General features: G+C 44.9%; 3 protein-coding genes across 10 annotated transcripts in view; 1 reads left to right on the forward strand and 2 right to left on the reverse strand.

Moving 5' to 3' along the window:
* Positions 1 to 15,875: 15,875 nt before the first annotated feature.
* FAM166B (family with sequence similarity 166 member B) lies at positions 15,876 to 17,925 on the forward strand. Of its 4 annotated transcripts, none has more exons than XM_025360173.1 (6): positions 15,876 to 16,002; positions 16,382 to 16,605; positions 16,691 to 16,899; positions 17,087 to 17,135; positions 17,209 to 17,406; positions 17,675 to 17,925. In XM_025360173.1, the coding sequence occupies exons 1-6, from the start codon at positions 15,941 to 15,943 to the stop codon at positions 17,761 to 17,763; spliced, it is 831 nt and encodes a 276-aa protein (XP_025215958.1). In that variant the 5' UTR covers positions 15,876 to 15,940; the 3' UTR covers positions 17,764 to 17,925. The 4 variants fall into 4 exon arrangements, with proteins under 4 accessions (XP_025215958.1, XP_025215960.1, XP_025215956.1 ...); XM_025360175.1 differs by having other exon boundaries at positions 17,277 to 17,406; XM_025360171.1 differs by having other exon boundaries at positions 17,255 to 17,406; positions 17,675 to 17,924.
* On the reverse strand, positions 17,862 to 89,089 carry RUSC2 (RUN and SH3 domain containing 2). Of its 5 annotated transcripts, none has more exons than XM_025360169.1 (12): positions 88,732 to 89,089; positions 31,446 to 33,226; positions 23,963 to 24,604; positions 23,542 to 23,727; positions 23,231 to 23,371; positions 21,756 to 21,832; positions 21,375 to 21,549; positions 21,179 to 21,284; positions 20,474 to 20,520; positions 18,892 to 19,720; positions 18,662 to 18,799; positions 17,862 to 18,577 (listed from the first exon to the last, which is right to left on the reverse strand). In XM_025360169.1, exons 3-12 carry the CDS (start codon positions 23,982 to 23,984, stop codon positions 18,376 to 18,378), a joined length of 1,923 nt encoding a protein of 640 aa, XP_025215954.1. In that variant the 5' UTR covers positions 23,985 to 24,604; positions 31,446 to 33,226; positions 88,732 to 89,089; the 3' UTR covers positions 17,862 to 18,375. The 5 variants fall into 5 exon arrangements, with proteins under 5 accessions (XP_025215954.1, XP_025215952.1, XP_025215951.1 ...); XM_025360167.1 differs by having other exon boundaries at positions 31,121 to 33,226; XM_025360166.1 differs by lacking the exon at positions 88,732 to 89,089 and adding an exon at positions 40,258 to 40,739 and having other exon boundaries at positions 31,121 to 33,226.
* Positions 89,090 to 98,278: 9,189 nt separating this feature from the next.
* The window catches only part of LOC112607710 (phospholipid-transporting ATPase FetA-like), a 111,436-nt gene continuing 96,521 nt past the window's right edge, over positions 98,279 to 113,193 (reverse strand). Inside the window, exons 18-28 of the mRNA XM_025358872.1 lie at positions 110,259 to 110,423; positions 109,633 to 109,744; positions 108,312 to 108,417; positions 107,778 to 107,925; positions 107,039 to 107,222; positions 104,919 to 105,142; positions 102,801 to 102,884; positions 100,789 to 101,034; positions 100,481 to 100,619; positions 98,874 to 99,004; positions 98,279 to 98,776 (exon numbers count right to left, since the gene is read on the reverse strand). Of these exons, the coding sequence (XP_025214657.1) occupies positions 98,585 to 98,776; positions 98,874 to 99,004; positions 100,481 to 100,619; positions 100,789 to 101,034; positions 102,801 to 102,884; positions 104,919 to 105,142; positions 107,039 to 107,222; positions 107,778 to 107,925; positions 108,312 to 108,417; positions 109,633 to 109,744; positions 110,259 to 110,423 (1,731 nt within the window). The 3' untranslated portion in view covers positions 98,279 to 98,584. The remainder of the gene's footprint in view (positions 98,777 to 98,873; positions 99,005 to 100,480; positions 100,620 to 100,788; positions 101,035 to 102,800; positions 102,885 to 104,918; positions 105,143 to 107,038; positions 107,223 to 107,777; positions 107,926 to 108,311; positions 108,418 to 109,632; positions 109,745 to 110,258; positions 110,424 to 113,193) is intronic.

The raw sequence follows: 113,193 nt of genomic DNA on the forward strand, positions 1-113,193 counted from the left end.
AGATGAGAACCATTCCACCATTTTAGGATTTTAAACCTCACATTAAGCTCACTATTTAAGCATGTATTCCACTCATATATACTTAACCTTTTTACTTTTAACAATTGTATCTAGCCCACCTCCCAGAACCAAGATACCATGCAAAGATAGTCACCATTTAAAGCCATTTTAATCATTTTAAAGCCTATGAACGTCAGTGATTTACCTATGTAAAAAATTCTTAAATTTTAGAGGGTACAACATTCTCTTCAAACTAATAAGCTTAGTCTTATTTATGAGTGCTCTTTTATTTATAAGCCAATTTGATAGCATGCTAGACACAACGCACATCACGATACCTGTATATACACCTAAACAAACACGTTAAATAAAATGACTTATATAAGACAACTGGATTCAAGTTATTTACACAATTGGAACCCATCTACCTAGCCAAATTTTGTTTGCCCAGATAGGTTTGGAAGACAGGAAGAGGCAGGGAAGGGGATCCTATAGCATCAAATAAGGAAGGGACAGTGTAATCTGCATTGCTCAAGGGGAGATTCTGGAGTCCCTGAGCTGCTGGAGAGCTCACCCAGCAGCCAAGACACCAGAGAAAAATGTTTGGGCAGCCACTTATCTGCCACTGTGGGAAGCTGTCAGGCCAAGGGGCTGAGAACTTCAGTAACCTTACTTGAGCAAGCAGCTTGTTGGGGCTAGTGGAAGAAGTTAGCTATGCTATTAATAGGGAACCTTTTCCTCTCTCACCAGGGATGGTTAGGATGCTGTGATTGTCAGTGGCCCTTTTGCTTATAGTAGGCACACTGATTCTGGCCCAGGGGCCAGTGAGTCGAGGGATATTTCTGGGCATCCCAGATGCCGATCTCACAACGCTTTCTTGGGATGGGTAATTCTGAGATGGCAGGGGGCTTAAAACAACTGTTAACAATTGCACTTTTTGGCTATTTCTTTCTTTCTTTTCTTTTTTTTAACCTCTTTTGCTCCATCCCTATTGTCATAAACTTTAAAGGCCAAATTTAAGTTGGTTCATAGGAATTTAAGGTCCCATTGCTGCTTTCTGTAGCCTCCTCCTAATGTCAGGGGCAGATTGAGTAATAAAATGTAACACAGGAAAGCTTGCCCTTCAGTGGTGTCTGAATCTGCATTAGTATATTTCCTGAGTGCCTCAACAAAATGACCCTGAAACAGAGTGGGATTTTTATCTTTTCCCTGAGTTATTTTTCTAACCTTGTCATCATTAGCTGGTTTAACCACATACTTTTTTCTCCACATTTTTTTTCCCCCATGGCACAACAAGCAGACAACAATACTTGCAAGTCATGACAAATTAAATCAAAGAACATGGTCAACTTAAACTTCTCTGAAAACTTGCCAAAGTTCTCCTTGTATAAAGCCACATTAGACATAAAAAATGGCACATGCCCTCCAGGTGTTCCCCCTTTTTCATGGGCTACCTCCCACAGTGGACACAGTTTGACTTTAGGGGCAGCCCCACTCCTGGTGGTACTGGTTGGGCTTACTTTCTTGGGCGGTTGGGGGTATAGGCTGAGACTAGTTGGAAAAGGGGGAGAGGTGCCTGATGACCTTGGGATGGAATCTTTTGTTAGAGAACTGATGGAACCCCCCCGCTCACAATTGGGGGACTGAGGAGATTCTGGGGAGGGCATAGAGCTTCTAGGGGGAGCAGCTAGAAGAAGATCCCTTAGGTATGGCTTTCTGGTACCTTAACTAATGTGAGTCAGTAAAGGGTCATAATAGCCCTTTACTGTACATAAGGGACCTCTTCCCATTTTCCTTCTTTTTTGCAGAATAAGTCCAATTGTAAAATATCATTATAACATATAGAACCATGTTTAGGCCATATCTGTTGGTTTTATAATTTGTATTGAACCCAAATGGTGTTGCAATAGAAAATGAATTTTTCTTTAAGCTGAATTAGCCTGAAGGGCATCCTAGTGGTGAGTTATCTGGAATACTCATCATTGTCCCCATGACTAACAAAGATTTTTACTGGCACAAATTTTTCTAAGCAAGAGGGAAAGTAACTAGACCCTTGTTATTTTTCCCTTTTAGATTCCCACTCCCTGCAGAGAAGGTGTAAGTATAGGTAGGAAGGCATTACAAAAGTGGATTACAAGCCACAAATGGGCAGTAGAATGTTAAGCTTAAATTCCACAAAGAGTGAGGGTTGTTCAGAGAAGGTGGCTAAACACATGGAGACTGTGGAAGATAGGAAGGGAAGGGGATAAACAGCACTGGCCAAGGAGAGACCGCAGAGTCCCTGACTTGCCAGAGACCCTTCCCCGTAGTGGAGACACCAAAAAAAGAAAAAAAGAAAAATGTTCAGGTGGCCACTTGTCGACTGCTGTGAAGTAGTTGTCCATCAGGCCCGAGGCCTGGGAACTCCTGGTCTGTTTGATGAAGACGGCTTGAGCAAGGCAGTTGTAAGACAGAACACAGTAAGGGGCTTGCAACTGGCTGTCAGGAAAACAATAACTTCTAACTTCAGGACAGAAAAAGTTGAGACCAATATTCCCATAGTGGGTGGGGCTATAACCTACAATCCTAGAGGGAATGTCAATCCTGAAAACCCAGAGCATCTCGGAGTCGCCTATAATACCAACGCTGGAGACCCAGAGTGTCTGTTTCGGCCAATGATGGTCCCCTCACCAAATGCCAAAACCCTAGGGGCACCCAGGGAGTGGCCAACAGTGAACCCAAGACCAATTTGGCGTCATAGAGCAATGTGATTCTGGTGTCCCAGAACTGACGCAACGGCACAACTAAACATCCCACCTTAAACAATTGCTCAAATGCAGTTAACAGAAAGTCAAAAGGAAACGTAACGCTTCAAATGAAACATACGTTTTCAGACTCAAGATAAAAATAAAATGATTGGTGGAACAATGAAATGGAGTCAGAGAAGAAAGGACGAGGGGAGGGGTCACAAGGATGTGCCTCAGGGCACTCAAACTCTGGGGGACTTTGACCACTTAGCCAAAGGCTTTTTATTTCCCAGCTCACCAGATGTTATGGAGTAGGGGGAGAAGGGACACTTACCCATCCGTAGGAGCCAAATGGCACCAGCCAGTCTTTCATATGAGACCCTGGTGAAGGTCCCTCCAGGAACCCCCAGCTTCGGTGGGCTCAGCTGTCACACGGGGCAAGCACAGGGACTGGTAACCTACTGGCCTGCCGTGGTGAGAACTCACATGAGGCAGTGACATTATGGCCATTAGCATGTCTACTTGGCCCTGCCGCCCGCCGGGGAAAATGATGGCTCTGAAAAGAGCATTTGGTTAGTGTTACAGCTCTTTATTGTTACAGCCTCGGTGTTATAGCTCTTGCAGCCTTGATCACAGACTGCTTTGCGGTCTCTCGCTGTCTCTGCTTGGTCTTGCCAGGCTCTCAGTGTCTTGCCAGTTGCTGTCTGTCACCAGTCGTCATCTCTCCACTGACCACTGATTGCCACCATCTCTGCTGTCTCACCATCTCACCTGTCTGCTGACTGCCACCGTCTCCACTGACTTGCTGCCTCTTGCTCATTTTCTTTTTCCTTTCGTTGATCACCAGATGATGGAGGGCAGGTGAGCCCCCAAACTGGGGCTTAGTCTGGGAAGGTACTTAGGTTTGCCCAGGAAAGAAAATCCAAGGATGAGCTGGTGGTGTTAAACAGCAACTTTTATTGAAGCAGCAGTGTATACTTAAAAAATCTGGTAACAGAGTATATCTTTTTTTCCCATTATGCTCTTCTAAGATCCTAATAAACCTGTAGAGGTATTGGTCCTTGTAGAGGAGGGCTATCCCACAGGCAGTATGCTCAGAGCAGCAGCTCAACGGCAGTGCTGCATTCAGATTTATACCCACTTTAAATTATATGCAAATTAAGGGGGGATTATGCAATAATTTCTGTATGTAAAGGGTGGTAACTTCCAGGTCATTGGGTCATTGCCGTGGAAAGGGGTGGTAACTTCTGGGTGTTGCCATGGCAATGGTAAACTGACATGGCACACTGGTGGCTGTGTCATATGGAAAACCACTTCTGCCCCATCCCTGTTTTAGCTAGTCCTCAATTTGGTCCAGTGCTGAGCCCTGCCTCTGGAGTCCAGTCCCACCTCCTACCTCATTATCTTGATAGTATTTCAGACTACTCAGGTTGAGTGAATTCCATCTGCAAATCACCCATGAGCCAACTTGTAGTTACGAATTTTTAGGGGAAATATGTCCCCCTTTTCCACTTGGTACCAAGTTTTGAGATACGCAATTTTCTTTGTAGTCCCCTGAGGAAAGAGTTGGGGGGCAGACTGATTTCTAGTTCACTTTAAGACTAAAGGGGCAAGGCGGGGTGTGGTGACTCATGGGTGTAATCCCAGCACTTTGGGAGGCCAAGACAGGTGGGTCACTTGAGGTCAGGAGTTTGAGACCAGCCTGGCCAACATGGTGAAAGTCTCTACTAAAGTAAATACAAAAATTAGCCAGGTATGGTGGCGGGTGCATGTAATCCCAGCTACTCAGGTGGCTGAAGCATGAGAATTGCTTGAACCCAGGAGGTGGAGGTTGCAGTGAGTCAAGATCACGCCACTGCCCTCCAGCCTGGGTGACAGAACGAGACTCCATCTCAAAGAAAAAAAAAGACTAAAGGGGCATAACTTTATGCATGCCAGTCTTATGCAGGAAAAGTTTTCTGTTAGACTCTCCATCTTGGGTGGTCACTGAGTTTTATCTCCTTTTCTCTGTACTTCATGAACCTGTGAAAATGAACTCTCAAGTTCATGTGGCTTGGCAAAGGCCATTACGCCAAAAGTGCCTTCTGTCCTTTGCCTAGTTTTTGGCCTCTGATTATTTCCCTTTTTTAAAAATCACTCTATTGACATACAAAAAGTTGTACAGCAGGTTCTCAAATAATGTTTCACTCACTGTTGTTTCTTTATAACATTGATAAAAATATTTTATTTTTTTGTTTTTTTAACTTTTTGTTTTTACAGAGACAGGGTTTCTGTCACCCCGACTGGAACGTGGTGGTGTGATCATAGCTCACTACAACCTTAGACTCCTGGGCTCAAACGGTCCTCCCACCTCAGCCTCCTGAGTAGCTGGGACTACAGTTGTGTACCACCTTTCCCCGCTAATTAGCCCAGATAATTAATTTTGATTAAATGAATTTTTTAAATTTTATTTTTTATTTTTGTAGATACGGGGTCTCCCCATCTTGCCTAGGTTAGTCTTGAACTCCTGGGCTCAAGTGATCCTTCCACTTCAGCCTCCCAAAGTACTGGGATTACAGGCCAGGGCCAAAAAAAAAAAGTTGATTCAGGCCAGGACCACTGTCTATGTGGAGTTTGCATGCTTTCCTAATGTACGGTAAAACTGGTTTCGGTATACATCATTTCATTGAAAGTTGCAATTTCCAAGAACCTATTGACAATATTGGGGACTTACAATACATATTTAGTGTATACAGCTTGAACTTGGAGGTAAGTATAGAAACCAGCACTGTAATCAATGCCGTATCCATCATCTCCAAAAGTTTCCTGCTGCCCAATTTAGTGATAAGAACATTTAATATAAGATCTACCATATTTTGGTTTGTTAGTATCTTAGAAGAGCATAATGGAAAAAAAAATCTGCCCTGTTAGCAAATTTTTAGGTATACATTTTTCAATATAATTAAAAAAAATAAGCCGGGCGCGGTGGCTTAAGCCTGTAATCCCAGCACTTTGGGAGGCCGAGACGGGTGGATCACCAGGTCAGGAGATCGAGACCATCCTGGCTAACAAGATGAAACCCCGTCTCTACTAAAAAATACAAAAAACTACCCGGGCGAGGTGGCGGGCGCCTGTGGTCCCAGCTACTCGGGAGGCTGAGGCAGGAGAATGGCGTGAACCCGGGAGGCGGAGCTTGCAGTGAGCTGAGATCCGGCCACTGCACTCCAGCCTGGGCGACAGAGCGAGACTCCGTCTCAAAACAAAACAAAACAAAACAAAATTTTATAATAATACAATATTATTAACTATAGGCTCTAGGCATGATGTTGTACAGTAGATGTCTAGGACCTACTCCTCTTGCATAACCAAAACTTTGTACCCTTTGACGAATACCTCCCCCTTTCTGTCTCTCCATAGCTTCTGGTAATGGCCATTCTGTTCTGCTTCCATGAGTTTGACCTTTTTTTTTTTTCCCTTTGAGACAGTGTCTCACTCTGTCACCCAGGCTGGAGTGCAGTGGCATGGTTTCGGCTCACTGCAACTTCCGCCTCCCAGGTTCACGCAGTTCTCCTGCGTCACCCTCCCCAGTAGCTGAGATTATAGACATGTGCCACCACCCCCAGCTAATTTTTGCATTTTTAGTAGAGACAGGGTTTCCCAGTTTCACCATGTTGGCCAGGCTGGTCTTGAACTCCTGACCTCAAATGTTCTGCCTGCCTTGGCCTCCCAAGGTGCTGGGATTACAGGCGTGAGCCACTATGCCCGGCCTTACATTTTATTGTTTTTGTTTTGTGTTGTTATTTTTGAGGGGAAGGTATGTTCTTGAAGAATCCTTTCTTTGTGAGAGCTGCAACGCCTCACGTGACCTGTGTAGTGTATAGTTGATTGCTACAGATAATCTTCAGAACTATTCTGCCATAATGCTGGAAGTGGAAGTCCTCCAATGTGTCCTCTAACTGGTAATGCTGCCTAATAAAGCTATTGATATTTGAATATATTTTTCAAGTAATAAGCATCTTACAGTACTCTTTTTTTCTTCTTCTTTTTTTTTTTTAATTTAAGTTCTAGGGTACATGTGCACAATGTGCAGGTTTGTTACACATGTATACATGTGCCATGTTGGTGTGCTGCACCCATTAACTCGTCATTTACATTAAGTATACCTCCTAATGCTATCCCTCCCCCCACCTGCTCCCCACAATAGGACCCGGTGTGTGATGCTCCCCTTCCTGTGTCCAGGTGATCTCCTTGTTCAGTTCCCACCTGTGAGTGAGAACATGCGGTATTTGGTTTTCTGTTCTTGCGATAGTTTGCTGAGAATGATGGTTTCTAGCTGCATCCACGTCCCTACAAAGGACATGAACTCATCCTTTTTTATGGCTGCATAGTATTCCATGGTGTATATGTGCCACATTTTCTTAATCCAGTCTGTCACTGATGGACATTTGGGTTGATTCCAAGTCTTTGCTATTGTGAATAGTGCCGCAGTAAACATACGTGTGCATGTGTCTTTGTAGCAGCATGACTTATAATCCTTTGGGTATATCCCCAGTAGTGGGATGGCTGGGTCAAATGGTATTTCTAGTTCTAGATCCTTGAGGAATTGCTACACTGTTTTCCATTATGGTTGAACTAATTTACAGTCCCACCAACAGTGTAAAAGTGTTCCTATTTCTCCACATCCTCTCCAGCACCTGTTGTTTCCTGATTTTTTTATTGAGTGCCATTCTAACTGGTGTGAGATGGTAACTCATTGTGGTTTTGATTTGCATTTCTCTGATGGCGAGTGATGATGAGCATACAGTACTCTTATTAGTTCTCATTGTGCTTCAGTTGCTTCTCAGGATTTTGTAGTTAGGCCAATGATAATTCTTTTCTTTCTTTCTGATATTTATGGTTCTTATTAGTTATTTTTGTTTTATGCATTGTCTATAATAACTTTGAATAGTAAAGGTGATAATGAGCATTCTTGTCTTGGTTCTGACTTTTATAAAGTGAAGGACTATGAATCCAACATGCTAACATTCATCTTATGACCATGGCAAACATAGTTAATCCTTCTTAGTACCTTTTCCTGCTAAGCTATGACCCTATTTCAGAAGCTCCCCAGTGACATTCCCATAAGTGACTATAGCTGATTTGATTTGGTACAACAGATAAGATTTATTTCCCAGTCCTGGCTGTCGTGTTTCTCCTGGATGTAGTTTGATATTGGCTATTCATTTCAAATATTCTTTATCATGTTTATATTCCTGGTTTACTAAAAGTCCTTTTTAAGAAGAATCACAAGTGGTTGCTTAGTTTTATAAAATACCTTTCCAATATCTGCCAGGGTGATCAAATGGCTTTTATATCCTTTGGTTTATCATGTTAATTGCACTAAGAGATTTTCTAGTTTAATCACTGTGGTAGGTCTGGAATAAATCCTACTAGTCTTTTTTTTTTTTTTTTTTTTTTTAGAGTCTCGCTCTGTTGCCCAGACTGGAGTGCAGTGGCACAATCATGGCTCACTGCAGCTTTGACCTCCTGGGCTCAAGCAATCCTCCCACCTGAGTCAGCCTCCTGAGGAGCTGGAACTACAGGAATGCACCACCACGTCTGGCTAATTTTTTATTTTTAGTAGAGATGAGGTCTCACTGTGTTGCCCAGGCTGGTCTCAAATTCCTGGGCTCAAGTGATCCTCCTGCTTTGGCCTCCCAAAGTGCTGAGATTACGGGCATGAGCTACCACACCTGGCTCTACTAGTCTTAATGTATATTATTCTTTTACAATATTACTAGACTTGTGTAGTTCATACTGTGTGCCAGACACTTGTGCTTGATGCTGAGGATATAATCATGAACAAGATAGACAGACATGGTTTCTGCCCTTATTGAGCTGTCAGTCAATTCAAGGGTGATTAAGAGCAGAACATTTGCCCCCACTCCCCTCATCTGAACCTTTGGCAGAAATCACTCAAAACATGCTGTCTTGTAGGATCTTAGAAGATCTCAGAAAGGAGACTGGGATCCTTTGTTGGCATCTGCTATAAATTGGAGGAAAGAAGACAGTGATAGTAAGCATCCTGCTTTTTTTGCTGTTGCTAGTTTGATGTTTTGTTTGGTGGAATTTTTTTTTATCTGTAGAACTTGTGTGAGGTTTGTTAGGTATTTAATTTGTTGTTTTGAATTAAGTTCTTGCTAATTTTATAAATCAAGTGGAGTGGGGGTCTTTTGGTACGGGCATCTGCTTGACCACTTTTTCCATTCTTTCTTTTTCTTTTTGAGACAGGGGCTTACTCTCTCACGCAGACTAGAGTGCAGTGATGCAATCTTGGCTCACTGCAGCCTCAGCTATCTGGGCTGAGGTGATTTTCCCACCTCAGCATCCCAAGTAGCTGGGACTACATGCCACCATGCCTGGCTGAATTTTAAAAATTTTTTGTAGAGATGAGGTCTTACTGTGTTGCCCAGGCTGGTCTAGAACTTGCGGGCTCAAGCAGTCCTCCCACCTTGGCCTCCGAAAATGCTGGAATTACAGATGTGAGTCACTGCACCTGGCCCAATTCTTTCTATTGTTATTTTATTCAGATGCTCCATCATTTTGAGTTGATTTCAATTTATATTTTCCAAGACAATATTCAATCTTATTGACATTTTCTAGTTTAATTATATAGAGTTTCACTTAGTATTCTTTTGTATTTAAAATATGAATTCCCGGCTGGGCACGGTGGCTCACACCTGTAATCCCAGCACTTTGGGAGGCCAAGTCAGGCGGATCACGAGGTCAAGAGATCGAGACCATCCTGGCCAACATAGTGAAACCCCGTCTCTACTAAAAATACAAAAGTTAGCTGGGTATGGTGGTGCACGCCTGTAATCCCAGCTACTTGGGAGGCTGAGGCAGGAGAATTGCATGAACCAGGGAGGCGGAGGTTGCAGTGAGCCAAGATTGCACCATTGCACTCCAGCCTGGTGACAGAGTGAGACACAAACCCCACAAATTCCCGTGTGCCTGTTTTTAGCCACTTCCTCAATCCATTAGGGGAGTTGTATAGTCTTTCCCTTGGCTAACTTTGCCAGCAGTTTGTTTATTTTGTTGTTGTTTTAAACAGCTCTTATAACAGTTCAATCGTTTTTCTGTTTTCGGATTTATTGGTTTCTATCAGTTTCATGCTCCTGTATTTGTTAACTTCATGATGTTCTTCTTTTTCTAGCTTCTTGAATTGACTGCTTAGTTATTAGCTAGTTAATTTAGTTAGCTGGCTAGTTGCTTTTAGACTCGTTTGCCTGGCTAGTCTGTCTGCAGCCTGTCCTGCCGAAGCCATCATGGTCTGCACACGTGCCCTCCCTCCCTCCCGAGCTGCCTGGTGGCCTCTTCGTCTGCAGTGAGGCCAGGCCGAGAGAGATGAGTGAGGTCCGGATGACGATGCTCACCTGTGTCTGTTTCTCCTTCCTTCTGGGATGCATGGGAGACTATACTTCTGAGTTGTAAAATGTGAACAACTGGTAAGTCTAGGTAAAAGTTACATTTGTCTTGCAACTTTTCTGTAGGTTTGATATAGAAACTCTGGGTAATTCTGCAGCACACTCTGCTTAAGAAATCACTGTTGTAGAGATGATGGGGGATGTGGGGTGTACAGATTTCCTGATGAACACATGCATACCAGAGTTATGAGGGAGTAGAAAGGAATAGTGACAAATCCATTTGGAAAAGGGAGTGAGAGAGACAGAGACAGACAGAGTTGAGCAGACGTGCAGAGAGAAGCATGTGGCCCCAGGGTGAGAGTGAAAATAGCTGCCTCAGCTCCTGTTCACTTTCAAGTTCTCAATTCTAGTTCCATGAGGCCTAGCTATATGGCAGGCTGTACAGTTCCTTCCTTGGATACCCCGGAAATCTATCCATCCTTAAGATATCCTCTCTTCCTTCCATTCTTGGCTCTCTCCTTTTACTTGGACCAGCCAAAGTAGACAATTGTTTCTTAGAGCAGCTCCCAGTAGAACATTTGTTAGTAATGATATTGACAGTTTATCAGGTGGCAGCAACGATTATGCTTTATTGTACCATTTAAGTTAATCCTTACACTATTAGCATTCTCATTTTATAGAGGAGGGAAAAGAGATACAGAGAGGTTTGCTAACTTGCCTAAGGTTGTACAGCTCATAAGTGATGGAGCCAGGATCAAGCCTATATTCATTTTTTAAAAATTATTTATTTATTTATTTTATTTTTTGAGACGGAGTCTCACTGTGTCGCCCAGGCTGGAGTGCAGTGGTGCGATCTTGGCTCACTGCAAGCTCCACCTCCCAGGTTCATGCCATTCTCCTGCCTCAGCCTCCTGAGTAGCTGGGACTACAGGTGCCTGCCACCATGCCCGGCTAATTTTTTATATTTTTAGTAGAGATGGGGTTTCACCGTGCTAGCCAGGATGGGCTTGATCTGACCTCGTGATCCGCCCACCTCGGCCTCCCAAACTGCTGGGATTGTAGGCTTGAGCCACTGCGCCCGGCCGGATCAAGCCTATATTCTTAATCATGACGCCAGTATGTGTTTGAGGCTAAAAATTGCCTCTGAATTCATCTTTGATTGAATTCTCATTTATTTATAAAGGATCGTGTATAACTGAATTTTTTTCTTTGCCCCAAGGGTTAAGGTGGTTTTTTCGTTATTTTTTGTGTTTTTTTTTTTTAATTTTTATTTCTTTAAGAGACAGGCTCTCGCTATGTTGCCTGGGCTGGAGTGCAGTGGCTATTCACAGGTGTGTGATCATAGCGTCACCCTACAGCTTCAGATTTCTGGGCTCAAGCCATCCTCCCACCTCAGCTTCCCAAGCAGCTGGGATTACAGGAATGCACCACCAAGCCTAGCTCAAGGGAGTATTTTTAAATGTCTGAGTGTTAGGTTTTTGTTGGTTTAGCCTATTTTAAAATTTTAAAATTGTGTTTGTGTGAGGAAATGTGGTTTATTTGTGCTTCTTGGAATTTTTGAGATTTTTCTTCATGGCCTATTATAAGGTCAGTTGTTTTTGTTTAAATCTTCATTGTGGTATTTATTTTATTCTGCCTTTCTCTGTACCTCTGTCTCTTCTTTAAAGTGGTTCAATTACTGAGGTCAGGCATTGTCTGTATTGATCTATAAGGCAACTGTCTAGTAGAAATATTTAATAAGTAGGCTGAATAAATGGATATTGATCATTGTGGATTTGAAGAATGTTATATACATAAAAAATCCAGGCCAGGCTCACGCCTGTAATTCCAGCACTTTGGGAGGCTGAGGAGGGCGGATCGCTTTATCCCAGGAGTTCAAGACCAGCTTGGACATGGTGAAACCCCATCTCTATAAAAAAAAAAATACAAAAACTAGCTGGGTGTGGTGGCATGCACCTGTAGTCCCAGCTACTCTAGAGGCTGAGGTGGGAGGATCACTTGAGCCCAGAAAGTGAAGGTTGCAGTGAGCTGAGATCATGCCACTGCACTCCAGCTTAGGTGACAGAGTGAGACCCTATCTCAAAGAAAGAAAGAAAAAGGTAGAATAGAGACCAGGCCATTTCCTTTCCTTTGATCCCTCCAAATACCACAATTCCTTGTCATTTCTACTTGGATTCCCTCCACCACACCTCTTTGGACCTCAAAAGCATAGATTTCAATCATCATAATCTTTGGTTTGACACATTCTCATCATTAGTTCATACTTTATTATATTATAATGTATGCATTATAAGTATTTTTTTTTTGATACAGAGTCATGCTCTGTCACCCAGGCTGGAGTGCAGTGGCGCGATCTCGGCTCACTGCAACCTCTGTCTCCTGGTTTAAGTGATTCTCCTGCCTCAGCCTCCCAAGTAGCTGGGATTACAGGTGCATGCCACCACATCTGGTTAATTTTTGTATGTTTAGTAGAGATGGGGTTTTGCCATATTGGCCAGGCTGGTCTTGAATTCCTGACTTCAAGTAATCCACCCACTTCGGCCTCCCCAAGTGTTGGGATTACAGGCATAAGCCACCGCACCCAGCCCATTATAAGTATTTTTGAAAACACCATCCCAAACAAAAACTGAAACTTTGACAGTAACATACATCTAACTGTGTGGTTCCCCCTTTCCCACCCCTTTTGTTTCCCACCATCTGAGGTGAGCATTTGAAACCTATGTTTATCGTTCCCTTGCTTTCCTTTTATGCAGTTTTATGCTTCTGCATGTATTTTTTAAACTAAAAAAGGTTTTGTGTTGCATGTAATATTTTGGAGTTTATTCTTTTCAATTCTTGTTTCAATTTTGGTGGACTGTTGATTTCAGGAATTTTTTCAAAGGTCCTATGATTTTCTTTTTATTCATCTTTGCAGAGGGGATTTATGTTTGCCTAGGGTTGACATACAATCAAGTGATTGATTTGGGATCTGTGTGAAATTGTATAGCAATTCCTGGTCAGAATCAAAGGCAGAACAGAAAGCTGTAGGCTGCCATTGTGGGGACCCAGCAGGCTGTGTGGACGGAGTGGGGCGCTGTCCTGGTGTTCCTTAATGGACCTTCATAATCTCCAGTTAAATATTTCTCTCCACTGCCACATCCAGCACGGGCCACTGGGTGTGGCAGCTCCCATCAGAGCAAGTTGTGGTCGTGTTACTGTGATGCCTGTTCCTGGAAGGAGGCACAGAGGCAGCAAGCATTCCTGTGGTGCCTCAGCTGGCCCTGTCACTCCTTTCTCAGATAACACCCTTCAGGGATCTAGAAATACTCTTTATTCAGATGGAAACAATCATAGTAACAGGCCATTCTACCAAGGGGATAGGGCTGTTTCTTCATAAGCCATAAACCTAAAACTAATCCTAATCTGTTTCCTAACTTGTGTTTTAACTCATACCTGGATTCTAACCGCCATGGTCTTTTCTGCAGAATGTGTTCTAGTCCCTACATCCTAATGTATACCCCAACTTCCATTCAAACCTTTTCCTTTTTCAATTTTATGAACTCTTTCCCCTGAATCTCTTAATATTTGCGCTCCCAGCTCTTTTCCTTCCTCCCATTCCTGCCAAATGCTAACCATGAACTGCTATTTAGTTAGCGCTTACTGTAAGCTGGACGCTGGGGTCATTGCTCATTATGTATCATCTCAGCTAGCTGATATCCTACTCTATGAGATGGTAACATTAGTTTTTCCATTTTACAGATGAGAAAACTGAGGCTCAATGAGATGAATTTGGACAAAGTCCATATCTCTGGTGAAGCTATCTCTAGTGAAGCTAGGATTTGATCTAGTGGTGTTTTTTGTTTCATTTTGTTTTGAGATGGAGTCTCACTCTGTCACCCAGGCTGGAGTGCAGTGTGCGATCTTAGCTCACTGCAAGCTCCATCTCCTGGATTCATGTGACTCTCCTGCCTCAACCTCCTGAGTAGCTAGGACTACAGGTGCCCACCACCATGCCTGGCTAATTTTTGTATTTTAGTAGAGATGGGTTTTCACTGTGTTGGCCAGGCTGGTCTCAAACTCCTGACCTTGTGATCCTCCCACCTCAGCTTCCCAAAGTGCTGGGATTAAGGGTGTGAGCCACCGTGCCTGACTGTTTTGTTTTTTAAAGCTATGATGCCTTTGGCTCTAAGTGAAAGAAAACTTAAAGTGGCCTTAATAATGAAATTTACTATTTCACATAAAAAGGCTGGTTAATTTCATGGCTCTACATTACCCTCAGGACCCTGGCCTTTCTCCTCCACCATCCATCCTTGATGTCCCCAGGACTTGTCTCCAGGTTAGCTTTCCACAAGCCTTCCACATGCCTGCCAGTGTTCCAGCCTCACGTCCCCCAAAAGTCTAGGGGTAGGAATGGACATCGTTTTGTCTGGTGCATCTCTGTCTCTCTCACTTGCTCTAATTTGATGTGAACCTTTTCTTTAAGAAAAAAGAAACTTTTCCCAGGACGCTCCCCTGCCCCAGCAGATTTCCCCTCATATTATCCAGAATGCCAGAAGCCCGTGCCTAAGCAGTCATGGAGGAAGGATCATGGGACCACGCTTAGACTAATCCAGCTCATTCCTCCAGGCTGGCTCTCCAAGCCTCCCTGATGAAGTTTCTGGCTCCTCAGAAGAAAGGAGATGGGGGTCAGGAATTAGGTATAAGCTGTGATCGTGTCTGTCACAGAATCCCAAGTCTGGCTGTTAAGCTTGACACGCTGCTGCTATTCCGGGCTTGCCCCTCAGCTCCCACCCTCACTCTAAGTCCCCACAACTCTAAATGACACATTCTAAGGCCGTCCTTGGCAGAACAGTGAGGAACATGAAATGTGTGCCTTGGGGCCCAGTGCTTTTGTGCAATTCCCCTGGGGTGTCAGTGCCGTCCTTGGGCAGCGCAGGCATGGTCACTGGAGGTGGAGAGGAGCAGAGCTCTGCCTCAAACGTGGGCCCTGAGCCCTCAGCCTGGCCCTGACCCAACCTCAGACCCAACACTGTGAGTGCAGCTGCACCCGGCCCAGAGTTGGGTTTTAATCATGTTTCCCCCTCCTCTGAGATCTCATCTTCCTGGTCTGTGCTTTTTCTTTTCTTAGAATCGGAATCTTTTTTTTTCTTTTTTAAACAAATTCTAACTTGCCCCGTAGTCTTACCGCCCACCCCTACAACAACTTTATCCTGTTTCCTTCCCTCAACCCCCCACAGCTTTTCTGGCTCCCATGGAGTGCACACTCGGCCACCGTGGCCGGAGCCTCGCAGAGCCTGGCTCATTTGTTGAATGGATGACTCTGATTATAGCAGGTATTCAGTAAGCCACTCTTGTTAAATTAGTGAAAATAAACGATGTTACTCTTTAGAGGTGTCTAGGTTCCTTTTTTTCCCCCATCACCTGTCCTCTTTCACCTCCTCTTTGGGCCCTGGCTTCCCTTAGAGACCCTCTTTCTCAAGGTCCCAGACTCACGAGGAGTGCAGTGTTCACATCTCACGCAGGCGCTCAGGAAGGAAGGAAGTCACTGAGACAGAGCTCAGTGGCCCAAATGGTTTCTGCTCCCTCACCTCACACCTCCTACCTCAGGGCTTCCTTCGGTTCCGGCCCTGCCCCACGAGGCAGGACCACCTTTGTCCTGGACAGACAGACCTGCTAGCCTCTGCTCTACAGTTCTGCCGGCCTTGGCCCTGGCTGTCCTCACACGAGTGCCCCCTCCCTTCTCTCCTCCCTTAGCCCCGCCTCCTTCCTCTAGCCCCATAGCCCTGGACACGGTACACACAGACCAGAGCCTTGGCTCAAAGGCAAACAAAAGGAACTGCCTGGCTCTCCATGGCTGTGGCCAGCACCTTCATACCAGGGCTCAACCCTCAGAACCCTCATTATATCCCGGGGTAAGACTCCCACCCAGAACTCCCCACTTGCTGCTGGGAGTAGGGATATAAGGTGGAGGAATTAAGCTGCTTAGAGCGTGGGGCCAAGCGGACAGGTTGGTTTGGGAGGCTGAGGTCTCTATGGTGTTGGATGGAAAAGGAGAAGCAAGGGACGAGTGAGACCCCAGATCTGCCCCGAAGCTTTGTGTTGTTCTCTCCATGGGAACAGGGTAACAGCAGAGAGGAATGGTCGAAAGCCCAGGCAGAGAACTTAGAAATGCCTGCTCCAAATGTATACACTGCTGAGTCCAGAAAGACCAGGGCTCCAGAGGTCTCTGCTTCTGCCTCTGGGGATGGCGGGGCAGGACGATTCTGGTGAGTGGGTGAGTCTGTGCTGCAGGTACACTGGACACTGCCCACTACTTCGGTTCAGCATGGGCCAGACCTATGGACAGGTGACTGGTCAGCTACTTCGAGACTCTCCTGGGCTAGCCTGGCCCCCTGTCCACCGCACACTTCTGCCTCCCATTCGGCCTCCAAGATCTCCTGAGGTTCCCAGGGAGAGCCTACCTCTCAGGCATGGGCATAAAAGGCTCAGCTCCAGCATGATCCCTGGGTACACAGGTTTGTACACAGGTATGCCCAGGTGCCCCTCCCAGGAGCACATGTTCCAAACACTAATGAGTCTTCCTTGTCCCCGCATGCCCAGGTTTTGTACCCCGGGCACAGTTCATCTTTGCCAAGAACTGCAGCCAGGTCTGGGCCGAGGCTCTGAGTGACTTTACTCACTTGCATGGAAAGCAAGGGAGTGAAGAGCTGCCAAAGGAGGCCAAGGGAAGAAAGGACACAGAGAAGGACCAGGTACCAGAGCCAGAGGGGCAGCTGGAGGAGCAGCCAGCACTGGAGGTGGTGGAACAAGTGAGACCAAGAAGCTGGTGGGGAGTGTGGAGGGGTGGGAGTGGGGGCCTTACTGTGTGTCCGGGCAGTGGTGGGGATGGTGGGGGCAGCCATGAGTAGTGTGGCTGTGGGTTCAGGGGATGTGCGCTTGACTGTCAGCTCCGCCTCCCTGGGAGATTGTGTGAGAGCACAGGGGCTTCTCTCACAGGCTTCTCCCTACTCCATGGATGACAGGGATCCTCGCAAGTTCACGTCAGGTGAGAGCTGGGGATTAGGATCAGAGGCGTGGGGAGGCCCCAGGATGCCTTGGCTCAGTGTCCCCATCCCCAGGCTTCACCGGCTATGTGCCCCGCGCCCGCTTCCTCTTCGGCTCCAGCTTTCCTGTGCTCAGCAACGAGGCACTGCAGGAATCTGGACAGAAGCACTCACCAGGCAGTGCCCAGAAGGACCCCAAATATCTCCCCCCACTTCCCAGGACATACCCTCAGAACCTGGGTCTTTTACCTAACTATGGGGGCTATGTGCCAGGTGAGAAGAGCCCCCAGGGAGGTTTTGGGGACTGGAATGTTTGTGTGGGTATGGGGGTGGGGTGGTTTGTGGGGGTTGGAACTGATAGATATGGGAGGGCTCAGATCATGTGGTTCAGCTTTATCATTAGGCAGAAAAGGAAACTGAGGTAGCTACCCAGTGAGGAGTTCAGATTTTAGAGGGTCGTTTGGAGGTCTAGCCAACTGGCTGAGAATTAAATGGCTTTGCCATGCCACTGGCTACACATGACACTGTCTTGGCCACACAGGGTATAAGTTCCAGTTTGGCCACACATTTGGCCATCTCACCCATGATGCTCTGGGCCTCAGCACCTTCCAGAAGCAGCTCTTGGCTTAGGCCCCTGGATATCAAGTTCCCTTCCCTTTTCATCCTATCCCAGCCATCCTTTTGGAAGGGAGAAAGGTGGGTGGGAGGAGCATAAAGAGAAAATGGTCTGGAGGCTGAGCACCTTTTTTATTAATAGGTATAATAAATAAATAAATAAATACATAAACAGACGCCTGGGCTCCTCCTCCCTCTTCTGATGACCAGGCACTGGCCATAGCCTATTTACAGCTGGGGGGCTTAGGGATCTGGCCCCAATACTGTTACCCATCCTCATCTCCACCTGGCCTAGGGAATCCTGTAGATGGCTTTCTAGGCCACCTGCCTCCAGGGGGACTTGCTTGTCTTCACCCATGGAAAGGTTGACCCAGACGGGCCAGGGAAATCCTGGCAGCCCAGTGCTGCATCCTGTCCCTCCTTTCCTGGGTGGAGGTCTGGACGAGGCCACTGGGGCAGTTAAGGGGGCGTAATTAATACTGAGCACAGGGAGCAGGTGCCAGCACAGGGATACGTGGCCCCAGCTCTCAGTCTACTCTGCAGCCAAGCCAATGGCTTGGGAAGGGCTCTCAGGCTCTGAGTCTGGGGGTTATGAGGGTCCCTGAGGCCACCAGCATGCACAGGGCCTCAGTTTTGGCTGCTTCCAGGGGTTGGACTTGGAGTTGGGGTCAATGTCACGTAGGCCAGGGGCACCAGGCCAGAGTCAGGGCCACGGCTGCAGCGCAGCCAGTCTCCTCCAGCTTGCCCCAGCACTCGTAGGATGTCTCCTTTGTGGAAGCTCAGCTGTCCAGGGCCGGTGGCCAGGTGGTGGCACAGTGCCTGCGCCTCACTGGGGAAACAGCACATGGAGGTCAGAGAAACCCCATCAAAAGCCAACTGCAGTCCCTCAGCCCTTCCATTTCCCCAGGCTCACCATGGAGGGCTGGAGGGCAGGGCTGGAGAGAGTGGCTCCTGCAGGCTCTCTTTGGGCTCTGGCTCCCGGCGGGCACCCACTGTCTGTGCCACTAGTTGGAACATGGACTTGTCCAGGCTCAGCCAGTCCGAGGGGAGCCTAGGGACAGCAGCTGGACTCAGGCTCTGCCCATGCCCTGGCTTACAGCAGGCTCCCTACTCCCTCCATCCCTACCATGGGCAGGCTCTCACCTGTTTGTGGGCCGGGCCTCCCGCTGGGCTTTTCGGGAGCCAAAGAGGTGTCCCCACTTGATGCCTCCAGGTGAAGGCTCTGAGGCCCCTTCCTCATTTTCTGCTGGTGGGGCAGCAGGCCCTTCCCTCTCCCGACTGCGCCTCAGCTCAGCCAGCACAGAGTCAGGGGGGCTCCCCATCCAGAAGGGCCAGCCCCTTTCCCGGCCCAGGGCCTCCTCAGAGGCAGGGCAGGCCTCAGCCCCCTCCACTACTCCCTCTCGGGGTGGTGGAGCCTGGGGAGGCCCCCCACCTCCTGCCCCTTTCTTTTTCTCACTGCTGCTATTGCTGCTACCACGAGGGAACCTGGAACCCTCAGTGGAGCCATCAATGTAGACCTGGGAGCTCTGCATCAGCTGGTACCACCAGCCGGCCTGCCCACCTCGGGCCCACCTGCCACGCCCTGAGCCCCCGGCTGCCTCTGCCACCTCTTCTGTCTCTTCTTCTTCCTCTTCCTCTTCCTCTTCTCCACCTTCTGAGGCACCCACGCCCTTCACCCGCTCCCCTTGGGCTGCCCTGTCCATGTCTCCAGGGCCCTCCTGGCCCCGGGCCCGGGCCAGCTGCAGCGTGGAGTGGGCAGACAGCAGCAGGTCCTGGGACACCCGCAGCAGTTCCTTGTGCTGCCGCTGCTGCTGCCCACTTTGCAGCAGCCGGTGCTGGAATAGCAAGTCGAGGCTGAAGGGCAGCAGGGCCAGGGGCTGTAGCAGCAGCAGCAGCTCCTCAAAGAGGCTGGGACACACGGTATGAGCTGCACTCAGGAAGCCCCAGGGCTGGTAGTGGGTCTGGATGATGTCTAGGGGAAAAGAGAGAGGGACTGATCCACACAGAGAAGCAGAGCCTGGCCCAAGTGGGACTTTGAAAGACAGCCTGGGCAGAGCTGTGGCAGACAGCGGCGCAGGCTGTGCACCAGTCAACTTGCATGTACTAAGTGTAAACGCTGCCACCCACAGCTGTGCAGTGCCTAAACCCTCCAACCCCAGGCGGTGGCCCTGAGTTTAGAGGAGTGAGATGCTGGGATTCCTGGCCACCCTGACTCCCAGATTGCTGGAGTATCCTGCTGGCTCCAAGGTTTTTTGTTTTGTTTTTGAGACTGAGTCTCACTCTGTTGCCCAAGCTGCAGTGCAATGGTGTGATCCCGGCTCACTGCAACCTCTGCCTCTCAGGTTCAAGCAATTCTCGTGCCTCAGCCTCCTGAGTAGCTGGGACTACAGGCATGTGCCACCACAGCCAGCTAATTTTTGTATTTTTAGTAGAGATGGGGTTTCACTATGTTGCCCAGGCTGATCTCGAACTCTTGACTTCAGGTGATCCACCTGCCTTGGCCTCCCAAAGTGCTGGGATTACAGGCCTGAGCCACCGTGCCTGGCCCAAGGTTTTAACTCAAGCAGAGGCTGGGGAAGGCCTTGGGTGGAAGCCTGAGGCTCTGAGGATGAACGCTTGTGTGGTCCCCCTCCCCACCTCCAGCAATGAAAAGAGCTCTTCCTTCCTCTTTTGTGCCTCTGAATTCTGACCCATTGAGTTTGACCTGCAGGGTTCTGGGCATTACCTTCGTGGTTATAGAGGTGATTAAACCAGAACTCCAGGGACCGGATGCTGTAGGGAGACAGATGAAGACAGTTGAGTCTTGTGTGAATACAGCCAGATAAGGAGACAGATCCAGGGGGTCAGGCACAGGAAGAATAGGTGAACGCACCCTTCCATGGCACGATTCATTTCACCTAATTCCAGAGAGTCAGTGGGGATGTGTGGAGGGAGATGGGCATGTGATTTACAAGCCAATTGCTTCCTCCTGGAGTGGAGTCAGCCTGCAGTAGACCTAAGAAATCAAGGTGGCTACTGTGTGAAAGTACAGGCAGCTCAGGGCCAAAGGAGATGGCCTGGGCCCATACCTGAGAAAGCATGTTACTAGGATGTGGGTCCCAAGGTGGACTTAGGGTCAAGCAGGATTTGGAAGTAGTGCTGGAATGGAGAGGATCAGGGTTTACAAGGTCCAGAGAAATTAAGAAACCCGACTAATTTCCAAATAAGTCAGATTACAGATTTGTAAAAGCAGCCCACGCTGGTGACCAGTGTCAGAGTCATGGGCACAGTGGGAAGGCAGTGACTTACTGAGAGGTCATAGCAGGCTGGGAGGACCCTCCAGATCCACCCTTTCTGTCTGTCCAGGGAGTTGGTTCCTTGGCACAGGCAGAGCCCGGGGGTTGGGGGCAGAGCAAGTTGTTTAGGGGATCTTGCCGCTCTGTGCACTCACTTGAGCAGGCCGAGGATGAAGGCGTTGAAGCGCATGGTATGACTGGTGAGCTCTGGGAATTGGCTGACTTTGTTGTAGAGGCCATGCAGGACCTTGGTGGATGGGCCTGGGAGGAAGCCAGGGTTGCAGGTCACATGACCAATTTCTGGAACCCTAAATTCAGCCCCGGGTCCCCGTCTTGGCACCCAGCACCTACCTAGCTGTGTGGAAGCCTCAACCACACTCCATGGCATGTTCTTACGCTGCCCGATGATGACGTCCAGTACAAAGGCCTTGAGCCCATCCTCCAGCACAGCGCGGACAGCAGGGCACAAGTACTTCAGAACCAGGTGGCCCACATTGGGGCTCACAGAACTGTTTCCCAGCTTTGCCTGTAGGTGTGGTAGGAAAGTGCAGTAAACTGCCTCAGGCCTGACCATGGTCCTCTCATAGCAGGCCCTCATGGTTCCCCTCTTGCCATCCCCATTCCTAAGTACCCAACCCTGGGCTCTAAATGCAAGACAGCAAGGGAAGGTGGTAGCGCAGGACAGGTAAGGGCGTGCAGGCAGAGCTCAGCTCTTCACATTTCCTCGCCTACCTTCACCCCGGGATCCCGGCTTGTGCCAAAATGGGCCACAATGAGGTCCACAGCAGTGTTAACAGCTTTTACCAGCCCTGCAAGGAAGAATGTGATGTGACAGGTCCCTGAGCAAGTCCTTAGCCAACTCAGCTGAGGCTGAAACTTCAGCGGGGGTGGGAAAGGGCTCCCACACTTACTCAGTCTCCACACCTGCATGTGGGTCTCATCAGAACATTCAGGCCTGGACGTTTTCTGGTTCTGCCCAGTTCTTAAGCTCTTCCTGTCTTTACTTCCCAGCCTGGAGCCACCTCAATGATGCCATTGTCAAGCCTCCCAATGTCCTCACCTCTCAGTCCTCTTATTCCAATCCTGGCTCAGGCCAACTATGAGTTTTCTCCACTCTGAGAAACCAGGCCACTGATCTGAAGAAGACCCAAGTCCCTCACACCAGTGCCAGACAAGGGCGATTCTTTGATACGTGCCTTGTCAGCACTCCCTGCCATACCCTCAAGTTGCCATGTGAAATCGACACCACTCCTCTCAAGCCCTTGGTTCTGCTTCAGAGAACAGGGGCCCCTAGTTATCAACTCGTTTAACTTCCCTCTGCCTCCAAAATTCGTAACAATCTCATATGTACACCCCTCACTCCCCTGCCCACTTGCATCCCCTTCATGTCCTGGAGGAAGGTGGCTGTTTCCCTTCTTGCCCGGGTTCTTTCTCCCTGAGCTCTGATTCTCCCCTTCTGCCTTTGCAGGGAACTTAAGCTCTCTTCACAGGCTCATCTTCAGCCCACAATTATGCTCAGTTCTCTCCATCTCCCTAAAAATGTTCTTAGAGTGGGTCTTGTCAGTCTTCATCTTACTAGATGTCACCAACACGCTTACCCAAGCTGCCAGGCCCTCTAGTACCTTCACCTGCCCCTCCAAGAGCACCGAGGCATTTTTTGATGACATGGAAGCCTCCTCATGAGACTTCGCTCACTGCAGGAAGGGACTGGAGCCCGACTCCGAAAGCCTCTGATGAATGACCCTTGCTCAGTCATACGCACTCATGATACACAGCTTTCTCCTCCGGCCCTAGAGCCTGGAGATTTGTTTCTGGTTTTTTTTTTTTTGAAATGGAGTTTTCACTTCTGTTGCCCAGGCTGGAGTGCAATGGTGTGATCTCAGCTCACTGCAACCTCCACCTCCTGGGTTCAAATGATTCTCCTGCCTCACCCTCCCGAGCAGCTGGGATTACAGGCGCCCACTACCACGCCCAGCAAATTTTTTTTGTATTTTTAGTAGAGATGGGGTTTCACCATGTTGGCCAGGCTGGTCTCGAACTCCTGACCTCATGATCCACCTGCCTTGGCCTCCCAAAGTGCTGTGATTACAGGCTTGAGCCACCGGGCCCGGCCAGCACTTAGAGATTTAAGACTGGCTAGGTAGTAGGGCAAGTGTGAGGAGGTAGTGACAGCAGAGTCCCTGGCCTGAGCTGGGGGTTATATGCACCTTTTTTCTGAAGCAGGTCAATGGAAATGGCCTCTGAGCTGCCATCTGGGGACAGACAAAACTCAGCTGGAGGCTTCTCTGTCAAGGAAAAGGGGTCCTGGAAGTCAGGGCAGGTCAGTGGAAACGGCTTCACTGCTTGGCCTGGAAAGAAGAGAAAAGTCAATCCTGAGCAACTCACGGTGCAGGAGTTCCAGCCCAGTTCAGTGCCTTGTACTGTCTGAGACATGTTCCTTTGGGACTGACCCCTTCTCTAGCCCTTCCCAGCCATGGCAGAGCCTGCCCCGGGTGTACTGGGGACCCTGCTCACACACCATTCAGCCGGCAGTTCAGATGGCTGGCAGCACTGAGGGAGCCAGGGAACTCAAAGATAGGGTTTCTTCGGGCCAGCCGAGCTTCTTGTGATCTTCGGTCTAGGATCCCTGACAAACCAGGTGGCCCTAGTGGGTTCTTCCTCCTGTATTCCCGCCACTTAAGGGCTTGAGGGGATAGGTGGTTGGCTGGAAGCAGACAGATCAGCAGAAAGACAAGAGTTGGCAGGAGACAGTGAGACAGTTTGACACCCACCCAGCGGCCCGCATGAAACACTAGGTTATTATCTACAGATGCTGGGGAAGGACGCAGACATCCTAACCTCTGGCCCCAGGCGAGACTGTAAGCAGCCACTCAAAGGGGAGGTGGTGGAAGTGCTTGTGTGAGGTGGCGGGTTGGGGAGGGAGATGCTGGAGCTCATACCATTACTGGGCCTGGTGGCCATGCTGCCCTCACCACCTCCCCGGGCCAGGCTCTCTGCTCGGCTGAGGCCAGATCGCCAGGAGCCCAGAGGCGGCAAGCTTCCTGTTCCATGGAGCCGGTACTCAGTCAAGGTCAGTATCTTCTGATCCTCCTTCTGCGCCTGCTGGGAGGTGGCAGGCCGGACAGCAGGAGGACAGGAGTGGCTCCATGGGGGCAGGCTTTCTGTGGCTGTGGGCTGCTCTGGAGGAGGGGAGCACGAAGTGGAGGCAGAAGAGTCAGTGCTGGGCCCAAAGGGGCCAACACTCCGGATGGGGGAGTAGCTTCCCAGGGGCGATGGCCGAGAGGTCTCTGGCTCAGACCCAGCTTTCCTGGCACCTCTGCCAGTGGCTCGGAGAGTGGATGCCTGCGGCTCCCCTGAGGGAGCTGGGACTGAGACTTGAGCAGCAGGGGCAGCCAGTGGGGCAGGCTGCTGTGTACGGCTGCAGCCTGAGAGGCTGTAGAGCTGGGAAAGGCTGTGGAGGGCCCGGGCCTTAGCCAGCTGCTTGGGGAAGTGGTGCTGGAACACGAAGGGCTGGATGGGCAGCGTGGTTGGCCTCTGTTCCTTGCTGTAGCGAAGGACTGGTCGGCTCTCAGTGCCACCCCCTGTAGCAAAGGGATGGAGAAGAAATCAGTAGACAGACACTGAAACCCATATGAGAGAAAACCCAGAAGCAGAGAGGGGAGAGGGTCAGGGACCTGACGGGCAGGAATTGAATGGGGTAGAAGTTTGTGGACTGGGACACTGCTCCCCTCTTTTGTAAAACGTTTCCTATTGTTTTTTATGGTGCTGGACTGTCTTGTACCTCTCTGCTGTTCAGTCCCTCTTCATTTTCATGACTCCAAAGGTGAGTGTATCTTAAGGCTCAACTCTTACATATCACCTTATGCCTTCTTTCTTACACAGTTTGAGTTCAGACTGCCACAGGATGACTCCCAAACCCACAGCTTTAGCCTGGACCTTCCTCTTGATCTCCAGATCATTCTGCTTTATAGTTCTGCTTTCATTTAAAATGTGCTATAGCAGCTCATCCATTACCTTTCTCGTTTTTTCCGATGACTTCCATTTCTGTCAATGGCAGAACCATTTTCTTTGTTTCTAAGTCTTGGAGTCACAGTCACACATTTTCAGTGATGAAAATGTTTCAGATGTTATTGATTTCAAGCTTTTGCTCATTATCCCATCTCCAATCATGCCAGCACATCTCATTCTTGAGCATATCTAACCATAGTAAGATATTTCTTTACTTGCAGCCTTCCTGTTATCCGTATCTACCCCTACTCCCCACTCTTTTCACGATCCTGGTATTGGAACCTCAGAGTCCACATTTGCTCCCCCTGAACGGAGGTATGTTCCCCAAGGCTGGGCCTCTCCTGTTCTTTCAGGCAGTCTTCAGGTCAATGTCCCTCAAAATATGGTGCTCAGAACTAAACACAAAACTCCAGGACACTGGAGTGGGACAGTGGATGGACTGTACTTCCAACAAAACACTGTAGATCTCCGAATAAACGCAAGATGGCACTATAAGCACGCACCCGGCCTAAAGCCCTGGTGAAAGCTCACCAGCAGGGGGGCTATCTCTGTGAGGCGGGAATTAGTTCTCTTGACAGATTAGGAAATGTGAAATGTAGACAGATTAAAACACTTGCTCAAGGTCAAACAACTAGGAAGTGGCAGAGCTAGAATTCTGCCTAACCCAGAGTCTGATTTCAGAGCCACTGTTCTTTTTACCACATTGTACTACATGTGAAATTGTATCAGGCCAGGTTTTCCTATCTCTCATCTTATTTACATTAAAGAGTCGGAGGGGATGGGGACCACAATCCCATTAGGGAGGTGCTTCTGATTCACTCCCAGGGGACACTTTCAAGCTCCACCCTCCTGCTATCCCCAGTCAGTGCTTACACAAACTCTGCATTCTCCCTGGCTCACTGTGCTCCAGCCACACTTCCCCGTCCTTAAACATACCAGGTGCATGAACATCTCAGGGCCTTTTGCACCTGCTTTCCTTTCTGCCTGAATCTTCTCACCATTCAGGCATCAGCTCAAATACCACCCCCTCAATAAGACCTTCTCTGACTACCTCAGCCCCTCTGGCAAGTTGCTCTCTATCTCATTATCTTGTTTCATTTTCTTTTCAGCACTGTTGAACTTTCCAGCAATTAAAAGTTGTCCTTTTAGTGTGTTTATTGTCCATTACTACTTATAAGAGCTCCAGAAAAGTGGGATTTTATATTATTCACTGCTGGATCCATAATGCCTGGAACAGAGGCTGGCACACAGTATGCAGTGAATAACGATCTATTAAATGAGGGAATCTCCACGGTCACTCTTGATTCAAGCCAGTCTCACTGGCTTGAACCAGAAGCTTCTTACATACACCAACTAGCTTCTGAGATACAAATTTTATCTTCCAGAATAAAGTCTAATTTTCTCAGCGAGCTAGGTGCCCACACCTGCTACAAGCTAGGCTGCTCTCCCCTCAGACTTCCACACCTGCCCCCACTGACCCTACTCTTCCCGGTACATCCCTGTCATAAAGCACACTGCTTTTCCCATCGGGAATGTGTTCTTCCTTTCCGCCTGTTTATCAGTTTTCAAGGCTGAGCTGACTCTGGCTATCGGATTAGGTCATCCCAACCACAGCTTTCTTATACCCCCTATATAAAGTATGTCTGAATTAGACTGCTTATTCCTACCCTTTTAAAACTCTTCTCTGCTAAGTTCCCAGGATACAGTTTGAGGCAGAGGAATAAGATCAGGTAAGAAGGGGGTCCCTGTGGGGAATGGGTCTTAGTTCTACCCTCAGGGAATACACAGAATAAGTTTTCTCACTTTTCTATGTGACATTCATTAAGAAAACCAGATACAGAGACTGTATTCACCCGAGTCAGTTTTTCTCTAGGTCAAATAGCCCCAGTCCCCCGGTTCCTTCTTAAAATGTGGTGCCCAGAACTCAATGGAATACCACTGAGCACTCACTGGTTCGGAGGAGTGAGAGACTCTTTCTTTCTGGAGTCTATGAATGAATCCACTCATCTTAACTTTTTGGAAGCTCTACCAACTGCTGACTCATTCTGAGTTTGCAAATATCCCAAATCAACTCAAGTGCAGGTTACATATCAAATTTCACATTGGTCTCTGCTTTATTAGTTTTGTTCTTTCAAGATTCAGCAAGATCCCTTTAAATCTTGATTCTGCTGCTCAGTATCTCAAAGAGCCGTCTCAGCTGCCTTTTTTTTTTTTTTAAATTTACTTTTTTTTGAGACAGTGTCTCACTCTGTCACCCATGCTGGAGTGCAGTGGCGTGATCTCAGCTTACTGCAACCTCCGCCTCCCAGGTTCAAGTGATTCTTGTGCCTCAGCCTCCCAGGTAGCTGGGACTACAGGCGTGCGCCACCATGCCTGGCTAATTTTTGTATTTTTAGTAGAGATGGGGTTTCTCCATGTTGGCCAGGCTGGTCTCGAACTCCTGGCCTCAAATGATTTGCCCACCTCAGCCTCCCAAAGTGCTGGGATTACAGGTGTGAGCCACCACACTTGGCCTACTTTAATTTTTTTTTAGAGACAGGATCTCACTTTTTGCCCAGGCTGGAATGCAGTGGTGGGATCATAGCTCACTGTGCCTCAAAATCCTGGGCTCAGGCGATCCTCCCGCCTCAGCCTCCTGAGTAGCTAGGACTACAGGCGTGTGCCACCACTCCCAGCTATTTTTAATTTTTTTTTTTCTGGTGACACAGGGTTTCACTATATTGCCCAGGCTGGTTTCAAACCCCTGGCTTCAAGTGATCCTCCTGTCTCAGCCTCCCAAAGTGCTGGGATTATAGGTGTGAGCCACCATGCCCAGCCGACCTTCTCAGCTTTCTATACTGTCATTCCTAGATTGGATCTACTGGTCCCTTCTTTTGTCATTCAAAGCTTGATGAATTGTCATTCGTTTTTGATTTAGAAAAAAGCTGTACAGAATCAAGAGAAGACTGGAGACTTATGGAACAGAGCAGCATCTTGATATGAAAAGTCTTAATCTGATAGAGAAAACACTTTTTAACTCCTCTCCTCACATCTCTGACCAGGATATTTCTTGCCCTCAGAACGCCAGTCATAGTATCCCATGAGATGCACCCAGCAGACAGACACTGCACTCTAAGAAGGGAGTGGGTTCAGAGGACCCACTCGATCCTTGCTGTTTCTGATCCTGCCTCTTCCCTAGAGATCTCCCTCCTGTGCCCACCCCAAGGACAGCTCTTCAGCGTATGTTAGGAGCATGAGGTCTTCTGATGGACTGTGATCTCCCTGACAGCACAGATACTATTTATGGCTTTTAAACATTTTCTTTTGCAAAGCCAACAGACCCAACCTAAGGCTACAGGACAGCTGTTAGCCTCTGCTATCCCTGCTTCACCTCCCTTTCCTTCTAAACCCTCTGAGATTTGGCTTCCACTCTCACTACTCCCGAATGTTGCCTTCAGGATTCTTCATTATTTTAGGTGATTTCTCTTTAGAACTCTTTTGGTTCAAACTCTTTTTTTAAACTTTCTCCTCCTTTGGTTCCTGTGACTTCACTCTCTCCTGGTTTTTCTTTTCTTTTTGAGATGGACTTTCACTTTGTCACCCAGGATGGAGTGCAGTGGCATAATCTTGGCTCACTGCAACCTCTGCCTCCCAGGTTCAAGCAATTCTGCCTCAGCGTGTGTAGCTGGAACTACAGGCACCCGCCACCACACCCAGCTGATTTTTGTATTTTTAGTAGAGACGGAGTTTTACCATGTTGGTCAGGCTGGTCTTGAACTCCTGACCTCAGGTGACCCGCCCACCTCAGCCTCCCAAAGGGCTGGGATTACAGGCATGAGCCACCATGCCTGACCTCTCCTGCTTTTTCTTCTATTGTCCTAATTCTTCTCAGTCTCTTTTAAGGCTGCTGCTCATCCCTTAAGTCACAGTATCCCCTTTTTCCCTTTATAACTCCACATATTCTCCCTGGATCCTCTCTCAGCCACAAGCATAGCTTTAGCTACCACTTTTGTTTTTTATTTTTGAGACAGAGTCTCACTCTGTTTCCCAGGCTGGAGTGCAGTGGCATGATCTAGGCTCACTGCAACCTCTGCCTCCTGGGTTCAAGCGATTCTCCTGCCTCGGCCTTCCACATAGCTGGGATTACAGGTGTGCACCACCACACCCAGCTAATTTTTGTATTTTTAGTAGAGATGGGGTTTCACCATGTTGGCCAAGCTGGTCTTGGACTCCTGAACTCAGGTGATCTGCCTGCATTGGCCTCCCAAAGTGCTGGGATTACAGGTGTGAGTCACCACGTCTAGCGAGTGCCAGCTACCACTTTTATTCCAATGACTTTCCAATCTGCACAGTGCTTTCTCCTGACTTCAGGGAAGACACCCCTTCCAGTCCATCTTCTACCCAACCAGTGATCCAATTACTTTTTTTTTTTTTTTTGAGACGGAGTCTCGCTCTGTCACCCAGGCTGGAGTGCAGTGGCGTGATCTCAGCTCACTGCAAGCTCTGCCTCCCGGGTTTACGCCATGCTCCTGCCTCAGCCTCCTGAGTAGCTGGGACTACAGGCGCCCGCAACCTCGCCCAGCTAGTTTTTTGTATTTTTTAGTAGAGATGGGGTTTCACCGTGTTAGCCAGGATGGTCTCGATCTCCTGACCTCGTGATCTGCCCGTCTCGGCCTCCCAAAGTGCTGGGATTACAGGCATGAGCCACTGTGCCCAGCCCAATTACTTTTTTTTTTTAAACAAGGCCTGAAGGAGCAAACAACCAGTGATCTTTCTAAAATGCAAATCAAAACATACAATTAAGCAGACAGAAAAACCAAACCAAACAAAAACAAACAAATGCCAAAAGCCATTTCTCTGACTAAAATCTTTCAGTGGTTCCACCTGTTTTCCACTATGGCTACACCAAATTATATGCAGTTCCTAGAAAGGGTCAAGCTATTCTGTACCTTTGTGGTTTTGTACAGACTATCCTGTGAGCCTAAAACATTCTTCTTACAAGTCTTCACAAAGACTAATCCTAATCATCTTTCTACATTGGCCTTAAATGTAAACTGCATTAGCAGTTCCTCCGACATTTCAGTCTGATCTAGATACCCCTCTCACTGGCCAGTATGCAACACTGCCATCTCTGCATTTTAATGATCGACTACATTTTCTGTTTCCATCCTTAGCTGGAATCCTTGAAAACAGTCATCCCTCTCATCTCTCTGTCACCAGCACCCCCTTAACACACTGGTATAAAATATTTATTTAAAATGTAACAAAATAAATAGGGAAAGAGCTGGCCTAGGGAGGCCACTGTGTTCTGGCCAGGGCGAAAGAGCAAGACTCCGTCTCAAAAAGAAAAAAAAAACCTGACGCTCAGTGTGTGTGTTGTTGTTAGACGTATCCCTTGGTTGCCCCTTAGGCACCGCAAATTCCTAAATGTCCGAACCTAACTGATGTCTTATTCCTCTTCCAGGAAATCTCCTGTGATTACAGCCCCTATCCATGGCCTTATCTTTCCCATCATCCAGGTTCAGAATCAGTCTTCTGAATCCTTCATTTCCCAATCAGCCTCTAAGTCCTGCTGATTTTATCTCCTCAGTGTATTTTTTCTTTTTCTTTTTTTTTTGAGACAGAGTCTCACCCTGTCTGCTCAGACTGGAGTGCATTGGTGTGATCTCGGCTCAGTGCAACCTCTGCCTCCTGGGTTTAAGTGATTCACCTGCCTCAGCCCCCTGAGTAGCTGGGATTACAGGCGGGTGCCACCACTCCTGGCAAATTTTATTTTTTAGTAGAGATGGGGTTTCATTATGTTGGTCAGGCTGGTCTCAAACTCCTGACCTCAAGTGATTCGCCCGCCTCGGCCTCCCAAAGGGCTGGGATCACAGGCGTGAGTCACTGCGCCGGGTCTGCTCAGTGTATTTTTGAGTCCTCTGTCTTTCCTCAGTGAGCCCACTCCACTGTAGCTGTGGGACCTGCCCTGGCCTGGAGGGATAACAGATCTAGGATGTGGAACCTCTGGTGGTATGGACAGGGTGGTTTGGCGGGGACCCGTCACGGAGGTGGCCATGCATATCCTGCTGGTGAATAGCCACATATTCGCTAACCCTTAGGCTTCTTACCATCAGCTCTAGCTCTTGCATCCCTCTGGGTATGGCTGTTGGCTGGGCTCCCCGGGAGAGCAGTCCCTGGATCCATCAGCTGAGCCAGGGGGCCTTGCCCCGCAGCTCTAAGGCCAGCAGGAGGCATCTCACTGGAGTGGGGTCCCTGACAGACCTGGGTGGACCAGGGTGGACTTGGCTTTGGGCCAAGTAAGTCCATGCCTGGCCCCAAGGGCATGGGTGGCAGGCTATGGCTACAGCGAGTGCCCTCATCCAGTGGGGCCCCCCGATCTTGCTGGGCTTCTTGGATGGGTGAGAACTCCTGGGAGGAGTCCCCAACACTCACACGAAGTGGGGGCGAGCCAGAGCCTCCAGTTTTCTTCCGGCCCTTGGCCAGCTCGGCAAAGGAGGTGACCCTCCTGGGTGGGGAGCTAGGCCCGGCTATGGCTGCAGGGCCCTCACTTAAGCGCACTGGGCAACTCAACATGCGTTCCAGTGAGCCCAGGCGGACAGGAGGGCTGCGCTCCAGGCTGCGATCATAGCTGCGGGAGCGCTGACGTCCAGTGCTGAGGTTGGGGGGTGAAGTATTCGTGTATACTTGCCCCTCAAGCACAGTGGGGCCCACAGCAGCTGCTGCCTCGCTGGAGGAACTCACTGCTTCTTGTTCCTCTGGCTGGACTTCTGGCTTCTGGAATAGGTAATACTCAGAGGGCTGGCTGGGGCCTGGGTCTGGGCCAGGGCCTGGTGGGGGACTTATCTTGGTGTGTTCCTCAGAGCAGCTGGTGATGGAAGAGCCAGCAGGGCTTGGGGATGATTGGGAGGACAGGTCACAGGTGACAAGTTTATAGTAATTTTGTGTGGCCACAACAAGACGGGCCTGGCTTTGGAAGCAGGCTGTGAGGTCAGCCACTGCTGGGCATGGCTCACAGTGTGGGCGGTAGGAGTTGCAGTTGGCATCAAGCTCAGGAGATGAGGCATGAGGGCAACCATAGCCCCCTTCCCTTCCTCCACTTTCAGGGTGATGGGACTCATAAGACATCTTAGACTCAGCTGGGGAGGGCTGCAGATCCAGGTAGAAGGCGCCAGGGTCTGAGTGGCTGCAGAAGGAAGAGTCGCTGCAGGACTGTGGGGCAGAGTTGAGATTGGCACGGGGAGTGCCATGCATCTTGTTGTAGAGGGTGCTGAAGGTGACCAGCACACCATCTGAACTGTTGCAGGAAGAGTCGCTCACGTAGCCCATGGACTGGTCAGCTGCCTCGGACTGACTGGATGTGCTACTGCAGCGGCAGTGCTGGGCCCCTGAGCCAGAGCATCCAGGGTTCCTTGGGGATTCATCTGAACTAAGCTTCCATTCCTGGTCAAAGGAAAAGCCAGAGGTATCGCTGGCTCCACCCCCGCTGCCACTCCCACCAGGTCCCCCACACTCATCCAGCTCCATAGTGTCTGCTTCCAGCTCTGGCCGGCAGCAGTGGCTGGCGCTGCACTGCTGGGTATCCAAGGTCGTCACTGGCTCCTGTTCCTGCCCTTCCACCACTCCAGCCCGACTGCGTGTTGCCCCCCATGGCCTGCCCACTCTGGGGCCAGATGGTGGCAGCTGGAAAGAGGATAGATGAAAGGTGGGCTGGCCAGTGCCATGCAGGTGGAAGGACTGCTGGGTGGCACTGTCACCAATGCTGTCATCATACAGGTCACCAAGTCCTGGCTCACCCACACCCTCCTGCAGCAAGAAGGGGTTGTGTCGTTTGGGGGCTCCAGGGCCTCTTCCATCCCGACTCCTACTCTTGGTGCTGTCTATAGACCGTGCAGTTCCTCCTGGAGCAGAGTGCAGGCTGCTGAACAGCAGAGAGTCAGCTTGTCCTAGGTCTTGATCAGGCTGGGTGATGCCCAGCTCAGGTGGGCAGAAGGGATTAGGTCTTGTGCTCCCACTACCTCCACCTGCTCCTCCACAGCACTGCCTGTCTGGGACCTGGCAGTGCACCAGGGGGATGTGATGAACGATGAGGGTCTCTCCAGTCAGCTTTGGGGGACTATCCATTCTGGAAAGTTCGAATAAGGGCTTCAACAGCACCAGACACTGTCCCTGGAGCCCAGTGGGGCAGAACACATTTCATCAGGAGAGCTTGGCACCTGGAGAGAGAGGGAAAGAAAGGGAACCTAATGTCACCTCCCTGGAAGTCAGGGGCATGCCCTTCCCTACAGCATTTTCAGATGGAGAAGAGCCCAGGAAGAGAAAAGGCTTGAGTCAAGATGGAGCTTGACCACACAGCCCAATAGGTGGGTGGGGACCTAACCATGCTTGCTGCATTGCACAGGTGCAGCACCTGAGGTCCCCCTTAATTTTAAGGTCACCATGCATCAAATTATGGCAAAAGGCCAAGTCCTTCTAATGCCACATATGAAGGTTTGGGCAGTACTTTCCCCTTCTCTTTCAAGGACTATATCCTTGGCAGTAACCAATGACTAGTCCTTAGCACAAAAAAACTATGAATAATGACACAATTAAGAAAAAAACATCTAGGACGTCTAAGGCTTAGACACAGCTACAGCACACAAGTTTACAGACAAGAGGGAAAATCATGAATAATATGAACTCATAGCAATAAGCTGTAATTTTGCAAGAAGCATATTTTAAAATATACGGTATGATCTGACCAAGTGACTGTTATCTCTGATCCCCTTTCTCGTCCTATTAGCCCCAGAATATTTGTCCCTCTCTGATGACCGTGGGCTAAGTATCCTTACTATCCTCACTGCTGTACTAGAACTTCTTGAATGCAGAGACTGAGTTGGGCATTAGGGTGACTGCAAGTTATGACTGATGTCAACCTCTTCCTCCTCAATGGGGGTGGGGGGACCTAGTTTTATGTCTTTTGTATCATTCTAACACATCATAAGATAAACGTGAAAGGCATAATACACTCTTAACATGTGTCTAGCTCAGGATAGACATCCTGAAGTGCCCAAATGCTGCCCAGTTTTAGCTTAGAACCTTCACTAATGGGATCCACTGGAAAGTCTTCTCATCCCAGTTTTACCTCTTATAGGCTAAAGCAAAGTTCTCTCTTGTTCACGGTCTCCTGGTGCCAAGGACACAGAACCCATCCTGAGCTTCTCTGGTCTCTTGGCTGCACCATGGCAGTGTGGCCTGCTCAAGTTCTAGTCTGCTGTGTTTCCACGTTCAGGTTGCAACAGTCTTCATTCCCTTTGACTCCTCACATGTAATGTTCCAAATTCATTCATTTCCCTTCTTTTTTTATTCCTATTATTTCCTTTTCACTCACCCTGAGTCTAAATCCCCCATTGCCTTTCTCTTCATCATTTAACTGAATCCTTGACACCATCAATCTCTTAAAATTTAACTCATTTAGACCACAGGGTCCCAGCTCATCATGTGGAATGTGGTAAGGGCTGAGGCAAGTCACATATACTCAAGGACATGAACAATGCATAAAAAATATGGCTAAGTATATGTATGAGGGACAAGGTATTAATATAAAATTGTGTTAAATTTAAGCAGCAATTATTATTTACAATCTTGCTTCCTCCCCCCCTTTCTGAGAGGAAGGCAGGCTCCTCTGTTGAGCTTCCAAGCCTTTGTGTGTTCATTGGGCTAATGGGTAGAGATGTAGAAGGGCAGACATTAAGAGAGTCTGAGCTACAAGATTAAGGGTTATAGAAGAAAACATAGGAGTAAATCTTTGTTATCTTGGATTAGGTGATGGTTTCTTAGATATGACACCAAAGGCACAAGTGACAAACGAAAAAACATAAATTGGACTCGGTAAGAACCAAAACCTTTTGTGCTTCAAAGGATACCACCAAGAAAGTGAAAAGACAATCCATAAAATGGGAGAAAATATTTGCAACTCATATACCTGATAAAAGACTTCTAATCAGAATATATAAAGAACTCTTACAACTCAACAATAAAAAGACATTTGAAGCTGGGCACGGTGGCTCATGCCCGTAATCCTAACGCTTTGGGAGGAGGCGGGAGGATCACGAGGTCAGGAGATCGAGACTACCCTGGCTGACATGGTGAAATCCCGTCTTTACTAAAAATATAAAAATTAGCTGGGTGTGGTAGTGCATGCCTGTAATCCCAGCTACTTGGGAGGCTGAGGCAGGATAATCGCTTGAACCAGAGAGTCGGAGGTTGCAGTGAGCTGAGATCATGCCACAGCGCTCCAACCTGGCGAGGGAGTGAGACTCTGTCTCAAAAAGAAAAGAAGACATATGATCCAGTTTAAAACAGGGCAAACAGTATGAATAGGCATTTCTCTGAAGAAGACATACAAGTGGCTAACCAGCACATGAAAAGATGTTCAACATCATTAGTCATTAGAGTAATAAAAATTGCAACGAGATACTACTTCTCTCCATCTGGGATGGGTAAAATAAGAAATACAGACAATAACAACTAGCAAATGATGATGATACGAAGAAACGGGAACCCTGAAACATTGCCGGGGGTATTGTAAAATGGTGCAGTTACTTTGGAAAAGTCTGACAGTTTCTCAAAATGTTAAACATAGTGTCATGACATGACCCAGCAACTGCACTCCTGGGTATATACCCAAGAAAAATGAAAACATATGTTCACACTAAAGCTTGTACACAAATGTTCATAACAGCATTATTCACAGTAGCCAAAAATTTAGGCACAATCGAAGCCAGTCACAAAGGGCTTTTATGATGTATGATTCCATTTATATGAAATGTCCAGAATAGGCAAATCCATAGAAATAGAATGTCTTGAAATCAGGCCAAGCACAGTGGCTCATGCTTGTAATCCCAGCACTTTGGGAGGCTGAGGCGGGCGGATCACTTGAGGTCAAGAGTTCAAGACCAGCCTGGCCAACATGGTGAAACCCCATCTCTACTAAAAATGCAAAAATTAGCCGGGTGTTTGTCACCATTTTTGTAAATAAACATGTCTGTACGCATAGAAGAAAATCTGTAATGTGCAACAAACTGTTACTAGTGCCTATCTCTGTTGAGTGATTTGGATTTTTAATTTTATTCTTTTTGCTTCAGCTGTATTTTCTAATTTGTACATAATAAATACCCATTTTTTGCAATTTTTAAGCAATTTTAAAAATTTAAGCAAATTTTTTTTTTTTTGAGACAGGTTCTCACTCCCAGGCTGGAGTGCAGTGGTGCGATCATGGCTCACTGCAGCCTCACCGTAGCCTCAGCCTCCTGAGTAGCTAGGACCACAGGCGTGTGCCACCACACCTGGCTAATTTTTGTATTTTTTGTAGAGATATGGTTTCTCCATGTTGCCAAGGCTGGTCTCGAACTCTTGGGCTCAAGTGATCCACCTGCCTTGGCCTTCCAAAGTGCTAGGATTACAGGTGTGAGCCACCATGCCGGGCCTAAACAATTTTTTTTTCTTTGAGGGGGTTTCTCCTTTCATACATACTAGGTTTCCCCTGGAGTCCTGGCCATAATCTCGAAGCCTGGACTAAAAGGAGTATAGAGAACTTTCTTACGTACATAGCAGTAATTTTAGGGGTACTTATGGGTTGCAGCCATCACTGACCTTCAATGAGTACCTTTTTTTCCTTTTTAAAGCATTTTCAAGAGGCATTCACAAGTATCACATAAAAGAATGTATGATTCTGCCCACAAAACCATTACTAGGACATACATGCATTAATATGGAAAACCTGATGCACAGATACAGAATGCAGAAAGCTGACTCTAAATCAGAGACAAAGGACACATGAGCATGAGAGATGACGGAGCCCTTGGCTGGAGGGCACTAACAGTTGTAATGTGATGTTGACATATCTATCTCCCAGACTGGAGCACAGTTCCGAGGCTGGAGACTGCAATACAGTGAACTCTGTGCTTGAACACAGTAGGTGCCTGGTTATTTGTTGACTACTTCTCCCATTAAAAGAACCTGAGTTGTTAGTCTTTTTATGATTGAATTATAGGAGTTTTAACATTCTGGATACAAGTCCTCTGTCAAATAATATGCCTCATGAACATTTTCTCTCAGCCTGTGGCTTGTGTGTTTTCTTAACTGTTTTTTGATAGTTTTTAATTTATTAAATTTAAATTGATCAATTTATCAGTTTGTTTCTCTATGGTTAAATCTTTCTGTATCCTAAGAAATCTTTACCTGTCCTAAGATCATAAAGAAATGTACCTATGGTTTTCTTCTAAAAGCTGTATAGTTTTAGCTTTTACATTTAGGTTGTATTGAATCCTACTTTAACTGTCAAGCTCTTTCACTGATTGATTTCATTTTATTTTATACTTTTGTATCTCAGAGAAGATCTTATTCCTTTTTGATCTCCACACAACCAAGGGAAATGCCCAGCAATGGCTCCTCCATAGACGATTCCAATTCAGCCATCTAAGGGGAAGTTCTCCAGGCATCTCATGAGATTTTGTACTCATGCTTTGCCCACCCGGTTCACATTTACTTACAAGGCACTTTTTATGTATGTCATATCTTACTGATCCTTACATAAACTTACCAAAGGAGGCGGAGCCATCTTCATTTTCAAAAATAAGGAAATTTACACTCAGAAAAATGAAATGACTTGCTCAAGACCACTCAGTGAATAAATAACAGAATTAAGATGAGACTCAGGAATCCTAACTTTTGACCTTTTTTCTTGATCAGTTAAGAATATAATGAGTAGACCCAGCATGGGGGCTCACGCCTGTAATCCCAGCACTTTGGGAGGCCGAGGCAGACAGACCATGAGGTCAAGAGATTGAGAACATCCTGGCCAACATGGTGAAACCCCGTCTCTACTACAAATACAAAAATTAGCTGGGTATGGTGGCACGCTCCTGTAATCCCAGCTACTTGGGAGGCTGAGGCAGGAGAATCACTTGAACCCAAGAGGCGGAGTTTGCAGCGAGCTGAGATCGTGCCACTGCACTCCAGCCTGGGTGACAGAGCGAGACTCCGTCTTAAAAAAAAAGAAAAAAAGAGAGTAAACTGTACATATGACACCACAGAGAACATTTACTGAGAGTGTATCTCAGGCTCCTTTTCTGGGAGTGACTTTTTCTACATCAAGACAAGTGGCCCATCCCCTCTAATGAAGGTGAAGAGAAAACACTGAGTTGGAAGAGCTCATTTCAGACTTTTTCTGCCCTGACTAAATGGAGAGACATGGAAGATGCGGATGGGGAAGAAACAGAGGATCCAGAATAAGAAGAAAGTTCTATGAGAGCCTCTTTCCTGGCCCTTGTCCCAAATGGGTGTCTCTTGTCCTATTATAATACTATAAATGATCATTTATTCAACACTTATATGCCATTAATTTACATACATCATCTTTAAATGTACTGTAACATTTTTAAGTAGGCATAATCCTTCCCATTGTAAAGATGAGAAAACCAAAGCTTAGAGTGTATAAGTAGTTTGCCCATATTTACACATCTGAGATGGGATTCATTCCCAGGTCTGCCCAATTTGTAATTATTTCCACTACAATGGCCTTCCACAGAAAATGATTGGGGCCACACCCTCTTCCTAAAGTCCTTGCAATTACTCTGCTCCCAGAGCAGCTGTACCCTACCTGTCCTGGGTAGACCCACATTTCAGCCTCCATTTACGCAGGTTATGTCTATCTGCCTCTCTATTCTATGAACCTACAGTCCCTTTCATACTGTCCCCAGGCTCTGATCACACTTGTCAATCTCACCTCCTGCCCCAGTTCCCAGCCCTCATCTGCCTGCCCCATACATGGTCTCAAGTCTCATTTTTCCCTGCTCTGTGGTTCACATTCCTAGACACTTCCTGGGAACAAATACACTCCCATAACTACCCAGTGTATTCCTCAACTATATATTTGCACAACATGGCACTACTGTCTCCTATTATCCTATGTTTTTGAACCCTCTACCAAGGTAGTTATTAGAAGTGGGATTTTTTTTACAATTATTTTTTACAGACAGAGTCTAGCTTTGTTGCTTAGGCTACAGTGCAGTGATGCGATCATAGCTCACTGCACCTTGAACTCCTGGGCTCAAGTGATCCTCCCACCTCAGCCTCCTTAGTAGCTGGGACTACAGGTGCACACCACAATGCCTGGCTAATTTTTAAATTTTCTGTAGAGACAGGGTTTCACCATGTTGCCCAGGCTGGTCTCAACTCCTAGGCTCAAGTGATCCTCCCACCCCAGCCTCTCAAAGTGCTGGGATTACAGGTGTGGAAATGGGAATTTAAGGAACTCTTCCTACCTGCTCAGCAATGGAGCAACTCTGGGCAGGAAAACCCCAGAAAAAAGATTTCCTCTAGCTTTGGTCATCAATGTCTTTCTGCCAGTCATAGAACCCTTCCCTCTTTTTTGGCCTTCTGAATAAAGACGGGAAAGACAATGGTCTTCAATTGCTCTTCTCTAGCAATCTGACCTTGACTTGAGATCCTGATAAGATGCCTCTGTAGGACTGATAACCCTTTTCCTGACTGGTCCTCTCCTGGGTAGGATCAAAGGGAGAAGGGCGGGAGGGTAGATTTGGGAGTGTTAGCTTACGCTTAGGTCTCTTCTTGAAGGCTTATTGTAACAGGTCAGGTGCCCTAGGCATTACAATGACTGTCCCTACCCCTGCCACACACTGTGGGGCACCCTGTTTTCTTACTCCATCCTTACCTGGAGCCTGGTGGCTCCCATAGCACCAGAAGATATGGTATGTGTGTCTATGTGCATGTATAGCTATGTGCATGTATGTATGTATGTATGTGTGTGTGGACAGAAAGGCTTCCCAGCCCCTTCTCTTGAAAGCTGCATGGATCCCTGCATGTTCTCCATCATAAACTTACAGTAGCTATAGGGGTGTCTCCTCCCATTAAGCCTTTGTTTCTAGATCTGATTCCCTGACCCATACTAGAAGCTTCATTAGAAATGCCCAAAAAGGAAGGATGCGATCTGCTTCTTGACAAAATAGCATAAATGGCATTAGCCCAAGCCTTGGCTTTTCCCCATCTCTGCACCATAGCCCAAATGTATGCATGGATGAGCTCGTCTAATGCTGTGCTCCCCCACATTCCCTTTATCCCCCCAGCACCGTCCCCCTCTCCCTTTTGGAAAGACAAAGCCAACCCTCAGAAGCCAGGGCCCAAATGTGCTGATCAGTATCCTAGCATCTCTGCCCTGCCCCTCCCCCAGCTCCCTGAGCCATACCTTTGTCAGGAGCCTTGAGCTGGACCCCTGATGTGTCTGTCCCTTTTGCACTCCGACCAAGCTCTATCTCGACAGTTCCAGCTGAGACACTGTTCCACGGGACCACACAGGGGAACTGGACCGATTTCCTAAGATCTGATTTCTGCTAATACAATGGCATCGTTGCTAATGCAGGGAGGCTGCGCAATCCCAGCCCCAGTCTCCGTGCTGCTGCCGCGGCTGCTGGTGATGCGGTGACGTTGCTGCTAAGGGAAGGGGGAAGGGAAAGGAGCAGGCAGGCCCACAGCACAGCCACTCAGCCTCCCTCCCTTCCAGTCCCTGTGGGCCCTTTAGCCTAGGGAAGGGGGAGGGTAGAGAAAGGAGCCAGCCACAGAGGGCAGTCAGTGCTGGAAGATGGAGAACTCTCAAGACAGCAAAGGAAAAATGGGGAGAGTTGTGTCTAGCTCCTCTTTTGTCCTTAGGCGTCTCAGGGAAGATGTCTGGGCAGAGCCTTGGAGCTTCCTTCCTTCTTTAGGCTCCTCCTTTTATATCTTAACCAGAAACCTCTCCCTCCTCTTTTTGCCCATTGTGAAGGACTCTGTTTTCCAGCTTTTTCCTCTAACCAGGATTCCAGACTAGCCTCAGGGTGGGGCAGTCAGCCTGGGAGGGGATTCCTGAAGCCCAGAAGGGAGGCTGCAGGGACCAGTCACTATTCTGCTAGCAGTAACTTGAACTCAGTCCTGGTGGATGGCCCACGAGTCTTAGCACTGGCCTTCCTAGAGAGACAGGGTGCTAGGCAGGCTTCTGTACACTGGGGTGGTAAGTCTTAAGGACCTGGAGGCTGCAGGCCCTCTTCCTAACACGGTATTCAATTCAGTTCCCTGGGTCTTCAGAGGTCTACTCGCTGTGGCTGAAGTAGAACTGGCCCCTCTCACATACATCGGTTCTCAGTCAGTGCTCAGCTGGGTCCAGCTGGGTTTGTGTGGAGGCAGAATCCCTCTAGCTGGGCTGAGAGGCCAGGAAGCCTATCTTCCCAGGGAAAGGAAGGCAGGGGACAGTGGTCTCTCCTAGGCCAGAGAAAAATCTCAGTTCTGCTTGGAGACCTACAGAGTCCTCTGCTCCTTCCCTGCTCCACCCTCCTCAGGTTCTGGGCCAATTCTGTGGGAATAAGGAAAAAAGGAAGAAACTGCAGCTAGAGCCAGTTGTACAGGAAGTTGCGGTGAGGTCTCTGTCCACTTCGTGTCACTGCTCCCTGCTGCTACGCTTGAATACAGAGATAGTCTCAAGCAGGGGTTGGTCCCCAAACACTAGCCCTGCCTAGGGCTCCTCCCAAGGTGACTACTATCTGGACTCCACAGCCATGCCCTCGGATTTCAGGGCCTTAGAAAGAAGCCTTTGGAGAAACCACTGGCCAAGACCGTAACAGTTATCCCTCAGGATCCGGAAGAGATGTAACTTCTTTTCCTTTCTTGTTTCTCCTATTCCCTATGACACCCATGTGTCCACTGACACCATGTTCAGCTGAGTCAATTGTAGAGAGAACAAAAACACACAAAGACACAAAGATCCATCTCCAGCCTTGACTTGTTTGAGCAGCCATGGCCCCTTGATCCTATAAAGCAGGAAACAGTGAGGAAGGGAAGGAAGGAGGGAGACTGCTGTTCCTAGCCAGCCACTGAAAGGTGAGGAAATGGTGTCACTCTGCCTTCCTCTTGCCTAGCTGATACAGAACACAAAGCAGGGTTGGATAAGCATCTGTAGGTTAGGGCAAAGTTAATCTTCATGACCAAGCATTTGGAGTTCAAGCTTCTTACCATGAGAGCTCTGGGCCCAGGGTCTTTGACTCTGAAATTTCTGTGAGGCTAAGTCATGCATTGTGCTGGACAGCCAGTGTTTCCAGTTGCCTATGGAAGGTGGCAGCTCTCAGACCTCTAGTGCCTGGCTTAATTCACTACATCACAGACAACCTTGCCACTTACTTCCTAACCACTACTGCCAAAGATCTAGGGCTTTTGAGGAAAGATCAAATTATTTTCCAGCCAGAAACAAAACACAAATACTGTTACATTATAAACCTCAACCACCTCCTAACTAGTCTCCCCACTTGTAATTTACTTTTTAGTACTACCAGATTCATCTCCCTAAAGCACCACCTTTCTTCAACATGCCACTCCTCCTGGCCGTTTTAATGGTTTCTCATTACCCAGAGAATCAAGTTGAGCCTCCTCATTTTGGCTTTAGAGGTCATCCATCTCGGCTATCTACTCTTTTTTTTTTTTTTTTTTTTTTTGAGTTTTACTCTTGTCATCCAGGCTGGAGTGCAGTGGCATGATCTTGGCTCACTGCAACCTCCGTCTCCCGGGATCAAGTGATTCTCCTGTCTCAGCCTCCTGAGTAGCTGGGATTACAGGCACCCACCACCATGACCCGGCTAAGGTTTATATTTTTAGAAGAGATGGGGTTTTGCCATGTTGGCCAGGCTGGTTTTGAACTCCTGACCTCAGGTGATCCACGTGCCTCGGCCTCCCAAAGTACTAGGATTACAGGTGTGAGCCACCGTGCCCACCCTCGGCTGTCTACTCCACTCAACCTTGGTTTCCCATCATGCAATCCCTGAAACATGTTTCAGAAGATCATTTCCACTCTGCTGCATTTGTTCATTCAGACTCTCCTTCCTGTTACACTTGGCCCTGTTCAAAATTATCCAAACCTACCAGGCCCAGAGCAACTCCTCCATCAAGTCTCCTCTGACTACCCCAGAGCCAGAAATAATCTGTCCTCTGAACCAGTGGTTGCAGGTGGTTGATTTTACAGACAAGAAAACAACTTCCACAAAAAACAGGGGGATCAATATTGGATTGCCAACTTCTTTTTTTTTTTTCTTTGAGACGGAGTCTCGCTCTGTCGCCCAGGCTGGAGTGCAGTGGCCGGATCTCAGCTCACTGCAAGGCCAACTTCTTATATTGTCAAGTAGCATCATTACAAAACTTTACATCAATGATCATAACTTTATAAGAAAGAGCATACTGTACTTTTCTCATTGCATTGCATATTAATGGCGAACTTCATCAGCAACTAGAATCAGTCCCTGAGAAGTTTTGATTAAGTAAATCATGTCATTTAACATGGTTATTGTTCTTTTTTGCCTATCTGCCTTAACATCTCTTCTAGACTGCAAAGTCGGGGTTATAGTCATCTGTGCATCTCCATTATCCAGTATATAAGACAATATCATTTTTATTTTGTGTTTCCCATAAAACCTAGCATAGTGCTTGGCATTCAGAAGGTGTCTTATGCTTGGCATATGGAAGTCTTGTTGAACAAGAATAATCTAAAAAGAGATGCTCCTTGTGTGTAAATCAGAATAAGTGGTGGGTAGACTTGACTAAATAAGCTTGGAAGAGAAGACTGTTTTTCATGTGGGGAAAAAAAAAATCTGTTAAAAAGAAGCTTAGGCGGCCGGGCACGGTGGCTCACGCCTGTAATCCCAGCACTTTGGGAGGCCGAAGTGGGCCGATCACCTGAGGTCAGGAGTTCAAGACCAGCCTGGCCAACATGGTGAAACCTTATCTCTACTAAAAATACAAAAATTAGCTGGGTGTGGTGGTGGGCATCTGTAACCCCAGCTATTCGGGAGGCTGAGGCAGGAGAATCACTTGAACCCAGGAGGCGGAGGTTGCAGTGAGCCGAGATTGCACCACTGCACCTCAGCCTGGACAACAAGGGCGAGACTCCATATCTAAAAAAAAGAAGCTTAGGCAACAAAGAAGTAATTCTTTGTAACCTAGAGTTAGGCAACGCATTCTTAGACATGATATAAAATATATAAGTGACAAAAGAAAAAAACAGAAAAACTTTGACTTCCTGCTGGCAAAATGAGAAAATAGAAAAATAAATAAACTAGACTTCATAAAAATTTAAAACTTTTGTTCTTCAAAGGACACAATCAAGAGAGTCAAGGCCGGGCGCGGTGGCTCAAGCCTGTAATCCCAGCACTTTGGGAGGCCGAGACGGGCGGATCATGAGGTCAGGAGATCGAGACCATCCTGGCTAACACGGTGAAACCCCGTCTCTACTAAAAATTACAAAAAACTAGCCAGGCGAGGTGGCGGGCGCCTGTAGTCCCAGCTACTCAGGAGGCTGAGGCAGGAGAATGGCCTAAACCCGGGAGGCGGAGCTTGCAGTGAGCTGAGATCCGGCCACTGCCCTCCAGCCAGGGCGACACAGCTAGACTCTGTCTCAAAAAAAAAAAAAAAAAGAGTCAAAAGACAACCCACAGAATGTGAGAAAATTTGCAGATCATATATCTGATAAGGGACTTCTGTCCAGAATATAATTCAAAACACTTACAACTCAGTTGTAAAAAGACAAATAATCAAATTTTTAAATCGGCAAAGGGGGCCGGGCATGGTGGCTCACACCTGTAATCCCAGAGCTTTGGGAGGCCAAGGCAGGCAGATCACTTGAGGTCAGGAGTTCGAGACCAGCTTGGCCAACATTGTGAAACCCGTAAAAATTAGCTGGGTGTGATGGTGCATACCTGTAATCCCAGCTACTTGGGAGGCTAAGGCACAAGAGGTGCTTGAACCTGGGAGGCAGAGGTTGCAGTGAGCTAAGATTGCACTCCTGCACTCCAGCCTGGGTGACAGAGTGAGAACCTGTCTCAAAAAAATAAATAAGTAAATAAATAAAAATGGGCAAAGGATTTGTGTGTGTGTATGTGTGTGTATTATTTGTAGAGATGGGGGTCTCACTATGTTGCCCAGACTGGTCCAAAACTCCTGAGCTCAAGTGATCCTCCTGCTTCGGCCTCCCAAAGTACTGGGATTACAGGCATGAGCCACCATGCCTGGCTGGGCAAAGGATTTGAATAAACATTTCCCCGAAGAAGACACACAAATGGTCAACAAGTACTTATATAAACAAATGCTTAACATCATTAATCATTAGGCAGTACAAATCAAAACTAAAGTGAGATACTACTTGACCCCACTAGAATGGCTAAAATAAAAAAAGGCAAGCAGTCACACATGTTGACAATGATGTGTAGAAATTGAACTCTCACACATTGCTGAGGGCACTGTAAAATGGCGCAACCACTTTGGAAAAACAGTTCTGGCAGTTTCTCAAAAAGTTAAAGAGTTACCATATGACCCCAGCAATTCTGCTTCTAGGTGTATACCTACAAGAAACAAAAAACATCCACACAGAAGCTTGTATATGAGTATTCCTAGTAGTAGTATTCGTAATAGTCAAAAACTAGGAGCAAAGCAACCAAAATGTTCATCAACAGAAGGGATAAATAAAAGGTGGTACACACAATGAATTAATTCAGCAATAAAAGGGAATGAAGTCCTGATAAGTGCTCCAACATGGATGAACCTTGAAAACATGCTCGGTGAAAGAAGAAACACAGAAAGTCACATATTGTTTCATTCCATTTACATGATATGTCCAGACAAGGCAAATCTATAGAGACGAAAAGTAGATCAGTGGCTGCCAGAGGCTGGAGAGGCAGAGAGATGGGGAGTGCCTGCTAATGGGTGTGGGGTTTCTTTTGGGAATGATGAAATGTTCCAAAATTAGACTACAGTCATAGTTGCACAACTCTGTGAATATACTAAAACAATTGAATTGTATACTTTAAATGGTGAAATGTAGATATGTCAATTATATTTCAATAAAGCTGTTAAAAACAGTGGCAGCTGCTGTAGGAGCTTGAGTGGTATTGCTCAGATCCACAGAGGCCAAAGTCTTTGAGAACCCCATAACGGGGTATGGGTAAGAGGTGGAATGTCAGGGTACCAGAAAGCAGAGGATATCACTGCACGTCAATCCAAGGACATCAGAGTCAGAGAGTCCTCTCTTTCTTTTTTCAACACCAAATTCTTTTTTTTTTTTTTTTTTTTTGAGTCTCGCTCTGTCACCCAGGCTGGAGTGCAGTGGCGTGATCTCGGCTCACTGCAACCTCCGCCTCCTGGGTTCAAGCGATTCTCGTGCCTCAGCCTCTTGAGTAGCTGGAATTATAGGCATGCGCCACTATGCTTGGCTATTTTTTGTATTTTTTAGTAGAGACGGGGTTTCGCCATGTTGCCCAGGCTGGTCTCGAACTCCTGAGCTTAAGCAATCTGCTTGCCTAGGCTTCCCAAAGTGCTAGGATTACAGGTGTGAGCCACCACACCCAGCCTTGACACCAAAATTCCTTAACAAATGGACTCTTAAAATTCTCTCTCTACTCTCTCTTTCATCGTTTCTTAACCACCAGAAATCTTTTTTCTTACAACATTTGAGCTGTGTTATAATTTTTAACTTATAATATTGGAATCATCTGACACTATCAGCAGTCATCCTTTCCTATTCAACTCCTCTTTCCCTTTGGCTTTTCTTTTTTTTTGAGACATTTAAGACAGTTTCGCTCTGTCACCCAGGCTGGAGTGCAGTGGCTGACCCTGGTTCACTGTAACCTCCACTTCCCAGGTTAAAGTGATTCTCGTTCCTCAGCCTCCCAAGTAGCTGGCATTACAGGTGCATACCACCACAGCCAGCTATATTTTTGTGGTTTTGGTAGAGACAGGGTTTCTTATAACATTTAAACATTATCCTTCGTGAATGAGATATCTGAGATTATAGGCACATGCCATCATGCCGGCCCCTTTTGGCTTCTGTAAACCAATCCTCCTAGTTCTGCTTCTTAGATAATTCCTTCTTCGTTGTTTAATAAAACAATACCGGGCCCATATTTAAATGCAAATATACAGCAAGGTTCAGATCTGAAGTCTTTTCAATCTGAACAGTCTTTAGTATTTCCCATTATCTTTGCTGTTGATTTCCAAATCTTATATTCTTCCTGAACTTCCAGAATCAAATCTCCAATAGCCTATCAGATACTTACTATTACCTCAAATTCAACACATCTAAAACCAAATCAATTTTTAAAATTTCAAATTAGGTCTCTTTGGACTGCCTGTACTTGAAAATAAAAGAGTCATCTGGACTCTCTTTACATTCAGACAATTACCAAGTGATGCTGAGTCTTCCTTCCAATATTTCGGGCATTGACTTAATAATTTCTTTCTTTCTTTCTTTTTTTTTTTTTTTTGAGACAGAGTCTTGCTCTGTTGCCCAGGCTAGAGCGCAGTGGCACGATCTCGGCTCACTGCAAGCTCCTTCTTCTGGGTTCACACCATTCTCCTGCCTCAGCCTCCTGAGTAGCTGGGACTACAGGCGCCCGCCACCACACCTGGCTAATTTTTTTGTATTTTAGTAGAGACGGGGTTTCACTGTGTTAGCCAGGATGGTCTTGATCGCCTGACCTCATGATCCACCCGCCTTGGCCTCCCAAAATGCTGGGATTACAGGCATGAGCCACCATGCCCAGCCCAATAATTTCTTGTTTTTACTATGTTTCCACTACTATGCTAAACACTTACTTACATTATCTCATTTAATCCATATAACCACTCTCTAAGCTAGGTGTTATTATTCTTCATGAATGAGAAATCTGAGGCTCAGGGATATTAAATAATCTTCCCAATGTAACTCAGTCAGTAAATGTCTAAGCTGGGACTCAGATAAAGACCTGTATGATTCCAGAGTCAGTATTCTTAACCACTTCCTCTATTGCCTCTCCAGTTCATATCCCCACTCTATCCTCCAAATTCAGGCCTGTATTACCTCTCCTCTGAGTTATATAGTCTTCTAACTTAGTTTTCTTACCTTCATTGTCTCTTGGTTCCCAGCTATCACATATACAGACACAAGAGTAATCTCCTCAACTTCCTTCAACAAGTCACTCTACTACTAAAATATCTTCAGTGGCTCCCTACTGTCTACAGGATAAATCCAAATTCTTTTTTTTTTTTTTTGGAGACCGAGTCTTGCTCTGTCGCCCAGGCTAGAGTGCAGTGGTGCAATCTCAGCTCACTGCAAGCTCCGCCTCCCAGGTTCATGCCATTCTCCTGCCTCAGCCTCCAGAGTAGCTGGGACTACAGGCGCCCAACACCACCCTTGGCTAATTTTTTTGTATTTTTTAGTGGAGACGGGGTTTCACCGTGTTAGCCGGGATGGTCTAGATCTCCTGACCTTGTGATCCATCTGCCTCAGCCTCCCAAAGTGCTGGGATTACAGGCGTGAGCCACTGTGCCCAGCCCCAAATTCTTTAATGTGGCGTTCAAAGTTCCTTTCTACCGGCCAGGCGCAGTGGCTCACACCTGTAATCCCAGCACTTTGGGAGGCTAAGGCACACAGATCACTTGAGGTCAGGAGTTCGAGACCAGCCTGGCCAACATGGTGAAACCCTGTCTCTACAAAACACAAAAATTAGCCAGGTGTGGTGGTGTGTGCGTGTAATCCCAGCTGCTTGGAAGGCTGAGGCAGGAGAATTGCCATGAACCCAGGAGGCGGAGGTTGCAGCGAGCAGAGATTGTGCCACTGTACTCCAGCCTGGGTGACAGAGTGAGACTCAGTCTCAGAAAAAAACAAAAATAAAAAACAACCAAAAACCCCAAAAGTTCCTTTCTACCTATCCAACCACATTCCCGTCACATGCCGAATATACCCTGAGTTTTGGCTTACTCACTGGGAAGGTATCTGGAATGTTCTCCCCATTCCCTCCCACCCTTCATTTTAAGGATGTGGCTCAAATTCTACCATATCTGAAAGCACTTTTCTTTCTCATGGAAATCATTCTCCTAAACTTCTTCAATACCAATTATATGTACAACTCATTTGGTATCAAGACTTGGCCATTTTATTATCTCTTAATGACAGTACACTTCTAGATGGTGGAACTGTGTGTTATACATTGATACGTAATTCTGAGCAAAGGGCCTTGGTACATAGTGGAGGACCAATGATGTCTGATAAAGCTACTGAATGGCTGGCCGGGTGGGGTGGCTCACACCTGTAATCCCAGCATTTTGGGAGGCTGAGGTGGGCGGATTGCTTGAGCTTATGAGTCAAGACCAGCCTGGGCAACGTGGTGAAACCCCATCTCTATAAAAAATACAAAAATCAGCTGGGTTTGCTGGTATGCACCTGTAGTCCTAGCTACTTGGGAGACTGAGGTGGGAGGAAGGCTTGAGCTCGGGAGGTAGAAGTTGCGGTGAGTGGAGATTGTGCCACTGCCCTCAAGCCTGGACAACAGAACAAGGCCCAGTCTCAAAAACAAACAAAAACAAAGCTACTGAATGGATGGCAAGCACAGCAGGTGAAATGGAGCCCAGCTGGCTTTGAGAAGGTCAGCCTCTTCTGAGAATGGCATATTTGATGAAGAAGAAGAAGGTAAGGAAGAAGAAAAACTGAAAGCCAAGCCATAGTAAAGTGCTTAGTAAATAAATATTTAATGCCGAGATCTTAAACCCTTCATTACACTCCATGCTCATTCTGAGAATGGAAACATCACTGAGCAGCTATGTCTTCAGTCAGTACATTCCCTCCCATTTATATCCACAGTCATGACCCTGGAGCAAAGGCTGTAAAGGTTGCAAAGTGCCAGCCTGACTATCACATCTAGTGTGTCAATAGGTTTATGTGGCTTCCACAGTAAAAATGCCATCATAAACATTAGCAAAGGCTGCAAAGTGACAGCCTGACTGTCACATCTAGTATGTCAATAGGTTTTATGTGCTTTGTATAGTAAAAATGCCACCATAAACATTTTGGAGATTTCTAGAAAAAAGTCTAGATTTCCATCTTGTCTTGCTTGAAAAAAAAAAAAAGGACTGGCTATACTAAGCCCTCATTCCTACATGATAACAATCAGCTGGAGCTGAGAAGTGGCTCCCCTCAATAGATGAGCATGTGACCTTCAGTTTGCCACGTTCCCACCACTCCTCATGGCAGCTGGTTCATTTTACTTATTTGCATTATTTGTCTGGCTCCTATAAGGCATCTGAGTTTGCAACTCTTGCCCCAGAATAACAGTTATCCATTTTCTTTATATCTCTACCCTCCTCGATTTGCCTCATATTTCCCCAATGATGTTCACTGCAATATTAGCTGCAACAGAGAAAAATTGAGAATATTCTAAGTATCCAATGAAAAAATGGCTAGTGAGCTACCCATGTAATGGAATATAATAGAACCATTAAAATTGTGTATACAAGGTATACACAATGGTATCGAAAAAGCCTTTTAAGCTAATTTATTTATTTTTTTTCTTTTTTAAACTTAAAAAAAAAATTTTTTTTTAAATTTATGTTTTTAGAGATGGGGGGTCTCATTATGTCAGCCAGGTCTGTCTCGAATTCCTGGCCTCAAGTGAGCCTCCCATTTTGGTCTTCTCAACTGCTGGGATTACAGGTATGAGCCACCATGCCCGGCCCTTTTAAGCTAATTTAAAAAGTAAAATATCAGTGCTTTGAGAGACTGAGGAGGGAAGACTGCTTGAGCCTAGACGTTCAAGACCAGCCTGGGCAATAAAGCGAGACACTGTCAACACAAAAATTTAAAAATTGGCTGGATGTGGTGGCACATGCCTATGGTCCTAGCTACTTGGGAGGCTAAGGTAGGAGGCTGACTTGAACCCAAGAGTTTTGGGCTCCAGTGAGCTATGATAGTATCATTGCACTCCAGCCTGGGTGACAGAGCAAGACTCCATCTCAAAAAAAAAGGATACCAAATCACATAAAGAGAATTCTGCTTCCCACATTATGGTAATCAAGACATTACAGGGCCCCTTTCACTGCAAAATATGTGAAATATGAGATCCTATATAATATATATATATATGTATTTTTTAAGGGAATAGGGTCTCACTCTGTCACCCAGGCTGGAGTGCAGTGGCCCAATCATAGCCCGCTGCAACCTTGAGCTGGGCTCAAGCAATTCTCCTGCCTCAGCTCCCACAAGTAGGTGGGACTACAAGCATGTGCCACCATGCCTGGCTAATGTTCAAATTTTTTGTAGAGATGGCATCTTGCTATGTTGCCCAGGCTGATCTTGAACTTCCAGCCTCAAGGAATCCTCCTGCCTCAGCCTTCCAAAGCGCTGGGATTATAGGCATGAGCCACAGTGCCTGGGCAATATATACTTTTAAAAGCATTTCAGGTCTCTCAGTATATAGGAGACATCTCTGTGACTACCCAGTTCCCCAAAAAGAGAAAAATTCATGAGCTATGCAGTAAGCAATGGGGAGGACCAGGGTTCCCTGTGGGCCAATTCCCAGAGCATCACTGCAGCCAAGATGATAAGACTTGCGCCACTGGAAGACTTAGCCCCCTCAAGGGTGAGGGGGCTAAACCTGAGAGTTCTGCATTAAGCAGAAACAGGGAAGCCTGAAGGAAGTTCATCATGATCCACGGTAGGTGGTGTTCCACAGCTTTTGGTAGAAGCAGATATGAATTTTCTCTGGGGGAAAATATTTCCCAACCTAAGTCAACAGAATTCTCAAAATTAAAGAGCAACAAAAATTAGAATTAATGATCACAAAGATGCCATGAGCACATAACAGAGAAAACAATAAATAATATATTTAGATTGCAAGAACTTCAGATACCAAAAATGTCAGTTACAGAATATAAATCAGCTATGTGTGAAATGTTTTAAAAGATAAATCTCAAAGGTAAGTGAGTGGCAATGAATTATTAGAAATAACCAGGCAGATCTGAAAAAGAATGAAATATGTTTAGAAGTTAGAAAAACAATTATTAAAATAAAAACTCAGCCAGGTACAGTGACTTATACCTGTGATCCCAGCACTTTGGGAGGCTGAGGCAGGAGGATCACTTGAGGCCAGGAATTTGGTAAGAGCCTGGGCACCATAGCAAGACTCTGTCACTAGATACATACACATGTACATACATATGCAAGCAAGCAAGCAGAGTGTGGTGGTGTACACCTGTAGTCCCAGCTACTTAGAAGGCTGTAGTTAGAAGACTGCTTGAGCCTGGGAGATTGAGGCTAAAGTGAGCCCTGAAAGTACCACTGCACTCCAGCCTGGGTGACACAGCGAGACCTTGTCTCAAAAAAGAAAAAAACAAAACAAAACAAAATGAAAGGACAAATTTAACACCAGAAAAGACGAAGTTGAAGTGAGAATTAGTGAACTGGAAGATCAATCTGAAGAAATCACATAGAACACAGCACGAAAAAACAGAGAACAGAAAAGTGAATGAGAAGTTAAGAGATAAGACAGAATAAAAATGTTTAATATACTTAGAATCTTTGGTAGAGAATCAAGGAGAGGTAATATTTGAAGAGATAATGACAGATAATATTTCAGAAGTTATTAGAAAACATGAATCCATGAATTCAGGAAGTAAAACTATCTCAGGATAAAGAATATCAGTAACAAGTATCTAAACTGTACATCAGTAAAAATTTTTTGTGTGGCTTTTATTTTGTTTTGAGACAGGGTCTCTCTTTCTTTTGCCCGGGCTGCAGTGGCACCATCCTAGCTTACTGCAACCTTGAACTCCTGGGCTTAAGTGATCTTCCTGCCTCAGCCCCCCAAAGCTCTGGAATTACAGGCATGAGCCACTGTACTCCGCCAAGTAAAATCTGAATGCAATAAATTTAACAGTTACAAAATGCGGTAATATCTGTTTGAGTGTTGTATGATCCTAGGCCTGTTATCTTGCCTTTCCCTGCCCCCATTTCCTGTAGAATGGTGATAAAAATACCACCAACTACATTAAGTGAATTAATATTATCAAGCACTTAAATTGTGCCTGACATATAGTAAATACCCAGTAAGTATAATACTATTATTAAGTGATAAGATGTTGGTTAATATCCAAAACCCCCACAAAGGAGATTACACAACTGTGACCAAAATAGGTCGGTAACCTTAGAGAAACATGAAAAGACTGGATATGGATACCTTTCCCCACTCCTCAATCCCAGAATCCTCCAGAAGTCAGTAGTGATCTGGGCAGCTTTCCTAAGCAATAGAGAGATCCAGGAGTGCTCAAAATAAAGCAGGCATGAATATAAACATTGGTTACTGAGTCTTCCTGTGCCTGGACCAGGCTACTTTATGGGGAGTTGAAGGCTAGGGGGAAACATGCCCCCTACTATAGATCTGAACAGTGGTCTATTCAAAACAGTACGTGAAAATGCTCTGTCAACTGACCATTTTATAGAAATATAAAGCACTGTTATTACTCCAAAAAATGCTAGGAACTCACTCTGCATGGCCACCACCCAAGTAGCTGGGACTACAGGCACGTGCCATCACACCCAGCTAATTTTTGTATTTCTTTTCTTTTTTTTGGTAGATAAGGTTTCATCATGTTGACCAGGCTAGTCTCAAACTCCCGAGCTCAAGCAATTTGCCCACCTAGACCTCCCAAAGTGCTGGGGTTACAGGCAGAAGCCACCACACCTGGCCTAAAAAATATGTTCAAAAGCTGGCTGAGGCTTGCTGAAGTGCAGTGATGCGATCTCAGCTCACTGCAACCTCCACCTCCCGGGTTCAAGCAATTCTCCTGCCTTAGCCGCCCCAGTAGCTGCGACTGCATGAGTGCACCACCACGCCAGGCTGATTTTGGTATTTTTAGTAGAGACGGGGTTTTGCCGTGTAGGCCAGGCTGGTCTTGAACTTCTGGCCTCAGGTGATCCGCCTGCCTCGGCCTCCCAAAGTGCTGGGATTACAGGCATGAGCCACCATGCTCGACCAAAAATTCTTTTTCAAGGAAAAAAAAAAAATTGGGATGTTGGTTAAAGTTTGTGGAAGAAGTAATTAGACTCCCAGTCCCCACCAACAACCCCATACTGTCAGGAGACCACTGGTCTCCTGCTCTTCAAGATTACTGGAGATTTATTTCTGGAGAAACTTGAGTGGAACTGCATTCGACTCAGGAAAACAAGGCATGGAAGAAAGCAGGATGAGGGGCCAATCTGAAAACTGGGGGGTTAAGTGAAAATCTCCAAAGAATTGCTAGACTTCTTTCTTCTGTTTCAGGATAATACCAACAGCCAGACTTATTTATCCCACTCTAACCCTGGTAGATTATTCCTCTGCAGAAACTGACCTACCTCAGAGAAAAGAATGTCAAATTCTCTGGGGGTTTCCCCACACAAAAAAAGGCCAGCCTGTTGCACCTGCCCACCAGACAAGTTTGCCAGTTGATATATCTTTCCACTCTCACAGAACCTCTAGTGTTTTTAAATGGCTCATTTTTAAATCAGTAGCCAAGGGATTACCAGACTTTTGAGGACAGCCTCCAACAGAAAACAAAGAGTACAACAAAAACATAAAATAGGAGTCTAGGAGAAACACAACGCAGAACAAAACAAGACAAAACCCAACACATGAGGTCATTTTGTCACTTTATTGATGATGCTACTTTTGAATTAGCCCTTCGTTAAGATAGTATCTGTCAGGTTTCTAAATTGTAAAGTGATTTTCTCATCTAATTAATAAGCAATCTATGGAGAGATTACTCTTAGATTAGGTAAATAACCTGTTCCCCATCAAACTTTCATCCAATCATTTTAGCATCCATTGATGAGTTTCATCTGAATCAGATATTTACTATGATGGTTGAAAAATGACAGGTTTGTTTTTTTTGTTTTGTTTTTTTGAGGCAGAGGCACACCCTGTTGCCCAGGCTGGAGTGCAGTGGTGCAATCTTGGCTCACTGCAACCTCCGTCTCCCACAGCCTTCTGAGTAGCTGGGATTACAGGCATGTGCCCCACGCCTAGCTAATTTTTTGTATTTTTAGCAGAGACAGGGTTTCACCATGTTGGCCAGGCTGGTCTCAAACTTCTGGCCTCAAGTGATCCACCCACCTCAGCCTCCCAAAGGGCTGGGATTACAGGCATGAGCCACTGTGCCTGGCCAAAAAATGACAATTTTCTATTATTCCTTCTACATTTATTAATTGGCATTCTAACATAAAAAAGATTTCCCGGCTGGGCTCGGAGGCTCACGCCTGTAATCCCAGCACTTTGTGAGGCCGAGGTGGGCGGATCACGAGGTCAGGAGATCGAGACCATCCTGGCTAACACGGTGAAACCCTATCTCTACTAAACATACAAAAAATTAGCCCGGCGAGGTGGCGGGCGCCTGTGGTCCCAGCTACCTGGGAGGCTGAGGCAGGAGAATGGCGTGAACCCAGGAGGCGGAGCTTGCAGTGAGCTGAGATTGCGTCACTGCACTCCAGCCTGGGTGAGAGCGAGACTCCATCTCAAAAAAAAAAAAAAAAGATTTCCCTTTTCCTTCCTTTCTTAATTTATTGATTTAGTATAAATATGGACTTCTGGATTTTAAAAAAGTCAGTGGGTTATAATTCATTACTGATTTTGACGTTCAGACTGCCCCAGATTTGGCACTATTTGGCTTAATCTTTTATTTAATTTTTTTTTTTTTTGAGATGGAGTCTCCCTCTGTTGCCCAGGCTGGAATGCAGTGGCCCTATCTCGGCTCACTGCAACCTCCACTTCCCGGGCTCAAGCCTTTCTTCCACCTCAGCCTCCTGAGTAGCTGGGAATACAGGCACACACCAACACGCCTGGCTAATTTTTGTATTTTTTGTAGAGACAAGGTTTCACCATGTTGCCCAGGCTGGTCTCAAACTCCTGGGCTCAAGGATCCAGCCACCTCAGCCTCCCAAAGTGCTGGGATTTTAAGCATGAGCCACCACGCCCAGCCACTATTTGGCTTTTTTTTTTTTTTTTCATTGTGAAGACCTTTATTGCTGTGTATGAATTTTTAAAAGCTAACTACTTATTTTGGAATAATTTAGATTTATAAAAAGTTGAAAAGATAGTTCAGAGTTCCTGTACGTCCTTCAACCATTTCCCCTAATGTTACCATCTTACATAATCAAGGCACCTTTGTTAAAGCAATTAACATTGAGAACATTACAATTAACTGAACTTACAGACTTTATTTGAATGTGGCTGGTTTTTTCATGTATGTCCTGTTATTTAGCTTTATAAAAAACAAAACATTATAATTTTATAAAACATATAAGCTAATTGAAAACAAAGTCACCCTCACAAAAGATATGCAGATGTATACTGCAGGCTGCAGATAAACAGTTCAGGCCAGGCGCGGTGGCTCACGCCTGTAATCCCAGCACTTTGGGAGGCTGAGGCGGGCGGATCACGAGGTCAGGAGATCGAGACCATCCTGGCTAACACGGTGAAACCCCATCTCTACTAAAAATACAAAAAATTAGCTGGGCGTGGTGGCGGGCGCCTGTAGTCCCAGCTGCTCAGGAGGCTGAGGCAGGAGAATGGCGTAAACCTGGGAGGCGGAGCTTGCAGTGAGCTGAGATCGCGCCACCACACTCCAGCCTGGGCGACAAAGCAAGACTCCGTCTCAAAAAAAAAAAAAAAACAAAAAAAAAAACCAGTTTAGATGCTGTTAATAAGTATAGCTTAGCAGAGAAAAGTTTTGCATTTCCCACAATCAAGACAGTGAGTAGTTTTGGGAACTGTCCAAGAAGGTAATTTTTAGCAAAAGTAAGCAGTACTAAACAACAGACAGGACTGTATGATTTTAGTACACTTTTGTGGCTGGTCTTCCCAATAATCACTCTGCTGACCTTTCACCTCAGTACACTAGGGACAGAGGTGGACTGAAATCATACAAATCTTTGGAAATCAACAGAAGGTACTTTTGTTTGTGCTGACTTACTTGGGTATCCTCTCCAACAGCGACAACCTCAGTTAGGGTAATTCCTTTTGGCTAAATTTTCACCTCAGACTGTGTGATTGATTCCAGTAGCAAAGGTTGGAAATGCTCAAACCATAACAAATCAAAGTAAATTCTTACATACTGTACTCTATTCTCTGATCTAGAATTATCCTGAGGCTATCAATTAATATCATCTTGAGGCAATTAAGCAAGCAAGTAATCCAGCCACAAGCATCTACTGTACTCTTCCTGTGTATAAGGAGCTATGCTGGATGTTCAGGGGTAACAGCCCAATTTGAGGGGCTCATAATTTCGTTATGATTGCCAGTATGCCTCTGGAGAAGGCCGAAACAGTAAAAAGAAAGTTTCAGGATGTAAGGGTTAGAGCAATGCTTTTAATTTTTCAGCCCCAATACATAAAACAGCTACCCTGGTTGAAGCAGAGGAGGCCTAATGCCCCATGCACTCCAATTCCCTCTCCTCACTGTGGGGACCCCTAAAGGCACCTCCAGGGGACCCTAGGCAAAGGCAGAACTGACCATGGTTTGTTGGGAGTTAGAGATAATGGGGAGTTAAATAAATAATTAACTGACAGAAACATCTCTCTTTTTTCATGCCTCCCAAATCAAATATTTGTAAATAGATGTTGATTAACTTCACTAATAGCAAACCTAACTTCCCAGAACAGAAATAAAACTTTGTACGTGAATTTGGAAAGTCAGCTTGCATAACTACCCTCCACCCCTGCCATAAGATTAGATGGAGGCTCTGAGTTTCCTACAAGACAAGTACTTCTCTGTGAAATGTGTGACAGAGGCTCAAAGAATTTGGAGATTTCAGAACTGGTGGTAACAGTGATTCCTGTGGGTATCTAGGACTGAACTGTAAAGAGAGAATAAACAAGTTGTTAGATGCTGAGAGCACCTGGCTATGGCATCAGGAGTCTGATTCCATAAATGGAATAGCAGCCAACGCCCAGAAGGTCATCTGTCTTTCCTCCAAGTAGAGTGTAGCTGCTGCTAGCTGAGGAGGCCGCTGTTTCTAACTCGTATCATGTTATTTTGGACTCCAAGTGAGGCCAGACAGCATGCTGGGAGTGTGTTGGAAGGGGCCTAGCCTGAAGGGCTGTCCCAGACACACCAGTTGCTGCCTTATTAGGCTTCCTTAATATAGAGTCCTCTTTCGAAGCACAGAACTTGGTTTGCTTTTGGCTTCTCACATATGTTGTAGAAAAGTTCAGCTAAATGTCCACCCCCAAAAGTCAAAGACAAACATTCCAGAAGAGGCTTGGCTCTGAAGTAGAATGGGCTTAGCAGCCTAAAAGGTAAAAGGCCCCAAGCACCCAAGGCCCCAGTTCAATAAATGCAGACTGCAGCATTCGGAACGTATACCCAAGAAAAGAATACGCTAAAGCCACTGAACCTCACTGAGCTGAAAGGGTTGCTTTTCTTTATTCCATAAAAATCTGATGATAATAAGCCTAGCTTTGCCCCTAGGGTCTCTCTATGCTCAAAAGGGATTCAATCTAGAAAACAAAAAATTATTTTCTTCTGCTGATCCAGCCAGCAAAAGTATATACCTTTCTCCATTAGGCCAACCATTTGATTCCCTCCTTAACTCAACCTGTAGCACCTGTTTGGAAGCAGTGGGCTCAATCAGATGACCTCTTAAGGTCCTTTTCAGGTCTAATTATAACCTAAGCCAAATTAAAATCTGGAGCCCAAGGGAAGGTTCCTATGCAGTGTGTTAAAAAAAAAAAAAAAACAAAAACAAAACCTCCTGCATTCCAACATGAATACAAATACACATAAACACCCCTATACTCCCAGGTGCCTGGCTTCTAACTGCTAGCTGTAAGTCTCTAGAGATTGGGATTTTGTTGTAAACCCTATTTCTTTTGAGGATGTATTAGGGGGAGAGAGGAAGACTACAGGGAATTAGGAAAGATTTGGTTCCTACCTTGATAGACCGAGTTCTTCAGATGAGGCGATGGAGAATGCAGCAGTGAGTAAGGCCCACAGGCTAAAGCCTCCCAATGCTAGGTGTAGGTGAGCAGCAAGGGAGCCACCAAGACCAGAGACAGTGTACAAGGGGTGGATGCTGAAAGCCTCAGCACAGACTGCTTTGCTTGGAGGATGGCTCTCAAGCGTGTATTTGCAGGAGCAAGTTAGCTGGAACAAAAAAGGCCCCTATGCTGCTCTTTGATTGCTCAGTGTGGTCAGTCCTTTGGCTATGTGGGCAGCCCTCTGGCTATTCCTTTTAGCTCCTGGGCTAAAAGGAAGCAAAATCAGAGTGTACTGTGCTCCCCCACTCCACAGGCAATGGACTGAAGCATGCCAGCTAGGAAGCTGCTATCCAATCAGAATGCCCAAAGCTGTAAATAAAAGGCCACATATGCACGGTAGAGTAGGCTATGAGAAGAATCTAGATTGAATTACAGAAGCCAGTTGTGGGGCCAGGGTGGAGGAGGTTGGAAAAAGAGAGGGGGGAAGCCTAATTGTCCTTCAAGGAATCTTTTTATTCAAATACACCCCCCTCCCTCAGCGTGACTGCCAGAGCCATCAAAGCCTTGTTCCCCTGGGGAACCAGGTTCCAATCTGGCCATGTTCTCCACAGAGAAGTCATGGTCTGAGACTCCTCAGGCAGGGTCAAAGCCTTTCCCCGGAGGCATCTCATCTTCCAGGAGGCTTGCCCTGCTAGTCTCTGGAATCCAGCTCACCGTGCACGGTAAGCGCACTGGGACTGGCTCACTCGCAGGTGGCAGCAAAAACCATTTGTGTACCAGTAACTGTTGCTTTAGTTGTAGGGCTAAAGTGAGAGTAACTTATATATTTTTGTTTACTTAAGCCCCCAAATTTAAAAAGCAGGTAGCCGAAGCCTGGCCTGGGTCCTGAGTATTCAGCAGCCTAGGTTCTATAATGATTCACAACATGGATTTTGGTGTTAAGACAAGTCTGGGTCCAACTCTGACACATTACTTGCCAGCTGTGGAATTCTGGGTGGTCACTCAACCTCACTAAACTTCACCTTCCTCATTTGTAAGACTGTCATATTTTCCCTGAAAAGCTTGAAGTAAAAATAAGACATTGTACATAAAGTATCCAACACATGGTAGATGCTTAGTAATAAGTCATTATTATTACTATATCTTTGGCAGATGACCAGTGGAGCTCTTTCCTCTCTCCTGTTCCAATTTCCCAGAAAATCTAAAGGCTTCAGGTCAGGGAAGTGGCAGGCAAAATCTCTACAAGAGCCAAAGGAAATGGAAGGGTCACATTCCTTTTTTTCCTCCCCTATGCTAGGACGGACTCAGTCATCCTGTCTGTGCCCATCATACTCTAGGCTGGTAGGCTGGCCCTGGGAGCCTCAGGGCTCTCCAAAACCAAAGATACTAATCCACCTCTAGTATTACCTGTTGTAGGGCATGCTCCTACACTGATGGTGCTTCTGCTGGGGCCCCAGATCATATCCCAGTAGGTGAAGGGGAGAGAGTGTGATCCCAAGTTGGCAGGATAGGTTTTGTCCAGGCTGTTGTCTGACCATCACAGCTGCCTGTGAGGCCTATGGGTTAATAATAGCAACTGTGATGCCAATGGATTAAGACAGAACTGTAGGAGGTGTTTATTTTTACACTCTGGCGTCAGTATCAAGTTCTACTGGTTACTGCCCAAATCTAGGGCAGCTTCCTGCTCCAGGAGTGGCCTCAGGCTTCTCCAGGTTGCTAAGTTGGATTCTATAGGAAGCAAGTCTTGTTGAAAACAGTTCAGCATTAAACAGGACAGGGAAGACGAAAGGGAACAAACAGAGCTTTCATATGTCCAGCTGTCTAGCACCAAACCTCTGGGACCAGGTGGACCTCAAGTTGAAAGCTGTTGCTCATAGTACTCTCTTGAGACAGGCAGGCCCTGTTGTTCTGGACAGGGTACACACATACACACACACAAATTGGCTGCATTGAAATAATCTGAATAAAAACAAAGAAAGACTGCCACTCAGCTACCCAGAAGCTCAGCCTTATCAGTCATAAGTCCCAAACTAGAGCATTGAGTGCTGACGTTGTAAAGAAAAAGAGAAAGCCTATTTGGGAGGGTTTTATAGGAATTTGAGACAGAGGCTGGGTTAGGCCAGTCCTCAACCAATTTGTATGGTTTTTAGCATGTACATCAAATTTCTTGAAGATCTGCCATCAGAGATTTTTTCCTAGACATGACACACTAGGATAGAAATCTCACTGGGCCAGGAGCTGTGCCTAGATAATCTCCTGAAAGCTTCTTCATCCCTGCAAGACCTAGAGACTGGGGTCGCAGGGACTTTATACTTTGACTACAGTATCTGGAACTCTGTGGACATCCCACTAACCTCCCTGAAAGGCAGCTCCTGCCAGAGTGTCTACTTGCCCCCTCAGGCAGACAGGAGCATGAGGAGGCTGACAGCTGGAAAGCTGATGTAAATAGATGTAGACTAGCTTACTCTGGAGTCAGGAGCAGAGCAGACTGCTGTGGAATGACAAAAATGTACCACTCACCAGGTAGGAATGCCAAAGTGCAAACAAAACAGCCAAGCAGCCAAGCACACAGGAACAGTGACTCCGTCATCTTCCTGCAATCGTAGGTCATCGTCAGTGACACAACATGTTAATACCTTAAGAAGCCAGGGTGCTGGCAAAAAGGTAGGCTGGTGAGGGACTCATTTAATACATTTTTTCCCTGTCATTCAAGGATGATCCACTCGGTCATCAGAACAACAATGCAGCCTTAGAAACAACCAGATTTGATCACTAGTGATAAAGGAGTTTGATCTTAGCTCCATCTGGAAACTATTCATGGCTAGGATAGTGGCAGGATGCCCAAAGACAGGAACACTGCTTTCATTCTTGGGTTTTCCTCCAACTTGCTAGGTCATCTGGGGCAGGGTACCTGTTCTCTCAAAGCTCTGTATTTGCCATCTAGTAAAAGGACTAACTGTATCCATCTTCTGGTGTGTGGTAGGAAAAAATATTTGAAAAATAAAAAGAATAAGGGAAATGTAAATGCTGTAGTCTTTGGACTAAAGTATTTCAGAAATATAATGGTCATCCATGCATGCAGGTAGAGCGCCCTGGCCTTCTCCTGTGTCCTCCCTCTTCTAAGGTCACAGTGGCCGCATTAGGAAGTGGGCCTGGTCTGTGCCCAGAGATGCAGTGCCCTTCTTTCAGGCCTATAATCCCCACCTATGGTTTGAGGAACAGATGAAATAGGAATATGCTTACCTAGATGTAAGGTATTAATTTCCACTAACTTATAATAAGGAATTTAGAAATATGCAAGCAAAAGAAACAATTTCACTTACTCCCTTGTCTATCTAGGAGCCACAAAGCTAATTCTCCCCTGTTTGTGGGCCCAGGACACTGATCTGGGGCCTGTATCCCACTGATGTGGCATTCAGCAGCAGGACTCACTGGAATGTAGCCTAAAAGGCCTGAGAGAGCAACATTAATGAGGGATGTATTCTACTGCTCAGTTAGAACAAAGGCGATACTGTATTCTAAACCCAACACAAGACTTCACTCTTTCTAGCCCAGCAATCCCTCAGTATTGGGTTAGTTTGCCAGGTCTCCGGAACTCCTGAAGAGGAGAACTAGAAATCTATTCTTTGTTGATGGTGACACCTCTTTTTCTGTAAGTCTCTACCCTGGGATTTAAAACAGATGTTCAAACCTCCTGCAGCCTCTGGTGAGACCCACTTCCTTTCAGAGAAGGGGCCTCAAAATCAGGGATCAGCAAAATCTTTCTGTAAAGATTTCGGCTTTGTGGGCCGTATAGTACTGCCACATCTTTGTAAAACTTTTTTTCTTGTAAATTTACAATTTATAATTGTATATATCTATGGAGCACAAAGTGATACTATGATTTATGAATATCATGTGGAATAATTAAATTAAATTAAATTAAGCTAATTAACATATCCATTGCCTCAAATACTTATCTTCTTTTGGTGAGAATACTTGAAATTTACTTTCTTAGCAATTCCCTTTTAAAAAAACAAACAAACAACAACTCTTTAAAAATGTAAAAGCTATTCTCAGCTTGTGGACCATACAAAAACACCCTGGCAGAGACCATAATTTGCTGATTGACTCCTACTCTAGACTTTAAAGGCCTCTCTATTCAAGGTCTATATCTTAAAATTCTGACCCTGGTGGGCCTGCCTAGAGATCCTCTTTCCACGGGGCTGACACAGTTCTCAGAGGCAACTCCCCTCTGAGGAACCACTGAGGAATGTGAAGGAAGAATCCTGAGGTTATTTGTATTGGAGCTGACAGACTGGCTAATTTCCCTCACATAAAACACTTCAAAAGCATCTATAGGATTTAGCTTATTGCATTATCATTCTGGAGTGTAGAATGAACCATAAACCATCTTTATCTTTCTGTTTCTGCTTAATACTATCCCATGCCTCTATGAGGCCTTTTTTTTTTTTTCCCTTCTCCCAGGTTCCAAATCCACACTTGAATTGGCTCAGGCCTGAACTCACTCCCCATTCTATATGTGGTATGGCTGTGGATAGCAAGGAAACTATCAACAGACAGATGGATTTGGACACAGTAAATATGGATGAGAGGCATGAGAGTAGTGGTGAGTTCATTTTGAGCAAAGATTTAGGGCTGACTTTAATCTAGGCACCATCACAAATAGTTACAGGTTCTATAAACAGGTGGCAAACTGCTATAGAAGCATCCTAAGAATGATGCAGAAATGGTTAGGAATCTTTGTAGTTATACCTCCCCGCACACCAGAAGCTAGAAGAAACGAGTTATTGCTAAATTGTAATTCTTCTAATATTATTAGCGATTATTTATTATCTACTATGTTACTCACCATGCTAGATGTTTGTCATAAGAGCATTTCCTTTTTTTTTTTTTTTTTTTGAGACAAGAATCTCGCTCTGTCGCTCAGGCTAGAATGTGGTGGTGTGATCTCGGCTCACCACAACCTCTGCCTCCCATGTTCAAGTGATACTTGTGCCTCAGCTACCCAAGTAGCTGAGATTAGAGGTGTGAGCCACCACACCCAGCTAATTTTTGAAGTTTTAGTAGAGATGGAGTTTCCCCATGTTGGCCAGGCTGTTCTCAAACTCCTGGCCTCAAGTGATCCTTCCACCTCAGCCTCCCAAATTGCTGGAATTATAGGTGTGAATCACTATGTCCAGCCCATAAATGCATTTCTAATCCTCATGATAACCGTGCAAAGTAGATATTATCATCTCTATTTTACAGTTGAGGAAACTGAGGATCTTGCAGAGATAAACTTTATCTAAGATCACAGAGCCAGAAAGTAGAGGAGTTGGGCTTGCAATTTTTGTCTGACTCAATCCAAAGCCCTTGCTCTTTCTACTATAATATACTGCTAATATCCTTGATAGAGAAAAACAATAAGCAAATCCCTTAATTTGGGTCTTGTTTGACTTTGTTCCAAAGAGCAGCAATTGATGATGTTAGCTGTGGGCTTGAAAAAAAAAAAAAATAGCAGCAATCTATTGGTCTGCCTTTTTCTATACTCTGAATATTAATGAATGACAAAGTAGTAAAAATCACAAGTATGACACTTTTACATGGTAGTGATTCAGGTCAAATGAATACAGCTATATTCCTATCAAAGCTGGAGATGTACATGAGCTAACACTTGGTTATTCTTTACAAGAAAACAGGATTATTTTTAATGTTAAATCTTTGCTTCGTAGCCAAATAAGTCTCTTTTCAACAGTGGTATTGTGTATCTTTGTGTGAACTGTTATTTTGTAAATAATTTAGCTGAATTAAATTAGTTCCCCACCTTCCCAGGTCCCAGATTATTAGTTGCCAATCAAATATCTGTTCTCCCTTTATCTTTCAAATTAACAGAACCCTGATATTTGGCTGGGTACAATGCTGTCCAAGTAAAATTCCACATTTCTCCCTCCCTTGCAAGTAAGGGTGACCATTTGACCAAGTTATGGTGGAATTGCTGTGTGCAACTTCTGGGTAGTCTCTTTATGATGAACAGGGTGCATCCTTCTTCCTCCTTTCCTCCATCCTGCTGCTAGGAAGGTAGGTGTGATGACTAGCGCTATAGTAGGTCATCTTGTGCCATAAGGATGGCCTAGAGATAGCTGAGCAAAAAACTGGAAAGGGTGTGGGTCTCTAATGACTGTGGAGCTGCCATACTAGCCCAGGACTGTCTACCTCTGTACTTCAGTTGTTGATGAGAGGAAAAAAACCCTCCATCTTATTTAAGTCACCAATGGTGGGTTTCTGTTACTCATATCTATTGCTACTTTATACATCCTACCATTCTCCATCCCTACTGCTACTAAAGACCAGCCTATATTTATTACTTATCTAAGTTCCTACATCAACCTCTAACCTGGTTTTCCTTCCTAGAATCATCTTAATAGACATCAAATGAAGTGTACTTATATCACTCTTATGCTGAAAAACCCGTCAAAGGCTTTCCATAAAATCCAGATTCCCTAAAGGTATATTCTAGCTTTGATAAATCACCTCTTCACTCTCATCTTTTGCCCTGTAGTCATACTGTCAACTCGGATCAGCTCGGTACTGATTGGAACACTGCCCCTCCATTTGTCTAACTCCTAATCATCCTTTAGGTTTTTAGCTAAAATATTCCGAATCCAATGGCCCTTCCCAGACTACTGGCTATATTTTCTCAAAGCACCTTGCACTTCTCTATATTGTGTTTTATACTTGTTCATTTGGCTTCTAACACTAGGCAGCAAGTTTCATGGGGCAGGAACCCTGTCTACCATTATTTGTTGGTGTACACTTAGAACCTAGCAGTGTCTGGGATATATAGATTAATATTTTCAAATGAATTAATGAAATTTTCAAGAGGGCAGCCAAGCAGTATGTAGCAAAATTTGAAATAAGCATACTCTCTAGTCTACTTCTATCAAATATATTTAAAAGAAGTAACATTATAAAGACACATAAAGTTATATATATATGAATGAATGTTTGTTGAAGCACTATTTACAAAAGCAAAAAAAAATTATTTAAAACAATTTTTTATAGAGACAGGGTCTTGCTATGTTGCCCAGACTAGTCTCAAACTCCTGGGCTCAAGCAATCCTCCCACCTTGGCCTCTCAAATTGCTGGGATTACAGGCATGAGCCACTGCACCTGGCCAAAATTTAAAAATATTTTAAAAATCCCCTCAGTAAAAAATTGGTTAAATAAATTACGATGTAATCCATGCAATGAAGTATTCTACAGAACACAAAAAGATGTGTCAGATTTGTTGTCAAGATGAAACTATGCTCATGATAGTTTTTTTTTCCTTTTTCTTTTAAATAAGCAATTTACAAAGTACAACTCTCAGGTTGGGTGCAGTGGCTCACCCCTGCAATCCTAGGAGGATTGAAGGCTGAGGCAGGTGGATCACTTGAGGTCAGGAGTTCGAGACCAGTCTGGTCAACATGGTGAAACCCCATCTCTACTAAAAATACAAAAATTAGCTCGGCATGGTGGCACTTGTCTGTAATCCCAGCTGCTCGGGAGGCTGAGGCATGAGAATCACTTGAACCTGGGAGGCAGAGGTTGCAGTGAGCTGAGATCGTGTCACTGTACTCCAGCCTGGGTGACAGAGCGAGACTCTGTCTCAAACAACAACAATAACAAAAAAACAAAGTATAATTCTCAAGTCCAAAATCCATGGTTGGAAACCTAAGAATGGCTGCTCAATCAGTTCCCTTTGATTTGTGCTTCTGCTTCTTGGCAGTCATTATCATTATCATCCTAGTAGTAGCAGTAGCAATTAACATTCATAGTCATTAGTGAGTACCTCACTGATAGACATTGTGATAACTGCACGTGTATCATGTCATTTAACGCTGACAAAACTATACAAGGCGGGAACTGTTAGGGTGATGTGAAATGGTCAATATGCATTTTTTTAACCTGCAAAAATGCCCATTTCATAAGGTTAAACTTAATGTTATTATTTCCCAGGGGCCCAGAGATTTTACCAAAATTGTCCATGTTTTTATAACTGGGGAGTGGCAGAGCTGAGCTTCATACCCAGGTGTGTTTGGTACCACAGTAGCTGTGCTCTTTTGCCTGATGTATAAAAGAGGCAGGGGAGGAGGAAGGAAAAAAACAAAACAAAACAAAGTATAACTCATGGTATGATCCCATTTTTATTTTAAAAAATGCATACACATCTTCTTTTTGCTTATCTATATTTTCTGGCAATAAGTGGGATGATGGACTCTTTTGGGCCATCTGGGATCCTCACAGGCCTGAAAGCCTGGACCTCATGAAACATCAGCACAGGAGACAAAGAGGGACTACCCACTTACAGCCTTAAAGAGGACAGCTACCTGTACTGGGAGAACAAGTATCTAATGAGTGCCCACTAAATGCCTAATACCTTAATTCAGAGAAGAAATAAAAGCTACAGGCATGCATAGGGCAAATTATAATTCATTGAGAAAGCTAAATGTTGTTTTAAAAGATTCAAATTATATTCAAAGTTCTAAAATGCCTTATATTAGCTTCAGAAAATTATGAAAATAAAAACCAAAAATTAGATGAAAATATTCTTGAAACTTGTGCTTGCCCCCTTCATGAGAAACTTGTAAAAGAAGAGTTATACCTGAAGAGATTTTCCTATTTTTTTTCTTTTTTTGAAATGGAAGTCTTGTTCTGTCGTCCAGGCTGGAGTGCAGCAGCACGATCTCGGCTCACTGCAACCTCCACTTCCTGGGTTCACGCCATTCTCCTGCCTCAGCCTCCCACGTAGCTGGAACTACAGGCGCCTGCCACCACGCCCAGCTAATTTTTTGTATTTTTAGTAGACAGGGTTTCACCATATTAGCCAGGATGGTCTCGATCTCCTGACCTCGTGATCCGCCCGCCTTGGCCTCCCAAAGTGCTAGGATTACAGGTGTGAGCCACCGCGCCCAGCTGAGATTGTCCTGTATTTTTATCTTGAATTAGCACATTAGTTCACAGGTAGATAACATAAACCTGATATATATCTTTCAGAAGAGTTAAAAATACAAGAATTACACAAAGTACTACGGATTATAAAGCAAGGAAGTATATTATAACCATTTATATGCATTTCCTATTTCCTTCTTGGTTGCATGCTAAGGACAGAGGCTATCTTCATCTTTGTAGTCACTTAACCTAGCCTCAAGTCTGGCACAGGGTATATGATTAAAATGTTCACTGAGTTGAACTAAGGAGGAACCGAAATCATCAAACTGGAAACATTTCTTCAGAGCAGAATTTGGCTCATTACAGATACGGACATATTTACACATACTTAGTTCTGGCCCTTTTTAGGGTGTGGGGTGCTGAAACGGATCTAGGGAATCCAGTGATGAGCTTCTGGAATATGCAGGGGGAGTATCCTTGCAACAGCTCCTCTCTTAGAGTTTCCTTCACACCTGGCAATGCGCTCCCTCTACTGCTAGTGGGAGCCACAGCCGGGGACCCAGAAGAGCAGGTTCCAGACACAATGACAGACATCCTGCCCTCCCTTTCTCCCCCTTTAACCTCACAGTCTTCAACTCTGTCTTATTAGCTGCTTCCAATGGGGACTGCTGAGTAGCTAGGAAAGAATGCAGGATATGTTTCAAAAGTCCAGCACTAGCTGAGGAACAGTTTGTTTTTTTCCTAAAAAGGGCAGTCTATAAAGTTACATAAGACCCAGCTCTGCTCGCTGGGAGCTTTTCCAGCTACATCTGAAGAGACTCCTCAAGCTATTTGAAGTTTCAGGAAAAGGGTTTGGAATTTCCTGCTTGGCCAACCTATACTGGAGCTATCTCTGGGTAGATGTTGGGAGGTTCCAGTAGGAAAAGTAGTAACTCTGTGCTCCTGTTGTCGGCTGCTGCCCCATTGGGTTCAGCGGGGACAGCAAATAGCATAGTCCATTTACAGTAAAAATCTCAGAATAAGAACAAGCCCTTTGCCAAAAACACAGCCCATCTGGCATCAAGCCCTACGGGCCCACCCAAAGGAGGCAGGACCTGGGAAATCTAACAGCCCAACCCAGTAGTACACAACAGTGCTCTAGAAGAGTTTCCTTCTCTGCTTTGGGCAAACGTTTGAAGGAATCTGTGGCCCTGAGAACCTTAAATGCCAAAGTCTCACCCAAGGACGAAAGGAATTACTCAATCTTAACTGAGCACCTCCAAAGTGCCAGACACTGTAGTGTGAAAGAAACAAACCTGATGCCTGCCTTCATGGAGTTTACAGTTCACCCAGGGAGACCAAACAAATAAATAACTGTGATATATACTCAATTAAATAGGCCTTTGGAATGTGCTGCATTCAAAGGAAAGATAGTTAAATCACCAAAGCCAGGCCAATTAGCATATTTGTTAATCAGGGTCCAGTTTACACTGTATTGGCAACTAAAATTATGTTTTTTCTTTTTAAAATTTTTTTGTAGAGACGGGGTCTCACTATGTTGGCAAGGCTGGTCTTGAACTCCTGGGCTCAAGTGATCCTCCCACCTCGGTCTCCCAAAGTTCTGGAATTACAGGTGTGAGCCACCACGTGCCCAGCCAATTACTTATGTCTGAATTGAAAACTCCTGAAAAGTCACTGGAATCTATCAATAACATACTCTTGGTTAAGCTCCACTTTTATTCCCATTCATTTTGTGGGAGTTCAGTAACTATTTTTATATTACATATTTTTATTTAAGGCATAGGAACTCCCTTCAACTAACAAACTATTGTCCATTACACTGGAGAAATAGAACCCTGATTTGCTCTTTCCAGCATCAGGCCATTCATTTTTGTTTCTTTCTGGTCAATGTAAAGAGCTAAGAAAAGGTAGGTATAGAACTCTGCTCCTCAGGACTAATTCTGTAGCACCTGGCAAGTTATTTGATTCCCCTCAGCCTCTGTTTCATTTTAAAATGGGGATAATACCTTTCCTACAGGGTGGTGGTAGGAGTTAGAGAGAAGATATATAAGACATCTAGGACAGTGACTGGTATTTAGGGAGGGCTCAATAAATGACAACTATAATAAATGTGAATCAGGAATCTCCTCTTTTCTTTAACCTGAATTCCTCCTATTGCCTTGAGACTGTACTACTGTTCAATTTACCAGTTTACAACAGGGAACCATGTCATGGTCATAGCCAGTGTTTTCTTTTCAATAGGAATACTACCTCAAATTCTTTAACTTTTCTTCATGGCTCTGTTCTTTGTCCCCCTGTAAGTTGTAAAGCAAAGCAGCTCTAACCTAGGCAACATCTCAGAAAAATATATAGAAAGGAGGTTAGAGTGAATTTATGTTTTCTGTAAGTCAAGAGTTTCCTACCCAATGAACGCAGCTAGGTACAGGTCTACTTGAATTGCTCACTGTCACCAGAACACAGTAAAAACAAGTCTTCCATGTAAACTCATGGGCTTACAAGATTATCCTTAAAAGATCTAATTATTTCCAGACATGTACACCACATGACCCTCTGTAAGTTCCACAGCTTCTGCTTTAGAAAAGTTTCTCTGGACAAGGTGGTATGCCTCTGGGGTTCAAGTGATCCTACTGCCTCAGCATCCTGAGTAGCTGGGACTACAGGTGTGCACCACCACACTTGGCTAATTTTTAATTTTTTTTTTAAGAGATGAGGGTCTTGAACTCTTAGCTTCAAGCGGTCTGGCCTCAGCCTCCCAAAGTGCTGGGATTATAGGTGAAAGCCACTGTGACCAGCCTCATTCTGATTCTGATTCCTGATATTTTTATAACGTTTTTTTAAAAGAACAGTTTAGGAATTTATCTATATCCTTGGTTTTCCAAATTTTCAAGATGAAGGACCCTGAGATAAGTTATTTTTGTTTGTTATGTTGGGTGCTCAGTGGACTCTTTCAATTTGTAGACTCATATTCTTCAGTTCTGGGAAATGTACTTGTATTCTTTCTGTCTTTTCCTTTTGTTTTTGTCCCCACTGATGTGAAAGGTTAAGAAAAGAGATTAAATGATGGAATAACATACCTGAGAAGCTGTAGTGGCTCCAGAATTTCGCTATAGGTTGAATTTAGGAGCAGCAAACATTAAAAGGGATAGGTGGGAGTGGAGTAGCATCAGGGAATTGTCATAAAGTTCCATTTGTATAGCAACCACAGTGTTTGTACTTGGAATATTTTATTTGGGGTAGCTTAAAGAGTATACTATTTTGGTATGATATCCTCTGCATATGAATGACAGTAATCTCAGAGTGGCTTAAACAACAGAGGAAATTTATTGTCACACATATCAAGAAGACCAGAGGCACAGAGACTGCCAGGTTAGTGAATTCAGAGGTTCAACATGTCATTTAAACCTGCCATCCTTAGGTCAAAGCATGGCTCCAGTAGTCATCTCAAACATTACACTGAGATACGTTAACATTCACAGGCATGTGTGGAGAAAGGTGGATATCTAAACAAACTGTTACAATCCAAAGGAGGAATAGAGAAGTCATTGCTGCATAAGCAACCAATTGTGATCAAGTAGGAGGGTATGCAATCCAGAGCACCAGGGAGGGATTACTTAGCTTTTGTTAGAAGGTGGAATATTTCCTCCAACTAGAGAGGAGAGGATGGCTGTAGACATGTTTGCAGATTGGTGGTAGGAAGTAAGAGAGTTCACATATGATGGCTTCCTTTTTCCTTCTGAAATACGAGTCAAGACTACCAACAGTATAGGGAAGGAGAAAGGGAGGGTGAGAGGTAGAAGAGAGTAATGAAGGGATGAAATATTTGTTGCAAAGAGTAGAGTAGGATACTTGTTGGAGAAATATAGTAAGACTGCTGCCAATACTAACTTCGGTAATGATTAATTTTTTAAATTTTTTGGAACATAAACTCAAGATTTTATTGTCTTCATAACAAAAGATGACACTTAAAACTGGATCACTTGACCTTTTCACTTATCTCCTCCCAGTTCAAAATGCTTGCATTTCTTAATAGCTGCATTTTCTTAGATCTGAAGTTGAGCTCAACACACTCAAGTCTTAGCACAATCTTCTTTGTAGTTTTAGCTTTTTTTCTGGAAAATCGGCTTACTCTGCCCACCATAGCCACTGTGTTTCCTGTCATAATGCCGCTTTCCCTAGGCATATAAGAGAATCCCTGCCCTTCTTGGACTATGTCACTTTGTGGAGTTGGTGCTTGCGATACTTCTTACAGAAAGTTCAGTGGGTTTTAGGAACATTAACCATGTTTGCTGGAGCGCTATCAGCTGGTAATGATGAATTTAGAGTGATGCTAAATATGCTGGGCTGTACAATTTTCTCCAGCAAAGCTTAGCTATTTGAGTATAGACATGGAGAAGGTAAGGGGTTATATTCATTCAGAGTTGGGGTTTTATCAGGCAAGTATACTTTTAAAAGAATGTAGTATCAGTGAAGTTTTATTGAAGTTAAAGGACTACTAGTGAGGATACTTCAACAAGTGAATGGAATACACTAAGCTATAAATCATAAAGTCTACATGGCAACATGGATAAATGCTTAGGAACTAAATTAAAATAAAGCAGAATATAAAATAATTTTAATGCTATAATTACATCCATGCAAAATTTATATATGCATGTAAACAGAAAGGATAGGAAAGTGGGATTGTAGGTGATTTAAATTTATTTTGTGATGATTATTTTTCTTTTTTTTCTTGAGATAGGGTCTCCGTCTGTTGCCCAGGCCAGACTGCAGTGGTGTGATCACAGCTCACTGCAGCCTCACCCTCCTAGGCTCAAATGATCCTCCCACCTCAGCCTCCCAAGTAGCTAGGACTACAGGCGTGCACCACCACACTCAGATAATTAAAAAATTTTTTTTGTTTCACTCTGTTGCTCAGGCTAATCTCGAACCCCTAAGCTTAAGTGATCCTCCTGCCTTGGGCTCCCAAAGTTCTAGGATTGATTACAGGTGTGAGCCACCATGCCTGTCCCATTTTTATATATTTATTTTGATTTTTAAAATTCCTACTTAGATGCTTTAGATCATGTTCAGCTTGGATCACAGATTTTTTTGTATGAGCTTTATCTAGTCTATCAGTCAGCACTGACCACTGTGTCTTCTGTACTTCTTTAAAACTTGTTCATAGGGCTAAAATCATACTCATCCTGGGGGCTAGGCTATAATCTCTGTGAATGTTACTAAATTAATCAGATCTTTTGTGAAAGCAAAGCAACCTAAGAAATGTAACAGATTTGCTGAGCTAGGCTTAATGTCAGTTCAACCCCTGTAATTCATTCATTCGTTCTCTATTCATTCTACCAATGTTTACTGAGCTTATACCATTTGTCAGGCATTGTGTTAGGCACCAGAAATATATAGTGGAAAATAAAGCCTATCACGAATTGTGGGGAAGGGGGACAGGAAGATCTGAGGCCCAAGCCTGATACTTACAAAAGACTTCAAATTTAGCTTTTCATCCTTATATTCAAAGTTATGAGTATATTTTTAAAATAACAGCTTTATTAACATGTAATTCATACAGTATAAAATTCACCTTTTTAATGTATACAATTTAGTGTGTTCACAGAGTTGTGCAACTCTTGACCACAATCTAACTTTGAAATATTTTCATCACTCCTAAAAGCGAGCCCATCCCCATTGATCTTGTATCCTACAATCTTACTGAACTAGTTTATTAGTTATGATAGTTTTTATGGATTCCTTAAGATTTCTATATATAAGATCATATCATCTGCATATAGCAATAGTTATATTTCTTCCTTTCCAATCTGGATACCTTTTATTTTTCTTGCCTAATTGTTATGACTAGAATTTCCAGTACAATATTGAATAGAAGTGTTAAGAATGGACATCCTTCTTTTATTCCTGATCTTAGAGAGAAAGTTTTCAATCTTTCACCTTTTTTTTTTTTTTTTTTTTTTTGAGAGGGAGTCTCGCTCTGCCGCCCAGGCTGGAGTACAGTGGCCGGATCTCAGCTCACTGCAAGCTCCGCCTCCCGGGTTCACGCCATTCTCCTGCCTCAGCCTCCCAAGTAGCTGGGACTACAGGCGCCCGCCACCTCGCCCGGCTAGTTTTTTTGTATTTTTTAGTAGAGACGGGGTTTCACCGTGTTAGCCAGGATGGTCTCGATCTCCTGACCTCGTGATCCACCCGTCTCGGCCTCCCAAAGTGCTGGGATTACAGGCTTGAGCCACCGTGCCCGGCCAATCTTTCACCTTAAGAACGATGTTAGCTGTGGGTTTTTTGTAGATGCCCTTTATCAGGTTGAGGAAGTTAGATGCTATTCCTAGTTGAGTGTTTTTATCATAAACTTGCCAAATGTGTTTTCTGCATCCACTGAGATGATCATGTTGTTTTTGTCCTAAGTACAATCATTACAGTATTAAAATTAATTTGTTAATGTAAATATTTAAAATATACTAAAATTATTACAATAGTGGTTTGGATTTCAATCATTTTCAATATATGAAGAATTTCATGTATTAAATGAAAAAGGCCAATTTCTCTCTAGATCTCTGAGAGATCCTGGATTCAAAGACTCTATTCTTGTCCTCATGGAGTTTATGGTCATATAAAATAATTTGTTAATTGTTACAGTGGAGCTCCAGACAAGGTTAAATGAAGGCATAGTGGAAATCATACCCAAGTTTGCATGAGGTAATCAAGAAAGGTTTCAGGAGGGTCAATGACTGAACTGTTAGAGGAGTAGAAATATGTGGCAGGGTCGGGGGCTAAGGAAGGGATTTCAGTTAGAACCATGTGCATACAAAGAGTTCCTCAGAAAGACCTGAGCTCCACAGTCCCAGACTCAAGACATAGACTCCCAGGGCATTTGCTGAAAGAAGGAGTAATGAAATTAGAAAAGAAAACTGAAGACTTAACCATATAGATTTTATGAAATTCTGTATGTCAAAAATCACAAAAATTAAAAGGCAAGCAAATATTTGCTATAATTATAACAAAAGGCATGTATCTTTAATGTGTAAAGAACTTGTGTGAATAACTAAAAACTGAGATTAAAAAAAATTGTGGTGAAAACACATAAGATCTAACCTCCTAACAAGAGTTTAAGTGTACAGCACGTATTGTTAACTAACTATAAGCATAGCATTGTACAGCAGATCTCTAGAACTTATTCAGCTTGTATAACTGAAACTTTATACCCATGAAAGAGCAAATCCCTAGTCCCCCCAGAACCCCCACCCCAGGCTTTGGCCACCACCATTCCTTCTGTTTTTGCTTCTGTGATTTTAACTATTTTGGTAACTAATACAAGTGGAATCATGCTATATTTGTCCTGTGACTTTCTTATTTCACTTAAAACTAAGATCTTGGCTGGGTATGGTGGCTCATGCCTATAATCCCAGCACTTCGGGAGGCCAAGGCGGGGGGATCACCTGAGGTCAGGGGTTTGAAACCAGCCTGGCCAACGTGGCAAAACCCCGTATCTACTAAAAATACAAAATTAGCCGGGCATGGTGGTGCACGCCTGTAATACTAGCTACTTGGGAGGCTGAGGCAGGGGAATCGCTTGAACCCGGGAGGTGGAGATTGCGGTGAGCCGAGATTGTGCCATTGCACTCCAGCCTGGGCAACAAAAGCGAAAATCCGTCTCAAAAAAAAAAAAAAAAAAACACCAAAAACTAAGATCTTAATAGAAAAATTGGCAAGATATGAACAAACATTTCATAGAAGAGGAAATAAAATATACTTAATGAACATACAAAAAGTTTGAACTTTAAAACAATAAATTACCACCTTTTGGCTGCCAATTATCAGACAAAATAATAATAGTTAATTCTGGTGAAGGCAAGTGTAACAGGCATATTCATCCATTGCCAGTGTGTATATATTTTGGTACAATCTTCATGAGCTCAGAAAAATATATATCTCAAGCCTTAAAACTGTTCAAATCATTTAACTCAGTAACTCCACCTCTAGAATTCTATACTAAGGAAATTATCAGAGATGTGGACAAAGATTTTTTCATAAAGTTAATAATTAAAAAGTATAAAAATGGCCAGTAGCAGTGGCTCACGCCTGTAAACCTAACACTTTGGCAGGCCGAGGCGGGCAGATCACTTGAGGCCAGGAGTTCGAGACCACCCTGGGAAACATGGCAAAACCCTGTCTCTACCAAAAATACAAAAATTAGCTGGGCATGGTGGCATGCGCCTATAATCCCAGCTACTCAGGTGGCTGAGTCACGAGAATTGCTTGAACCTGGGAGGTGGAGGTTGCAGTGAGCCAAGATCATGCCACTGCACTCCAGCCTGGATGACAGAGTGAAACTCTGTCTCAAAAAAGAAAAAAAAAGAAAAAAAATAATAGATGTTGTTGCTGCGGATGTGGTGAAAAGGGAACACTTATACACTGCTATTGGGATGCTATTGGGAATGTAAACTAGTACAACCACTATCGAAAACAGTATGGTGATTCCTTTAAGAACTAAAAGTAGAACTACCATTTGACCCAGCAATCCCACTACTGGGTATCTACCCAAAGGAAAAGAAGTCATTATATGAAAAAGACACATGTACACACATGTTTATAGCAGCACAATTGGCAATTGCAAAAATATGGAAGCAACCTACACAGCCATCAACCAAGTGGATAAAGAAAATATGGTATATATACACTATGCAATACTACTCAGTCATAAAATGGAATAAAATAATGGTCTTTTTAGCAACTTGGATGGAGCTGGAGGCCACTATTGTAAGTGAAGTAACTGAGAAATAGAAAACCAAATATCTTATGTTCTCACTCATAGTAGGAGCTAAACTATGAGGATTTAAAGGCGTAAGAACGATATAATAGACTTTGGGGACTAGAGTAGTAAGGGCGGAGCGGGGGTGGTGAGGGATAAAAGACTATATTTGGGCATAGTGTACACTGCTCAGGTGATGGTGCACCAAAATCTCAGAAGTCACCACTAAAGAACTTATCTGGCTGGGTGCAGTGGCTCACGCCTGTAATCCCTGCACTCTGGGAAGCCAAGACAGGTGGATTACCTGAGGACAGGAGTTCAAGACCAGCCTGGCCAACAGGTTGAAACCCCATCTCTACTAAAAATATAAAACATTAGTTGGGTATGGTGGTGTGTGCCTGTAATCCCAGCTACTCAGGAGGGTAAGGCAGGAGAATCACTTGAACCTGGGAGGTGGAGGTTGCAGTGAGACGAGATTGCACCACTGCACTCCAGACTGGGCAGCAAGAGCAAAACTACGTCTCAAAAAAAAAAAAAAAGAACTTATTCAAGTAACCAAAAAACCACCTGTATCCCAAAAACTGTTGAAATTTTTTTAAAAAAATACTATAAAACCACAAATGTCCATTTGGGGTAAGTAAATTCATTTCTGGTTCCATGAAACTCATTAATTAAGGCTAAGGATTTCACATAGGAATTTGGAGACGGTATGTATGCAGTACATATTTTGGTTACATGTCTCTTGAACCATGGTTGGCTACTACTGGTGCATGGTCAGTTGAAGATTATATATATCCCAAACTCAACCATTTATCTTTATCTCTTTCTACCTTGAAGTCATAACTCAGTAGGAGAAATATCTGTATCAGTGACATTTCTTTTGATATGGAGTCTCACTCTGTCACCCAGGCAGGAGTGCAGTGGCACGGTCTTGGCTCACTGCAACCTCTGCCTCCCAGGTTCAAGCGATTCTTGTGCCTCAGCCTCAGGAGGAGCTGGAACTATAGGTGCCCCCCACCACGCCTGGCTAATTTTTTAATTTTTGGTAGAGACGGGGTTTCTCCATGTCGCCAAGGCTACTTTCAAACTCCTGAGCTCAGGCAATCCACCTGCCTTGGCCTCCCAAAGTGCTGGGATTCCAGGTGTGAGTCACTGCACCGGGCCTGTATCAGTGACTTCTGAACTATTCTTTACAGAGTTCCTTCAGGGGACTTTGAAAAGGAAGTGAAGGGGATGTAGATGAAAAGAGGGAAACCTGAACAGGTTAGACTCTACTTCTCCCAACTCCATGCATTCAACCAAAACAGCCCAACTTTTCTCTTTTTGAGTCCCTTTCCTGTAGAATATATTTGAACAAAAGTCTGTTTTTAAAAAAGTTTGAAATTCTTTATTTTCTACTACAGATTCTCACAGGCCAATAAAAAACCACAGCTGTCTTTTTTTCCTCATAAGATAAATGCTCCTTGTTAGCTATTCATCACCATCACCTGGTTGTCAGAAAGGACTCACAAATGTATGAGGCAGGTGATCCTGCTTCCAGCCCTCCTTTCTCCAGCCACTGTCATTAAGGATGAATAAACTAATACGGTTGCAGGCTGCTGCGTTGGATATCAGGCAAAGAACATTATATAAATCATCATATAAACTGAAAGAGACATTATGCTATCTAAGAAGTTAACTATAGCTATAAATATAAAACTAAAGAGAGAAATATTTTAAAGTAGAATAGCTCTTGTATCACCAAATAAGATGTGTCCTTCAAAGTGGTCACATTGGTTATGAGGGAATAATTGGCAAGAGCAAATCTTTAAAACTTCGAAAAACAAAGTAGCCACCTTGAGAAATTTAACTCATTCCAGTAGTGCTCCTAGTAAAAGCATTCTTAGAACTCTTTTTAGAAGTACAAAAAACACCAGCCCACCCACAAAATTGTGAAATATAATCAATTGTTGTTTTAAGTCACTAAGTTTTGGGGTGTTTTGTTATACAGTAATAGATAAGTGATATGGTCTGGCTGTGTCTGTGTCCCCAGCCAAATCTCATCTCGAATTCCCACGTGTTGTGAGAGGGACCTGGTGGGAGGTACTTGAATCATGGGGGCATGTCTTTCCCATGCTGTTCTTGTGATTGTGAATAAGTCTTATAAGATCTGATAGTTTTATAAGGGGGAGTTTCCCTGCACAAGCTCTCTCTCTTTGCCTGTCATCCATGTAAGATGTGACTTGCTCCTCCTTGCCTTTAAGTCCTTTAAACCTCTCTTTTGTAAATTGCCCAGTCTTGGGTATGTCTTTATCAGCAGCATAAAAAGAGACTAATACGGTAACACAGAAATGTCTGAATCACTAGGCTTTGGGAGATGTTTAAAAGGAAATCATTAGTCTTATAGAAAAAATCTAGCTATCCAGAACTCTAGAAAAATAAGCTGTTCTGTTTTGCTATAACTTTAAATAAATAGAATACAGCCAACTTTAACAAAGTTTGACTCTATCTTTAAAAAGAAATAAACAACTTTCAAAAAACAAGTAAAGAACATTTTGGAAGAGAAAACTCCAGGATGAATGGGACTAGTAGTAGGTTCCCAACTTTCTCCCCTGCAGTTTTTGCTTTTTACCTTGGGTTCATCTAAATCCTATCTATGCTGCCTTTAGGAGAACTTTGCTCTTTTTCTTTTGCCTGGGCGTGGATAAAAATAAATGTCCATTTTCCTGAAGTACACTAAATACAAGGGTGCATTTTCTTTTTTTAAAAGAATTACACAGGAAAAGAAAGGAAGCACAAAGTATAAAAACAGGTAAGTTAAATATAGATTTTTTTTGATCCTAAGATAAACAAGTTAAGTTTAGACTTTTGATCCTAAGATAATTAAATTTTAGCCAGAAGTTGGCTGGCCCTATTTTTCTTTACACCCAGTTATCAGTCTATTGTCCTTGTCTGCAGGAACTCACACAAGAAGCCAAAAATACAACACATACCTCAGAGTTTACCATCTCATCTTCTTGAAGATAAGACTTTTATTAAACCAAGAATTCCAAGGAAAAGAGGGTTTCTTCCTAAAGTATCAAAATCATTTTTAAAAAAACTTTGTTTTGGTAGAAGTTTTAAAAATGTATTATGTAGGCTATAATTTAACTTTTCTTGAGGACTACTATTTTTGTTGTTATTTTTGTTTTTGAGACACAGTTTCACTCTGTCGCCCTGGCTGGAGTACAGTGGCACAATCTCAACTCATTACAGACTCTGCCACCTGGGTTCAAGCAATTCTTGTGCCTCAGCCTCCCAAGTAGCTGGGATTACATATGCATGCAATCACGCCAGCTAATTTTTGTATTTTTAGTAGAGCTGGGGTTTCACCATGTTGCCCAGGCTGGTCTTGAACTCCTGGCCTCAAGTGATCTGCCTGCCTCGGCTTCCCAAAGTGCTGGGATTACAGGCGTAAGCTGCCATGGCCGGCCTCACTACTGTTAACATTAATAGTATACCAGGCTAAAATAATGTTGTTTTCAGTGTCTATTAAGGACTTGCATACCAAATTAACAATCGCATAAGGATCGTGTGTTAAGAGAAATGGTTCACTTTTGCCATTTCTCTTTTTTGTTGTTGTTTTTTGAGACGTAGTCTTGCTCTGTCACCAGGCTGGAATGCAGTGGCGCAATCTCGGCTCACTGCAACCTCTGCCTCCTGGGTTCAAGTGATTCCCTTGCCTCAGCCTCCTGAGTAGCTGGGACTACAGGCACGTGCCACCACACCCGGTTTTTTTTTTTTTTTTTTAAATTTTAGTAGAGACTGGGTTTCACCATGTTTGCCAGGATGGTCTTGATCTCCTGACCTCGTGATCCACCCACCTCGGCCTCCTAAAGAGCTGGGATCACAGGCATGAGCCACCGTGCCTGGCTTTTTTTTTTTTCCCCCTTTGAGACGGAGTCTCGCTCTGTCTTCCAGGCTCGAGTGCAATGGCATGATCTCAGCTCAGTGGCATGATCTCGGCTCACTGCAACCTCTGCCTCCTGGGTTCAAGCAATTCTCCTGCCTCAGCTACCCAAGTAGCTGGGATTACAAGAAGGCACCAAGATGTCTGGCTAATTTTTGTATTTTCAGTAGAGACAGGGTATCGCCATGTTGGCCGGGCTGGTCTCGAACTCCTGACCTCACATGATCTGCCTGCCTCAGCCTCCCAAAGTGCTGAGATCACAGGCATGAGCCACCAAACCTGGCATTCTTTTGCCATTTCTATTTAATGGTACTAGAAGGCTTAGCCTGAGCAATTAGGTAAGAAAAAGAAATAAAAGGCATCCAAATTGGAAAAAAAAAAAAAAGTAAAATTATCTCTGTTCCAAGATTACATGATCTTGTATGGAGAACACCCTAAAGATGCCACAAAAACATTAGAACTAATAATGATTAGTTGCAAATACACTAATCATTTATTAGTGTCAGCAATGCTGCAGGGTACAAAGTCAACACATAGAAATTAGGTTTTGTTTTTTTTTTTTTAATTTAATTAGCTGAGAATATAGGCAAAGTTGTTCCACAGTCCTGCAGTACATGTATAATTTTCCTATGGCAGTTACAACAAGAGATAGGAGAAACAACGTTTGGTCTAAGTGTGACAGATGTAGATACATATTTTTCACAATGTTCCACAGGGACAGAGAAGTGATAAATCCTGCACCCAAGGAGTGAAAGAGACAGAATTTGCATGCCCAATGATCTCATGTTTAGTAGCCTCTACATCTACTAATGGGCCCACTGCCAATGCAAGAGGGTCAGTTAAGTGGACATGAGTGTGCATATCATTAATAATATCAATGTCTTTAATGTCCGCAGTTAATGTTTTAATCACCTTAGGTCTGGAGATCTTCTTGGGGTATGATGAAGATCTTGTCGTCCTGAGATAGCTTCCCACGGATGTGTTTATTAGGACATACAATCTGCTGCTGACTTGAGGAGAAGTAGCATACAGTATTTGGGTATATGGCTGGTAATACATAATTGTGATATTATACATGGCCAGGGTATAGAGAGTTGTTGACCCATGGAACAAATTCTACCCAAATGGGTTTGCAACGCCAAAACAAAACAGTTCTCCAGTTTACTAACCCAATTAAGTTCTTTTCATTCACAACGTGCTCAACAAATGGGGTCATATCAGTAAGGGGTTGTACAGTGAGGATCTGCAAGAAAAGACTGAATGTTGCTTCTCAGTGATGACTGCACTATCAATTAATGGAGTCAACATATCCACAATGTACTGCTGTGGTATTATTTCTCTTCCCTCAATAAGAAATCATCATGACAACTTGGCCAGATGCATCTGAACAGTCTACACCGAACCTGTCATCTAGAAACGTGTACTCACTATCTAAGGGGAAGGACAGGTGCAGATTGTCAAATTTTACATGGGTTGGGTGCTCAAGTACTTGCCCGTTAAAAATGCTTGACTGTGTAGTCACTATTCATTTTGGGAGGATTAAATGATAACTTGGTGCCAGATTCAAGTATATACACTCCTAGTTTAATCTCGGCTATGCCACGTGTGCTCAGTATAAGTGGGGAAGATGAGCAATAAAGACAATTTTAACCTTAGCATCCTCTAGGCAAAAACATAACTGTCTTTTGTACAGCTGTCAAGTGAGTGGCCATATGTCAGGGCCATTTCCACAATACCACCATGAAGTGCATGGATCTGTTACATATTGTTTTACTATAGTACATCCAGCTTGATCAGGTGCAGGGCGATAGTTGAAGGAGCACTCCTGGAAAATGCCCAAGATATGTAAGTCTCTAGGATCTTGCACCTTCTGATGGTTGCATGGAATTCTTCAGAGGAATCATCAGTGGTAGTAACTTTACATGTTACATTCATGACAACTCTTGTGGGAAATTTAGGATATTCAAATAGGACAACACCAGGAGTTGACGTATCACAGAACTTGGCTTACAATTGTCTGAGCATGGATCTCATGCATTACCTTCAGCAGGAGGAGCAGATGGGCTGGCCAAGTGCAAGCTTGATAGATCAGGATAAGTGACTGCAGGTGCAGGAGACATAGCATCTCTAAGGTTAGCCAACCCTTGGGGAGCCTTTGTAGAAACAAAAGAAGATTTAATGCACCGAGTTTTGTTTCTGTGGAGATGAGCCTATTATTTATGGCTCAATTGGTGATACTGCCTGACTTAATTTTAAGTCGAGTTTCTCTAGAGACTCCTGTTTCCTGTTGATTCTCTGTGATCCTCTCTGAGAGCTTCCTGAGAACCTGCTAGATTGAGGTTTGGCTCTCTCATGCCTCAACCTCTGCAGCCTTGAGGTAGGTCCCCACTTGTTGCATGCTCTCATTCAGACTCTGTCTAGATCTAAGCCCTCCTCCTCCGTTGCTAACTCAACCACTGACTTGAGAGTTTCTCTGGTTACTAGCTCGCTCATCACTCTCTGATGGTTCTTTTGCTTTGGTTTTGGAGCAACTTTGTCTAATCAGCTGTATTCCTAAAAACTAACAATGAACAATCTGAAATTGAAATTAAAACAATACAGTAACATCAGAAAGAATAAAATACTTAGGAATGAACTTAACCATGGAAGTGAAAGACTTGTACACTGAGAAATACAAAACACTGCTGGAAGAAATTAGACATAAATAAATGGAAAAACATCTGGTTGATCATGAATTGGAAAACTTGCTATCATTAGAGGTGTCAGTATTACCCAAAGTCAGCTAGAGATTCAATACAATACCTACCAAAATCCCAACAATGTTTTTTGCATAAATAGCAAAATCCATCCTAAAATTCATATAGAATCTCAAGGGATCCTGAACAACCAAAACAATCTTGAAAAAGAAAAACAAAGCTGGAGGACTTACATTCTTGATTTTCCAAACTTACTACAAAGCTACAGTAATCAAAACAGTGTTTTATCAGCATAAAGATGGACATAAAGACCAACGGAAGAGACTAGAGAGCCCAGAAATAAACCCTCACATATCTGGTCAGATGAGTTTTGACAAGGGAGCCGATACCATTCAGTGGGGAAAGGTCAGTCTTTTCAACAAATGGTTTTTCGAAAAACTGGATATCCAGAAGCAAACAAATGAAATTAGACCCTTATCTTACATCACATACAAAAATTAACTCAAAATGGATCAAAGACCTAAAGAGCTAAAACTATATATATATATATATATATATAGTTTTATGTATATAAATATATATATATACATAAAACAAGAAAACAGAGGGAAAACTTCATGTCACTTAATTTGGCAATGATTCTTGGGTAAGACACTAAATGCACAGGTAACAAAAGAAAAATAAGATTAATTAGATTTCAAATTTAAAAACTTTTGTGCATCAAAGGACACTGTCAACCGAGTGAAAGGCAATCCATGGAATAGGAGAAAATATTTGCAAATCATACATCTGAGAATGGATTAATGTCCAAAATATATTAAAAAACTCTTACAACTCAACAACAACCAACCCAATTCAAAAATCGGCAAAGGACTTGAATAGGCATTTCTCCAAAGATATACAAATGGCCGATAGATATCAAATACATGAAAAAATGCTCAATATCTTTTCCTTAGAGAAATATGAATCAAAATCATGAGCTATCACTTCACACTACTTAGGATGGTTATATTATTATTATTATTATTATTTTGAGATGGAGTTTTGCTGTGTCACTCAAGCTGGAGTGCAGTGGCATGAGCTCAGCTCACTGCAACCTTAGCCTCCTGGTTCAAGTCATTCTCCTGCCTCAGCCTCCTGCCTCAGGGATTATAGGTGTGCGCCACCATGCCTGGCTAGTTTTGTATTTTCAGTAGAGATAGAGTTTTACCATGTTGGCCAGGCTGGTCTTGAACTCCTGACCTCAGGTGATCCACCCACCTCGGCCTCCCAAAGTGTTGGGATTACAGGCATAAGTCACCATGCCCAGCCTAGGATGGTTGTTATTTAAAAAAAAGAAAACAAGTGTTGCCAAGGATGTGGAAAAATTGGAGCCCTTGTGCATTGCTGATGAGAACATAAAATGCTATAGCCACTGTGGAAAACAGTGGTTCCTGAAAAATAAAATAAAATAAATAAACAAACATAAAATTACCATACAATCCAGCAACCCCACTTCTGGGTATATACCCACAAAAACTAAAAGCAGGGACTCAAACATATCTGTACACTCATGTTCACAGCAGCATTTTTCATAATAGCCAAAAGAGAGATGCAACCAAAGTATCCATCAACAGATGAATAAACAGAATATAGTGTATACATACAATGGAATATTATTCAGCTTTTAAAAGGAGTGAAATTCTGACTGAGTGCAGTGGCTCACACCTGTAATCCCAGCACTTTGGGAGGCTGAGAGGCCGGTGGATCACTTGAGGTCAGAAGTTTGTGACCAGCATGGCCAATATGGTGAAACCCCCTCTCTATTAACAATACAAAAATTAGCCGGGCAGGGTGGCATGCACCGGTAATTCCAGCTACATAGGAGGCTGAGGCATGAGAATCACTTGAACCTGGGAGGTAAAAGTTGCAGTGAGCCAAGATCGTGTCCTGCACTCCAGCCTGGGTGACGGAGGGAGACTCTGTCTCAAAAAAGTAAATAGAAATAAAAGGAGGGAAGTTCTGATACAGGCTATAATATGGATGAACTTTAGACATTATGCTAACCAACTGCAGCACTATTTACAATAGCAAAGCCGTGGAATCAACCTAAATACCCATCAATGACAGACTGAATAAAGAAAATGTGGTACACATACACCATGGAATACTATGCAGCTGTAAAAAAGAATGAGATCATGTCTTTTGCAGAAACATAGATGGAGCTGGAGGTTATTATCCTTAGCAAACTAACAGAAACAGAAAACCAAATATTCTAACAGAAACAGAAAACTGCATATTCTCACTTATAAGCGAGAGCTAAATGATGGGAACGTATAAACACAAAGAAAGAAACAACAGGAACTAGGGTCTTCTTGAGGGTGGAAGGAGGGAGAGGAGCAGAAAAGATAACTATTGCCGGGCGCGGTGGCTCAAGCCTGTAATCCCAGCACTTTGGGAGGCCGAGATGGGCGGATCACGAGGTCAGGAGATCGAGACCATCCTGGCTAACCCGGTGAAACCCCGTCTCTACTAAAAAATACAAAAAATTAGCCGGGCGAGGTGGCGGGTGCCTGGAGGCTGAGGCAGAAGAATGGCGTAAACCCGGGAGGCGGAGCTTGCAGTGAGCTGAGATCCGGCCACTGCACTCCAGCCTGGGCAACAGAGCGAGACTCCGTCTCAAAAAAAAAAAAAAAAAGAAAAGCTAACTATTGGGTACCAGGCTTAATACCTGGGTGATGAAATAATCTGTACAATAAACCCCTGTGAAACAAGTTAATCTATATAACAAACCCTCACATGTACCCCCGAACCTAAAATAAGTTTTTTAAAAACCAAAAAAACATTATGCTAACCGAAATAAACCTGTCACGAAGGGACAAATAGTGCATGATTCCACTTATATGAGGTACCCACAGTAGTCAAATTCAAAGATAGAAAGTAGAATGGTGGTTGCCTCGGGCTGAGTAGGGAGAAATGGGGATTTAGTGTCTTACTGGTACGGAGTTTTAAGTCTGGGAAGATGAAAAAAAGTTCTGGAGATTGATGTCAGTAATGGTCGTACAATAATGTGAATATATTTAATGCCACTTGAGAATGATTACAATGGTAAATTCTATGTTTTATATATATATATATTTATTTTACCACAATAAAGAGTAAATATGGTACAGCACAAGTTCTGCTATGAGTTATTTTGTTGCTGTTAAAATTCCCTTCTACCCCATCACCTAGCTCTCTCAGAGCAATGTTGACATCTGGCTACTCAAAATAATGCGCTCGTTTTACATGATGAACTCATTTGACAAAAATTATATTAAATGCCAGTGTCTGAATGGGTGTTTTTTTCCTGGGTAACTTCAATACTGATCAATCAGACCATCTCTAGATAGCCCGCCCTTACCCTAACATGAAGTGAACCATCTCTTCAGTCAAGTGACTTTTAGCAGGGTGCATAGTCATTGTGTATGAGTAACAGGAAGAAAAGGGTGAGCTATTATCCTAAATTTGCAGATAAGCCCCAGAGAGAAAAATAGAACATATAAGCCCTTCCCATGAACTTGCCAGATTTAGCAAGTACAAATACAGGACTCCCTGTTGTTTATCTGAAATTCAAATTTAACTGGGCACCCTGTGTTTTATCTGGCAACACTAAAGTATTGGAGGTGAGGAAAAAATAACCCAGGGTGTTCTGGGGTAACTGAGGTCTTAACAGGGAGCCTAGACAAGAAAAAGTAGAAAAGGCCATTAAAAAGATACTGTTAAAAAAAAATTGTATTGCTTAATCCATCCAGCTCAGGAGCCCCTCCCCACGCTGTGATCCAAGGCTTTTATTTTGAGACAGAGCGTCGCTGTCACCCAGACTGGAGTGCAGTGGCAGGATCTCAGCTCACTGCAACATCTGCCTCCCAGGTTCAAGTGATTCTCCTGCCTCAGCCTCTTGAGTTGCTGGGACTACATGTGCACACCACCATGCCCGGTAATTTTCGTAATTTTAGTAGAGATGGAGTTTCATCATGTTGGCCAGGCTGGTCTTGAACTTCTGACCTCTAGTGATCCGCCCACCTGGGCCTCCCAAAGTGCTGGGATTACAGGTTGAGCCACCATACCTGGCCTGATCCAAGACTTTATAAAGACATATCAGAGGGTGGGAGACAGAAAGTGGAAAAGGATAAATCAAAACTAGAAATGGGTGAATGAGAACATGCCCGGCCTCTAGTTAAGGCAACTGTGGCTTCAAAAAGGAATCTTAAACACCAGCATAGAAATCAGAGGGATCCTAATCTGGCTCAAAACAGAAGAGAAACAGTGGCTGGCCACACAGCAGGAGGGGCATAAGTAACAGAATACCAGGCATACAGTTTGGATCTGCTCTTCCTTCCATTAAGCCATCCACCACTACTTAATATCTAAGGGGCCGGCTAAGAAAATCCAGTCACTACTTTTATTTGCTAATACTTTGAGCCCCAGTTACAATAATGCCAGTACTAATTAGGTAACTACTTTCTAGCTTATCAACTCCTGCAGCTTTCCAGCCATTGTTCATCCCTCAGCGATACCACCTGCTTCTCCACGGAACCCAAACCCTGATACCCTCAGGAAAGTAAATCTGCTCAGGTCACCCACCTAGGAATAAACAAAAACAGGTTTCAGGGCCCTTTGTCCTTTGAAAATTCCGCCTTTTAAAAAATTAAAAATTTTTTTGAGGCCTGTGTTCTTTATCACGGACACTGTTCACATAGTGGTAATCCTTGCCTGACTCTGGTCTACTCGTTCCTGCGTTTCATTCCTCCGCTCGCTGTTCAATTCTTTGTTCAAAACGCCAAGGACAACTGGTAGTGAAGACCCTCCACTGGCAACACTACCATGTGCCAGGCACCATGCTGGGGACTGGGGATGCAAAGATGAGTGGTGTATCGTCCTTGCCCCCAGGACAGTTCCCCGTGTCCGCAGGGCCGGCCAGGAGGGCCGCAGCCAACCGTGGCTAACAGGATCACCGTGCCCTTCGCAGCAAGTGAGTGCAGTAGTAGGGGACCGGTACTGCCAAGCCAAAGGTTTTCTCCAGATAAAACTGGATGGCAGAGGGACGGAGACTGAAGCGACGCCGACGCCGGGCAGGTAATAACGGGAGGCAGAGACTAGAAGGGTGGAGGGAGCAGAGGACCCGCCCGGGAACTGGCAGTAGGGAGGACCCCGATGCAGTGGCGGGCCTGGGTGCCGGGCGGCCGCGCTTCCCCAAAGCCGTCACAGGGTCTTGGGATATCAAGGTGACTACTGGGCGCGAGTCGTTTTGTGGGGGAGGGTGTCCCCAAGGGGGCAATTTGAGAAGACGGTTGGGGATGCATCCGGGATAGCGCCTAAAGGGACGGTGGGTGGTGGGTGTTTGAAGGTCCCGTGGACGCAGGTCTGAAGGGTCAGGAGAAGGCCGAGGGTCAGAAGGGCTGGGGACGAGGTCTGTCCAGGGGGTCGGGGCGGACGCAGAGGGCGGGTGCAGCCGAGGGGGAAGGGCTGAAGGGAAGGGCGGGCGCTGAGAGCACATAGGTGGGCAGACAGGCCCTCCCCTAAGCGAGTCCTTGGAACGCGGGGCAGTGGGTCTGTGGGACCCTGCTCGCCTCCGGAGAGGCGTTCCTACCTCGTTTCTCGCCTCAGCCTCGTCCTTCCGCGCCGGCGGCGGCAGCGGCGGCGGCAGCGGCAGCGGCGGCGGCGTGTCGCGCCCTCCAGGGGTCGCGTTGTAGGCTAGAGGCGCCGGCGGCCCCTCCCTCCGGGCGGGTTGGAAACGCCGGCCCCTGTCGGCCTGGCGCGATGGTCCGATCTGGATTGCCCTCAGACCGCCCCTCCGGGTGGCGAGTTGGTTCGGTCCGCCCGGCCTAAGGTGCTCGCCCCCTCCCTGGCTCCCGCAGCGATGGGCGAAGCCGAGTCACGCGCAGAGCTTTCCCGCTAGGGGAGCGGCGAGGCTTACGCCGTGGCCCCGCCTTCTGCAGCCCGCGCCCGCCCCCGCGGGGTGGTGCCTGGCGACGCGCGGCTCTCGGGTACTGAAACCCAGGGAAACCTAGGGCGCGGGTCCGCGGGCCTCTATGGCCGATGGGTGTGGGCGCCCAGCTTCGCCTGAGGCGGCGGTTCTCAACGTTGGCTTTCCTAGTAGAACCTAGTGTGGAAACTAACCAAACAACGACAAACGGAGGCCTGACTTCACACGACCGACTCAGAACCACTGGAGTAGAGTGGGGTGGGGTGAGGTGGGGTTGGCCTCCCGTGCATAGCCAGGGTTCGGAAGCCCTGGTGAAACATAGAACCCATGCGCCCCCTGCCCTTCATGGCCGGATGTGTGTGTGACTCTTGCTGTTTACAGCCAGAGGAGGATGGGGCAGGCAATCCTGCAAATGTTATGGGAAACCCACTGTATTAGTCCGTTCTCACATTGCTATGAAGAAATACTAGGAAGGAAAGAGGTTTGACTCACAGTTCCGCATTGTTGGGGAGGCCTCAGGAAGCTTACAATCATGGCAGAAGGCAAAGGAGAAGTAGCCATCTTTTTCACAGGGTGGCAGGACAGAGCGAGTGCAAGCAAGGGAAATGCCAGACGCTTATAAAATCATCAGATCTTGTGAGACTCACTCACTATCACGAGAAGGGCACGGGGGAAACCAGCCCCATGATCCAATTACCTCCACCTGGTCCTGACCTTGATACATGGGGATTATAGGGATTACAATTCAAGATGAGATTTTGGGTGGGGACACAGCCAAACTCTTACAGGTAGTTAGGCATGAGCGGGGCGGGAGAGGGTTCTCCCCTGCTACCCACTAGGGATGTCGGGTGATGGTTCTGAGGCAGGACAATAGGGACTGGAGGCAGGGAACCTAAGACTGGTTCACGCCAACTTCCTGGAACTAAATTGAAAGGAAAACCCTAACTTTCCACACCTAAGTAACAAAACCCCCCACCTTTTCTGCCCAGCAGATGGGAAATTGGCTATCTGCAACCAATTAGACTGATTGTAGGCGAGTCTAACTTTGCGTGGAAGTATAACTTTGTAACTTCACCCTAGCCTCTGATTGGTTGGTTTTTGAAACCAATCAGATGTTTGCACAGGGATGTGACCTTTGTAACTTCACTTCAGCCTCTGCTTGGCTGCTTTCTGCAACCAAGCAGACTGATTGTGAGCTACCACTTCATTTACATGAGGTGAGCATGAAGTGGCCAATGGAAAACTTCTAGCGGGTATTTGGACCCAGGAAGATTGTTTCCCGGCCCTTGAGCCGCTGCTTGCGCTGCTCCCACACTTTGGAGTGTGCTTTCGTTTTCAATAAATCCCTGCTTTCCTTCTTTTGTTGCTTCATTCTTTCTTTGCTGGGCGTTTTGTCCAATTCTTTGTTCAAAACGCCAAGAACCTGGACAACTTGCAGTCAGACCCTCTACCGGTGACAATTCCATAATTATCTCATTGCTTCTTTAAAAAGGATAATTCGGCAGCACAGGAAGAGGCCATTTCTTGATGGTCCACACCTGTTAACATCAAAATGCTAATTGAATGCAGGCCTCAGGGAGAACCAACTTTCCGGGCATGCGTGTTAAGAGACAAAAATGGTAACGTATGATCTTCTGGGGGCACCCTCCACCGGAATAGGGGAAAGAAAGCACTGCGCATTCGGGAAGTCCACTCTAAGGAAAGAATCATGGGAAAGAGGCGAGCCTGTAAAAGTCCCAGGATCACGGTTAGGCACTTGACCTCTCTTTAACCTTCACGTGCCCGCTTGGGTCTCTTCCAAGCGCACTTTCTTTCCTGTTCTAAGGCCTTTTTAAATAAACTTCCTTTCCTACTCTGGAACTTGCCTTGGTCTCTTTTTCGGATTTATGCCCCACAGTTGAATTCTTCCTTCTAATGAAGCAAGGACCAAAGTTGCTACAGACCCATAAGGATAGGCTGCAGGTAACTTGGGGTAACTCACATCTCTTCCACCACTAACAAAACCATATCACCCATTGAGAAGACTGTTCGGCTGGACGCAGTGCCTCACGCCTATAATCCCAGCACTTTGGGAGGCTGAGGCGGGCGGATCACTTGAGGTCAGGAGTTCGAGACCACTAACATGGTAAAACCCCGTTTCTACTCAAAATACAAAAATTAGCCCGGTGTGGTGGTGCATGCCCGTAATCCCAGCTACTCGGGAAGCTGAGGCAGGAGAATCACTTGAACCCGGGGGATGGAGGTTGCAGTGAGCCGAGATTGCGCCATTGCACTCCAGCCTAGGCAACAGAGCGAGACTCTGTCTCCAAAAAAAAAAAAAAAAAAAGAAGAAGAAGACTGTTCTAGGTTCCATATTCACTGAAAGAGAGACGGGGGTCACAGTCAAGGAAGCAGATAAATGTCAGGATGTACAGTGCATCTTTAGGCTTCACAGAAGTAGTGTGAATTGAATATTGAAGAATGAGTGGGAGTTAAGGGAGAATTAGCATGTGCAAACGAACTGAGGGGCAAAAAGACCGATGTAATTGAGAAGTGTGGGAGGCAATGGAGAGAGTTGAGGAGAGCCTGTCAGGGTTTGGTGATGAAGGGCCTATGACAACTAAGGAATTGGGAGAGACACAAGGGCTTTATTGCAGAGGCAGGAATGACAAGATCAAATATGAATGTTAGAAATAAAGTTCTGAGGGCTTAAATAAGGGTGACGTGGAGAGGGCTAGCATTGCCAGTGGGGAACCAGTGAGGAATCGCGTGCTTGTACAGTGTGATCCTCCAGTTAAATAGTCTGGGTTGGGGACTTAAGCCAAACCAGGCCAATTAGAATTACTTCTCTGAGAATTTGGAATTGGGAGACAAAGAGCTACATATCTGCTCAGACTTAAATTGGACTTAAGGGTAATTTGGGAGCTATGCGGTAGCTATCTTCTACTTGCCCATTTGGCCTGAGCAGCATTGAAAACCAGTTTGCTGAGAAGGAAGATCAACTGGTTGCACATAGAGAAGCAAGTCTAGACACAAAGAGACTACTCCCTAGGTTCTTGGGACCTTCCAGCAGCTGGTTCCACTTCTTTCTGAGGCCCAGCTGGATTCCTTCCCCAGGATCATGATGCATCCTTGTATCCATTCATAGGAATCTCATTGTTCCTTCAGCTACTGTGGGTTACTTCCTGTTGTTTATATTAAAGAGTAACTTTCAAAAAGGTAAAATAATGAGCCTTATGCAAGTATTTTTATTTTTTATTTTTTGAGACAGGTTCTCTGTTACCTGGCTGGAGTGCAGTGGTGCAATCATGGCTCACTGCAGCCTCGACTTCCCGGGTTTCAGCGATCCTCCCACCTCAGCCTCCAGAGTAGCTGGGACTACAGGTATTTTTTGCATTTTTGGTAGAGACAGGGTTTTGCCATGTTGCCCAGGCTGATCTTGAGCTCCTGAGCTCAAGCAATCCACCTGCCACCACCTCCTAAAGTGCTGGGATTACAGACATGAGCCACTGCACCTGGCAGAGCCTTATACAAATATACAATGAACATATTTCAAATGTTTTATTAAACTAATGAGGGAACCAGTAAGATATTAAAACCAGTTCAAATGAAGATTTGACTTAGAAATGTCTGTTCTCTAATGGACAAAATTCATTTGCATCACCCAGAACAGGAATCATTTGCATTGTTATGGGCAGAAAATCTTTTCCATTATTTATTATCAGTATTCTGAAGTTAATTTCTAACTCCAATGAGTTAGAAAATAGCTTACTTGTAAAATAGGAACCTAGTCAAAGGAAGTCAAAGCCTCTCACCACTAATATAATCAAATAATTCCCAAGGATCCTTAACAGCACCCAACATTCCATTAAAAGGACACCCATTTCAAAGTATTTCTTAAGTTTTCCAGAAACTTGCAAATCAAAGAATATACAAAAACACAGGGACATAAGAAAGGGACATGATGCTGGCCGGGCACGGTGTCTCACACCTGGAATCCCAGCACTTTGGGGGGCCAAGGCAGGCAAATCACCTGAGGTCAGGAGTTCAAGACCAGCCTGGCCAACATGGTGAAACCCCATCTCTACTAAAAATACAAAAATTAGGTTGGGCATGCTGGTGGGTGCCTGTAATCCCAGCTACTCAGGAGGCTGAGGCAGGAGAATCACTTGAACCCGGGAGGTGGAGGTTGCAGTGAGCCGAGATCGCACTGTTGCACTCCAGCCTGGGCAACAAGAGTATAACCCCATCTCAAAAACAAACAAACGAAGAGGCTGGGTGCTGTGGCTCATGCGTGTAACCCCAGCACTTTGGGAGGCAGAGGTGGGCGGATCACCTGAGGTCAGGAGTTCAAAACCAGCCTGACCAACATGGTGAAACCCCCTCTCTACTAAAAATACAAAATTAGCCAGGCATGGTGGCACATGCCTGTAATCCCAGGTACTTGGGAGGCTGAGGCAGGAGAATTGCTTGAACCTGGGAGGTGGTGGTTGCAGTGAACTGAGATCACACCATTGCACTCCAATCTGGGCAACAAGAGCGAAACTCTGTCTCAGAAAACAAAAAACAAAGCAAGCAAGCATGATGCCTTAGGGAAACTCAAGTAGTATGGGCACAGTTAAGCATGGGCAAAGTGTAGGAGGGAGGCAGCAGCAAGATTAAGAAGGGCCTTGTATGTATGTTTGGGAGTTTGGATTTTATTTTCTTGAGATGGAGTCTCACTCTGTCACCCCACGTGGAGTGCAGTGGTGTGATCTCGGCTCACTGCAACCTCTGCCTCCCAGGTTCAAGTGATTCTCCTGTCTCAGCCTCCTGAGTAGCTGGGATTACAGGTGCCCACCACCACGCCTAGTTAATTTTGGATTTTTAGTAGAGATGGGGTTTCACCATGTTGGCCAGGCTGGTCTTGGACTTCTGACCTCAGGTGATCTACCTGCCTCAGCCTCCCAAAGTGCTGGGATTACAGGCATAAGCCACCGCACCTGGCTGAGTTTGGATTGTATTCTGAAGGCTGTTGGCACTATTATTTCATGCAGGGGAGTGATGTGAACAGATCTGAGCTTTAGAAATTTCACTGTAGTAGGAGTGTGGATATTGAATTACAGGAAGGTAAAGAGACCAGTTAGGAGATTGATAATTATTATGAGAACTGAGAGAGTCTGAATTAAGGCAGTGGCTGAAGGCTTAGATAAGAGGAGATAGAGTCAAGGATGATTTAGGGTATAGAAATCTGTAGAATTTAGTGATTAATTGAATATGTCATGGGGGTGGGTGGGATAAGGTAAAGCAAATAGTCTTGAATGACTCCCAGGATCCTCCAAATGATGTGTATTTTCCAAAATGCTTTGCATGAATCTTAGAAGATTTGGTAGACGATTTGGAGCTGGAATCACGGGGATATGTTGGGGCCAGGACAGTGTTCCTTCTTCATTTCTTTGGGGCACCATGAACTGCGCCCATAGAAGAACTGCGCCAAACTTAATAAATGCCTGTTCTGACTGCTCCACCAACCGGTCATTCCCATCTTTCCCTCTCCTTAGGCCTCCCTATTCCCTGAGACACAACAATATTGTAATCAGGCCAATTAATAACCCCAAATGGCCTCTAAATGTTCAAGTGAAAGGAAGAGTCACATATCTCTCACTTGAAATAAAAAGTCAGAAACGATTAAGATTATTGAGGAAGGCATGTCGAAAGCCAAGACAGGCTGAAAGTCAGGCCTCTTAACACCAGTTAGCCAAGCTGTGAATGCAAAGGAAAAGTTCGTGAAGGAAATTAAAAGTGCTATTACAGTGAACACACGAATAAGAAAGCAAAACAGCGTTATTGCAGATACAGAGAAGGTTTGCGTGGTCTGTATAGAAGCTGAAACCAGCCACAATATTCCCTTAAGCCAAAACCTAATCCAGAGCAAGGCCCTAACTCTCTTCAAGTCTATGAAGGCTGGGGAGGAAATTACAGAAGAAAAGTTGGATGCCAACAGAGGTTGCTTCATGAAGTTTACAGAAACAAGTCATCTCTATAACATAAAAGTACAAGGTGAAGAAACAAGTGCTGATGCGAAATGTACTTAGTGAATGGTCCTTTTTAGTGGCAACCAGTACTTGTCACTTTAAGTTTCACTTTAATAGTTAAAGTGATTTAATGAAATAATTTTTTAAAACTTCAACCTTTACAATTATGCTTTTCCTTATCTTTCAGCTTGGCTGTTGCACGTGGCCAGGTTCAGTGGGCTTTGTAGATGTCTGTTTTTCTACTTACCTCTCCTCCCTCCCTTAGCTTCCTAATTCTTTTTTCTCCGGGGCTTGAGCAGGACAGGAGAGAGAAGACATGAAGAAGGTCTTTACTTGACTAATACAGTCATAAACTAATTTTAAGGCTTGGCAGATAAGTTAGGCATGGCGGCTCATGCCTGTAATCCCAGCATTTTGGGAGTCTGAGGTGGGTGAATCACCTGAGGTCAGGAATTTGAGACCAGCCTGGCCGACATGGTGAAACCCCATCTCTACTAAAAATACAAAAATTAGCCAGGTGTGGTGGTATATGCCTGTAATCCCAGCTACTCAGGAGGCCAAGGCACAAGAATTGCTTGAACCCAGGAGGCAGAGGTTGCAGTGGGCTGAGATTGTACCACTGCACTCCAGCCTGGGTGACAGAGTGAGACTCTATCTCCAAAAAAAATAATAATCAATCAATAAATAATCTAGGTGCTAGCATTTTGGTGGTTGATGGGAATAAAAAAGTGACACAAAATTCTTGTCTTCAAGATTATTCATGGCCTAGCAGAGAAGACAGAGAATTAAGACATAATCAAAATGAGCATGTGAGTGATAATATAGTCAAATATTGGGACAGGAAAATAAGAGAAAGATACAAGGTGCTCTCATGCAAGGAGGAGGCATCCAACTCAGAATTGGAGGTTGTGTTCTCAGGAAAGGCTCCTAAATGAAGTGGCGCAAGCTAAGAATTAAGAGTAGACATTATCTAGACAAAGGAAAGAGGGAGAAAAACCTCAACAAACAGGACAGGTGTAATGAATCACACTGAGGAATTAGGAAAAGCTCCTGGAAGAGACAATGCCTAATCTGAGCTATTTTTAAAAAGTTGAGGTGAACTTCACATAACATAAAATCAACCATTTAAAAATGTATAATTCAGTGGCAATTACTTCATTGACAGTATTGTTCAGCCATCACTGTCTAGTTCCAACTAACCTGAGTTTTGAAGGGTGACGAGGGGTTCACTAGATGAAAAGGGTTGTGGGGGAAAGCACTTTAATATATGAGAACAGTGTGTTTGATGACATGAAGACCAGAAATATCATGACGAGTGCATGCAGATGGGGGAGTGGTGGAAGACAAGGCTAGAGAGGGCCCAAGAGTAAAATGTCCAAATTTTAACTAGATCCAGAAGGCATGAGATTTCCTTAAAGGATGCTAAACTGAGGCTTGACATGATCAAATTTGCCTTTCATAAAGATTACTCTTGAAATAATATTGTTGATGCTTTAGAAAGGGGAGAACCAAGGAGGCTGAGGCAGGAAAATCTCTTTTTTTTTTTTTGAGACTGAGTCTGGCTCTGTCGCCCAGGCTGGAGTGCGGTGGCCGGATCTCAGCTCACTGCAAGCTCCGCCTCCCGGGTTCACGCCATTCTCCTGCCTCAGCCTCCCCAGTAGCTGGGACCACAGGCGCCCGCCACTTCGCCCGGCTAGTTTTTTGTATTTTTTAGTAGAGACGGGGTTTCGCCGTGTTAGCCAGGATGGTCTCGATCTCCTGACCTCGTGATCCACCCGTCTCGGCCTCCCAAAGTGCTGGGATTACAGGCTTGAGCCACCGCGCCCGGCAGGAAAATCTCTTGAACCCAGGAGGCGGAGGTTGCGGTGAGCTGAGATTGCCACCACTGCACTACAGCCTGGGCAACAAGAGCAAAACTGTCTCCGAAAAAAGAAAAAAAAAAGAAAACAAAGGGGAGAACCAGGGAGATGAGTTGGGAGATTTTATGCTATAATCTAGATATGAGGTGATAAAATTTGAGCAAGGTCAATGGTAGTAATAATGGAGGAAATGGAAAACAACAAATAATAAGGATGAAGAATTTATATGTCTTGACTGACTTGACACCGAGCTAGAGGAAGAGGTATGGGATGATTCTCATCGTCTGGGCTCGGGTAACTCAGACGGTAGTGGTGGCATCCTGGAGTAAAACTGGGAGGGAAAATGATTAGTACAGGTTGAGTGTACGTTTCTGGAGGTGTGACAAAGTGAAAGGTCTGGGAACCAGTTTAATATATGGATCTGGACCTTAGCAGGGAGATCTGGGCTAGAGACTGTGAATCTTCTTTCTGCGGGTAAATGAAGTCGAGAGTTTGGATGAAGTCACCCAGGAAAAGGGTACAGAGAAAGATAAGCAAAGAACCTAAGAAACAATACTTAACGTATGCAAAGAGGATAGAGTCATGTTGGTAAAAGATGTGATCATAGTGAGGCCAAATTAGAGTTTAGCAAGAGGGGGCAGAAAAGTGAAGTAGAGCTGAAAAAGGAGAAAAAGAAGAGGGGAAAGGGGAAGTATTGGTCTAATTTGAAGGGGGAGGTTGATGAGAGTCTGGACCAAAGGTATTGCTCAGATTATATTTTTGTCACTGGGGTCCCAATAGACCATACAAATCTCTCTGCTCCAAAATAAGCAATTTATTGTTCCAACTCTAAACTCCTTAGAAACAATTTTTCCAAGTACATACAATTTCTTCTCAAAATAATTTTATGGAATAAGGACATATGCTCACCAATTATGGCTTACGTCCCCTCAAGAAAAGAATATTTAAAATCTCCTGCAGTATCCCTTTCTCAGTTCTGAGGCCTGAGCAGGTATCAGTTCTTGAGTCAGAGAAGTCACAGCGGGCAGAAGGGAAAACCTTGAATTGTCCTATCCAGGCAGGAGCCACCTTCATTTCTTTTTATGGTCCAGAAACCCTCTTTCAGCTTTTTAAGACCAATTCCTCACAGCTGCCTCTTTCTTTTGCTACCCAACGCCAACAAAAGACTTACTCTGAATCTCCCAGATAAACCTGAGAACGATGCCTAGATGGGGATATGTTCGTGTAGGGCCCTGGGAAGGTTATGCTTGCTCTGAGTATAGGAGATAGGGCCCAGAGTAAAATCCTTTTTAGTCCAATCATCCTTTCCCTTCCCCATACTGTCCCTTGTCACCCCCTACCTCTACATATGCTTATGCTTGTCTGGATTAAAACTTGCAAGAGATGGTGGGAGGCAGGCCTGAGGTTACTTTTTTTGTTTTTCTTTTTTTCCTTTTTCTTTTTCTATTGAAATGCTGCAACTCTGGCAGACATCTGGGGGCTCTTTCCTCACCTCTCCTTGCCTTACCTGGGCATAGCCTTCTGGACAATTAGGAGGCTTAGTCCCTAGTGAGAATGAAGGAGCAGGTTTATGCTGGCTTCCCAGGGACTCTAATTCTTCCTAAGTTGCATGAATACGAGGGAGGAAGAGCACTGACTGCCTCCTTTGGAATTTCCCTAGGGCCTCTATCTTTTTGAAAAAAGGGTGTTTTTCTTGGACATCCTGGACTTCATTGTCTGGCCAGAAGTGATGAGGGCCCCAAAGCCATGTTTATGGGAGAATGCATAGGCAGAACGTCGAGTGCTTGAGTGTTTCAGTTTGGTCCGGACTGGGGACTGCCGTGGAAGTCTCCTGCACTCTTGAATTCTGTCAAAAACCTATAGCCAGAGCATGGGGGATAGGGTTTTCATTCACAGAGGCAAAGGCAAAAGAAGGCCATGAATTATATCTGGGTAGATTTTTTGTTCCACTCACCTTGTCTACGCTGATAGGCCAGAATAGTGGTTTAAGAAATTGGTACCCAATCACAGGCAACATACAGAGGACCACGCTGAGGATAATGCTCAGAAGCATTTGTGGCTGGTTTAGAGCATTCCTGACCACACCTGTAAACAGTGAGCCAGGAGGGGGAAGGCTGAAACAGAGCCTGGAGGACAGGGGTGGGACCAGGGGTAGGAGTTACCAGCCAGAACGTAGACACTTCTCTAGTCCAAAGAAGGAAGTTATTGATTTGGAGTTAGTTTAGGCTCCTGAGAAATAATATAAACACAAAAGAATTGCAGTTGGGTCCTTTGTGCAGCCAAAGTCACTGTGAATTCATGCACCTCTCTCTCCCTCTACAGGCAGGGCAGGGTAGGGCAGGATAGGAGAGCAGGGGTAGGTTATGAGGGAATCCTAGAGCACTGGCCTGCATCCAAAAATGGGAAAGAAAGCTTTGGAGGAGGAAAAAACAAACAAATAAAAATAAAAAAGGTAAAAAAATTTAAAAAAGAAGGCCGGGCACGGTGGCTCACGCCTGTAATCCCAGCACTTTGGGAGGCCGAGACGGGTGGATCACGAGGTCAGGAGATCGAGACCATCCTGGCTAACACGGTGAAACCCCGTCTCTACTAAAAAATACAAAAAACTAGCCGGGCGAGGTGGCGGGCGCCTATAGTCCCAGCTAGTCGGGAGGCTGAGGCAGGAGAAAGGCGTGAACCCGGGAGGCGGAGCTTGCAGTGAGCTGAGATCCGGCCACTGCACTCCAGCCTGGGCGACAGAGCCAGGCTCCGTCTCAAAAAAAAAAAAATTTAAAAAAGAAAAGGTTTGAAGGAGAAAAATGAGTTAGTGGCCTGACAAAAGGTGAGAGACAGCCAGGTGTGGTGGCTCACGCTTGTAATCCCAGCACTTTGGGAGTCCCAGGTGGGCAGATTGCTTGAAGCCAGGAGTTTGAGGCCAGCCTGGCCAACATGGCAAAAGCACATCTCTACCAAAAATACAAAAAATTTAGCAGTGCATGGTGGTGCACGACTGTAGTCCCAGCTAGTGGGGAGGCTGAGGCACAAGAATCACTTAAACCCGGGAGGCAGAGGTTGCAGTGAGCCAAGATTGCACCACTGCACTCCAGCAGGGGTGACAGAGATAGAGGAACAGAATCTCAAAAAGTTAAAAATAAAAACAAAAAGATGGGAGCCAACTATGTCTACATATCTACTCTCTGTATTTTGTCTTCAGCAGAGTGGAGATGAGAGAGAGGGAAAAATTTTGGGAGACAATAAAGCAATATGCCACAGCATAAAGGACTTTGAACTGGAACCAAGAAGCCTAGATGTGAGTCCTTTAATTCAAAAACACCCCTCCAGGGTCTAAAATGACTCTAGAAATTGTTGCTGATAAAGCGCAAATCTCATAAGACATTTGAAAATACCTTGGAAACTCGAATAAGGTAACTTATTTCCCTAGCTACATTTTGAGCCCTTTTAGGACAGAGACCATGTCTTATTTATATCTCTACCCTAGCACATAGTAATGGCTTCTTGGTAAACATTTATTAAATAAATATACCTGGTTCCCCACCCTGTGCCCACTGGGCAGGGCCTTACCTAGGAATTGGAAGACGTCAGGGAATGCTAGGCACAAGCCATCACTGTACAGGAGGAACGACATGCAAAAGTAGAAACCCAGGCTACCCCAGATGATGACATGGCTTATCATTGTCCAGTAGGTTGTCTTCAGGACGATCTGAAAAGTACCCTCTTATGGGACCTGTAATCTGGGACCTGTCAGCTACCTCCCTCCTCCAATTATGTAATGAAGGTTGCTCCCTTCCCACACTCCCTCCCTCTATTCCTCCCACTCTTTCAGAGAGACCCCCACCCAATCCCCTTACCCCCACCACCACTGGCCACACCTGTATTGTGACCACCCAGATCAAGGAGGTCTGCACCACCAGGGAGAAGGACTGGTAGTCGGAGATGTCCTTCCCATCATTTCGTTCTGCATTGTAAAGAGTCCCCATGGGGACAAAGAACAACACGAAGGAACTGTAGATCCCATGCATTAAACACTTCACAAATTCCTTTTTGTTGAAATAGAGGTTGTGCTGGCCTGGCTCATACAGCTCTGGGAAAAGAAGGCTCCATGTCTCATTCACATCCTGGAAGCACCAGAGGGTAAGGAGGGAGGCTCAGGGTCTCTCCATAGACGGTCCCATCTTCATCAGAGGAGAGGCTTCTCCCCTCACCAGGTCTACTGCCAGGCTGCCTAGGAGCTTCCTTATGGATTACTTAAGAAGTGGAACCAGAGAACACAGCAGTGACCACAGACCCTTCCTGAAGTCCTACTCTCTAGGCAAGGATCTGGGTAGTGTTTGGGAGAAGGTCAGGATGATGGGAAGGACTTGGAGGGAGTTAGAATTGGGGGCAACTAGGCTTGTGGGTAGCTGGGAGGGAGGACTGGAGCTTGAGATGGGGGAGGCAGCTGGGACATAAGTCCCAGGTGTAAGTGTTCTTTCAGTTGAATATATATATATATATATATATATATATACTTTTTTTTTTTTTTGAGATGGAGTCTTGCTCTATCACCCAGTCTGGAGTGCAGTGGCACCATCTTGGCTTACTGCAACCTCCACTTCTCAGGTTCAAGCAATTCTCTTGCCTCAGCCTCCTGAGTAGCTGAGATTACAGGCGCCCGCCACCACACCTGGCTAATTTTTATATTTTTAGTAGAAATGGGGTTTTGCCATGTTGGCCAGCTGGTCTCAAACTCCTGACCTCAAGTGATCCGCCTGCCTCGGCCTCCCAAAGTGCTGGGGTTACAAGTGTGAGCCACTGTGCCCCGGGCATAGTTGAATATCTTTTATGTCAAAAGTCAATGTGGGAGAAAGGGACATTAATGGAGACCAGTTAGTCTTTTAGAGGTATTCTTGTTCTGTGATGTGGCTCCCACTCCCATAGCTACTGGTGAACTGAAGGTGAAAAAAATTACTTTAAATGGATGACATTAGATCATCTTCATCTCCAAGCTTTGTATCCAAAGTTTCAGATTTAGGAGATGAAGATGGCTTCAGAGATGGATCCCTAGAATTAGGCCACTGAAGCTGGATGGACTGTTGAGTAATACAACCCATCCCTCTTGTTGTTCTGAGGTTAGCAGTTACTTCCTGGAGAATTTCCTTTAGAGCTGTTTCCCATGGAGACCAAGAGCCATGATCCTATGATGTCCTATTTCAGCTACTTTATTCCTTTTTGGAGACTCATTTTCTACTCCACGTGCCCAGGACTAGAGGTTGGGGCAGAAGACAAGGGAGAGGTGGGGTAGCAGGACCCTCAATGCCCAGGGAATTTCTGACAGGGACAGATGGTATCCCTTAGTCTGGCTCCTTATGATATAAACTATCACACCCATACTCTCATGCCTGGCCTTCAGGACTCCCACCCAGGCCTTCCTGCATTGGCTTGTCTCATCCTCATTCTCCCTGAAGGAGTCTCTCTTTTTTGAAGTCCCATACGTTACCCAGTCCTATCCCAGTAATTCTATTTTCTTTTCTTTATTTTTTCAATTCATATTCTGCTTATGTTACTCAATTTTTTCCTTATTTTTTCCATGTATATTTTAATTACTTTTATATATACTCAATTTACTGTACAGCACAATTTCCATGTTTCTCTCTACAAAGACAAAATTGATACAGGAAAACTTGGCGTTCTAAAACTGAGGATTATTCTCTGTTGAGGAGGATTTTTTACTTTATCTCATGATACCTATCTAGGTGATGAGCTCCTTTCCCCGCTCTGGAAATTATTCCCTTAACACTGGATTTTGTAGAGCCCAGCTCCTGCTGTATTCTTCATTCTTAGGGATATTCCTCAAGGGCCCAGGGGCTTCAAGTCTGACCAGGAGCTTGCTGCTGGATCTTACCTGATCAAACAGACTCATGCCCAGGACAGGGAGGGAAGTGTAGACCAGATTGTAGCACGTGATAAACCAGGTCTCATAAACTGTCTGGAAGAATACCAAGGAGATTTCACAGGCTCCTCTCTTCTCTACAGTCCCAGCTCCACCTTCCAGGTCCAAGATAGCCACCTTTATCCCTTGACCCCTGCCCCCCGCCCCACCCCCCACCACCACATTAACCTACTGCAGGAGAAACCTGACTGAGATTGTTGACTCCAGTCTCTACTTGATCCTACTTGTTAGAACCCTGAGTCCTAGGATAGAGTAAGGCCACACCAAGCTTTTAAGGTGGATCCGGACCAATCCCACCATAACCTATACAGCCCCTCACTGCACAGGAAGCACCCAGAGTGATTGCTAGTGATGCTAGCTGTACCCCTGCACTCTTAGGCATGTAAACCTTTGTACCTTTTTTTTTTTTTTTTTTGGAGATGGAGTCTTGCTCTGTCACCCAGGTTGGAGTGCAGTGGTGTAATCTTGGCTCACTGCAGCCTCTGCCTCCTGGGTTCAAGCAATTCTCCTGCCTCAGCCTCCTGAGTAGCTGGGACTACAGGCGCCCGCCACCACACCCAGCTAATCTTTGTATTTTTTGTAGAGACAGGGTTTTACCATGTTGCCCATGCTGGTCTCGAACTCCTGACCTCAGGTGATCCACCTGCCTCGGCCTCCCAAAGTGTTGGAATTATAGGCGTGAGCCACTTTGCCCAGTCTTTGGACTCTTTACTTGCTTAGTGGCATTCAGTGGCTTTTGTAGCACTGCATACCTCCTAATATTGGCAAGCAGAATAGACCCAATGACCCTTCCCAAGCTGAGTGCTCCACCCTGGGGCCTAGAGAGGGCTTTTTCTCTATTAGCCACAAGAGGTCAGCAGCAACACATGCATACACATACACCTCCCACAAAGCAGACTGGCTTTGCTAGGGCTTGGGCGAATTCAAATGTGCTACTATTTGCTGACTGGCCTGTTATTCCTGGAGTCAATGGCAACAAAAGTAGGGCTCCCAAGATAATTGTTTCTGAGGGTGTTTCTCTTGGGAATCCTTGAGATGTTTCTGAAAAACTTCTCATAGGAAAAGGGACTCCTCTTAGAACATCAAAATCCAGGCGTCGCTTCTCCCCACTAAGGTGGGGGAGGTTTCACATTCAAATGTGGAATTAATTCATCAAAGTAACAATTGTGTGTGTGTTGGGGTCAGGAGTACAGGCAGTCTGAGTGGGGAAGGAGAAGCAAAGGGAAGCTGTATTTCCAAGTATGGCTACAGGTGAACATGTCGTATCTGGCCTATCTGGCATGACCCAGAGCTGAGCTCCTTGAGGCTTAGCCTGTTCCAAAAAGATGACTTTGGATGCTAAGAAAACTCCAAGGTCCAGGAATTTGTTCCCATTACATATGTTTGGAAATTCTAAGTCTCAACATCAGTGAAAACAGCTTAAAGGAAAGTTTAAGCCAGGTGGCTTATGCCTGTAATCCTAGGACTCTGGGAGGCTGAGGCAGGCAGATCACTCGAGCCCAGGAGTTCAAGACCACCTTGGGCAACATGGTGAAACCTCATTTCTACCAAAACTACAAAAAATTAGGGTGTCGTGGTGCACACCTGTAGTCCCAGCTACTCGGGAGGCTGAGGTAGGAGAATCATCTGAGCCCAGGAAGTCGAGGCTGCAGTGGGCCATGTTCATGCCACTGCACTCCAGCCTGAGCAACAGAGCAAGACCTTGTCTCAACATAAGTAGATACATAAATAAAAAGAAAGTTTAAAAGTAGAAGTCAAGACCAAATCAGAGCCAGGCCAGAACAGTTATGGCTTGGAAATCTTTTTTTTTTTTTTTTTTTTTGAGACGGAGTCTCGCTCTGTCGCCCGGGCTGGAGTGCAGTGGCGTGATCTCAGCTCACTGCAAGCTCCTAAGGTTTGTGTAGGTTTAGGAGATGGAATCAGCATGCGGTGAAGGGCTTCATGAATGGATGGCAGCATGTCATACATTCATTGGTCTCTAGAGGCGAAAAAAGATCGGAGCTAGCTGAAGTGAGAGATGACTACAGAAAACCCAGTTGACCAGAGTGGAGATTGCCACTGATCACCTACCTGTGCGGAGAATCCATTAAAGAAGGCATACCAGAAGTGCACCAGGGTGAAGGTGAAGTTCTTATAAAAGAAGTAGCTGAGAAACTTGCACATGCGATTATAAGACCAGCGGCCATGGACCAAGAGTAGACGCTGAAGATACTGGAACTGGGAGAAGGCGAAGTCACTGTTGAGCATGGCCTGCACTCCCTCCTGGCCACTGATGCCAACCCCAATGTGGGCAGCTGCAATAAAATCCCAGAAACTTCTCAGACAGAAAGCTTGTTTGCTGGGCTCCCAGCCTGGGAAGTGTAAAGGGAAAGCTGAGATGATGTTGTACAAACCCCTTTATTTTACATTTGGAAAATGCTTTTAGGCTCAGTGCAAACTGTCTCTTACCTAGTGGAGTCTTTTCTCCTTAGTGGATTGCCCCTCCCTCACAAACTGGAAAACAGCTCCCTTTTCTGCACCTTTTTGTTTTGTTTTTACAGAGACACCATCTCCCTGTGTTGCCCAAGCTGGTCTCAAACTCCTGGACTCAGGCGATCCTCTCACCTCAGCCTCCCAAAGTGTTGGGACTACAGGTGTGAGCCACTGTGCTAGCCCCGTCTTCTGTAGTTTGTTTTGGACACTGCCACTCTAGAATGCCTGGCATGGCCAGTACTAGAAGCTGTCCTGAATGCTCTTTGCCACTACTCTAGCCTTCTGGGCTCTTTCCTACTGTCCAGATACTGAAGTTAAAATTTCTTGTTGTTTCTGGAACCCACTTAATTCAAGATGCAGGGTGGATGCCAATCTAATACAGTATTTAATTACCTAAGTTTACCTAAGGGGCTAAAATCTAACTGTATGTGATGTACATACTTTGTTAGTGAGAAACAAGTTCTTCAGGAGGCCTAAGGTGACTTTTTCTGGATAAAGCAATTATTATATTTGATGGAAGAGAAAGACTGAAGTTCCTAAAAGTTGTAATTAGTTTGTGGTAGTTTGCCATTTTTCTGGCATATACCAAATTCACTGGTCTGGAATACGCCTACTGCACTGCTTGATGGGATAATTCAAACCTCTAAACTCCTAAATATCCCTAGGGTCTAGAAACTGGGGAAGAGAGCAAGAATACTTCCTAGTATTAAAGCTGAAGCTGGAATATCTGCTAGAGTTCCTTGTATGGGCAGAGAAGTTGGACTAGAGGACCTCTAGATTTGTCCATATCTCACAGACCTACATGTTGCTGGAGGCTGGTAGGTCAACATTCACCTGAAATTGAAACCAGTAAATTTGGCCAGGTGTGGTGGCTCATGCCTGTGATCCTAGCACTTTGAAACTGAGATGGTGGGGATCATTTGAGGCCAGAAGTTTGAGACCAGCCTGGGAAAAATAGTGAGGCCTCACCTCTACTAATAATTAAAAGATAGCTGGGCATGGTGGTGTGTGCCTGTAGTCCCAGCTACTCAGGAGGTGGAGGCAGGGGGATTGCTTGAGACCAGGAGTGCAAGGCTGCAGTGAGTTATGATCATGCCACTGCACTCCAGCCTGGGTGACAGAGCAAGACCTTGTCTCAAAACAAAACAAAACAAAACAAACCCTAGTAAATGTCAGCCATTTGCTTCTACTGGTCCAAAGTGATCAATAAGTCACCTATTCTCCTCCAGCCAGGGGAGCAGGGCAAGCTCTTGGGAACATAGACTTGGGAAAGAAAAGATCTCTGAATTGGGCATCACAGCCTACAGCCTTCAAAAAAGAAACAGACTATGACTCCTGCCCAGGGGTCCTTTCTGTGGACCTTGAGTCATCTCAGAAAGAAGGTGTAGTAGTTGCACAGCCTGTTCTGTGAATGTAAGCATGTGTTCTTGTGGGAGCCATGTGTATCTGTGTGTGTGCTTACACTCATAGTGTAAATGCATGAATTTGAATGTGTGTGCATACCTGTAGATATGGGCTGATGCCTGCATGTATCAATAAATGGGAGTGCAGGGATAGAGGAGTATGAATGGAATTGCAAAACTGTATAAATGTGTAACACATATGAGAGGCAGGAGTGTGAGCCAGCAACAGGGTACCACTCAGATCAGTTTTGCCCATGGAGGAAGGAAGGGGCAAGCCCATGGCTGGAAGCTAACTGTCCCCCTCCCCTCACATGCCTTTGATCATGCTGACGTCATTGGCCCCATCCCCGATGGCCAGTGTCACCACCTTCTTGTACCTCTTCATCAGCTCTACCACCTGGGCCTTCTGAAGGGGTGTCATCCGGCAGCAGATCACCCCCTTGCACATGCACGCTGTTCGCAGCAGTTCCAACTCCAGGTTCCCTTCTAGAGCATAGGCCTGTAGCACCAGGACACACTCACTCTTCAGGTTGCCCAAAAAAGCTCTCAGAGTATGACCTTCCCAAATGGTTCCCTTTCCCTCCACACCCTCCTGTCCTTCACAGGGCAGGCATAGCTGCTTCCAAGGCACTCCACCCCCAAGGGAGGCCAAGCCCCCAAGTCAGTTCTAGGCATCCTCACATCTGACTCAGCCTCCAATGGGAAACTAGTCGGGACCTCTCATTGGGCCAAATCTGTTGATGGGGCTAAGAGCTCAAGTGACTTCTTGGGGGACCTGTTTCTGCTTGCTTCCCTCTTCCCTTAAGTGACAGGCCACATCAATAGAGAAGAATTTGAATTTGGATAAGGAAGAAATATGCCTTTCTCTTTCCTTATTTACTTCTTCCTAGAGAAGCCTAGGGAAAGGAGTCTTTCAGGCAAGGGCACCTGAAGGGAAGGGGAATAGGGTGACTCATGGAAGAGGAAAGGGAGTCTTGAAATTTCCCTGAAGTGTTGGACCTAGGAAGAGGGTTCCTTGGAAGAAGACAATAGAGTGTAGCTCTGTGTTGCCCACCAGACTGTAGCCATTGATGATCAAGCCATAGTTGCCATTGGCCACCTCCTCGGGTATTTCAAAAGGCCGTTTGGGCTTCGTGGTGAGGTAAATGTTTATGGGGTCTGAATCCAGGAGAGACTCAGGTTTCATCTTGTTCCTTGCTGTCCTGAAAGCAAAGAGTAGTGGTCAGAGCCTGACCTGAAGTCTCAGAATTTAGGAGGGAAAATGTGTCCCCAGATGAAAGTGGGCAAAGGGGATACAGGAACTCTGCAAAGCACCAGCCAAGACCTCAGACTTGACAGCCTCTCAAGACCTGCCACTGCCATAGGTCCCTGACCATCCACATGCTACACTTCTCCATCCCCCATATTCCAGCCCCATTTAGCCCAAATGCTGCTTTACAAAATTTTTTCAAATATTTTAGTTTTTTTTTTTTTTCCCTCCTCCATGTCTCATCTGTTCCTTCTGGTGGTGTGGGAGCCACACTAAGGGAAGAGATAGGTGGGAAATTTTGGGTCCAGAGACTGGCTGTGGCTAATCCCCCATCTATACCTGAGTTCTTTCCGAATAGTCTCATCATCCCTGCCTTCCACGATGAACACCTCATCCATTTCATCCTCAAATAGATTACAGGAATAGGCAATGTTCACAGCAGTCTCTGTAGTGAAGGGGGAGCACAAGTCTCATTTTGGCTGGTGTTTAAGACAGGGACAGGATCTTCATAATGTACACGTACACAGGCTCTAATATTGGGCTGCAGAGCCCATTCATCCACATTTGCCATGAATGCAATCAAAGTGCATTTTTAAAGAATCAGTGGAGATCATGTTCAAACATCCACAGATGATTGTCTACCTGTACAGACTTGTGGGTTACTTATCAATAACTATGGTCATTCTGGCCTTCTCTAGAAAGCCTTACCCTATTTCTTAGAACAATTTCAGTCTTTATCTACCTCTCCAGGCAATCCGGATGTGTTTCTTTGAATAGCACTGTGCCCATCTCTATGCTAGATTTTATGCCCCCATAAAATAGTCTGGAATTTGGAATAAATTCATACTAAGAAAAAAATCAAGCCCTGAATCCTGGCTACACGTGGTATCAGAATTCAGAGGAGAGATTGCAATTGTCACAGAAAATTTCTTGAAGGAAGTCCTTGGAGGATGAATAAGACTTGAAGGAAAAGGCATTTTAAGTGGGGAAACAACCCAAACCAAGACCTTAGAGTAGGAATTGGTTTATTTGCGGGGCATATTTAAGATAATGGTAACATTAGGATGCAGATAAGGATGTGAAGAGCAATAGATTATCAAAGTTTTGAAGGCCACATAGAGGAGTTCAACCTTTACAACATGGAGTCACTGTAGGTCCCTGAACAGAGGAGTAACATCATAAAATTAGTATATTTGAGGAAGATTAAACTGATGGTTGTATGTTGGCTGTACTGAAATTAATAAGGGCAAGAGACAGAGAGATGAGTTCAGAAGTTTGTGTTAAGTACAGCCAAAGAAAATAGGTTGAACTGGGAGGGTAACATAGGAGGATTTTCAGACAAATTTGTGGAATATAGTAGGAGAGTGATTCTATGGGACAATAGGGTACAGTCAAAAACAATTTTAAAGTTTAGCTTGTGAGTTCCTGGGTGACAGGTCATGTCTGATTGATTCATCTGTCTTCAATGACTAATATATCATCTGGCATAAAGTATATGCTCAGCAAATTGTATACAAGATTGAGAATAAAGGTGTCCTCTAAGGACTTGATTTGACTTACAAGATACTTGTCAAAAAATGGCTAAGAAAAAAAGGAAAGAGGAAGAAAAGAAATGGCTAAGGTGGATAGGGAAGCGGATCAGTCAGTCTAGGGGTTTTACCTTGCTTATCTCCAGTTAAAACCCATAGTCTAATTTTGGCTTTGTTCAGGATGATGATTGTCTCAGGTACTCCATCTTGTAGCTTGTCTTCTATGGCTGTGACCCCTAACAGCTTTGAAAAGATGTATCAGTGAATGAGGAAAAGGGTAAGAGGCTTTTCCCCTTTTATTAAAAATAATTAATTATTTTTAATTTAGTGCTACCCAACGACTGAACTGGCACCTCAGTACTCTAGTGAGCCGGCTCTGTCCTGGAGTGAGGATCTCAGTGGTATAAAAATCAGCACATTCTGCCTCACAACACACACAACTTTTCAACTAGATTACTTAGCTTCTGTGAACAGCTTTGGAATTAGAAACACTGCCAGAAAGATTAAAAATTACAACCAGTGCATTCTTCCATTATGGATTGAGAAGGTCCAGGATATACTGAATCAGCTGGGAGTCCAGTATCCAGCCTCCCTGGCACAAAGCTATGGGGCTCGCCTGCCAAGACTTCCTATCTTTCTTCCCAGAGAGAGCCTGCATCTGTCAATCCTCTGGGAGCCACTTTCAGAGCCCTTGCTCAGTCTGCTGACTGCCAGGCCCCATCACTGCCCCCAGTCTATCCCTGGCTTCCTCACTAACCATCAAGTCTTTTTCGACTTCTTCATAGATACTTGATAATCTGCTTTCCCGATTCTCCAAAGACAAGCAGGCTTCATTATGCCTCTTGCTCCAGTCCTGAAAGAATGCTTCATCCAACTCTCGGTAGGCCACCATTAGGGTGCGAAGGCCTTCACTGGCATAATCCTGGAAGACATACATGTGTGTGCGCTGAGTGGGCCTGGGCTGGGTTAAGGCTGAGTTAAGGGAGCGGCAGACCGACCCCACAGGCTTCATTTGCCTGCAAAATAGGGTTTAATAATTAGTAACATGGGGCTAGTTCCTAGCCTAAGCAGAAAGCAACTGATGTGCTTTTTCAGCAAAACGTCCCAAAGATGGGGGCCAGCATAGCTGGAAGGTTGATAGTAATTCTGAAGGATAGAAGGTTCTAGCTTTTACTTGTGGTTAGGTAATTTGCTGTGTGACTCTGGGAAAAACCAAGTCTAGATCTCTTACTTGTAAAATTGGGATGATAATGTACCCTCTACAGAGAGGATAATGATGACTATGATATGAGAATGAAGGGAATAATAAAGTAAAAAGAAGCAGTTATAAAAAATAATCAAAGGTGTTACTAGTTTTTACAAGCACACATTCACTTCCATTTTCCTCTCTCCCTTCCTTCCTCAAATATTCATTGGGCATCTTACACAGCACATACTTGTGTATTTGTCTATAGTTGGTTGGTTCAGTTGATTAGCCATAGCCGGCATGTTAATGAGGGCACCACTGAAATGCTCTTTGGGTGAGTTAGCATCGTTTTGCTCCTTAGCCACTGACATACCCTAACTAACCATAGCTAACCATCTTGCAGGAATAAACTCTTGGTCATAGGAGGGCTGGGTGAGACTGTGGGTGGTTTAGGGGAGAATTCATATCCATCTAAGGGTGGGTTAGAAACAGATTTTGAATATCGAGAACTGCACATGACAACAATTGTACACGATCATTGCTATAGTGAGTGGCAAACTAATTCACTTTGGCATTATAAGAGCAAGAGAAACAGAATTTACTCTCAGTTCCCTGTGTAACGCCGAAGTGTTTGATGGTAGCTGTCAGGTGAAATTAACATAAGACAATATATGGATGGAATGTCATCTCTTAAACCTCTATGATGTTGGCAGTCTAGGAAGCCCCAGAAAAGATTTCAGGAGAGTTTCTAAGAAGGAAGTGACAGTGGCAGAAACTAATTTTGTATAGGACACAGATAAAATAACTTGACAAGCTTAACAATACAATGACAATTTCATTAATCCATTCAACAAATAATTTTTTGGTATGTGTTAACATTATCTTTTATCCCTACTTGTGTGTTTTTTCTCTTAGAGCTGGTATGAGGCAAACTAGGGCCTGGGAGCCAAATCTTGCCCACTACCTGTATGTGCATGACCTGTTTGCTGATCCCTGTCTCAGAGGGCCTGGAGTTCTGCTTTTGCGTGAGTGGGTTGTTAGAGCTTGACTCTTACAGATTTGCCATCAGTGGTGAATACACTGTAGTATAGTCAGGCTTCACTGTAAGTGTCTGTTGAGGATGGTAAGCAGGAAGCATGTCAAAAGATCTGAAACAGTTTTCTGGCTTCCTTTGAGGCTAGTCTGTGGAAATGCTTTCAGAAAAGGTACCCTAATTCACATGTTCTGAAAGGTTAAAAGATAAAAGTCTAGTCCATAAAAAATACTATGGCCTCTGGGAACCAGTATAAGGCATAAGAGCTGTCTTGTGTGGGACATTTCACTGACTTAAAAAAAAAACAACCTTGAGATATAATTCATATATTATAAATTTCATCCTTTTAAAGTATACAAGTCAATGGCCTTTTAAAAGTCTATTCACAAAATTTGTGCACCCATTACTAATGTGTAATTTCAGAATATTTTAATTATCCCAAGCTGAAACCCTGTATCCATTAGCAGTCATTCCCCATTCCATTTTCCCCTAGCCCTATGATGGCCACTAATTTACTTTCTGATTCTATAGATTTGCCTAATCTGGACATTTCATATACATGGAATCTTTGTGGCCTTTTGTGACTGGCTTCTTCACACAGCATAATGTTTTCAAGGTTCATCTCTGCTGTAGCATTTATCAGTACTTCACTCGTTTTTATTGCCAAATAACATTCCATTGTACAGATAAACCACATTTTATTTATCCAATCATCTGTTGATGGACATTAGGGTTGTTTCACTTTTTTGGCCATTATGTACAATGCAGCTTAGAATATTTGGGTACACTTTTTTTTTAATTTTTAATTTTTGTGGGTACATAGTAGGTGTATATATTTACGGGAAATATGCGATATTTTGATACAGGCATATAATCATCACATCAGGGTAAATGGGGTATCTATCACCTCAAGCATTTATCGTTTGTGTTACAAACAATCCAATTATACTCTTTTAGTTACTTAAAAATGTACAATTAAATTATTAACTATAGTCACCCTGTTGTGCCACCAAATACTAGATCTTATTCATTCTTTCTATTTTTCAATACCCATTTGCCATCCTCACTTCCCTCCCTCTGCCCTACTACTCTTCCCAGCCTCTGGGTAACCATCATTCTACTCTCTGTCTCCATGAGTTCAATTGTTTTAATTTTTAGCTCCAACTAATTAAGAACATACAAAGTTGGCCGGGCGCGGTGGCTCAAGCCTGTAATCCCAGCACTTTGGGAGGCCGAGGCGGGTGGATCACGAGGTCAGGAGATCGAGACCATCCTGGCTAACATGGTGAAACCCCGTCTCTACTAAAAATACAAAAAACTAGCCGGGCGTGGTGGCGGGCGCCTGTAGTCCCAGCTACTCGGAGGCTGAGGCGGGAGAATGGCGTGAACCCGGGAGGTGGAGCTTGCAGTGAGCCGAGATCGCGCCACTGCACTGCAGCCTGGGCGACAGAGCGAGACTCCGTCTCAAAAAAA

Source organism: Theropithecus gelada, chromosome 15 (assembly GCF_003255815.1).
Source record: "Theropithecus gelada isolate Dixy chromosome 15, Tgel_1.0, whole genome shotgun sequence".
NCBI lineage: Eukaryota > Metazoa > Chordata > Mammalia > Primates > Cercopithecidae > Theropithecus > Theropithecus gelada.

Bases quoted from the DNA above. Each gene is read 5' to 3' on its own strand.
- FAM166B (XM_025360171.1), top strand. From the start codon at position 15,941: ATGGCTGTGGCCAGCACCTTCATACCAGGGCTCAACCCTCAGAACCCT. The intron at 16,003-16,381 runs GTAAGACTCCCA...TCTGTGCTGCAG, and splicing joins AACCCTCATTATATCCCGGG to GTACACTGGACACTGCCCAC. The intron at 16,900-17,086 runs GTGAGACCAAGA...CTTCTCTCACAG, and splicing joins CACTGGAGGTGGTGGAACAA to GCTTCTCCCTACTCCATGGA.
- RUSC2 (XM_025360167.1), bottom strand. From the start codon at position 33,134: ATGGATAGTCCCCCAAAGCTGACTGGAGAGACCCTCATCGTTCATCAC. The intron at 20,521-21,178 runs GTGAGTGCACAG...GTCTCCCTACAG, and splicing joins TTCATCCTCGGCCTGCTCAA to CATCCGGTCCCTGGAGTTCT. The intron at 18,578-18,661 runs GTGAGCCTGGGG...CTGTTTCCCCAG, and splicing joins CTGCCCTCCAGCCCTCCATG to TGAGGCGCAGGCACTGTGCC.